General features: G+C 42.3%; 2 protein-coding genes across 3 annotated transcripts; one reads left to right on the top strand and one right to left on the bottom strand.

Moving 5' to 3' along the window:
- The first annotated feature begins 27,350 nt into the window (after window positions 1-27,350).
- Window positions 27,351-62,690, top strand: TM6SF1 (transmembrane 6 superfamily member 1). The gene is made up of 10 exons (XM_075207912.1): window positions 27,351-27,855; window positions 28,694-28,797; window positions 31,062-31,159; window positions 33,988-34,091; window positions 37,438-37,520; window positions 38,903-39,024; window positions 40,411-40,515; window positions 44,079-44,171; window positions 48,833-48,952; window positions 58,945-62,690. Exons 1-10 carry the CDS (start codon window positions 27,764-27,766, stop codon window positions 59,134-59,136), a joined length of 1,113 nt encoding a protein of 370 aa, XP_075064013.1. The 5' UTR covers window positions 27,351-27,763; the 3' UTR covers window positions 59,137-62,690.
- A 2,821-nt stretch (window positions 62,691-65,511) lies between these two features.
- On the bottom strand, window positions 65,512-104,259 carry HDGFL3 (HDGF like 3). Of its 2 annotated transcripts, XM_075207913.1 has the most exons (8): window positions 103,899-104,257; window positions 97,689-97,765; window positions 91,550-91,688; window positions 89,916-89,927; window positions 88,209-88,367; window positions 83,621-83,764; window positions 69,716-69,802; window positions 65,512-68,502 (listed from the first exon to the last, which is right to left on the bottom strand). In XM_075207913.1, exons 1-7 carry the CDS (start codon window positions 103,980-103,982, stop codon window positions 69,743-69,745), a joined length of 675 nt encoding a protein of 224 aa, XP_075064014.1. In that variant the 5' UTR covers window positions 103,983-104,257; the 3' UTR covers window positions 65,512-68,502; window positions 69,716-69,742. The 2 variants fall into 2 exon arrangements, with proteins under 2 accessions (XP_075064014.1, XP_075064015.1); XM_075207914.1 differs by lacking the exon at window positions 69,716-69,802 and having other exon boundaries at window positions 103,899-104,259.
- Window positions 104,260-137,599: the final 33,340 nt, after the last annotated feature.

Raw genomic sequence — 137,599 nt, 5'->3', positions numbered from 1 at the left:
GTGACAAAGTGATGGTGTTTTCTCCACATGCTACAGTGAACCATTGTGATCTCTGCAAGATAGGGACAGTGGATATAATGTCAAATACCTAACATTTTATGATTGCCATCAATGGGGACTGTAAACTGTTCTGAGTCTCCCATTGGTTTTGCACACACCATTTCCTTTGTTTATTAAATCTTTAACCAATCCCCTCCCCTCCCTCCCCCTTTTCTAGAGGGACTATTCCACTGGCAAACAATACATAACACACCTGGAATTAAAAAAAATCTTCAAGACGAAAATGAGCACAATTCACTTATGATGATACTATATGATTTATATTTGAGATGATGGCTATTACCACACAATATAGTGTAACATTTAATATAACGTAAGAACTATTATAACTCCATCTACAGTCATGGGCAAAAGTTTTGAGAATGACAGTATTGGTTTACACAAACTTTGCTGCTTCAGTGTTTTTAGACGTTTTTGTCAGATATTGCTATGGTATACTGAAGTAAAACTACAAGCATTTCATAAGTGTCAAATGCTTTTATTGACAATTACATTAAGTTTATGCAAAGAGTCAATATTTGCAGTGTTGACTCTTCTTTTTGAAGACCTCTGCAATTCGCCCTGGCATGCTGTCAATCAATTCCTAGGCAACATACTGACTGATGGCCTCCCATTTTTGCCTAATCAATGCTGGGAGTTTGTCAGAATTTGTGGATTTTTGTTTGTCCACCCATCTCTTGAGGATTGAATACAAGTTCTCAATGGGATTAAGGTCTGGGGAGTTTCCTGGCCATGGACCCAAAATGTTGATGTTTTGATCCCCGAGCCACTTAGTTATCACTTCTGCCTTATGGCAAGGTGCTCCATCATGCTGGAAAAGGCATTGTTCATCACCAAACTGTTCTTGGATGGTCGGGAGAAGCTGCTCTTGGAGGATATTTTAGTACCATTCTTTATTCATGGCTGTGTTCTTAGGCAAAATTGTGAGTGAGCCCACTCCCTTGGCTGAGAAGCAACCCCACACATGAATGGTCTCAGGATGCTTTACTGTTGGCATGACACAGGACTGATGGTAGTGCTCACCTTTCCTTCTCCGGACAAGCGTTTTTCCAGATGCTCTAAACAATCTAAAAGGGTATTCATCAGAGACAATTACTTTATCCCAGTTCTCAGCATTGCAATGTACCTTTTGCACAATATCAGTCTGTCCCTGAAGGTTTTCCTTGAGAGAAGTGGCTTCTTTGCTGGCCATCTTGACACCTGGCCATCCTCCAAAAGTCTTTGCTCACTGTGCGTGCAGATGTACTCACACCTGTCTGCTACCATTCCTGAGCAAGTTCTGCACTGGTGGTGCCCCTATCCCGCAGCTGAATCAACTTTAGGAGATGGTCTTGGCGCTTGCTGGACATTCCTGGGTGCCCTGAAGCCTTCTTTACAAATATTGAACCTCACTCCTTAAAGTTTTTTATTATCCAATAAATGGTCGATTTAGGTGCAATCTTACTACCAGCAATATCCTTGACTGTGATGCACTTTTTGTGCAATGATGACTGCACGTGTTTCCTTGCAGATAACCATGGTTAATAGAGGAAGAACAATGATTTCAAGCACCACCCTCATTTTAAAGCTTCCAGTCTGTTATTCTAACTCAAGCAGCATGACAGAGTTATCTCCAGCCTTGTCCTCATCAACACTTTCACCTGTGTTAACGAGAGAATCACTGACCTGATGTCAGCTGGTCCTTTTGTGGCACGGTTGAAATACAGTGGAAATGTTGTTTTTGGGATAAAGTTCATTGTCATGGCAAAGAGGGACTTTTATATTAATTGCAATTCATCTGATCATTCTTAATGACATTCTGGAGTTTATGCAAATTGCCATCATAAAAACTAAGGCAGCAGACTTTGTGAAAAATAATATTTGTGTCATATTCAAACTTTTGGCCATGACTATACTATTCTAGAAATATAGGGTGACAACATTCCAAATACTAGCCCAGACATATCATCATCATCGTCATTTATTTATATAGCGCCAACATATTCCGTAGCGCTTTACAATTGGGGACAAACACAGTAAACTAATAAACATACTGGGTAAAACAGACAAAGAGGTGAGAAGGCTCTGCTTGCAAGCTTACAATCTATGGGATATATATCTATTTTTTGACGTATTGATACTAATAGGTAGCTCAGTATCTGAACAAAGTATAAATAAAATCAATCAAATAAAATGATGTCACATATTTGATAAACATATGGTTTTAATGAGCATGTAGATTAAATATGAAAGAAATATCAGAAATTGGGGCAGTACATATATTTGGAAAAAATACAAAAGTTAGGATACAAAATATAGACTCGTTTCCAGACTTCCCATACCAAATCCACCAAAGGGTCTGATATTATATTTTAACATACACATTTCTTACTTTTTGCACTTTCTTATATTAATATATTCATCTTTTTGTGATCTGGCTAAGAATCGAATTTGTATTTTTAAAGTTACCAATAATACAATTATTTTTAAATTAGTGAACTGGAGTGCTTTTGGTTCAATTCTGGTCTTGTGGTTAATTATGTATTTATTAAGTTTAAAGAGTACCCCCTCACACAAACATAAACAATTATATGTATGCTAGGAGAGGATGATCCAATCCTAAACCCCCCTTTTTCTGTAAGATCATAAACCGCACAGATTTACTGGGGAGAGATCATGTTCGGATTAATCTGGGATAAATCTGATTTATTGTTTGACTGTGGGGCTAAAATGGAGATTTAAATAAAGCTTACCTAGGTTAAAAAAATATATGATACCCATTGCTTGTCCCACTTTGGAACAATAAAAACTTTGAACCAGGGTTAGATCATAAAATGTTTCATTACTGGTCCGCACATAACTTGCTCTTTATTTGGGATCTGGTCCCAGCTGGGGTTTTCCCTACATTTTCAGACTTACAGAGAAGATTACTTTTACCCCAAAAAATCTTCTATCAATATCTTCAATTTAGGCACCTACATAGATCCTTAAAAGCGCCTCTCCCCTCGGACCGATGCTCTGCTCTAGAATCTCTATGTCGCTGTTCCCCAACAACTAGGGGCTTAATATCCACCTTGTATCAATTGATTAACAACTTTCGCCAGCCCGAAAAAGACCCTCATGAGCTTGCCTGGGAGAGGGACAATGGGGAGACCTTGACTATTAAAGAATGGTCAAAGGTGAGAACTAACATAGCTAAGTCATCCATATCAGTTAGGATAAAAGAAAACTCTTACAAGATTTTGTACAGGTGGTATTTAGTCCCCTCTCGTCTCCACACTGTCTTCCCGGCATCTAGCGACCGATGTTGGAGAGGGAGCGGTCTGCAGGGTACCCTGTTGCACGTTTGGTGGGGTTGCCCAAAATTACGACCCTATTGGCAACAAATTCATAATCTCATTAAGGATATTACACAGGTTGAAATGCCTGAGTCCCCCCTATACTCACTTCTTCCTAGACGGCTCCCGGACTCTGGTCGCTCCACGCAAAAACTTATCAATCATATATTAAATGCTTCTAAATGTTTAATTGCAGCCCTATGGAAAAATACCTCTTCCCCCCTCGTTCTCAGACACTATAAATAAAGTTTGGTCAATCTATAGGATGGAAAGCATCACAGCTTTTCTCAAAGACAAACCAGTGAATTTCCAAAAAACATGGTCTTCCTGGACGAATTACTATGATGCTGAGCCCCCCTTGACAACCGTTTGACAAGTCTCTGTTGTTTTGATATATATCCCCGCTGGGTTTAAGAAGGATCTTTACGCATATAAGTTGTGGAAAAACCTAACTTAATTTGCCCTTCATATAACTGCCAGGGTTAACGCTCCTCTTCCCTGTAATCTGATGCATAAAACAATGAGTAGAACATTCTCCTTCACCCCTTCCCACCCCTAAAACCTTTCTCTCCCTCATTGTTTGTCTCCCCCCTACCTCTAAAAAATATAAACAAACAACATTTTTCCTTCTAATGTATAACATGCCTGATTATAGAAATGTTACTCCGAGCCTTTCTTATTAATGAGAGTAAACATTTTGGAGTTTCGTATGTATACATCATGTTTATACTTTCTCTTGGTATGTGTCAAATTCACCGTTTGTTTTGAAAAAAACCCTAATAAAATTACCTTTAAAAAAAAACAACCCAAAAAAATATATGATAGCTGGTAAACAATTTGGGAATGTTTGGGAGAGTTGTGGTAGCAAGGGAATTTCCCAACAATATGATGTGTTCTCCTTTAATAATGACATTCGTACTGGCATTGATGGGATAGTATATCTTTTTGCAGAAGACACAAAGTTATGTTCCAAAAAATGCAATGCAGCACAAGTAAAAACGCAAATGGGTATGGACTCGCTTGGAAAAAAGTTTATAAACACCTTAAAAAAAGTCTCACTTTCGGGTGACTTGAATTTATTATTATTCAATTCATTATTATTAGCCTTTACATAGCACCAACATATTCTGCCAAACTCTTTTCACAACCCACAGTTAATTGATTCAGAAGTCAATTAACCTACCAGTATGTCTTTGTACCAGTATAGGTCAGTTGGCAGAATATCAGTCTTAACTGAGAAACCAGGGCTTAAGTCACAGTTTGTGTGGGCTGTATTGATATGTACATGCCCTCTTGCACCTTTTACAAATTAAAATAATTTTTCATTGCATCTTATGTCTGTGGTTTTTTTTGACCATGTATTTTTATGAGGTAGAGTTGTTTATTATCCACTCCTTGGGTGTGACACAGTTATTATATATATTTCTGCCTGAATATATTAAAACAGTGCTGAAAAGTGCATATGAAAGCCAGACATATAGGGCAGCTTAATAAATAAAAGTAGCAGGAGGCATTTAAGAGCTAACAATTAGTAATCTGAATGTGGAAAACCCCTAAGCTTGTTAGACACTCCCTGTAGCTTGATGTAAATACCCATATATCTGAAATAAGTGTCAGGAGCTTATCACTCCCAATTTTACATTCATTGGGAGAATATGATCTGCCATAATTAGAAATTATGCATACCAATTTATATTTAGCCTTCTCTAAATGGAATCACTTTAACTGTCTCCAACATGATTGGGATCTCAGAGTCAGTCTCCTATTCTACTTAGTTGGAAAAATCCATGCTTTCAAAACTCTTAATCTACTTTATTCTTAGGTTCACTTTCTAAATCTGACAGTTTTCCAGAAATCATAGTTGCCAACATTTTGAAGTAGTTTCCATTAACATGTGGCCAGGGCCGGATTTACCACTAAAAACCTAGGCAATTGCCTAGGGCCCAGCGGTCCCCAGAGGGCCCTCCCAGGCCGGCGGTGAGACCACCCTTTAAAAAAGTGCTGCTACCTATGGGCCAGTGCTATATGCTTGTCCCCCTGGCTAAAGTCTGCCAGGCAGCCCCTGTATGTTATATGTTATGCTAAAAAACTATAGTGCTATGAATTTTTTCAGGGAGGTGGCCCAAACCAGTATCTTGCCCCATGAGGTCTAAATCTGGCTCTGCATGTGGCAGATTAGACTGGAATGGTCTTTTATCTGAAACTTTCATGTATTTGAATGTTTTTAATAGGTTCAAACAAGCCTAGAAATGCGGTAAACCTAATAAAGTCCTACTTTTCATGTCTTGCTTCCCTGAGATGCGGAGGTGAGGTATGAAAGAAGAGGTGAATGTGACATTCACGTCATCATGGCATGTATGTGCCCACCTTTCTGGCAGGCAAGGGCTTTTCTGGGAGGATTGCCCACTCTCCCGGAACTGCGGGAGGTCTCGCTCTGATTCAGGAGTCTTCCAGACATTCAGGGAGAGTAATCAACTAGGAATTAAGTACACCTGGAATGTGCAAATGATGTCCCATTAAAAGTATAAGACATTGTCTAGTTTCCACCTTCTATCAGGACTTGTAACATTCAAGTCCTCTTGTAGTGATAAAAATGTTCACAATCTACCCATTAAAAATAGCACACCTCTAAATCATTAGATTAAATAAATTAAATAGAAATGCATTACTTGTTTTTTTGTTTTGTTTTGCATAATAGTGCAATTACTTTGCCTTAGTTCCTTAATAATGCATTAATTCGGCGGTTCCCAAAGTGTGCGCCGTGGCTCCCAGGGGTGCCGCGGTGCTGTCACTGGGGTGCCGCGGGCCAGACATAGAAAAAAAAAAAAAGAACACAAACTTACCAATCCGCCGGGCGCCGGGACCCAGCAGCCTCCTCTCCCCGCAGCAGCTGTCACTGAATATCGACGTCCGTAACAAGCTGCGGGTGGAGAAGCCTGCTGGGTCCCAGCGCCCGGCGGATTGGTAAGTTTCTGTGGTTTTTTGTTTTTTTTATGTCTGGCCCGCGGCAGAGGAGTGACAGGGATCGTGGCAGCGGATGGTGACAGCGGGGGCAGAGTGAGAGTGACAGCGGGGGCGGGGCAGTGGAGGGGGAGACAGCGTGAGAGGGGCAGTGGAGGGGGAGACAGCGTGAGAGGGGCAGTGGAGGGGGAAAGAGCATGAGAGGGGCAGTGGAGGGGGGACACAGCGTGAGTGGGGCAGTGGAGGGGGGACACAGCGTGAGGGGCAGTGGAGGGGGGCAGAGGAGGGACACAGTATGAGGGGGACAGTGGAGGGGGAGACAGCGTGAGAGGGGCTGTGGAGGGGGAGACAGCATGAGGGGGACAGTGGAGGGGGGCAGAGGAGGGACACAGCGTGAGGGGGGCAGTGGAGGGGGCACAGCGTGAGGGGGCAGTGGAGGGGGACACAGCATGAGAGGGGCAGTGGAGGAGGGCAGAGGAGGGACACAGCGTGAGGGGGACAGTGGAGGGGGGCAGAGGAGGGACACAGCGTGAGAAGGGCAGTGGAGGGGGACACAGCTTGAGAGGGGCAGTGGAGGGGGACACAGCGTGAGAGGGGCAGTGGAGGGGGACACAGCGTGAGAGGGGCAGTGGAGGGGGACACAGCGTGAGAGGAGCAGTGGAGAGGGACACAGCGTGAGAGGGGCAGTGGAGGGGGACACAGCGTGAGAGGGGCAGTGGAGGGGGACACAGCGTGAGAGGGGCAGTGGAGGGGGACACAGCGTGAGAGGGGCAGTGGTGGGGGACACAGCGTGAGAGGGGCAGTGGTGGGGGACACAGCGTCAGAGGGCAGAGAGGGCAGTGTGTCTGGATGCAGAGGGGGCAGAGTGTCTGGATGCAGAGGGGGCATTTTTGCATACAACTAAATAAGTATTTCTGTCCTGACCTAAATACTTATTACAATTTTTGAACCCAACTAATTCTAAAACAGGACTGCTCAATAATTATTTTGGAGGGGTGCCTTGAAAAAATTTGGAGACTCTAAGGGTGCCGTGAACTGCAAAAGTTTGGGAACCACTGCATTAATCCATTTATAGTTATTAGTTTACAGTATTAACTAGAGATGGTCACTGACCCCCGTGTTTTGGTTTTGTATTCGGTTTTGGATCTGGATTACCGTCGTGTTTTGGTTTTGGTTTTGCAAAACTGCCATTGCGTGTTTTGATTTGGTTTTGGTTTTGTTTGGTTTTGTTTTGCTATTTTTGAAAAAAATACCATTTTTTGGGTCTAAAATAACCTAATTTAGTGCTCCACCAGTTTCTTAGATAAGTGAGGTAATTCTAAAGCTAATAAATTATGAAAAAAAACAGTTTAATCCCTGGTAGGCCATCCTTAATTCGAACACTTGTCTGCAAATTATACAAACAAACTTGGTTGTCTACCCCCTCCATCTTTGATTATTGCCAATGTAGCCATCGTCTTTGGGTGTATATTACATCCTCCACTTGTAGTTGAATATAAAAAAAGCAGCCTGCACAGACTGTGGAACTAGAAAGTAAAATTAAATGGACCACGGTAGTTTGGTGGCTATCTATGCCCCATTCCCCCCCCCCTACCCCCCTCCGCTTGTAGTTGAATATAAAAAAAAGCAGCCTGCACAGACTGTGGAACTAGAAAGTAAAATAAATGGACCACGGTAGTTTGGTGGCTATCTATGCCCCTCCTTCCCCCACCCACGCCCTCCACTTGTTGTTGAATATAAAAAAAGCAGCCTGCACAGACTGAGGAACTAGAAATTCGAATATACAAAGAAATGGACAAAGGCAGTTTGGTATCTATCTGCATCAGATCCCCTCTCTACTAGGAGTAAAATAGAAAACTATTCAGCCGTTATATAATCTAGAATAGAAATAGAAATTGAGAAAGGCAATTTGGTATCTGTCTGCATCATAATCATCAACATCCTCATTAGCGCCCTTGTCACCTCCACAAATCTCCCCCTCATCCTCTTCTAATTCCAAAGTGGCATCCTCAATTTGTGTATCACCGGCTACACTCGGGTTGTTCAGGTACACATCAGCAGAACTGCTGAAAGGGCCCTTCTTTATGGGTACACTAACAGAATGCTTACGATTAGACATACCACTGTTGGATGGACTCTCCACAGGAATTGGTGTCATTTGTGAATCGGAGGAAACATTATCCTCTAATGCCTTACTGTTATCTTGCAGCTCGGCTTTGACGCGTAACAGTAGTTGTGCACCAATTGTAGGCTGGGTAACTTTTTGGGATCTGCCACTAATAGCCAAAGGTGAAGGCCTCATTCTCTCTTTGCCACTGCGTGTGTAGAATGGCATGTTGGCAAAAATTTTTTATCGGCACTGAACTTTTGCTTAGTAACACTTATTTTTCTCTTCAACACAGTAGAAAAAAAATTTTGTTTTTGTTTTTTGCACTGATTTCGAAACACTCTGTAGTTTGACATCGCCTTGGCCAGATGACATACTGGGAACACTAACATCAGGACTGGTGACAGAACCTGGTTGCTCATTCTGATCATATTTGGACTGCTTTGAATCCATCCTGAGCGCAAAGCTCTTGTAGTGGTAAAAATTATTTGGTAAGATACTGCTGACAGATAGTAATTTTGATAACCAGAAATATTTATGCACAATTATGGGGGACACCCCAAAAGCACTGGGGAGTGCTAAAAATTACTTGGTAGATACCGCTGACAGATATGACTTTTTATAGCCAGAAATATTTATGCACAATTATGGGGGACACCCCAAAAGCACTGGGGAGTGCTAAAAATTACTGCTCTAATCACTGCTCTAAGTGACTACACCCTGCTCTCTCCCTCTGTCAAATGGCGATGGATTGCTGTGGAGGCGTGTATTTATAATCTTGAAGCATCGCGAGAACCGAGCCCCGAGATCCGACGACGTCACAATGACGTTCGGCCTCGATTTGGATTCAGAGCGGGTGGGAGAGTACAGAGCTACTCAGCTCGGTACTCGGATAGGCAAAGTTCGGGTGGGTTCGGTTCTCGAGAAACAGGACCCGCCCATCTCTAGTATTAACCCACTCATTCCAGGTGGACAATTTTCATGACACTTGTCCTATAACCTGTTGTTTTTGGAGCCTCTTGGGTGAGAGCCAGAGCGGCAAACACACCAGCTTTAAAATTGCAGATCCACTACATTACGAGATATGTTCATCTACTTTCTGTATCCTGGCTATAAGCTTATGCTTGAGGTTAACTGGAGACACTGCACCTCACCCACTGTCACAGTGAATAGATACATAAACAATTTTAAATAGCATCATACTTTCTTCTTTAAGAAATCTCTCCAATCCTAATTATATTGCAATTGGTGATCGAAGTGAGGGTGTATACGATGGTATGCCATACCAGCACTTCTCCTACTACCTGCATTGTAAAACTATCAGATTCATAAAACTATACCTCTTTGGGCTCCGATTGAAGGGGAAAGTTAATAAACTGACAAAAATGTACATTTCACAGTTATTGATGTTGGCTAAGGTCTGTATAGCGAGGCTGTGGTTGGCCCCGACGAGTCCCACGGTTAAAAATTGGAAGGCACTGGTCAATACCACCATAAGGCACGAGAGATTTGTTTATACTTGCAGACAGGCTCTGAAGGAATTTGAGAATATATGGTACAGATGGTTAGAGTCTCCATTCTATCCTATGTCATCTAGTACAGATGCTCTATCTACTTAAATGTATGGCTACCGCAGTTCTTATAATAAGTATCTGAGTCCATGTAATAAACCCTGCATGTGTAACATACTTATGTATAAGCATTTACGATGTATGATCCTGAATGAATATAGCACATTTATTATTATTATGCTTTAATGTAATCTTGTAAATTCCGTCATTTAATTCCGATATGTATGCGATTGTTTTTCTTTTTGTTGTTTAGTATGTTTATATCTTAAAAAATTTCAATAAAAATACTGGATTTAAAAAAACAAAAAAACTATCAGATTCCATTCACCTACATGTCCATTACATTTTTCATGCCGCCACTTCTAAATTTTCACTTGCACTGATTGCAGTTAAATGAATACGTCCTTACTTTGCTCAGCCCTTACGTGCCTGCTCCTGTCCTGCTTCTCCAGACATGACACACATTTTTGGTGTGCATGTGCAGTACAGAAATGCATATCTTGTACAAAACAAATGTAAGTACTTCGAACTGGGCAGTGGTGTGATGGCATAATTAGGATTAGCATACATGTTTCCCTGCCCACTCTATGATGCTATTGGCATCATCAAGTCACGCCCCCCTCTTCTTTCTATACCTGTCCTCCATATGAAAAGTAGGCAAGTATGCTTGTCACTCACCGTACTGTGAGTGCCTCTTCCCGGACATTTAGGAACCGTGGCCGTCCTCCATCCTGAGGGTCTGCGCATGCGCAGCCCTTTCCTATACTTCAGTGTATGTCCCTTTAACTCAATTGGCAGATCAGGCAACCTCCCTATATTAAGCACCTGTGGTCAACACCACGTTGCCTGATCTTGGAGTCTCATTCCCCATGAGTCTCTGAAGGTGTTCCTGTATTCCTTGTGTATTCAGCGCTGCTGATCCCTGTGGTTTCCAAACCACTTCTACCGCTGTGGTTTCCAAACCACTTCTACTACTGTGGTTCCCATACCACTTCTACCATCAACTGTATCATCGTGACTGTTTGCTGATTCCTATCCGCTGCCTCCGTGCACTACAGTCTTCCAAACCACTTCAACAGTTTATATATCATTGTGACCGTTTGCTGAGTCCTATCCGCTGCCTCCGTGCACTACAGTTCTCTAAACCACATCAACGCTATTATATTTCATTGTGACTGTTTGCTGGTTCCTATCCGCTGCCTCCGTGCACTCCAGCCTTTACTTCACATCCACTCACCTGTGCCTCATCAAGTCTGTGAGCTGATTCCTATCCGCTGCCTCCGTGCACTACAGCCTCCAGCTTGCAACTCGCCTGTGTTCACCATCGTGACTGTTAGCTGATTCCTATCCGCTGCCTCCGTGCACTACAGCCTCCAGCTTGCAACTCGCCTGTGTTCACCATCGTGACTGTTAGCTGATTCCTATCCGCTGCCTCCGTGCACTACAGCCTCCAGCTTGCAACTCGCCTGTGTTCATCATCGTGACAGTTAGCTGATTCCTATCCGCTGGCCTGTGCACTGCAGTCTCTTCTCAGCTCTCCTGTGTTTCCTCGAGACTGCTGCTCTCATTGCCATCCGCTACTCTCCGTGATCAACAGCTCCTGGTCTACTCTGCTCTCCCGTGTTCCATTCGATACTGATACCTATTGGTTGCTACTGGTTACCTCCGTGTACTCGCAGAGCCCTGCTGCTGCTGACCGCGCTATCGTCCATCTTCTGCTGATCCGCTCTCCACGCCTTCACGTGTCCCGCTGGTCTCTACCCTCCTGTCAGCATTAGATTCGTATCTCATCAACTACTCCTCTGCTGGATCATCTCCATTCTCCTGGGTCCTCCATGAGTCCAGTTCCACGTGTTACTGATTCCTGTGGATTCGTGTCCCTGTTGGTCTACTTACCTGTGCGCTGCACCTACTAGACCGCTGCCTCATCTATCCAGGGACTTCTCATCCAGCCGGCCTCCTGCCGCTCAGGTATCGCTGCACTCCTATCTGACTGCCTGCTTCTGAACCACGGTATGCATACTTCTCATTGACTGTGCTGGTGTATTGCATATCTTGCTGGACTGTGTTGGTTCTCCTCTGGAGCCTGCTAGCCGCTGAGTCTATTGCCATCATTGACTGTGTTAACGTGTGCTGGACTACTTCAAGAGACTTTCTATATTTGCAGAGCTGTTCAGTCATTTATATATATTGTGCATGTTACTGTGGATTGTGTATAAGGTGCCTGTGTATATCCTGTGTTGCAGCCTCTCCCCGTGCACCTCCTCACATATATATTCAGTGGTACAACTTGCTAGTAGCAGACCACTGATCCCTGTCTCCAGTATCACCTGTTCCAGTATCCTCTCACACAGCAGTGGTACAACTTGCTATCGCAGACCACTGACTCCCCGGATACCTCCACTTGGATTCCATTCCTTCACTCAGACAGCGGTACAACTTGCTATCCGCAGACCGCTGACTCTCTCACCTCCTCGTTTCTGTTGGACATCCCTCCTCACTATAGCAGTGGTACAACTTGCTATCGCAGACCACTGACTACCTTCACGTGTCCTTGTCCATACAGTTCCTCGTGTACTACTACCTCCATATTACCAGTGTTGCTAGTCATAGACTTTCCTGAGCATCTCATCATCCACCATCTTCTGTTCCGTGATCACCCAGCTACCAGAGTACACTATTACCATCTACATTGCTCTGGTAAGCCTACCACCTGGTGATCCCTGGGTAAAGACTCCTAGTGCCCGTGACAGTAAGATCAGGCCATGACAGACCCAGATACGGAACCTACCGCCAAAGAGATGCTGCAGCATCTGGTCAGCCGTGTGGAGCAACAGGATGCCCGCCAACAGCTGTTACTTCAGTGTTATCAATCGTTAACCTCCCAAGGAACATCTGGACAGACTGTGACAGCTGCTACTGAGGCTCCTATGCTTTCCTCCGTTTCCCCAGTGCCATCCCAGGTGTCTACAGCTTCTACGCTTCACCTGCCTACTCCGTCAAAGTACGATGGGGACCCCAAAACTTGTAGGGGTTTCCTTAACCAATGTTCAGTCCATTTTGAGCTCCAACCTCAAAATTTTTCTACCCATCGTTCCAGAGTGGCCTATCTTATCTCTTTGTTTTCTGGACAAGCCCTGGCTTGGGCCTCCCCTCTGTGGGAGAGAAACGACCCAATATTGCAAGATAGTGCCAAATTCATTTCTACATTCCGAAGTGTGTTCGATGAACCAGGTCGTGTGACCTCCGCTGCTTCCAGCATCCTCCGTCTGCGACAAGGATCTCATACAGTAGGACAGTACGTCATTCAATTTAGGATCTTAGCCTCTGAACTTCAGTGGAACACTGAAGCCCTAGTTGCCGCCTTCTGGCAGGGGCTCTCCGATAAAATTAAAGATGCACTGACTACCCAGGAGCTTCCTTCGTCACTTGAAGATCTGATCTCTCTTTGCCATCGTGTTGATATGAGATTTCGTGAAAGAGAGGCTGAGAAAACAACTTCTGCTAAAGCACCTCTTCGTTCTAACCCTCAATTTCGTCCAGTTTCACCCTCTGTGATTCCCATGGAGATAGGACGTTCCAAATTATCTTCAGAGGAGAGGAAACGAAGAGTAAAGAATAGACTCTGTATCTATTGTGCTGATTCCACTCATATGCTCAGCTCTTGCCCTAAGAGATCGGGAAATGCCAGGCCCTAACTAGTTCTGGAGAGGTGAAGTTAGGGTCCCTGGAGTCCTCTCCATCTTCCATGAAATCTAAAGTCTGCGCCTTTGATGTTACAATTTCCTGTGCTACCAAAACCTTTGAGTCACAGGCATTGATTGATTCCGGAGCAGCAGGAAATTTTATTTCCAAATCATTAGTAAATCAATGGTCCCTACCAGTGATTACCTTAAAAACACCCATTACTGTGACGGCTATAGATGGATCGCGTCTCATCAACGGTCTCATCACCCAGAGTACGTCTCCAGTAACCCTTCTGATTGGTGCCCTGCATCATGAAGAAATATCGTTTTTAATCCTTCCTGTTACGACTAGTCCAATTGTCTTAGGCCTTCCATGGCTTCAGCGTCACTCTCCACAGATTGACTGGCGCACCCCTCAAGTCACGTCTTGGGGGTCTGAATGTCACCATCGTTGCCTTTCCCAAGTCACTCCTCTCAAAGTACAGCAATCTTCCATCTCATCTACCTCACCGGGACTCCCTCCTCAATATGCTTCATTTACTGATGTTTTTGATAAAGCTCAGTCTGAACGTCTTCCTCCTCATCGTTCTTGGGATTGTCCGATCGATCTTCTACCTGGCAAGACTCCCCCCAGGGGCCGGGTCTATCCACTCTCGTTACCTGAAACTCAAGCTACATCTGAGTATATACAGGAGAACCTCCAGCGTGGGTTTATTCGACCTTCCACCTCTCCCGCTGGAGCTGGGTTCTTCTTCGTTAAAAAGAAGGATGGATCTTTACGCCCTTGCATAGATTTTCGTGGACTCAATGCCATTTCTATCAAGAATCGGTATCCCATTCCGCTGATCACTGAGCTATTTGATCGCATCAAGGGAGCCCGTATCTTTACTAAGTTGGATCTTCGTGGTGCCTACAATTTAATCAGAATCCGTTCCGGTGACGAATGGAAGACAGCGTTTAACACCAGAGACGGGCATTACGAATATCTGGTAATGCCTTTCGGGCTGTGTAATGCCCCCGCTGTTTTTCAAGGTTTCATCAATGAGATCTTCCGGGACTTATTATATGTATGTGTCGTCGTCTACCTGGACGACATATTGATCTTTTCACAGGACCTGCCTTCTCACCACCAACATGTGGCAGAAGTCCTCTCCAGGCTATGGAAAAATTCATTGTTCTGTAAATTAGAAAAATGTTCATTCGAATTACCCCAGATTCCATTCTTGGGGTATATAGTTTCCGGAGTTGGCCTGAAGATGGATCCAGACAAGGTGAATGCTGTACTACATTGGCCTCAGCCAACTACTCTCCGTGCTATCCAGCGTTTTTTAGGTTTTGCCAATTACTATAGACGCTTCATTCAAGACTTTTCTTCCATTGCATCTCCTATTGTGGCCCTGACTAGGAAAGGGGCTAATCCTAAGCAATGGTCACCTGAGGCTCTTCAAGCCTTTCAAACACTAAAAGAGTCCTTCTCTTCGGCTCCAATCCTTCGACAGCCTGATGTGACACTCCCCTTCTTCCTGGAAGTAGATGCCTCTAATGTGGGCTTAGGAGCTATTCTCTCTCAACGCTCGGAACAGCAAAAATTCCATCCTTGTGCCTTCTATTCTCGGGGCCTCCTGCCCGCAGAGAAGAATTATACTATCGGGGACAAGGAGTTACTAGCTATCAAAGCTGCATTAGAGGAATGGAGATACTTATTGGAGGGAGCTCGCCATCCGGTGACGATCTTCACGGATCATAAGAACTTGTCATATCTCCAGTCTGCCCAATGCTTGAACCCTCGTCAAGCAAGATGGTCTCTTTTCTTTTCCCGTTTTGAATTAATAATAACCTTCAAACCAGCTGCCAAGAACAAAAAAGCTGACGCTTTATCTAGAGCTTTTGTGACGTCCTCTGATATAGAAGAGGTTTCCAACCATACCATTCTAGACCCCAAATGTATCTCACTGGCTGCTTCTTCCACCAAAACGCTACCATTTGGGAAGACCCTCGTGCCTCCTACTCTAAGGAGGAAAATTCTTTCGTGGTTCCATGCCTCTCGTTTTGCTGGACACGCCGGTGAACACAAGACCTTTGAGATTCTCTCTCGAAGTTACTGGTGGCCCTCAATGAGGAGAGACGTCAAAGAGTTCATTGCTTCCTGTGAGCTATGTTCCCAGTTCAAATCCTCCCGCAGAACCCCAGCAGGGTTGCTGCGACCACTACCCATTCCGTCCAAACCGTGGACCCATATTAGTATGGATTTCGTTACTGACTTACCACCTAGTAAGAATCATAACACTATTTGGGTGGTGGTGGACAGATTGTCGAAGATGGCTCATTTCATTCCTCTATCTGGTTTGCCTTCCTCGTCTACTCTGGCTGAACATTTCATTAAAGAGATCTTCCGTATCCATGGATGTTCTTCTGAGATTGTGTCGGATAGAGGAGTACAATTCGTTTCCAGATTCTGGCGAGCCCTTTGTAAAACCTTGGGCATACGATTAGCACTCTCATCTTCTTACCATCCGCAATCTAACGGACAAACTGAACGTGTCAATCAAGATCTTGAGACTTTTATAAGGATGTTCTCTTCAGCCAATCAAGACAACTGGGTAGAGTTGCTTCCTTGGGCTGAATTCGCCCATAACAACATGTATCATGAGTCATCATCCAAAACTCCATTTTTTGTGGTCTACGGTCACCATCCGTCTTTTCCGGAATTTCCTGCCCTCCCGCCCACCCAAGTTCCTGCGGTGGAGACTGCTTGTCAGACCTTTAAAAATATCTGGTCTCAGGTCAAAACCTGTTTAAAGAAGACATCTATCAAATATAAATCTTTCGCAGATAAGAAGAGGCGGGCTATTCCACCACTAAAAATTGGAGATCGTGTCTGGTTATCTACTAAAAACATTCGTTTGAAGGTTCCATCTATGAAATTCGCCCCTCGTTTTATTGGTCCATATAGGATCATTCAAGTAATCAATCCAGTATGTGTGAAACTTCTTCTTCCTAAGAATCTTCGGATCTCTAATGCCTTCCATGTGTCTTTACTCAAACCTCTTATTATCAACCGTTTCTCAAATCCTCCCTCAGCTCCGCAGCCAGTTCAAGTTCATCAGGAGGAGGATTTTGAGATTACTGAGGTACTAGACGCAAAAATTTCGCGAGGAGTCCTCCGTTTCCTCGTTCATTGGAAGGGCTTTGGTCCTGAGGAGCGCTCTTGGATCAAAGCTGAAGATCTTAATGCTCCTGCCCTTTTGAAGAAGTTCTACTCCAAAAATCCGGACAAGCCCGGTTCCAGGCGTTCTGTGCCCACCTTTAAAAGGGGGGGTACTGTCACTCACCGTACTGTGAGTGCCTCTTCCCGGACATTTAGGAACCGTGGCCGTCCTCCATCCTGAGGGTCTGCGCATGCGCAGCCCTTTCCTATACTTCAGTGTATGTCCCTTTAACTCAATTGGCAGATCAGGCAACCTCCCTATATTAAGCACCTGTGGTCAACACCACGTTGCCTGATCTTGGAGTCTCATTCCCCATGAGTCTCTGAAGGTGTTCCTGTATTCCTTGTGTATTCAGCGCTGCTGATCCCTGTGGTTTCCAAACCACTTCTACCGCTGTGGTTTCCAAACCACTTCTACTACTGTGGTTCCCATACCACTTCTACCATCAACTGTATCATCGTGACTGTTTGCTGATTCCTATCCGCTGCCTCCGTGCACTACAGTCTTCCAAACCACTTCAACAGTTTATATATCATTGTGACCGTTTGCCGAGTCCTATCCGCTGCCTCCGTGCACTACAGTTCTCTAAACCACATCAACGCTATTATATTTCATTGTGACTGTTTGCTGGTTCCTATCCGCTGCCTCCGTGCACTCCAGCCTTTACTTCACATCCACTCACCTGTGCCTCATCAAGTCTGTGAGCTGATTCCTATCCGCTGCCTCCGTGCACTACAGCCTCCAGCTTGCAACTCGCCTGTGTTCACCATCGTGACTGTTAGCTGATTCCTATCCGCTGCCTCCGTGCACTACAGCCTCCAGCTTGCAACTCGCCTGTGTTCACCATCGTGACTGTTAGCTGATTCCTATCCGCTGCCTCCGTGCACTACAGCCTCCAGCTTGCAACTCGCCTGTGTTCATCATCGTGACAGTTAGCTGATTCCTATCCGCTGGCCCAGTGTCGGACTGGGGCATGAAGGGCCCACCGGGGGACTGCAACGCTAGGGGCCCACCAGTGGGGGTGTGGCCAGCCATCATAGAGGCGGGACCAGACACTAGACGGGGAGTGGTCAGCTCACGAAGGACAGCTAGTACCATAATGTAGTATATAAAGAATGCAGTGTGTATATAGAGTACACAGTCTTGACCTGCCCCTTGGATTGGGTAGAACAGTCACCAAAAATTGGGATTGTTCCAGTAAACCAGGCTTGGCTAACATGTGGCACTCCAGGTGTTGTGAAACTACAAGCTCCAGCATGCTTCGCCAATATATAGCAGCTTATTGCTGGAAGGGTATGCTTGGAACTTGTAGTTTCACAACACTTGGTGTGCCACAGGTTAGCTAAGCTTGCACTAGACTCAGAACATTTGACAGACTGTCCTACCTGTTGTTGTCACTTTTACCACCTGTGGCTTCTGGTTTCTTTAGTTGCGGCTTGTCTGGATCCTGGAATGTTGAGGGTCCTATTTGGAAAAAATAATGGATACATTTAGAAAACACCAACCATCCCCGCTATTAAATCAACAGCACCCACATTTAATAAATAGGCCTCTCTCCAGCCCCAACATTAAAGTAATAGTACTCACATTTGATAAATAGATCTTTTTCCCTCCAACCGACCCCAACATTAAATTAATACTATTCCCATTTAATAAATAAACCTATTACCCTCCCTCCAAACAGCCCCAGCAAGAAATTAATAGCATTTACGTTTAATACATCCATTTCCCACATTAAATACTAATATTCACATATAATAGATAGCCCTCCTCCCCACACTCAGCCCTACATTCAATTATAGACCCAAACCACCCCAGCATTAAATTAAAAGGTCCCATCACCCCCTCCCTATAGTGTTCTCTGTACAGCCCCCCTCCCTATAGTTTAGCAAAGGCAGCCCCCTCTAATTATAGTTTAGCATAGGCAGCCCCCCCCTCATTATAGTTTAGTATAGATAGGCAGCCCCCCTATGCCACATAATAGTGCCCCCAAAACAATATTATGCCACACAGTAGTGCCCCAAACAATGTTACTCCACACAGTAGTGCCCCAAACAATGTTATGCCACACAGTAGTACCCGAAATTCACATATGCCACGTAATACTGTCCCCAATTCATATTATGCCCACAATAGTGTCCCCAATTCAAATTATACCCTCAATAGTGCCCCCCAATTCACATATGCCATAGAATAGTGCTCTCTCAATTCGCGCACACACTAATATATATATATATATATATATATATATATATATATATATTTTCTCTGCAGTAAGCCTCTGCTTACCCAGTAGCTAGAGAACAGATGGAGGATATATATATAAGATAATTCTGTGTCAAGTGAATGTCCTGGAATTTGGAGGAAATTAAAAGACATATCCAATAATATTAAATAAAAATAAGAAAATCTACTTACCCATATTTTGATTGATGCAGCCTCTGCTCCTTAGTCCTTCAGCGGCGGGAGCATAAGACAGTCAGCTGACAGGAGGAGGAGGGGGCAGGTCACATGATCGCAGCTGCGATCGCATTTGAAAGATGACTGCAGCCAGTCATCTGTAGCAGCAGGGACGCCGATCACCAGGTGAGCTGACCCCCCCCTCCTTTGATCCAGAACGTGGCTGCCGGCTGGATGACAGGATACGTATGTTCAGCAGCCATTCATTAATTCCTGGTTTAAGTTAAATAGTCTACGAGTATTCCCTTTATTATTCCGCTCACGCTCAGACAGTTTGTGTGTAACACACTTACTGACAAGAAGTCGGATGTGCGTAGGGGGAACTGTTCCCTGTGGTCAAACCTTATCTGGAAATATCTGACAAGAATCCCTGGTCCTGGTCTCCCAGCAGGCACACGCTCCTCTGTCTAACACACTGGCAGGATCTGGGCACACGTACTGCGTGTAACATGGGTGATATCAGGATGGTGATTGGGGAACTCTCCACACCAGGCCGGCAGTGAGAATGATTACAAAAGGTTTATAACAAGCAGACGAGATGAACTCTGTACACACAGCAGCAGGGACGACGGAGAGGGCAGCAGGGATACCAAACATGTGAGCTGAATGGGCTCCGCCCACTTGTAGAAGGGGGTGTGGCCGTAAGGCAGAGGGGCCTACCGGTAATTTTTCCGGTAGTCCTGTGGGCCAGTCCGACACTGCGCTGGCCTGTGCACTGCAGTCTCTTCTCAGCTCTCCTGTGTTTCCTCGAGACTGCTGCTCTCATTGCCATCCGCTACTCTCCGTGATCAACAGCTCCTGGTCTACTCTGCTCTCCCGTGTTCCATCGCTACTGATACCTATTGGTTGCTACTGGTTACCTCCGTGTACTCGCAGAGCCCTGCTGTTGCTGACCGCGCTATCGTCCATCTTCTGCTGATCCGCTCTCCACGCCTTCACGTGTCCCGCTGGTCTCTACCCTCCTGTCAGCATTGGATTCGTATCTCATCAACTACTCCTCTGCTGGATCATCTCCATTCTCCTGGGTCCTCCATGAGTCCAGTTCCACGTGTTACTGATTCCTGTGGATTCGTGTCCCTGTTGGTCTACTTACCTGTGCGCTGCACCTACTAGACCGCTGCCTCATCTATCCAGGGACTTCTCATCCAGCCGGCCTCCTGCCGCTCAGGTATCGCTGCACTCCTATCTGACTGCCTGCTTCTGAACCACGGTATGCATACTTCTCATTGACTGTGCTGGTGTATTGCATATCTTGCTGGACTGTGTTGGTTCTCCTCTGGAGCCTGCTAGCCGCTGAGTCTATTGCCATCATTGACTGTGTTAACGTGTGCTGGACTACTTCAAGAGACTTTCTATATTTGCAGAGCTGTTCAGTCATTTATATATATTGTGCATGTTACTGTGGATTGTGTATAAGGTGCCTGTGTATATCCTGTGTTGCAGCCTCTCCCCGTGCACCTCCTCACATATATATTCAGTGGTACAACTTGCTAGTAGCAGACCACTGATCCCTGTCTCCAGTATCACCTGTTCCAGTATCCTCTCACACAGCAGTGGTACAACTTGCTATCGCAGACCACTGACTCCCCGGATACCTCCACTTGGATTCCATTCCTTCACTCAGACAGCGGTACAACTTGCTATCCGCAGACCACTGACTCTCTCACCTCCTCGTTTCTGTTGGACATCCCTCCTCACTATAGCAGTGGTACAACTTGCTATCGCAGACCACTGACTACCTTCACGTGTCCTTGTCCATACAGTTCCTCGTGTACTACTACCTCCATATTACCAGTGTTGCTAGTCATAGACTTTCCTGAGCATCTCATCATCCACCATCTTCTGTTCCGTGATCACCCAGCTACCAGAGTACACTATTACCATCTACATTGCTCTGGTAAGCCTACCACCTGGTGATCCCTGGGTAAAGACTCCTAGTGCCCGTGACAATGCTCTACCATTCACAGCTGAATAAAACCAAATGCTGAGGCCTGAAGTACAATCACTTTCTACAGATATAGTGAGGTGCCCACTACATCTGGGGGTAAATGTATTATAGTGCGATTTTTTCAACTCGCCGGAAATCGTCGACTTGGCAGCTAAAATTTAAAGCGGCAATGGCATGTAAAGGCAAGTTTGCCTTTACAAGCCATCGCCGCTTTAAATTTTAGCTGCCAAGTCGACGATTTCCGGCGAGTTGAAAAAATCGCACTATAATACATTTACCCCCTGATGTCCTCTTAGCTAGACTATAGGGATTCACAGTATTTATAAAGCGCCAACATTTTATGCAATGCTATGCAATAAATAATTAGAAAGGATAGTGTTACATGAGACCTCCTGAGAGCTGACACTCTAAAGAAGCTGTTATATGAATGTTACCTGCCATTATAGATGCATTTTATCAAATTGCCTCTTTAAGAATCGATCCTTGCACATTGGTGGAATGAAAAAGACGTATTAGCTGTCAGCAGGTATACTCTGAGGACAGATTTATCAAGAGAAAGGCTACTGGTTGGACCTCATAGATGGCATGTTGCACCCTTATTTGTTAAATGGACACCATAGTTCTATTTTTTATTTCACAACTTAATATAGTGACATTAAGGTTTCACTACATCCTTCTTCCCTTTTCTTGTCAGGCTCCATTTTTTTAGTGAGAGCAGCCATTCTCTGTTGAACATCTCTGTCCAGAGCCGGTCGATGCCACCAGAGTAGACATCACCATCATGCAAGGGGCATGGCTATCAATTTAGCCAGTGCTAGGCTGCTCTCTAGCCTATTCCCATCTCCTTCAAATACATGGGCAATGCTGCATGCACTACTGTTCGGTACATGTAGCTCCCTCTTAATGAGCAGACTAGTGTGAAGCAGGACTGCCCCACCAGAATCTACCTTTTCTTGCAGCCTTCACAACCTGTTTCTGCTCATATCTTAAGATCTGTAGTTCCTTCTCTGGATCCTAGAATGTAGGGACCCTGTTTGAAAAAAAGGCTCAAATAAATTATAATCTGAAATAAACAACAGGAAGGTGTTATTCTAATTGTTTTACAGCAGCCATGTGGATGGGAAAATATGCATCCACAGCCAGCTATAATATGAAAAGAGCTATGCAGTTAATGTATCAATAAAAGTTGTATTTTTTTCTTTATTTTGGTGAGTGTCCCGTTTTAGGTTTCAGACTATTTGTTCTAATGTACTCAATTTGTAAGGATTATTTATCCTTGTTTCTCTGTTGTTTTTTCGCTATCACTATTAGCATAATCTATCTCCATAATTAACTTTTATTTATTAATAGGGAAGCAGCTTACAGTTGAAAACCTGGACACCAGTAAGCTTCATGCCAATATGTGACCTTTGTTCTATTTTTCCAGTGTTATTTTTTTGGCCCATAATCCTCTGATTAACAAAATAGCCATGCATATAAGTAATACATGCACCCAAAACTGCTGCTTATATAAATAGCTTCCTTCCAAAACAGGATAAATGTCATCATGTTTAGTGCAAGGTTGTTCCAGCCCTGGAAAAAGGACATGTGCTTTTCATGAACATTTCATCTCTGGCTGACAGATCTCATCTAACTAGTAACCTAAAGAGAGAGATGCAATAGGCTATTGAATGTTAGAAGGCTATTGCAGTAATGAAGAAGAATGAAGCAAAATAACTGACAAGGTTGTCATAATAAGCTCAACAATACATGATAAAGTAAATGAAAGAGTAATAAAACATTGTGTATGAAACAATGAATGACGTGGTGTGAATTTTCAGAACATTTAAAATTCACAAAAAAACAAACGCACTCATGTATTTCCCTAATGGTAAAGTAAGAGAAGCCTGAAAAAGATAACAAGGGAGATGCAAAGTAGCAATCTGTCTTGAGGTATAACTCTAAATAATATAGCATGTGGTATATGTGTGTGTATATATATATATATATATATATATATATACACAGAGCTTTTATTGTCCTAGAACTCACTGGAACTTAGTTCCGCACCTTTTTTCGATGGATTTTCCATGTTTTAAAAGTAACTTTTGAACATTTGATGTTTAGTCCACATGGACTTGAATCGCCCTGTCGAGCGTAGCAGGTCAGCGTCAAAATCATTAAAACCGTGCATGCGGTGTGCTTGTGTGTCGAGTCTGATGCATGCGTACTTCGTCCGCACTGGTTGTGATGGCACTGATTGGCTTGTGGCGCTGCTCAGCTTGTGATTGGTCATGTGGTCGTGCACTGAGTGCTTACTACAGGCGGCGATCGTTATGTTTTGTTATACAACAGATATGTGTGGGTGTGTGAGCAGTGATTGACTACGTGATGTGAGTTTTGGTTTCTTTTTTTACTCCTGTTTATTTTGTTGAACAATTTTGCAATAATATTACGTATGGAAGAAGCAGGGGTGGCAAAACCCGGTAAGCCCCGAAGGAGCGGGAGAAAGGCTCTATGCTTACTGGGACACACCTTAGATTTGAAGCCAATACATTCTGACTCCATTGTTGAGACATGGGAATCCAGAGGTTAGAAATAGAAAATCTGACCCGTTTTAGCAGTGTTAAAGAATAATATAGAAAGATAAGAATTTTAGCTTTAAATTAAAGAGAAACTAATGGAGAAATGTGATTGGCGCTATGTAAATTAACTATCATAATAGATCTTGCCAATATTTGAACAGAAGAAATAGCATATTTTAACAAGAGAGTGTATAATGTATCAAGACAAAGGTGACAGAGGTAATAAATCTAATCCCTAGGCCAGAGGTGGCCAAATAGTCGATTGTGATCTACCAGTAGATCATGTCCAGTTGTTTGGCCGTTCGTGATATTAGAGTTATATTTACATACCAAACCAAACCTCTACTCCTACCACAGAGAGGGTATGGGCAATACTGGCAAGCACACTGCAAGCATGCTCTCTGTTTTCTGCCGAAATCTAACATGGTGGTCCCTATGCAGTTCATATAACCACAACCTACATTGTTGTTAGGATTATGTTGTAGTTATTATTAGCAGAGTAAATTTGATAACACTGGACAAGTCTGCAGATGGAATCAGTGATGATTAGTCACCATTATTATTATCAAGCATTTATAATATGGCAGCATGTGTACATTACAGGAATTGTTTTACAATCAAATTAGAATCAATAAACCCAAGAGGAGAGATGCTAAATCAGCCATATAAAGCTGCCTTGCAAGTAGTTCAGGTGCATGCTGCATTCCTTGATTATGTACTATGGTAGATACAAACTATCTTCTGTCTAGAGTTGATCACAGATTTAAAAATTCTGCCCAACCCTGTCCTAGGCACACAGCTGGATTAAAGGGGACGGCCTGGGGACAGATCAGGTACTATATGGTTCTTGGTGGCTGGCATCTCCTCCTGGACCAGCCACTTTCATGCGGCCGTGGATCCCTCCCTTCTCCTAAGTGTGTCTGACTCCTTCCTTCCCTATGTGTGTCCATCACTGATGAATTCTAACTTGAGATGCATACCACATGACAGGCACAGGCTAATGTATGCAGGCAGCAACAGAGACAGACTTAAGAGACTACCTCTTCAAAACAGCGCACTGAAAGAACGTAATGTGAGGGAAGGGGGGAAATCTCAATGTAATGAGGGTCTTAGGTGAGCTACTAATTTAATGATGGAGTGTGGTTGGGGGCCAATTATTTAATGGTAGGTGCTATTTATTTGTAGGATGATGGTGGGACTATTTAATTTATTAGTGGGACCTATTATTTTAAGGTGAGGTGATGGGACATTTAATGTTTGGGGTGGTTTAGGGGCTATTAAATGAATGTGGGGATGAGTTTGGGAAAGAGGGCTATTATTGAATGTGAATATAAATAATTTAATGTCTGGGATGTTTGTGTGAAATAGGCATATTTATTAAATGTGAATGCCAGTAATTTATTCCATGGGGCGGTCTTAAAATAATTGTGGGTGGGAGGTGGGCTATTAATTTTATGGTGAAGTTTGGAAGGGGGCTAATTTTTTAAGGCAGGTTCTACAATTTATTTATTTAATTTATTTATTTGTGGGTTGATGGTGGGGTATTTAATTTAATAGTGGGGCCTATTAATTTAACGTGAGGTGACGGGCCTTTCATTTAATGATGGGGTGGTTTGGGGGGCTATTAATTGAATATGGGACTGAGTTTGGGGAGAAGGAGGGCTATTTACTAAATGTGATTAGAAATTATTTAATGTCTGCTATGGTTGTGGGAAATTTACCCCAAATTTATACCCTAAATGTAAATGCTATTAATTTATTGCTGGAGATGGTTGGGGGGAACGAGGTCTATGTATTTAAATGTGTATGCTGTTAATTTAATCTTGGGGCTGGTTGGGGATAATAGTTATATTATTAAATGTGAATACTATTAATTTAATGTCAGGGCTGGTTGGGAAATAGGTCTATTTATTAAATGTGGTTGCTATTGACTTAACGCCTGGTTGGGGCTAAACTTTATGCATCTGCCTTTTTTCCAAATATGGCTCTAACATTCCATGATCTACACATGTCACAACTGAGCTTAAGGCACCAGCAGCCGCAGGTAGTGAAAGCTGCAAGAACAGATAAGAGAGAGCAGGTCAGTCTGCAAACTGTCCTTACTCTGGCGGAGCAGGCCGGAATTTGGGTAAATGTTCCCAGAGCTGGATTAAAGCCCGGGCCACTTAGAACAGGTGGGTCCCTGTTGTCTAAATTTAAGGGCATAGTGTCATCATTCACAAGTAAGGAAAAACTATGTTATTGTTACCCTCATATCTCTCACTGCCCTTCCATGCCTCTCTCATTGCAGCCCCCTCTGGGTCATTCTCATTGCAGCCCCCTCTGGGTCGTTCTCATTGCAGCCCCCTCCGGGTCATTCTCATTGCAGCCCCCTCCGGGTCATTCTCATTGCAGCCCCCTCTGGGTTGTTCTCATTGCAGCTCCCTCTGGGTCATTCTCATTGCAGCTCCCTCCGAGTCATTCTCATTGCAGCTCCCTCGGCGTCTGTCTCATTGCAGCCCCCTCGGCGTCGGTCTCATTGCAGCCCCCTCGGCGTCGGTCTCATTGCAGCCCCCTCAGATTTGTTCTCATTGCTACCCAAACTCTATAGTTGGTGCGAATTCTCACCCTTGCAGCCCCCGTCCCCCCTCATAGGTCTCATTGCAGCCCCCCTCATCCCCCATAGGTCTCATCGCACACCCCCCCTTATCCCTCATAGGTCTCATTGCAGCCACCCCCTCCTCTCCCATCGCTTGTCACTTACCTTTGGTAGTGACCTCCGGCACCAGTTTGCACTCAGACAGGAAGTGATTACACCTCCTCTCGGACCATGTCACTGTGGGGCTACTGGAGCTGTCTGAGCACTCCAAGGAGTCTGTACAGAAGTATAAGCCTCATACATTTAAAAATGCATTAGACTAATAACTAAATCTAGCAGCAGCCCTGAGAGAGGGGAGCCTGTGAAACATGTCTCAGGTGCCGCTCCTTAACATGCCTTTCACTGACCTGCTTAGTCAGGATTTGGTCCGACTGCACAATAGAGGCCCCCCTTCTTAAGTGCCCCCCCAGAGCCTTAATCCAGCAGAATGTTGCCATATCCTTCAGTTTTAGTCTTGTCATCCAGTATTGGGACAAGTGTAGCTGGAAAGATTATACATTTTGTTTTGCTGAATTGATTCTAGGTTGGCATTGGGCCATTCATTTAGAAATAGACTCAGAAAATTTCAGCTGGATCGCTGCAGGCACAGCATGTGGTTTAACTTGGATTTAAGTTGTATAAATGGATGTATTGTATACACTACATTTGTGTGGTATTCTGGCATATCTCCTTTATTCCACAACTAGACTTATTTTTCTGTACTGGCTTTCACCTTGACAACAGTATAGTTCAAGTTCCGTCCCACTTTTAGCCCCATTATCCATTTCCTACTAATTAAAATGGTATATAAAGTCAAATGAAATAGAAGGTTTGGGTTTCTTGTTGAAGCACTGCACACAACTCTCTATCTGCTCCTGATTTGCTTTTAGTTTGTTTTATCAAGTGAAGTCACTGCTTGCTGGATCTTTTGTATTGGCACTGGCTTTAGCCAGCCACTCACTGTAGGAATCTGAATAAGCTGAAGTTCTGAAAACAGCAGTCAGCTGTGTCACTGCACAAAACAAGGGGAGGCTTGGGGGTCTTGTGTGTAACCTTGTGTGAGCTGAACAGCAAACTCTGGATCAAAAAGAGAACTGTGAAGATTACAAAGAGGTTCAGTACAATGCAACGTGCAAAGCAACCTAACAGCAGTGCCATATAACATCTCTTACAAGAAGTGCACTAAATCCTAAACTGCCTTCATATAAAGCAAAGAGCTGGAGATGTTGGATATTTTCTGAAGGAGGCAGAAGTCCTATAATAATGAGCGCACCTGCCGCTACTGCTGTTTTTATATTGTCACTAACAGCCATTCCTGTCACTTATATCTTCAACTATGTGTCTACGGTCCATAGGTAAGTGACAATGAGTACATATTGCACAACATACTGTATTTCCATTTATATTTCTTTTTGGTCTTGTTAATAAGATTTTTATCGCGTTGGTCAATATATTCGTTGAACTTTGTTAAATTGCTGTTGATAAATTGTTTTATTTTAAAGTATTATTACAGAACTTCCCTTGAAGCCATCTATTTGACTTAAGCAGAGGAGTAACTGAAATGTCATACTCATCTGCCATCAGCTGTTTGAGTAGCAGACAGGATAACATTGTGTGTGACAAAGTTAAACAGAGACACTCTGATGGCACTTTAAAACCTCAAGTTAAGAAAAGAGTGTCTTGGAGAGGCCATCATATATATATGGAACAGCAAACATAATAGTATCTCCATATGGCTGTATGAAGATCTTCATTGTACAGGGGCTAATAGTTGGGATGCACTACTTGATCACATAGTTAAAAGGACATATAATAACCATATTATGTACTTCATGGAAGACACCTGGGAGAATATACTCATGATTTCAGTTCATTAGGTTCATCCTTTTCTAGATTGTAATATGTGTTTTATATGTATATGCATGAGATTTGTCATTTAAGCAGACTGACGGGACCAGAGCAGGAATGATCTAGCATTATAGTGATGATAGCTCATGGGCACATAGTTTGATGGCACTTACAAGTCTCTAAGTTATTATAAATAGCATACAGCCATGGCCAAGAATATTGGCAGCCTTGCAGTTTTTTCTAATAATGCATCATTTCTTCCAGAACGTTGTTGAAATGAAAAAAATATTTTGGTACCCACATATGTATTTCTTGGTTTGCAGTGATATCATTGATATTTTTCAGTTCCTGTCTGGTTGCTGTTGCTGGTGCTGTGGTTTTAGTGTTGGTAGCCTTATTATCCCGACTGTTGGTCATTCAGAAACCACCCAAAGATGCTTTGTTTTATGGTATGTATGAGCATATAGGGTATGTAATGAAAAATGTCTGTGTCCTGCTATAGAAATGTCTCATTGTTTTGTTACTCTTTTAAATGTATTGGAAGCACTTAACTATTACAATAGCAGGTTCAGTTCTAAGAAGACATGTATCCAACATCAACTTGTCATCAAGACAATAAACAGTAATTAATGCATTGTTTAACATTAATCTTACAAAGCTGAATAATAAACATTAAATATCCAATCAGTTTATACTTAGTTAAATATGTCAGCCATGCAGTATTTCAACTTTGTGCGGCAGATTGCCATGTGAAGAGTTAGGTTCTTCTCTAACATATTGAATTGAGATTGACTGACAAGCTTGCAGACTTGATCTGCAGAAATGAAATGTGTGAATTGATGGATTCAGACACAGAGGCAGGGCCAGTAATACCACAGCAACTCAAATGACCGTAGTCTCAACTTTTTGACCTGTATGAAACCCCATTAAGACAGTCTTCACTATATGATAGGGGGAAGGATGTAATAGAGAGGGGAAGCAGTACTTTAAAGAGAGCTGTTGTTGAATATCAGGTTAACGCTGATCAATGTAGCATCTCATATTGTCAAAGGTTCCTCTTAACCCTTTTCCTCACGGGCTTTCCTCAACAATTCGTCACTGGATCTCTGCCATCAATGACAGTCAGGTGGTTCAGGGACAGGGGCAGGAAGTTTAGTTCGTGGCACCCAAATCATTGCAAATAATGTTTAAATTGGAATTCTGTCTGCACAATACGTAAGTACCATGGTCTTACCAAATAACAGGGGAAGCCCATTTCTGTCAATTTATAGGTTGTCAATTAGATGCAGGTAAATCCATGACAGACACAGTGGGCCTCAGTGGCGGAACTCCCACCTTTCTGGCTACAGGGCCCCAGAGGTGATGAACTTCCGACAGTGCCTGCACCCAGTATCAGCGCAGAGTAAGCTGTGTATGGGATTTGCTGTGCATCCTCAGAAGAACAGAGCAGTAGCCAAAGGATGATCCCCTTAAAATTTTGCTGGGGCCCAGCAATGTCATTTTTCATCCCTGAAGGACCTCATGTACGCCACAGCACTCTGACTTTGTTGGAGACGGTGTGTCAAGATGATCTTTCCAGTACATTTCACAGTGCAAACATACTCTCCACTCTAAAGAGACTCCTCCATAAAGTATGAGTAGGTGCACAGAGAGATGGAAAAATATCCAGAAGTGCAGTGTGCAAGAGTATAAACGTCATATCAAAGTCCAGCCTCTTACAGCCTCCGTTCAATAAACTAAACGTTTCATTTTTCCCCTGAAATATTAATCAAATTAGCATTATTTATTGTTTATGCTAATTGTGAGGGTACATCAGGAATGTCTCTTATATGAATTTCTCATAGTGCACCTACTGCAGTGCAACATGGAGATGCAAAATGAGTGCAATTGAAATTATGGGAGGAGACCTAAAGATCGCCACTCTGAGCTAGTGCAAAAGTCAAATCCTTTTGCAGGGTGCAAATGACAACTTGAAGCTTCTGCATTTTTACACTTTCATAAATTACTAATAAGTAATGTTCATAGTACATTTAGGGGCCTTATTTATCAACAATTTGTAAGCCTTAATTCATGTGGAAACCATATCTGAGCCATTTAATAATAATAACAATCTTATACATCTTCTACTTTAACCAAACTAATTTTCCATAGCGTCAGCCTCATCATTCTTTATTAAGCTCTGAAAACCTTACTTTTACGGAGCTTGTAGTCGATTGCGAAAGCCACCTGAAGATGGTGTTAGCGGCTGAAATCCAATGGCCAAAATACCGCAGTAGAGGAGAGTGCATTGGTTAAGGGACCATTTCAGATCCCTACCCTATCAGGCTGCATGGTTCTTGGTTCTCTTCCCAGCTGATCTATCACATTAATATAGAGTCTTTGCTTTATGGGATGTACTGTCCTAGCATGACTTTAATGATCAATGACTGAAAAAAAGCATTGCTCATCTCTGGAAAACATAGTGATAAGACATTCTACTTTACCAGGATAAAATGCAGACATTCATAAATGGGCCCCTTGATCTTAACGTTAACTGCATATCCCCAAAATGACTTATGTTGTCCAACTTAATGATGATTCAGAAAGGGGAAAGGGTGTTTTATAAACTCAGAGTGCAGGTGCATTTGCTTTTATAGTATTTAGTTGAACAGGATATGGAAAAAGAACATATTTCTGTACTTTGCTCAGCATTTCTTGTCTTTTTCCCTTGTAGTGTATGCAGTGTTTTCTTTTACCAGTGTGGTGGGCCTTATCATTGGACTTGAACAGGATGGAATGATTGACGGATTCATGAGCCTTTATTTAAAAGAGGTAACAGCAGCTAGCCTAGTGATGTACATAGTGCAATGCTCTGCTGCCTGGCATCTAATACTTTCTACTGCCTTATGGATCCTTGTGAGTCTGATGTTGTTATCTGAGGTACAGTTCTGTGTATTGTGCATGTACCAGACCAGTTATTTTCTGGATTTCCCAGAAGAATCAGTCAGTGTGACACTTGTAGCAGGGACTGAATACCTTAAATCCATCCACACAATACAAAAAGTAAGTTTCAAGTACAGAACATACAGTAAGTAGGGATGATGTTGTTTGGGAGGTGGTTCTTCAACACAAAATACGAGGGCATCTAAGCTGTCAGGTCCAATTGTCATTCGAATTCTCAGCTATTCTTAAGTGTGAAATTGTGTCCAACGCCACATCTCCATCCAGCATCACTACGTTTGTAATATGACAGCAGAAATAGTTATGCCAGATAATATCCCAGAAGTAATAGTAGGAATGCCAAGTAATCTACCTGCAGCATTAGCGTCCCTGGTCATATGCCAGCAGCCATATTTATATGTCAATAGTATAGTTGCCAGCAGAAATGGCAGTAATATACAGTTGATTACCCTTTCCCCACCTCATATTCTCCTCCCTGTCATGTTCAGACACTTCGTAAACTGTTGCTGCCTCAGGCAGCGCTTAGTGAGGTAAGGGTGCACACTACTGGTTTCTGATTGGCCACCCATCAGTGGCTGATTACAAGCTGGGACTGCACCCTAAATCATACATAGAAGCAATGTAAAGTAGAGTGTCCATGAAGGGATAGTGGGATGGAAAAATCAGAAGTGATCATTTTCCTCATGGTGCCACCCTCGCCTCACAATAGATGTGCCCCTGCCAATAATCATGATAATATCTTTTGTATAAACGGATTTGTACATCCAAAGTGTGTCTCTAATATACAATGGTAAATTGGTATCAAATTGTCAAAGATGTGAATCGTTACATTTTCTAACCTTTTCCATTAGACTCCGGGGTAGGGACTTTGTGAATTGTAATTCGGCAGGGGTAATCTACTATTTGATATGTCCCTGTAATCTTAAGTATATAGTTATGACTACAACACCATTCTAGAGAAGACTTCTTGAACATATGGAAAATATTAAAAATGCCTTCAGGGACAAGCACAAACTAAAACCATTGATGACAGTGGCACAACATTTTTTTGAATCAACATGAAGGCAATCCTAATGTTTTATGGGCCTTTATAATTAAAAAAAAATACCTTTGAGATGAGAAGAGGTGACCTCAAACAAGAACTTTTAAAAAGAGAATCCAAAATTATTTTTTAATGGATAGTCTGATCCCTAATGGTCTTAATGATCAGAATAACTACATTTTTTATTTAAGATGAATGATTACAGTAATGCCATCAGAATGGATTTAATTATGTCTTAATAAAGCTATATGGGTCTGTGATATTGATAAACATTAAATTATAGCATAATGATATAAGGTTCTTATAAACCTTATGTATATGAAAATGAATTTTTAATTCCGTCCCTTATCAATTTGACTGGACAATAATTTTAAATTTCAGACTGGTGGATTAATTATTCCATCCCAATATTACTGTCAATCACATTTTACATTTCACCACTAATTTCATCACTAATGGTGCTATAATTATATTCAATTAATTTTCACTAATGTTTTTCAAGTTACATTAAAATTATATTCACCTACTTGCATCACATTTTTTTTATGGTTTCTCTTTTTCATAATTTTACACTTCATTATTTATCAACTCTATTAATGTATTTTTCACCTTCATATTTTTAAGTATTTATTTGTATGTTTTAGGTATTAGTATGTTTCATATATGGTTTATCATTAATAACATGACTCATCATATCTGCACTTTATGTTTATTATTTCTATTCACCTCACTTGTTTTATAATATATAGCACTCATATTGGGTTTGACCATATGTTTTTGTATGCACTAATATGTTCATCACTAATAGCACTTATATGAGGTCTAATAACTACATATTGAGATAGATCAAATTATGTGACTATTAACATGATAATTAAAACAATGAATTATCATAATGATAATTTATAATTATATGTATTGCTTAGGAGCCAATACTAGTTAAGAAATTAATGAGATACATTTTTTTCTTAAAGTATTATAAATGAGTAATCATTTTTATGACATCTAACTAATCAACAAGAAATTGACTATATACAATTTATATTTGGATCTCTGGATTGTTATTAATATTAATTGTTGATCCATGCTGTTTATATTACCTTCCATTTTCCGATCATGGTTTTGTTTATATTAATTATTGTTTTGAAGTTTAGCCCAATTGGGGGAGAGGGGAGGCAACAGCAAGAATTTACAGTTACTCATTGGCTATGTGAATGCAAGTAAATTTATATGGTGCCTCCCAATTGTTGATGGATGATTGGTGGGATGACACAATGCGGGAAAATCTTCAGAGTACAAAAGAAACGTCCATTGTGTCAATTGGTTTAGTGCCTTGATAAAGTGAGCAGCAAAACGCGCATCGGTGTTTGCTTCGCTAAGTGATCTCTAACCACGGATTGCATATATTATGCATATTCTTTACATTAGTTTCCACTTAGATGTGAGTATCATTTTGCTTAGCAATAGCAGTCAAAATTCATACAAACCTGTCACTTACAGTTCTGCAGAAGCACAAAACTCTAGTTGGAACACATAGAAATATTAATTCTTAATAATCCCCCCTCAATTCCCACTCTCAAGTGAGACTGCAATGGCAGAGTATCCAGTGTGTATGTATTGCATATAAAGTACTAACTGACCTATTATATTTTCTCAGGCTGAGCCTTACCTGAACACAGCACATGGACACATGATGTGTTACTGGGATGGCACTGCACATTACCTGATGTATCTACTTATGGTGGCAGCAATCGCTTGGGAGTAAGTGGTTTTGACTTTAGTAACTATATTCTAAGATTATTAAACAACAATTATATATAACTTTAGCTACTTTTAGATTTTGTGGTGAGGAGAAGTGTCTGCCTAGGTATTGTCCAGATTTATTCATTAGAGGTAGTCAATTACTTCTTGTAACAGAAAAGTTGACCCTTTTACTTGATTCATGTTATGATAAGAGATCACTTCTACGCATGTCTCATGGCTTTTTGGGGACATGGCAACTAAGGCAATGTTGGTTGGGGTTTATTCTGTGATTGAACAAAGGCCAACAACATTCAACACCTTCTCTATGAACATTAATCATAATCAAAAACACAGCTGGACGATATGTGTTTGAAGAAACTACATATAGGGGTATGCAACGTTTTTGTCTATGGGTGCCAGATGTTGAACATTTAAAGCCAAAAAACTGTTGGCGATGCCACCACCATTACAACATACATAAAGTTTTACAAAAGTGTTAGGTGGGTACAAAAAATGTTAGCGACTTCCCTGTCGTTCCTTTCTTGGAGCTAATTTGCTCATGTTAGAGAGGCACAGTTGCCTTCGGATCTTGCAAGAATGAAAGTGAGGAGGAAGGTTGACTACTCTGACTCCATCTGGGAGAGGTGCTGGAGTGTTATCCCCAAAGGGAATATGAATATAGACTCTCTAGCGTGCACTCGCAGATACCAGCCTAGATAATCAGTGAGAAGCCCCAATATGCCCCAGAAGCCCCAGCATTATAGTGTGCAGGATGCTTTCATGCTCTGTGAGGAAGACGTGAGGAGAGCAAAGAAAGAGAGAAGGATGGGACTCATGTGCCACTCAAAACATCCTAGAGCGCTACCTTATGGCACACATGCCAAGGGTGCCCACTCAGTACCTGATATTAGTAAAACACAATCTGTATTGGAATCTTTGTTGGTATATTTAGATAACCCTCCACACCCACATAAACTTAAAACTATGGCAGATTATCAGTCTATTCAATACTCTCTTTAAGGGTTAACCAACCCCAGCCAGTGCAATTCATAAGACTCACACATTATTCCTTCTATTGATTGCCAATGGTAAGAAATAATAACTGAGAGCACAATTGCGACTACAGTGCCACCGACAAAACCTGCTCTAACTAGGGGAGTTGATAATCCTCAAATCTTACTGGCAGATGTGAAGAACCTCCCAAAAAATGACCTGCTCTAAACCCTGTACTACTAGTCTTAGTAGCAGAGTAATGGAGAATCTAAAATTCCTTTGTCTCTGACATCTTTGTCTTTCTGTTAATACCCAGACTCGTTTTATTACAGTGTTTGTTACCAATTCTATAGCACTGTGGAATATATCGGCGCTATATAAATGTTAAATAAATAATAGGCTAAACATGTGATATAAAACACCTGCAGACTTAAAAATGGCATACACCTTCTCCCTCAACATGGTTTGCTGGTCTTACTGCCTTCATTAGGAAATGTGGCACATTGGTACCTGTTCTATAGAAATACATACCATTGACAATCTTGAGCTTTGGGGGTCAATTTATCAAGCTACGTGTTTGAAAAAGTGGAGATGTTGCCTATAGCAAGATTCTAGCTGTCATTTTGTAGAATGTAATAAATAAATGCTAGCTACAATTTGATTGGTTGCTATAGGCAACATCTCCACTTTTTCAAACACGTAGCTTGATAAATTTACCCCTTGGTCTCTTCTTGGAATGTGAACACCCAAACATTGCCACTATAGCAGCCATCTGTAAATACAATTTAGAAAGTCCCTTCCCAACTGGCATCACCACCTGTTTCTAGAGTGACCTTGTAAACATTAATAGAGCACAGACGCAGATTGCTTACCGATACTTGTGAAGTGTGGAGGACAAATAATTTAGTCTCACCAAAACAGAAAGCCCTAAAATTAGAGTTTATAATGGTATTGTGTATATTAATGATTCAAATCTGTGAAATATTTTGCCTTTCACACCTTATCGATGATTTAGTAATACTAAATTATATTACTTAAACAATATTATTTATAGTATTTTATATATACCATTCCAATAGACATACAAGGCATCATTAAGCTTTTTCCCCGAAATAAAATAGCTAAAACAGTAGTTTGCACAAGCAGAGGACGGGTTGTTTCTAACCAAGTATATAGTAGGTGCATTAGTTTTTTGGTTGAGTACAGTAACGAGATTTCCTTTTGTGGAGCAAGACTATTGAAATAAACTAAAGGTGAAGAGAGGGCACATTGTTGGAGGCATTTCTTGCTTTGTGGAGAGGTGCACCGCTGTTTACATTCTCCATAAACCCATGAATTTTGCACCAGCTTCAAGCTGATGATCTTTGGATCTCGTCCTATACCGTTGGGAGTCTCTTGTACTGAAATACATATCTCCTAACTGTCATGATTAACTTGAATGAATAAATAAATGAGGCTAAACCAATCTGCATTTTAAGAGAAAATTAAAATGTTTGTTATTTAAAGAGGTGATACTAAAGGGATGGGAGGTTGATCTTTAGTGTGACGTTTACACTTGTGCACAGATTTTTCCACCTCTCTGCACACTTGTAGTTTGAAGAGGGGTCTCCTGGGAGTGGAGAATAGAGAGATTTGTAAATTACCTTACATTATTTCCACCCATATGCTTTTTTTATGATCACTAGCAGACATCTACAGCAGTCATGATTTCCAGCCCTCAGATGTCATTGGCAGTGTGATGGGATAAAGCAGAAATAAATCACTATGCCGACAGGAGTCCTCAGTCTTGACTCTGCAACACAGGATGGAGCAGAGGGAACAGTGAGGACTAGGGAAAAGGATGGCAGAATTTTACATTATAATCAATAGTAAACACACTATTTGAAAACTGCTGATGCATTGCTGGTTTTTTTTTTAGGGCGTTGCTACTCTTAGGGAATGTGCCATAAAAGTAGCTTTAGCTGCTTGCAAAGTTCTATTGCAGTGAATAGGGAGATTGACGTGAGAGCACATGTAATTATCTTTTCAAATTCATCCCATGGATTTCATCTGAAATCTCCAGCTCCCAAGTAAATATGTTAGAGACAATGTTAGCAAACCTATGAAAATCATCTTACTATAATTATATATATTTTGTTAACTTGTAGATATATGGGAGAATCTTTAAAAACAGTTCATGTTTGCAGACTGGGAGAAGTAAATTTGGGTGTTCTAAATTTGCACATCTGTAAATGTTTATTTTATGTGTGTAGACTGTTGAAGGTTATTGCAAGTCTGTGTATATGAGAAGTTTTTTAGGAAAGTCATGTGACATTATAATTGCTGTATGCATTTCAAAGAAATGTTTCTGAATCTTTCTTCTGTTTGTCAGTCAAAACTACAGGATGATTGGCCTTTACTGGGTGGGATCCATTGTAATGAGTATGATAGTCTATATTCCTGGAAACATTGTGGGTAAGTAACATAAGTAAATATGTAAACTCTTCATTCATCTCTTAAATTTACAATCTCTTCTCACACAATAAATCAGCAGGTAATTGAGGGTTTACTACTTTATATGCTTTAAAAGGTAGTCTAAATGTATACTAATGGTTTATGTGCTGACTAACAATAAAAGCTGTAGTTAAAGCATATCATGCAGCCATCATGACAGGTGTGGGAGCGAGATTTCATTCAGAGAATGTTGAGAACACTGCTGAATTTCGTGCCATTGTTGTGGCGACTTAATTGTACAACAGATATTTTGTATCCAATTTGCCACAGCAATTAATCTAGTCTAACAACCAACTTATTTTCTTTTATATATTTTGATCAAACAATTTCTCCTAAATACTCTTTATTAATTTCCCCATCTAATAATTTTATCTGTAACATATTTGCCTGCTATTTTCACCTCTCCTCCGGAGGACGCAAATACTCAACATCAAGCAGTGGGTAACAGGGCCATAATGACGCTATTTGCATAATTAGGTCATGCCCACAGCCAGGGCCGGATTAACCATAGGGCTAACTGGGCTACAGCCCAGGGGCCTCGGGCATCCAGGGGGCCCTTGAAAGTGCTCAGCAGCATTATTGATCGTTCAGTGCTGCTGAGCACTTTCAGTACGGTCCTTCCCCGACGCGCTGTAGTCTCCTTACTGAGGAGATCTTGTGAGTCTCACTCTCACGAGATCTGCTTAGTTAAGAGTGTACAGCGCCGGGGAAGGAGTTAAGTGTCTTGGGGGCGGCTCGGATCACGAGGGGGGAAGGGCGGCTCGGATCACGGGAGGGGGGGGGCCTCACGGGGGAATGGAGGCTTCCTTAGCCCAGGGGCCTCCATTCCCTTAATCCGGCCCTGCCCATAGCTGAGTGATGAGTTTTGTGTTCATGTGTAGCGGTGATGGGACTTGATGCAAATGAATTCATCAAGGCCCTGCCTACTTCACAAGGACGTGGGGCGGGATCCAGTAGGTTGGCCTACTGTCCTGGGAGTCCAGGAGCGCTGCTTGAAATTCGGGAGCTTCCTGGAGAGTAGACAAGCATGATTTGTTAAGAAAGAAAACTGTGTGGGACCACTAACTTATCTAGCTCATTCAACTTGCAATTGAATGTTAACATCTTATCAAATTTGGTTTTGTTATTTTATAGTTCACTTACACACAGTGAAGTTGGTGGCCCTCTTTTGTGCGGCTGAACCAACATTCATGAGAAACCAGTCTCAACTGATAAGTTCAACCCACAAAATAGCTACTTCCACAGTGTGTAAGCAGCATGTGCTCTGTAAGGTTATTCATAGTATGAGTGTGTCACAAGCATTTTGCAATACTCTATAAAACATGCATAGCTTTTTCCAATAGGGAAATATGGAACACGAATATATCCCGCATTTTTCTTGAACTTACCATATATCTGCCTCCCATTATGGGCTGGATTCAGGATCTACAAACAGCCATCCATCATTCAGAACCCACCTATGAAGGTAATATATTTTAACACCGATTAATTTTATTTCAGTCTTCGCAATTATGTTTGGCTATATGTACATACCTTGCAATTTAAAATCAGCATTATTGTTCCTGTGTGCATTATTTCTGCAATGCTGATAACACAATAAATCACCTGCCCTGGCTTTAAACTTACTGGGGTTGTCTACAATAGATATTGCGGAGAACCACATCTGGAATAAATATTGTTAAAATTTGTAGACAAAACTTTCCAGAATTCATGACCTATAAAGAATCAATCCATTATGGCCTTGTCCTTTATATGCTTCTGGAGCTCCTCTAATATCCTAATAATCTACAGTACATGATACATTATCTCCTTTATAAAAAAAAGAGGGATCACTAACCAGGTCAGAGGAAATATAAAAAATGTTATAGCTCTATTGTGATTGAAAGACATATGGAAGAAGTTATCCTAGCTGTCCTGAGTAAATGCTCACTGGGGAAACAAGATAATTATAGTGAATCAGAATCCCCACCACCCCAAAAAAAACACATTTTTTTAAATATGCCAGTGACGATGCCCTGTGCATCCATACTGTTTTATACTGTGTTACAATAATTTGGTCTGAGTGAAAAATAACTGGGCAAGGTAAAAAATGTTGCAGCATATATTTCTTCTAACACAACAGTTAATCTCTATATCTATACAAGTAATATGGCGCTAATATTCACAGAAATATGACAGCATGTATCGATCAACTTCTGAATGATTTTCTGACTAAACAGATTCATAGAATGACAGATGAATGTGTATGAAGCTGTTGTCTTTTCGTTTTCACTATTGTGAAGCAATATTGCTTATCCAGGGCACCAAAACCTACAAATTAAAGTATTTAAATAGATAACTAATGTCTAGCTTGTTTTAGCTGGCAACATTGAATTGATTTATTAGTTTACAAAGTAAATAATGTGACAGCGAAATACTGATAAAATATATATTTCAGTCGTAAACCCACCACCACCACTTCCAGTAAATCTTCAAGACCTGTTTAGCATTATGCAATGGAAATCTTTCATGTGCAAGCAGTGTATTCTGTTAGCACTGCCACATTATGCACTGAGGTATTTACAGTGTGCAGCCATTGTACAGAGCATTGAGCAGACTGCATACTTCAGATCTGTTATTACCTATGTTATACTATGTGTCTGGTGCTTTTATGCTAAAATGGAAATATTCAAGAATCATTTTACAGCACCTGACCTGGGTAACAATTCAATTTATTCTTTATCTATTCATTCCGAAATAGTATTAAGAACCCTTATGGACACCAGATGAAGGAATGTTATTATCCTGCAGCAAGAGATTTGTTTTTGTTTCCAAAGTTTATGTTAACATTAGTCTTTATTGTTTTCTGCAGGTGGTACAAAGTATTCAGCAAAAAAACATATTCAAGCGACCATCTGACCTGCTGTTGGCTATGTACCTAATTGCTGCAACTGTCTTTTGTATATTCAGAGGAATGGTGAGTTAGATATGGGACCTATTCATATAAATGAGTTAATGAGGGTACTGCTGTAGGTGTAAAGATAGAATAACAAACACACATCTTTTAAAAAGGATTTCCACATTCAGGTGAAGTTATTATATTGCTTTGCACATGGCTAGCTGTGATTTTACTGACAAAATTGATTTAGCTGAGAGCTTACTGCGGGCGGCGACCATTGTGTTTCGTTACACAACTGACGCGTGTGGGTGTGTGTACAGTGATTGACTACGTGATGTGAGTTCCGGCACCTTTTTTCTTACAAAAAAAGCACTGTATGTATGGAATATTTAAAACTGCACTTAAGATCTTAAGATACATGCAGCTCAAGACACGGACATATGCAGACCCATCTGCGAAATGACCCATCAAATTGCATCTGGGGAAAGTTAGAATCACACCATTAGGAACCACCAAACAAGGCCTCATAACACAAATCTTTAAAAGGAGGAGAGGCGTAATAAGGGATAGTGGCCCCGATATGGCTCCCCAAGTTTCGTGAGTTTCCTGGACGTTCCTGGAGAGTAGTCAAGTATGGTCTATTTGTGAATGTTGTTAGTAGCACTTTTATATAAACCAAGTTGTTTGTTAGGCTTTGTGGCCCTTTAAATAATATCTGAATTTTCGTACTTTTGACTAATCTCAGGGGCTTAGAGGGAAATTGAAAGTCCTAGGGAGTTTTAGTGTATGAGTATGTTTGTATTAAGACCAGTGGACGTTTTCAGTTATGTTTTTATGTTGAATTGAAAAAATTATTCTTATTTTATAGGTGAGGAAGTATGATGATCTGGTAACTGCCATTTTTTTTCAGAGTTGCTTGTCCTATCTATAAATGGCTTTCTTTAGTTTAGATAACAGTACTGTAGAACATGAAGTTTCATGTTGTGGTGTCGTGGTGAGCCTGTGTTCCTGTTATGATGCATTGTGAATACTTCTGCTTTAATAACTTTACCCTCATACGCAGTGTCCCCAATCCATTTTACTTTTCAGTCTTAGTAATTCTAATCCAGGGACTCCATTTATTATGTACTTTAGAGTGACACATGATCATATCATAATAGCACACAAAGTGCAAACTTTCACTGAATACGTCATGCACTGCAGTCCAGTGCAAAGTAATCCTAGTGCTGTGTCATAAATTAGTAGTCACTAGGGTAAGTAACATGAATGTCCCAACCTGCGCCTGCACAGTTCCATGGAGGTTAAAACCCAATATGGGAAAGGAAAAAACTCCCAGTTGGTGGTAGTATAAAACCTGCTGTTCCTCCGGGTACCATCCGTGGATCTCCATGTAGTCCTCTGGATCAAACAAGAGGGTAGTCTGTGCGCATGATGAGTTGTTGCTGGAATGTTAGCTAACACATGCACAGCTGGTCCTCGATGCTCCAAGCTGCAGCGGTCTCTGTCTATAGCCTCTTATGTGCCGCTTGACGTGTGAATTTTCTGCGGCTGTAGTTCAACAGTAGATGATTGCTTTGAAAGTTGCTACTGATGTTGCTACTAATGAGTAGATGGTGTAGATATGGTGATGAGTATTCAACACGTTTCACCTCAGCGATAGAGGCTTAAGTCAATAGAGGGATAAGTCAATATGATTTTCAGTCAGCATTATGAGTTTTAATATCCCTCCTTCCACTTCTTGATTGGTTGCTCGCTGGGGATGGGAGGTACTGAAATCTGTAATGGTTTGATTGGTGCTAATATGCCTGGTGGTGTTACGGTTCTCAGGAGTTTTCTATCAGTCAGTATTAGCGCTGGCTTTCCTAAGGCGCGGAGTCTAACGAACCCCCCGGTCTTCACCAAGAACCGCCGCAAGGCAGGATGGACTTTGCTGCCGGGGGTCCGCAGGTCGCGGTCCCTAGGTTAGCCCACTGACGTGATAGGAGACAGACATTTGGTAGGAGGTCTGGCAGGAAAGGGGAACAGACTCTGTAGAGGTAGTGTAGCAATGCACAGAGGAGCAGGATCTGTTAGCTGAAGGAACACAGCACATGCAGAAGAATCCTAGCCGTATGCAGTGGAACTCCGGGTCGGATACACAGGGGAGCAGGCAGAAGCATAGTTGATAAGGATAGCCGGGTCAGATACATGGGTTCACAGGCAGCAGAGTAGTCAAAGGATAGCCAGGTCGGATACACAGGAAAACACCAGAATGCAGCACAGGATACACAGGGAGAGCCAGATGCTAAGTGGTAACTTGTTGCTCTGACAAAGCTGCAGTGTCCAGGTGAGCTTAATATAGTCTGTAGGTAGTAAAAGCTGCCTACCACCCACGATCATGTGACCACCCAAACCAGGAAGTGCTGCTGTACACAGAGGCAGGAAAATCAGCAGCATGAAAGCAAGAAAGTTTGTGACAGGTGGTTCTATGGCTTAGTAACTACCATAGACAAAGTGAGTTTGTACAATGAAAAATACACAGAGAAATAATGCAGAGGAATAATAAATATGTTTCCACAATTGGAGCATTATACAATAGATATGTGCTGCATTACACAAAAGTGTGTCCAATATGATTCCGCAGTTGGAATAAAATATAGTGGTAATATATAGAGATAATGTTCTCAATATAAACACTATAATATGAAAAGGAGGGGGTTACGATGGACGAGTATGCCTGACTTATGTGTACCAGGCAGGATGGGAGGGTTTTTGACTGAGAGAGTACTGAATAGATCTAGAAAGTATGTAAAGGTATCCTAGAAAGTATCCTAGAAAGTTCTAACAATGCTTCTATGGAAATACAGATCCTAGATTTAAAGGATGGGGTTTAGTTTCCAAGGAAGCTCCCCAGGTTGAAATCTATGTTGAGACCATGCGGTGCTAGGGATCCTAGATCATATATCCATTTTGCCTCTTCCCTTGAAATCTTTGTGTCAGGCACCACACATAGATTTCAAGGGAAGAGGCAAAATGGCCAGAGCAATATGTGTTATTTCTCTTTTTAATATGAATATTTATATGTCTATAAAGTCTTGCCATTACCATATTATTAAAGACTTTAGTCGTACATTATTCTGTGGAGGAGCGCCAGGAAACTGTATCTATATCTAATTTTACTTGAATGGTAGGGAAGCCATTCTCATTCCTTGAGGAAACAGCGCTGGGTAATCTCTATCACTCCATTTATTATGAATACGTTGGAAATTCACTTTACTAAGCACACTATTAAAATGCAAATGCAACTTAATATGGTGTTTTTTATTTAAAGACTCACAGCCCCATAGTGAAGGATCTCCTGAAGCTGCCCACGTACGTCAAAATTGATCACTTGGCCTCAGCATTGAAAAAACAACCAGATTTGTAACCAATTTGGCCAGCTGGGTTAAATGGGCCTACACTCTGAGTAATTGGTTGAAAATATTATCACTGTGTAAGTGGTCATATTTAGCCAGTCAATATTTAATGTATTCATGGGTTGACCCGTCATTGGTAACTGAGAAACGGTAAATTTAAACAATATGTTAAGTAACTAGGAGATTAATAAATCATCAAAATTACTAGTAATGAGATTAATTTGTGCATTTTACATTGGTCCACAGATTGCCTTAGATTGTCCTTCTAATCTTTGTCGATTTTATATACAACTTCAAGAACCTTACATTAAAGATCCTGCTGCTTACCCAAAACTCCAGGTAAACATTTAATGAATGTACATTACCACTATATATACCTGATCCTGCATACTGTAGATGTCACAAATATGTTTAAAATGTTCATTGAAGAGGAAAAGTACCCTAGTATTGTTTCATTTAATTTTCTTTTGAGAAATTTGCATTCTACAGAATTTTATTTATAGAAATAAATTAATGCTTTGATATGAGAACTGTCATCTTAAAGCTGCACTACCACGCATGAAAATATTTCACTGATGTGCCCTATCCTCCTAGCCGGAGCTACAGCATATGTTTTTGACAGGGCTCTGTTAGTTTTGTAAAACAGACCTGGCAAATCAATTGTAGGGGTACCTAGGGAGGAGGCCATGTAATCCACCAATCCCTTTCAAGCAGGCCCCTTGCACTTACCAGATCCTGAGGAACAACTACGAAACGTGCCAGAACATCTTTTCACCGACTCCCGTTGTTATGCTTTGGCGTACACAACACCTGGCGGTTGTCCCTAAGGGAAGGAGGGACACAATTACTGGAAGGAGAGCTACAGTTCCAAGTGAAAGTGTGTATGAGGTGGCGGCTTGGGGTATAGAGACTTCCCTATACCAGAACTTACCATTCCCTCAATTTACTATGGCTTGGGCATGGGACTACGAATACTTGGGACAGGAACAGAATCCACCCAAGTATCCTACTCACCACTATACTAGTGAAGGGCCTTTGCTAAGAAGAAGACCCAGACACAATGGTGATAACGTAATTTGCGTGACTTCTCTTGGCACTCGTCCACACTCTGTGTATCAGCACCTGTTAGAACTGGGCGATAAGAACACAGCCCTCCCACTGCTCAACTTTCAAACTGTCAGACAGGCAGTCCCTGGTCCTATCAAGTCTATCTGACCTGGTTTCGCAACACTTACAACTCACTAGTTTTAGGTGTTGTGTACTACTCTGCTTAACACCCGCAGTTTCCAGACAGTAGATACCTGATATGTAATTGAGAAAGGGTGTACCAGGGGCCTGACTCCTGGTCCCTGCCAGCTAATTTCTGGGATATATTACTGTGATATTTCTCTGTTCCTAACAGTGACCCACCCAGGACTTACTGGGGAGTTTATTTCTCCACCGGCTATGAAGTGTGCACTACAGGGGTCAGTCTAGAACAGCACATCCATAAGGTGGGGATAACCTGCCTGGAGCTGTCAGTGGCCACTGCCGGAACTCCGTACAAGTTAACCCACCCCCTACAGAATACACAGCCTGGAAGTGGAACCAGCAGCTTGAGCTGCCGGAACTCAAATCCATGCACCCCCCTAAATTGGAACCCACAACCTAAGCTGCAGGAAAAGGTTATGCTACACTGCAAAACTGGTTGATCCTGTTGTCTACTCGCTGAATACAGTGAGCACATCGAGGCACTGAGAATGGGGGTTGAACTACAGTTTAAGGGCAATACAGGGGTCCAAGTTACCCTAGCTACCTCAATATATAGACTACCAAACAAATAGTCACCTTTTACCCTTCATGGAAAGAGACCGGTCCCATTCTTTAGTCAGTTGAATATCCCTCAATTGCCCTACCCAATACCAGAATTTAACATTGGCGACTCCTCGGTACCACTATCTCTCGCTTTGGGGATGGGGGGCTCTTGGGGTTCTTAGGGGCTCTATCACTTCAAGGGCCTTGTATCCTGGAAACCCTAACTGGTGCTCATGCCTTGTGCCCAGTTTGTGGCTCGGGCCTTGTGTCCGCTGTTGAACAGAAGAGAAAAAGGAAAGTGGTGCGGGCATGGGCTCAGATGGTGTGATGCACACAAGGACCCTTCTCTGGTTGTCCCTAGTTGATCTCCCCTCTCACCTGCTGTTGTCGGCCGCAACGACTTCCACAGAGGTTCTTCTCTTCTTCCTCCGACTTCTCCTTCACTTCTTTCTTCTGAAGCAGGGGCGCTTTTAGCCATGACAAGGCCTCCCTGCTTCTGACATTTTACTGGCTGTCTTCCCGGCGACTTCTTGGCAGCGTAGCTCCCAGCCCTTACAAGGGTTGTCTACTGCTGCTCTCCGATGCTCTCTGACGTCTTTCTCTTCATTTCTTGGCAGCCACTATTCGCCGTCCTCCTTTATCACTCGGTGCCGTCGGACCGACAAAATCGCAGCACACAGTGGCTTATTTAGCTGCTGATGTACTATCATCACGCGTCATCGTCGCCCAATTTAGGCCCACTGCGGCCGTCCCACCCAACCAGGAACTGGCGGCGAATTGCGAATTGCACTCTATCGCTGCTGAGTCCCCGCTGGAGGAACTTACCAGGCCTCATTTACCAGGTGAGTCCCCCACACAATTATAGTGTTCTACTGGTATGAAAATTATTTTTTTTCTATAATCTCATAAAAGCATTAAGGCTGTACTACCATCTATAAATAATTTTACTAAGGTACTCCCTCCTTATTGCTAGAGCCCTGGTGACTGCCAGCAATTTTTCCTAGGGTTTCTCAGTTACTAGAACAGCAACGTGGCCTGGATAAAATGGCTGCATAGAGCAGTGGATTGTGATTGCTTCTCCTGCCCGTGTTCGCTCAACAAGGGCTGTGACAAACGGAGGAGCCCATGTAAAATGGCGTCACAAACAGCACCAAGGACTCAGGTTGGGAGTGCGGGGGTATCATCTCCATAATGTATTTTCCAACATGGTAGCACAACTTTAATTGTATGATGAGCTAAAAACAAACAAACAAAAAACAAAACAAAAACATTTGTCTATAGAGATCAGCAGAACAATGTAACCCAGTGGGCAAATATGGACAATTGGAGAAGAGCTTTGTCATTAACACAACACAACTTTTGAACAAAGAAACGAATAATACATTTAAACACATATAAGTTAATCAGCAGTATGATAAGGGTCATTTACTAACCAGAGAATATGGAGGTGTGCAGCACATAGTTATGCCAGATGTACCTATTTGCTTCTGGCATACATTGGTGCACACCATCACCCCGGATTAAGAAACAGGGGCCTGATTCATTAAGGATCTTAACTTGAGAAACTTCTTATTTCCAGTCTCCTGGACAAAACCATGTTACAATGCAAGGGATGCAAATTAATATTCTGTTTTGCACATAAGTTAAATACTGACTGTTTTTTCATGTAGCACACAAATATCAACTTTAAATTTCAGTGTACAAATAAGCTATTAAGTATTTGTGTGCTACATGAAAAAACAGTCAGTATTTAACTTATGTCCAAAACAGAAAACTAATTTGCACCCCTTGTATTGTAACATGGTTTTGTCCAGGAGACTGAAATAAGAAGTTTCTCAAGTTAAGATCCTTAATGAATCAGGCCCCTGGTCCGTAAAAGCCCTCTGCACAACCTTTTTCCGGCATTGCAGGCTCACACTGAAATGCGCATGATGGAAAGAGTAAAAATATACCACCTCTTTTGGACCAACCTGTTCATTAATTTCAACCTTTCCTTTCTGTTCCTGAAATACTCGTCTATGTCTCATTTATGTATTAAATAAATAAATAACGAGAGTAAGGGGACAAGGGGACTATCATGGTTTCATGTGCCACATTTGGCGTGTGTTTATTACAGTGTGAGTCCCACTGAAAGAACAGGACGGCCCGCCAGAGCCCCCACAGAAAGCAGTTTATATTAAAGGCTCTGCGGCCAGGAATGTCCCCCACAATGCGAACCTTCCACCCACTGAAGTTTGTTTAAATATTTTATCCTGCAACACAAAAGTTTTTTTCTTTTCATGGGGGCAATCTGAGGAACATTAGTGTATCTAGACCGAACAAAACAATATTCATTAGAATGCAGCCTATGAACTCTCTAGGAGCCAGTGACAATACTAAATTATTGTTTAAGAGTGAATGGATAATCTGCATACTCATGAATATTGCTTTACTCCACAAAATGGTTGCTTCTACAAACCACTGGTTTGTTATGAAATAATCTGCTACATTCTTTTAAATATTGGTTGAGTTCATACTTGCCAACATTGGCACGGACTCCTCCGGAAAATCAGGGGGAGGTGGGCGTGTTGGGGGCGGAGCCCGGCAGGTCACGTCATTTGACCCCGCCCCCAAAACACCAATTACGGTTTCCGGCCAATTACAGCAGGGGGCGCAGCCACAATGACATGTGATTCGCGTCCTAAGCCCCGCCACTTTATTGTGGCGATTAGAAACCATGAGGTTGCTTCGCTCTCCCCGGAGGACTCCCAAAAATTAGTGAGTCTCCCAGACATTCTGGGAGAGTAGGCAACTACAGTTGAGTGTTCACAAAATAGCTGTGTGCACATTGTTTTTAATGATTTCAGGTATATATTTTCTAATAATTCCTGCTCCTAACATGAGTGACACTTTTAAAAACTTTAAATGAGATGTGTATCACACTATTTGAATGTATAATTTTTTTACATACTTTCATTGGATTCTCAAACGAGAAATAAGAAAATAAGAAAGACACATCAAGATTGATAATAAAAGTGTCAATTTATTTATTTTGTTAATACACTATTGTGGTAATGGTGGAAGTCACTAGAAGCGCTTAAGTCACTTTTAAAAATCTATTACCGACTTTTATGAGCTTGTTAAAATAACCACTCATAATGGAGTACACATTTCACCAACTCTCCAAACAAAGCTTAATGCTCAGTCACTCCTCCTCTATTTTGCAGATGCTGGTGTATATGTTCTACTCTATTCCATACAATATGATCACTCTGTATGGACTCCTTGTTCCCGGATGTACTTGGATGCTAGACCTTACCCTTATCCATGCTGGTGGATTGGCTCAGGTACTGTGAACTTTACCTTCAATAAAGGTCATTTAAGAAGCTGAAAAATGCAGCCTCATCGTTTTGTTATGTCTTGTCCATAATTTTACACCAGTATGACTTTGCAGGTCAAGATGACAAGTATACTATTTCTGATGGTTTTCCAGCATTTATAGATGTTAAGTGTCTATTTTACTGAACTAAATAATATACCTAAAGTAACTGAAGAGTTGACTTAATGAAATATTTCTAGCACTCTGTTCCATCCCTATGTTCAAAACAGACATATTTAAATATCTATTTAATAGCGCAGAGCTTCTCTACCATGCATCACCCTCAAGCTATGAAGAAGCCAAAGTCTCTGTGTAATTTATTTTTATTGGTATAATAAAGACATGTATACATCTCATGGACTTAATAGTGGCATTATTAACTCAAAGTAATCTGTTTCATCACATTGTATTTGACATTAGATATAATGACGAACAAAGATACAAGACAATAGAGAAGAAGGGGAGAAAGTAAGTAGAAAGAATAGAGGTGGTTAAGGGAGGGAAAGAATAAGAGGGAAAAGGGGGGACTCCTTGTGCCTAGTACTATGATATTAGTCAAAGGTGTGTAACTCCTACCCGTCTAATGGTATATCTACCCATCTATTCCCTCAGCCTCAGTTGGCCATCCGCAGTCCATAAGGGAGCGGAAAGATGGAGACTCTTTAAATTCAAGCCAGTGGAGCCAAATCGTCGCATATTCGGTAAACTTTTTTTGACCACATAGGGCGATGTCATCCATCAGCCTATAAAGGTCAATCCGTCTGAACCACTTTTGCACAGTTGGCGTGGCAGAAGATCGCCAATGACAGGGGTAACCGCTACGGCTGCATTATTTAAATGTCGGAGTAAGGATTGTTTATATTGAGTAATGGCGATGTTTGAAGAACTAAATAACCAGAAATCTGGTACATCTGGAACTGGACAGCCCAGGATTTCCTCTGTCACTAATCACACCTTGTGCCAGTATTGCACTATTATAGGACAAGATTAACAAATGTGAAGGTGGGAACCCATCTGTCACTCACCGGACCGTGAGTGCCTCTGCGCTGGTGCGTGGCTTCCCTAGCCTTCCTGCCGGCGCCTGTCCTGAGCCGCGGCCGTCCGCCATTTTGATGGATCTACTCACCTGTGGTTCCTACACTCGTCTCTGCCGTCCAGCGTTTCTGCAGTCCCTGCATCTCCCTGTGGACAGACTGTTCTACTGAATAGCGGTATGCCTATCTGTTATTGACTTTCTACGTTTACTCTGCATATCCGCTAGGACAAGTTTCCACGCTCAGTAGTGGTATCCATACCCGCTATAGACTGTTATTGTTACGCTGCATATCTGTTTGGAACAAACCATACTACTCAGTCGTTATATGCACAATTGTGATTGACTATCCGTTATTGGCCTGCATATCTGTGCTGAGCAAGTCTCTAAGACAAATACAAAAGTGGAATTTGCTCAAATCAATTTGCAAGTCTCTACCAAGCAGCGCCACACATACCGTTATAGACTTTGCTGGATACGCTGCATATCTGTTGGGATCAAGTTCCTCTGTGCTCTCAGTGTCTGCATCCTATCTTTGTATGCTTCCACTCATCAACACTTGTACACATTCTCACCTATTAAGCAGTGGTACAACTTGCTGTACGCAGACCACTGACTTCCCCGCTACCTACCTGCACCTGGACAAGTCTTCTCACCACAAGCAGTGGTACAACTTGCTGTACGCAGACCACTGACTTCCCTGCTACCTACCTGCACCTGGACAAGTCTTCTCACCATAAGCAGTGGTACAACTTGCTGTACGCAGACCACTGACTTCCCTGCTACCTCCCTGCATCTGCTCACGTCCATCCTGATCTCCATGTTCAAATCTGCCTTTCCACGATATCAGCTAGTCGCTGACTCATTGACCAAGATTGCTGCAAGTCACTGACTTTCCTATTATTTATTGGCATTCTCTCTCCATCTGCTGTGATATATGTTCCGCTAGTCACCCTGCTACCAGAGGACCGTTGTGTTAACTTCACCACTCTGGTAAGCCCAGTCATCTGGTGAATTCCTGGGCAAGACTCCTAGTGCCCGTGACACCATCCCTGAGCACATCTCCAGCACGAGTTCAAGACACCCGGGTGCATCTTACTTAACTGAGAGGCACATCTGTACCAGCGAGAAAGGACCTTGTACCGCGTCTCCACCACCGAAAGGCTTGTAGAGCTCGCCATAATGAGCTGAAATGTTTTAATCTGGAACTGTTTGGAGGTCCTCCCCAATTTCCTATCCCATGTTTCAGTAAAGCCCGGTAGGGTGGGGTAGAGGTTTATAACTATCTCAATATTGTTGAGATAGTATGTTTTGGCTCCATGGAGGCGCAACACCGCTCCTCAAAGCTGGATAGGCTTCTACTAAATCCCATCATCACATCCCTCCCTTGCAGGTAATGAGGAGCCTGTAGGTACAAGCAGAACTCTGATGTAGGGACTCCCAATTTTTCTTGCAAGAAGGAGAAGGCATGTACACGGCCATTGACCACCAGCTGACCACTTCTGATAATCTTGCCTGAAGACCATGTCTTAAATGCTCTTGATGTCAGTCCGGGAGGGAAAATCTGGGTTAGCAGTCATTGGAGTAAGGGGGGATGTTGGAGATGAGATAAATGTCAGGGTGCGAAGTCTAGCCCAGGCTTGGAGTGTTGGTCCAATGTGAGAGGAGTGGGGAAGCTTGGGTAGCCAGGGCAAAACTATGGTGGGAACATTCATCCCTTGTCCTTCAATATGCACCCACTGCTTGGATGGTGGTGCCCTAGTCCACTCCATGACCCTATTAGGAAGGACAGCATGATAATACTTAGCGAAGAGTGGCAGCTGAAAGCCACCCCAATTCTTTCGTCTGTATAAGAAGTCATGTTGAAATCTGGGAGGTTCACCTGCCAACACAAATTCGCAAACCAGTTTTTGTAGGTTTAGGAAATATTGAGGGGGGATGTGTATTGGGAGGGGGAATGTGTCTGAAGAAGATATAAAACTTTTGGCAAAATGTTCATTTTAATGATATTCATCCTCCCAAGCCAGGAAAAGCCACAAGATCGCCAATGTCTGAATTCTGTCCGAAATTTGGATATTAGAGGGACAAAATTAATATCATACACATCAGAGAGGTTTCTAGGTATTAGTACCCTCAAATACTTTATCTGAGAAGGGTGCCAAGTGAAGGGGAAGGAGTGCTGGATACCCTTGAGGACTCTGGGTGGAATAGAGAGATTCAAAGCCATGGATTTAGTATAGTTAATTAAAAAATTTGACAACGTCCCGAACTTCTCAAATTCGAGCATTAAATTGGGCAGTGAGACCGTAGGGTTAGTGATTATGGTCAGCAAGTCATCTGCAAAGAGAGCCAACTTGTGCTCCACTCCTCCCACCTCCATTCCAACACATCCTGGTTGTTTCTGATAGATCGAGCCAGAGCCTCCATACACAAAACAAATATCAATGGGGAAAGCGGGCAGCCCTAGCGTGTGCAAATATAAATGTAGAATGTCTCGGATAGAGAGCCATTAATGTTAATACGAGCAGTAGGGTTCTTATAAAGGGAGAGAATTCTATGAAGACATACTGGACCCAATCCCATGTGCTCCAGCACCCCCTCAAGAAATTGCCCATCTACTCTATCAAAGGCCTTCTCCGCATCAGTTGATAAAAGTAGAGCTGGAGTGTGTCTATTCTCGAGTTTGTGTATCAGATCTATAATCTTAGTTGTGTTGTCACGTGCCTCACGGCCTGGGGCAAAGCCCACCTGGTCGCTATGTATGAGATCTGGAAGAAGGCCCTTCAAGCGACTTGCCATCATTTTCGTTAAGAGTTTAAGATCTATGTTTAACAGGGAGATTGGGTGATAGCTGGAGCACAGGGAGGGGTCGTTGCTCTCCTTAGGAATAATTGTAACGTGCTTTGAGTGACTGCCGGGAGAATCCGGATGTATTGGAGATCTTAATAAAGGCTCTTAAGAGCAGAGGGTTCAACGCCTGGCCAAACATCTTATAGTAGCCAGTTGTAAAACCATCGGGTCCAGGACTTTTCCCAGATGGTGAGAAGGCAATAGCCTCTTCTAGTTCTTTCAAAGTAAATGGTTAATCTAGTATCTCTTTGTCGGATTCCGAGGGCTTAGGAAAATTGCATTTCTGGAGATATTCGCTGATCATTTCCTTTTTAGAATGATGTATCAACCCGGGGGAGGAACCCGCTATATTATATAGACGGGAGTAGTAGTCCTGAAAAGCTGAATCTATCTCCCTGTAAGATGGCTCTCTTTCCCATGAGCATCTTTCACCGAATGGATGAAGGAGGCAGCACATTGGGCTCTCAATGCCTGGGCCAACAACTTCCCCGGTTTATTTCCCCATTGAAAATGTTTGTGTCTGCAAAGCTAAATTCATTCTATCCCCCAGCAAATTGTTGAAGGCAACTCTAGCTTCTGTAAATGCAAAGTTTCCCTGGCTTGGGAGGACTTGTGCTTGGTTTCCAGATCTCTAATTTTAACTAAGAGATTAGTCTTAAGGATATTTTTTTGTTGTTTGACAAATGTCCCTAATTGAATGAGTTTGCCTGGTAGGACACATTTATGGGCCTCCCAGATAGTCACCTTAGACATCCCATCGGAGTCATTATGGGCTATGTAATCCTCAATAGCAGTATAAATTTGGTCTTGGCAGTGGGTGTCCTATAGAAGGGACTCGTTAAGTCTCCACTGTTTAGGGATGTCAAGAGGAATGTATATATTGAGAGAAATGGGGGTGTGATCTGACCATGTTATTAGCCCAATGTCTGTCTGTCTAATCAAATGCAGCTGTCTGTGGCTAACCATCAAGTAGTCTAGTCTGGAGTAAGCTGAGTGTGGATGTGTATAAAAGGTGTAGTCTGGATCTAGCAGGTGTTTTAGGAGCCAGGATTCAGTCAGCTGGCAATTATGAAAGGTGCACCTCACCTTGTGATAGACATTACTCGGGTGTCTCGGAGTCCCGCCCGAGGTATCTAAATTCGGGCCCAGTTGAGGTCCCCACCAAACAGCACTACTCCTTCCAGTCGATGCTCCAGGGAATCCATGTTCGACGCTAGAAAAGACGCCTGGTTGTGGTTGGGGACGTAAACATTTACAAAGGTAAATTGATGGTGGAAAATTTTACATTTCACAAGGAGCCCCTGACCCTCACCAAAAGCGTAGTGAGATATATCAGAAAGTTGCAGAGATTTGGAAAGTAAAATTGCTACACCCTATGTCTTCCCGGAGTGACAATCACTATAATAGGCATGTGGATAATGCTTACTTCGAGAAGAGTTGATGAGCCCAGTTTGAAATGGGTCTCTTGTATAGAAAACACATCGGCATAGTCTGCATGGAAAAAATTTAATACTTGGGACCGTTTTTCAGGAACTTTTAGACCAATGGCATTTATAGAGTAAACTCTAAGGGAGTGGCCAGAGGTGGAGGAAGCAACTGTATAATTACTTGTAGGCGGGCTCGTTAATGGAGGATTGAAGATACAGTAAGGTATGAGCCAGGAGGAGTGGGGTTGTAAATTCAGGAAATCACAGGAGAATTGAAAAGCACAAGGGGTGGTAGGAGGAAATCTAGCAAATAGGAAAGTGAGAAAAAAACAGTCATAGAACATACAAACAAACAACAAAAATGTTGACTCTTTCGAGGATAGCACCATTATATTCTGTGCAGAACAACCCTAAAAAGTATAGCACTAGTGACAGTGTCCTAAATCAAGGAGTATCTTTCTGGTTATGAGTTGGAGTGTCTCTAGAGCTTCTGTTTGACTGGTGGACTTATTGCCACTGTACCCTTTGTGGAAAGGGTGGCGGCTGGAGTCTAGAGGTGTTCTCCTGCCATTCTCGTATGGACACCTGTGATAATTCCAGAGTAGAGCAAACGTTCACAAGATCTGAGGGGTCTCTCAAGAAAACTTGCTTCTCGTTGCTTGTGGCTTGTAAGCTAAAAGGGAAGCCCCAATGATATCTCACATTGTGCTTAAAGAGCTCTTCGGTTAGAGGTCTCAAGAAACGTCTCTGCTGAAGAGTGTGCCAGGACAGATCTTGGAAAACTTGGACCCTATGACTGTTAAAGTCAATACTATCAATGTCTCTTAATTTTCACAAGATTTCTTCTCGTTGTGTATGGTAATGTAATCGACATATAATGTCTCTGGGGTTTTCTGTGGCAAGGGCTTTGGGGAGTAGAGCTCTGTGAGCCTGGTCGAAGGTGATTTGGGTCGACAGATCCAGCCACAACACCTCAGTAAAGATTTTTGTGAGTACATCAATAATGCCTTGGGGTAGAATATCTTCTGGGATGCCTCGTATTCGCAAATTATTGCGGTGTCCTCGATTATCGGCTCATCCACTCTAGCTTTAAGGTCTTTGAGTTCCGCAGCTTGGAGGGACACCACCTCCCGTAGTTTGACATTGTATCCATTGGAGGACTCCCTTTCCTCCTCCAGGGACGTGAGTCTGGCTGCTAGGTGTGAGATGTCAGCATGTATGCTAGAGACTGCAGTGGAGACTGTCTCTTGCATTTTCTGTTCCAGGTCTAGGATATCTTGTTTAGTAGACAAAGATTTCATATACTGGAAAATCACACGCAAGTCTGCAATGTCCCTGGGGAGTTATGATGGCGCCATGGATATAGAATTGGTGTTCTCACTGGCGTTGTGTGTCAACGTTGTGTTGTCAGGGAGTGAGTCAGGAGCAGAGGCAGTGGTGGACACCCAAAGGAATTGTCGTAAACCTGGACAAGGCGCATGTCTCTTCTTTCTTAGCCATGGCTTTCTTGTCTTTGCCCATGAAGGGAGGAATAGTTCTATTGAGTTTAGGTTACTTCAGAAACAGCATCTTCTGTCAGCGAAAGAGAACGTGAGAAGGAATTGCCTGCCACATACCCACGAAGGTTCAAGACATGAGGGGGTTAGTGACTACATGACGAAGGAATGTGAGTGGTGTTAAGAGCGTTTTGTCGCTATCCAATAACGATTGTTGAATCTCAATTTGTGTTTTCAACGCACAAATATTTATTCTCAAAAAGTAGCAGAATAATTCAAGCGAAATAATAATAAGTACAGCCGTTACTTATCGCAGGCGCTCTGGATCCAGTGTACAGTCATTCAGGTCTGAAGTCTGTGGTCAAGGTGACTGAACACTACATGAGAGCTACTGCTTATATGCAAACAGAGATACAGTGAAACAATGCAGATAGTATAGCTTGCTTCTATTGGTCCAGGCTTCAGGAGGGTCCAGGGAGTTGCACATCATAGGCTGATTCAATCTAAGGAATCCAAAGGTGGGGGTCATCTCTCCAGGGGATGAGCTCTGTTCTTCCCACCAAAACTCCAATTACAATCAGTCCATTAGCATTTCACAGTCAATATCATATTAAAGGTTTATTCCCCAACATCAATAACTAGAGTATGCAATGTGCGATCTCTTTGCCGAATGCACCGGACAGCTGCTGATGTAAAGGGGATTAATATGATATCAAACATGACACATTTCCCTTAACCTGAACCGTAGGTTTCACTAGTATGCATATACCTCCTTTATTAAACATGAATTCTACTATATTTCGACATAAATGACTATGTGTTGCAACTACAATTAATGTGTACTATTTACAAATGTTTATGTTTGTGCGAATGTGTGTAAAAGTGTAGAAACTGTTTATTGCCACGTGTTGCGGCTGGATACGCCCTTTTACACCGTAGCGTGTTCTACGCATAATTTCAGACAAAGACAATCAAATTTGCTCGTTATTAATTGAAATGACATTATCCAATTTGCTGACTTCGACAGTGGATAAACATGTGGCTTCCAAGAATCACTCACACAACAAAAACAGTCTCATATATCCAGTATTGTAGATATCTAAAACAATAGAGAACAGAGGTGTGATGTTGGATGGGGCCACTAGGTGGTGGCAGAGTTCTAGTGATACATACACACAGCCAGTCTGATAATAATGCAGGATATCTTGCTTGAATTTATAAGTTAGGATATTATATAAAATACCTTGATGTGAATGGTCTGTTGGTAAGTGAGATAGGAACTGCAACTTCACTTATAGTAACCCAATTCCGGTGTTGGTCTGCGTGATACAGAGCAGTTACAATCCTCTTTTCCACTGTCTAACAGTGCCCTCACTGCGCTCCTAGCTCCAACGTGGTAAGGAGAGGTAGGAGTGCATGGTTGAGTTGGCCCAGTTATTTTCACAGCATTGGGGGCAGGATTATGAGCTGAACATCCAGCCGGGAGCACAGGTTCAAAGACCTACCTCCCCTCTATGCACTGGTGGAGTCCGCTGTGGAGACACCGACCGCAAGTAGAACTCTGTGAACTGGAAGTCTGGAGCATGTGGCGACAATAGTACCCGAGGACGTAGCTTCATCCGGCCGCGCACCGCAGCCCGAGTGTCAGACCCCTCGAGGATCAGGCAACACGCTGGGGCCACTCCACCAAAAGTTCTCCACTGGCACGAAGCAGAAAATCGTCCAAAGTTCGCAAAGGGGATCCAACCCAAAGTCCGTGACCGAGGTAAACCGCACTCTCCTTAGGGCGATTAGGGCAGTCTGTTCTGCGACTGACTGGTCTCCAATGAGTTCTGTGTGTGCCTGGCAGGTTCAGCCACTGCTGTGGGTAGATGACACACAGATTGGAGCTGATTGCTAGACAGGACAGAGGTATCTGTTGCAGAGCTCTGCAGCAAGATGTCTATCTGAGATGGTGTCTAAGCCAAGCCCCCACAGAAGCTAAAGTCTAAATGTTAGGCTTGCAGTCTCATAGATAACAAAAATGCTCTATGCAGATTGAGGATTGACATTGCCTTAGGACTGGGGTTTGTCACTTTTTAGTTTGGAGAGGGAAGGGAATTCATTATTATTGGAGTTTTAATAAATCTGCCAGGGAAGAGGTGGGTTAAGAAGATAGGGCAATGCATTCATAAGGAGTGTATTGAAACTCTTACTATATGAAACGTAGTGGATTACAGGTGCATGCCAAAGCATCCGCAAGCAGTCGTTTGTACCTACCTTAAATCTGCATAAATTAGATGCATAATTTTATTTGAACTTACAGTAATGCAACATAATCTAGTTGCCAATAAATCTTGCCTATATGCATCTGCTTTAGTATAACATCCTTTTTTCGTTTTACCAAATAACTCAGCAGTTTTTATTAAATGAAAGCACAGGTTTTATCTTTGTTTGCTATGTGTTACAGCATATTTTTTTGCATAGGTTTCTGTCCACCAATTTTCATAAATATGTACAGAATTGGCCATGGCTGTTTGAAATTTTGCATAATAGAATTCTAACTATTGGTATGACAAGCCATAAGCCCTAACAGATCTATAGAGCAGTTGACAGTCTCACAAAGAAATTATCCTCTTCAGTGTAGAATTGTATTTACCATAACAAAGAAAGATCTGATACACTCCTTATCAAAGCAATCAGAAGGAGCAGAACTGTCATCTTGACCTTGAATCATACTGGCCTTCATCCACTCTTGGGAGAAGCCTTTGCACCCTAGTGTGCCCAAGAGGAAATATCACCAGACGTGCAATGTGCACAAATAAACATTCAAAAGTGCAAGATACCACATTCCATTTTATTACAATCCTTTCCAATAAAGTACAATTTACTGCATGTCTTCTAAAATACTGTTCCAAGTAGCCTTTGTGGCTTAAATTAATTACAAGTGAGGGGGCAACAAGACTGCATTTATTACAGGTAGAATGTACAAATATGTGTGTATAAAGCTTTATTATTACATTGCTGAGTGTGCCTGCTATGCTTACACGTATTACAGATTTTTGCGGTTTGCAACTTGTGCACAGTCGGTATCATGTCACTGTCATGCAGTGTTTTATGTGTGTGAGAGAAACATTCTACTGTATTTATTGAGTAATTCTTCTTCCTTCTGCAGGCGCAGTTCTCTCACATTGGTGCTTCCCTTCATGCAAGGACTCCTTACATCTACAGAGTTCCCGATGAGGCTAGACTTGTAGTTTTAATCACAAATATACTTTTTGGGATAGTTCCACAGTTACTAGCCCATCGTTGTATAAGTAAGCCAGAATTTTTTGTGAAGATAAGATCAGGGCCCAAAGCTGAATAAAGGTAACGGATTACAACAAAAGAAAGAAAAAAATACTATCTGTGGAAGGCACACCTCACATGTGTATATTTTGTTTTATTTGGTTATATAGGATAATTGGTCAGAATGAAGGTATCCCCGTGAATTCAATTGCTATGCCAAAAGTCACTGATTTGGAAAAGAAAGAAAGAAAACACATAAAATAACCTTTATTATATTCAATTTAAAACCAAATGTGAAATATAAAAAATTTGAGTCAGTGGAAAGCTCATATAATATAGTATAATATTATACTGAGATTTCTTAATAGTGGTTCGTTATTATTAACAAGGTTCAATCACTTCCCTAAGCCAGCTCTCTCAGTGGTAGTGCGCTACTTAAATATTACATGTTACACATTGTAACTACTGATATATTAATAGTTAGTATGTGTCTCTATTAAAACTAATGCTATTCTTTGGGGGACCATAGTTTATATGCTTAATAGGGTCACTATAAGTCAGCCACTATTAATTCAGTATATGTGGTATGCAAATATCTTCTTTCACTTATGGCATGATCCGATATTGGGCAGCAAAGTATGTGGCTGTATGCTTCTCTATTTTGAATAAAGCAAGATTAACATCTAAACTAGAGATGTTTGAAAATTCTGCTTTCAGAGTAAGCAGAGTTATAATATAGGATCATGGGCAGCACGGTGGCTAAGTGGTTAGCATTTCTGCCTCACAGCACTGGGGTCATGAGTTCAATTCCCGACCATGGCCTTATCTGTGTGGAGTTTGTATGTTCTCCCTGTGTTTGCGTGGGTTTCCTCCGGTTGCCTCCCACACTCCAAAAACGTACGAGTAGGTTAATTGGCTGCTAACAAATTGACCCTAGTCTGTGTGTCTGTGTGTGTGTGTGTATGTATGTTAGGGAATTTAGACTGTAAGCTCCAATGGAGCAGGGACTGATGTGAGGGAGTTCTCTGTACAGCGCTGCGGAATTAGTGGCACTATATAAATAAATGTTGCTGATGATGATGATAATCTCAAATGACAGTCTTTGAGTGCAGATCGTTTAAATTTTAGAAGTAACAGGAAATTTCGTCTAATTGCAATTATTCCTAATATTACTGCCAGCTTGATCTACGATATTAGGTTGTAGATGTACATAGATTTCTAAATTCACCTAATCAGTCGTCTAGTATAGGCTTGTAAAAATTGTTGTCCGTATTGAACATCTGTGAAATTAAACTCTAATTGATATGTGTGTAATAAATCTAACACAAGGGCTAATCCCTATGAAGGTATGGAACGAATAGAAGTGTAGAATATACAAACTTCCCTAGTTATTAATTAGATATTGACCGTATATATAGGTTAGTGAGTGAAAAGACTCCAATTCGAGGCATGCTCTGCCAGCCATCCGTGTCGGCCGCGCGCCAGAGAGCTCTTCTCTATCAGGGAGAATATCCTTACCTCCCTGCGGCTGACTGCCACACAAACTGATAACTGTGTATCACAATAGGAGGGTATTGCGGGCCGTTCCATAGGAGACCTGTTTACTGGCCGTTCAACTCATCTGTCGACACGCGCGAACACTGGGCCTACCTTTCGGTGATCCTGCTGACCACCACCGGCGTCCCCATAAGGCCCCTGCTCTAGCTCCTGCTGCAGCGAAGCACACGCTCTTACTACTTCAGAGCCTGCCTGCACACCTGGTGCCAGCACTGCTGTAAAGAAACTGCGCCGTAGCCACCTGATATAAGACGCTGCATCGGGGGTTCCATTCAAGTCCCCGCTCAGCCATCCGAAGTGGCGCCTCATCTCTTGAACTCTGCCGGTGGCCAGATTCCTCTCGAGGGTCTCCCTCGTGTGCCTTCCCTGCTGCATTCTGCCGGAAGTGCTGGGCGCCATTCCCAGCTTCTCTTCCGGTGCCTCTCTCCCTCTGGCAGCTCTGTGGTGACTCGGATCCCCTTCTATCAACTGAGGCCAGCTTTCCTGAACAGTCGACACAGCTGGTAGACAGGGCTACACGGCTTCTAGCATCCTAAACTCACGCCAGGTCTGACATGAACTCTTGCTCCTATCCCATGGGCTTTTAGCCTCTATAAGCTTGCATCTGCAGCCTGACAACTGGGCACTGCTGCCAACTAGTGGCTCCCAAACCACACTGCTCCTGATATGCTCCAAACTTACATAGGCTATCAAAGTGAGCTGCGACTAAAGGCATTTTTTTTTTGATAAGTGCCTCCCACATTGCTCTCCCACCTTTCCCAATTCTCTGAATTATGTGATGGAGATCCCGGTGTGCTACCTGACCTCATGGCTTTCTAGACCACTATGTGGGGAATGTGACTAAAGGTATCTAAACTATTCGCTTCATCCATGTAATTCAAGGCTGCTTTTCTAACGTAACCGCGGTACAACGCTTGCCTCTCATGGGCAAAGACAGGAGAGGTCATACAAAATGGAACTCTGAAAAACCTGTGGACACTGCACAGAGTTCGGACCTCAGACAATTCCTAAAGACTACCACACCTTCTTCTGCCTCAGCGTCTTCGCCTGTGGCCTCATCCCCGAGCTCTTCAGCTTCTGATACTCCCTCTTAAGCTGACATGGCGACACCGGACCCGACCTCCCAAACTGGCCAAGACCTGGGTGCTATAGTGCGACTTATTAAGTCGCTTCCTACAAAAGAGGCACTTCCGACAAAAAAAAAAGACTTCCAAATTCTGGTGACCAGGCTCCATGAGACTATTCGGAAGTGGCTCACCTTCAAGCGGAATTCACCCAGTTGGCATCCATTCACTTCGACAGAGCACACAGGGCCCTGAAACTACGAGAAGCCCAGTCGGACCAACCAAGAGACGTCATGTGCCGGCTTCATTACTATACGCAGAAGGAGGTTATCATTCAAAAAGTGAGAAATCTTGATGGTATTGACTATAGTGGACATAAAATACAAATCTTCCAGGACCTCTCTTGACACACCCTCCAACTCAGGTGCATGCTTAAGCTCCTGACCGATGCTCTCCACACCCGGAACTTCAAATACAGATGGAACTTTCCATTTGACCTTCCCCACAGTGGTCGATTAGAAATTGTGCGATCTCCTTCAGACCTTACGTCATTTTGCTCTGCACTGGACATCCAAAATGTACACCTCCAGGAGTGACAGAAATACTTTGCGAGACTCCATCCTCAGGCTTCAGAAACATGATAGCTGGAGACCCGAGATCTTCTAAATGGAGACAGACACCACGGAGAGATTCGGTCACCTGTATAGCGCACCTTTGACTTTCTATATCACAGTCACCTGGCGGGCCTAGTATTGGCCTCGACTTTCCCCTTCAAATGCCTCTTGCTGTTACCAACGATAAAGTCTACTGTTCTGGTTTGCTGTTTTTCTATTATTGTTCTTTTTTTACAGGTTCCATGGAACAGAACGTGGACTTATATGATGGATTTAAGGTTTGCAGACTGCAGTTTTCAAACAAGTGTTTATATTGAGCCTTAACATCTCTTACCACAGTTTAGTTACCCAGATGAGGCTTTCACCCTCTCCCCCTCCCCTAAGGGTAGCCTTAGGAATACCAGTGGGTATTCCTAGATCAACCCCATAGTTCTACTTTATAGCACCCTAACCCATATTTGGCTATCTAAGCAGGTTCTTGTACCGTAGTTACAGGGTGTCTTACCTTCCCATGTAGAGACCTACGTAATCTAGGGGCTCCACTGGATGTGTCATGCTCCGGATGCAAAGCCTCGTTTTAAACGTGGCATCCTGTACCGGTGTAGACATCTTTGGGGACTCCAGCTTCCACATTTTCCTACATATCACAATGCAGTCATGTTGGGAAGGATTGTGGAATGGACAATCTCAACCAGTGGTAAACAGTCAATTGACATTGAAGGCGCATACTTGCCTTCCCTCCCCAGGTATACCCCATGGCTTAGCAAATTACCCACTATTAAACATCTCACTATTGGCCCCACCATTTCAAGGTGGTCAAGACTCTGACTGCTTACTCATATATCCTCTTCTATTTCACCTTTGTCTCTCATCTTTAGCAACCCACTGTTCCCGCCGGGTTTACGAATTAGCACATTCACAACCTGGGCTGAAGCTGGGATCATACGTGTCGGCCAGCTGATTGGTTCCTCGGGTGTGCCTCCCTTTGACATAGTCCAAGCTAAATGGGAACTACCGAACTCGAAAAACATTTCCTGACTTCGGGGCTCCCCTGCAAAGATGTAGTAAGGGACCTCACGGGTTTTGAATCGTTGTGTCACGCTGCCGGATGCTCTCCCCATCATCTCTCTACATTCTATAAACTCCTTATTGAAAATTTATGTAACTCCTTACCTAGATTTACCAAGATCTGGGTGACCGGATTCAGGATGCAGATTGGTCAAACATCTTAGAAAATACATATGCATGCTTCACTAGTGTAGCTGTTGTGGAAACACATTACAAGGTTTTGTCACGTTGATGTAGATGCCCAGATCAATTAGCTAGAATATACCCAGGAGTTTCAGACGTGTGCTGGAGCTGCCGAGAAGCCCACGGTACTCCCCTTCATATTTAGTGGGATTGTTTAATACTTCGACCATTTTGGACCCAGGTTATAGCAGTCCCTACTGCTATTTTGGGAGACAAGGTTCCCCGACAATCCTACTTTTTGGCTACTAAATAAGACTAATACCCTGATCTCCAGTTTTAAAAAAGCAATCTTGAAAAACCTTATCAGTCGCCAAAGCAGTGATACCAACTCATTGGAAGTCCCTTATCCCTCCGTCCATTAAGGAATGGCTCCACAGAATGGAATTTAATAGATCAATGGATGAGTTGATTGAGCGGTTAAGTTTGGAGACTATTGTGTTATATGGGGGTTATGGTTTGAGTTCCAGGACACAAGAAAGCTAAGACCTTTGATAAGCTCAACTCCTTGCTCTCCAGTGAGAACTTCTCCCTAATCACTTCAAACATTAGATAGCTCCATTCCTCCCTCTGATCGTCACCCATTCCCACTCTTATTATTTTTTTTGCCTGCAAGTGCCGCATTTTAGCTACCTTTACTTGAGAATGCTTTTGTAATCCACTGTTATGTATATTGTTATAATTATATTGTTAAAATTTGGATAAATAAATATTAAACAAAAAACTCCAATTCAAATCAGATCTGTCTCGATCTGTCTGCTTTATTCGAAATAGAGAAGTGTATAGCCACATACTTTGCTGCCCGATATCAGATCATGCCATAAGTGGTTGTGCTATAGTGACCATATTAAGCATATAAACTATGGTCCCCCACCCCAAAGAATAGCGTTAGTTTTAATAGAGAGACACATACTAACTATTAATATATCAGTAGTTACAATTTGTAACATGTAACATTTAAGTATCAGACTACTACTGAGAGAGCTGGCTTAGAGAAGTGATTGAACCTTGTTAATAATAACGAACCAAATCTGAATATAATATTATACTCCTGAGCTTTCCACGGACTCAAATTTTTAATATTTCGCGTTTTGGTTTTAAATTTAATTTAATAAAGGTTATTTTATGTGTTTTCTTTCTCTTTCTTTCTTTTCCAAATCAGTGACTTTTGGCATAGCATTTGATTTCATGGGGATACCTTCATTCTGAACAATTACCCTATATAACAAAATATACACATGTGAGGTGTGCCTTCCACAGATAGTATCTTTTTTTTTTTCTTTCTTTTCTTGTATGCTATTCCAATACTACAATTTTACATAAAGGGGACATGCTCCCAAATATTTTGATATAACTATTATTAACATTTCAGAGATATTTGGTATTACTAGAATGGGTAAGATTGCAAATGGAATCTAGCTAATTACATCAGATGTTTTCTAGTGATATATAAAATTATTCTTTAAAGGGTGACTGATTTTTACCTTATACGATATACATCCAGCAAGACGAGGATCATATTCTTGATATCTGTGTGCTGTAAATATACATGTTTTATCTGGGGTAAGAGATTACCGCACAAATCTTATTTTAAGCTATTCCCACATTACTTTAAATGGTTTAGCCCAGTAACCATATGTTAAGTAGATCAATTAAATATGCTGTACAAAGTGAGAGCATAGTCCAATGTACAGTACAAGAATGATAATGAATTACTCAGAGGACTAAACATGTCATTTTATGAAACTACTGATATTCAATATAATGGAGTGTTCTACCACAATGATATAAAGTACTATTCTCACATGGTAAGGAACCAGCTCTTCTACAATCAAATCATTATAACAACGCTTAATATAAAGTTTCCAGTAAAGAAAGCATTTGGGAACACATTTATCTAGCTATTACCAAAGCATCAAAATAGTAATCCTTAACCGCAAACATTGTCTGTAATAATAACCAACACCAGTGTTTACAGAAGTTTTTTGTTTTAATATTTGTGTTACATATATTGTAAATTAAGTCAACTGTGACCTCTTGTATTCCTTACAATCTTTAACCTTATTTCTGACATACATTTGGGGTGTTCATTTTGTTAAAACAGCAATACAACTTATATGCGATGTGTTTCAACTACAAACATTGGCAATGCTAAAGATGCTTTAGAGAATGAGCAGAACAAATACAGAGAAAATGTTTTCACCAAAAATGCAATAAAATAAATAAAATCTAATATCACACTAGCAACAGTATTGTCCACATGAAAATACATTCTGGAATGACTATTTATTAGTATTGTAAACTAAAAAAAAAAATTGTTGGGTATAAAATAATCCCATCTTCCTCCTTACCCCATACATTGGCAGATTAGGGTGAAATGTGATAACAAAGTGTTACCATATTATACACTAGGAAAAGCTAATGATCTTCACTGTTATGTGCCTACCACTGTTCTTGAAGTGCACCGCCCAAAATCCTTATCAGATCCTCAGTCAGCCTGTGCAAGGACTGTGTCAATTGAACTTCCACAACACAGAGGGCTACAGTGAAGATGAGAGAACTAAGGGATCATTTGAAACAATGTAATAACATGAGGCAAATTCAAATTTAAAGCACCAAATCTCAGTAAAGAGAACTTTGACGCTGGGCCAGCACTACCACTAAGCAAACCTAGGAGGTTGCCTAGGGCACTATGGTGCTCCTAAAACACTGAGTGAAATAATGTTACCCTTTCAGTGTCTTGATTGTATATGTGGTATGAGGAAAAATATTTGTTACATCACTGCAGAGTGCTTTCGCAACTGTTCTGAAGGAACACCATTGCACATCACAGGAAATTCAATTTTCTCCCTTTAAGGGGGGGAATTCAATTAGCAGCCAAGTGTTTCTGGACCATCTGTGAGACACTTCGAGGTATAGATTTCATAGAAAGCTCCGCTCATTTTCCTTCGCACCTGAACAATGAGTGGAGATTTCTACCGTAATTGCCGATGAAGTGCGCGTTGCGATGTCTACGCTCCACAGCGCTGCCTAATGAATTCCCCCCTTAGTCTGTAAAAGTTTTAGAAGCATAAACTTATGTAAACAGACAGCCACTGCAGGCAACTGGTAAAAGTTACAAAGTCCCCCCTTAATTTTTGGATATATACTAAGCAAACCGTGATGTTTAAATGCTAGTAAACAAAAACATATTATTTAATTAACATGTAATTTTAAATTACATTTAACGGGATACAGGTTATAGTAACCTTAAATTAAAAGTGTCTGTTCAATATTTGCTTCATTTTACTATATAGTGGGCCCGATTCATGTTCAGACGTCCCTTTGAGTGTCACCTCTTGTGTGAAATAGCGGTTGCTGGTGCTCAGAAATGGAGCTTACACCAATGAACACAATTGCATGCAATTCATGTCTGAAGGCAAATAACACTTACGTCTGTCTACAACTTGAGGAGTAGAATAAGGGATGGAAGAGGAGAATGAACATAGGCAAAGTACAATAATTGTGTGCCAGCGCCGATGCGACTGATTCAAGTCCTGGTTTTCACTAAATTTAATTTTTTGTAGCTGTATCATTTGCACCAGCTACAGGGCAGGTGTAAGTGCTGAATGATAGTGATGATTGACACTGCATAGTCTTTGTATTAAAAACTACATGTATGCTTGCCACTAGATAGCACAGAATATTTGTATGCAAGAGAAAATATAAAAATGCGTTGTATGTACAGCAATAAGAACATCCTGATTTATGTTTTTCATGTTAAAAAACAAAACACTTATTAATTATTATAGCAATATAAGCTGTTAATTTATTCTATAATTTTTTTTTTGAATTTGTTCTGATGGAACTTTATATTGCACATATGCATGTGCGTATCCTGCACTGCGTTCTGTCTGGTAAGATATGGCAAGTAAGGTTTAGGTAGAGCGCACTTATACCCATCAACTACAAATTGAAATGTATCTTGTGATACGCTTGGATTTGAATATGGTCGAAACTACACTTCAGTTTTTAAAATAAAGTTGCGTGCAGGTGGCGTCCAAACATGAATCGAGCCCAGTGTGCGCATGTTTCTGGAATTTCTTTCCACATTTTATTACAGAAATAAAGAAAGTAGTTTGTAAGTAATAATAACGGAATACTAGTATTAAGAAAAGACATTCATTTTTCATTAACATTAAATTCCCTTTATCAGCCTTTGTCTCTCTTCCTCTTGGATGTGAAGGGTTAATTAGTAAGAATAGTCCTATTGTTGACAAACCATGTTTAAAAGCTGCCATTTAATTTGTACTGAGAATGTACAAAGATGTGTAACATTGGACAGTAAACAGCATCTAACATTTACAGGTGAGCAAGTAATATATTGATTTAACTCATTGTGCACTGACATAACTATCAATATCTGCAAGCCTTGCCAACACAGACTCAGTTTGGAAGATTGACAAACAATGGAATGGTGCAATCAGTAATAGAAAACATTAATATTTAACATTCAATTTGATTTACCGTATAATATATTTAGTGTTATTAAACAAATCATACAGGTAAATCATTTTGAGCTTTATCGTGGTAACTATATTTGGGATTCTCTCAAATTAACCTATTTACTGGAGAGTGATTTAAAAGTCCCCCTGTATGAAAATACATGTATAAATGACCTAACTATTAAATGTTCTCAAGATTGAAAACAAAATTACACATATCGAAGGCTGTGAAAACATAATAGTAGCCTGTTTAAAGGGCAACATCATGCAAGAGAATAATGTAAAATGAAAGGCTGCCCCCTAGAGGAGATACACTTCTGATGACAGCAAACACAACTAACAGGAACATGGCATTTTATGCATACAAACTGACAATCTCTTGGTGGCAACAATTAAATGCGCTGAATTATATCAAATCCATGAATACTAAACTGCGAAATATGGACCTCTTCCCACGGTAGGATGTACTTGGTTAAGTCTGAAAAGAAAAACAGAAATATCAATTTCAGAACATTTATATATGTAAAATTTCTCTCATATACAGACTTGGTTCCATCAAGCATTACGCATCTAAAGTGTCATAAGACATAACACATGAACCCAACAAACATTTCTTAGTTGAATGTAAATAAAGGGAACTTTCATTTGACACAACAAAACCAATGTACTCTAGCAAATACTCCATGTATGTGAACATTATAAAAATAAAGTCTCTGGGCCCGATTCGTTAAGGAAAGTAGGGCAAAAAAAGAAGTAAGTTTTCTCCTGGACAAATCATGTTACACTTAAGGAAAATATTGGCTGTTTTTTCATGCAGCACACGAATACTTGATAACTTTATTTTTACACTGAAATTTCAAGATAATCTAGAACATGCCCTATCCCAACTAAATATGTGTCATCTCAGTTTAAATTTACCTCCTCCTCCAATGCAACATGGTTTTGCCCAGGTGCAAAGTTACTCTTTTTTTTTTGCTTTACTTTCCTCAATGAACCAGGCCTACTGATTGCAAGTATTGTAGAAAGTATAGTATAGTATATACATTCTTAGTGTATATACTATTATATTACATATGCAAGTACAATGTTGGTATACATGAATATAAATCAAGTTTGTATGCTTGCTGTCTTTGTATATTAAGGCAAATAAAGACTACAGTTACAATATGTTTGCCAATGAATATGATTGAACTACAAGTCCCAGCATGTGTAAGAGGTTAAAAATGGGAATTGTAGGTCAACAGAAGGTAAAGAGTCTTTATATTGGGGCACACCAAAATGTATGAAGTACTGTAAAAGGTTCAGTTGTCTTTTTAGCACAATGTGCAGATTGGTCACCTTGTTCTTGATGCACAGAACTGAATCCTTCTATGGTTCAGAGATATTTTGCACACATATATCCAAAACAGGGATGCTTTGACTAGTAAGATGACAATTGTTTACCTGTTTTACCACATAAAATGTAGTATATGTTTTATGTAATACATAGTTGTTGGGTTATTTGCTTTTAAGAGAATAGTGAATATGAAAATATCATGACAACTGCAGTAACATTCAGTGACTTGTCAGAACTTCAATATGTTAAGGACAGCACACTCATTTGTTATATACAGTTCTAAATGTATTTGCAATATAACAATGACATATTCGGTAGATTAATTTGTTGCACAGTTAATGGACTGTATGCTCACCAAATCTTGCATGTGTGCCACTAAGAATTATAATTTCTCTTTAGCATCTGTGCATTTCTTACGGGCCCCAACTCTTGCATAAACATTCTGCAGGAAAATCACAGAACACCTGTGTGAAACCTTTTGGTCAAGCAGACAATGTGTTGAAGGTGTACTTTTAATGATGGGCATTTTATAAGACTGTACAGTACTCCCTCACGATCATGCACTAAGAAAACAAAAAGCATTACACATATTATAACAAAACCCTGCTTGTGTGGTCACAATGTAGCCAACCTTTAGTCTGCTGGAGAAGTATGTGAAATAGCAAAATGAGCTAAAAATATATTACATTGAAAAATTATAACAGCTGAAATCTTTATTGAACATTGTGAAAGATACTTCAAAATTAATTGGCCAGTATTTCCGTCTAATATTGCAGTCCTAGGTAATCATGTTTAGAAAATGAAGTTTATTACTTGCTGTAAATAGCGGTTGTATGGAAATAATTTGGATTTTAAAAAACATGAACATGAAGCCTGTTAAATTGTGATGAAAATAATTGTAAAGTGCACTCTACATGTTAGAAGAGCTCTTCACTGGCTGATTACATTGTGAAGACTCAATGAGGAAAACTTTCTTATTACCTTTCATGTTGTTTACCTTTTCATACACTTTTACTCAAACAAAAACTAATGTTATGCAGAATACAATTTATTTTTTTTGCAAAACTATTTGCCATGGTGTTGAATACCAGGCAAAATACCAAAACCACCCTAGACCAAGTGAACACCTTAAATACTACATGTTGTAAATGAAGGACAAATATGGAGTAAGTTTCTGCATACTCTTACATGCAATCTGGCAGCCAGGGAGCATGGTGCTTCATAGGAAAAGCATGACTTCATATCTGTAAACAGTGATATGTTGTGATGCATTCAATCGCACCTGGTGGTGAGCAATAGAGCCTTAAATCATCTGTAACTTATTCTCCCATATGTAACATTACAATGACTTATATGGACACTAAACTGTAAGGGGCATATTCAATTGTCAGCGGGATTGCCGAAAATCCCCCGGTCCGCGCATGATTACCGTTATTACGGTAATCATGCGCGGAAAATCAGATAATACAGTAATTTACTCGCTGGATTTCAGCTCGCAGCTCCCTGAGCCGCGAGCTAAAATCCAGCTAGATTTTACCGTATTAACTGTAGAAGTTTTAACGCCGCTGAACTTTGGGACAACTGAATATGCCCCTAAGTGTTCCTTGAGTGGCTATACCCTTCATAGGACATGTAGAGACAGACCGTTTATAGATAGTGTTCCAGAAGTTTCAATTTAATCCATGTACAAATGGTTGTTTTTATGTCTCTCTCATAATTGATATGGGAATGGATGAGAGACATACTTTGTTAGTGATCATTCATTTCTATGGAGTAATGGAGTGACCATACACATGACAGAGCAGGAACAAACTTTTCCTTGTTCCTGCTCCCACTTCAGCTTCAGTAAAATGATTATATGCAAGTCCTTTTTTTTGTTATCATTTCTGGGTCAGGTACAGTGGCTTGAAGGGATTTATTTACATCAACTACAAACCTGGCTTATTGTATGTAAAAAATGCCTCCGCCACTTCATCTGCCCCTGTCCACCTCCCAACTGTAAGTAGAAGTACTTTACTTTCATATCAGACATTTATTTAGAGGAGAGCAGCAGGGCCACCATCAGGGGGGTACAGGGGTTACCCTTGTACCGGGCCCGGGCTCACCAGGGGGCCCGGAGGCACACTCTTACCAGGGGGGGGGGCGCTATTTTCAGCCTGGCTGTCACTGTGACAGCCAGACTGAAGACAGCAGCGAAGACGCCAGGGCTGAAGGACTGTACCTTCAGCCTTGACTTCAGCAGTGGAACGCATGTGCGTTCCACCAACAGGAAGTTCTGAATGCCGAACTTCCTGTGGTTGAACGCATATGCGTTCCACTGCGGGAGGTAAGGCCAGAAGTGTCTCTCTCCCTCCCTCTCCCCTAATAATATATATATATATATATATATGATGAGTAATTAAATTACGCTCTCCTAGTGACACCAGTCACCTGACCACAAAGGAAAGGAAGCGGAGAAGGTAGTACCTGCCCTATTAAGGTGGGCACCGAACACCCAAAATAGGGCTTGGCTGGGAAACTCATGAAATATTTTGAGAAGTTGAGGAGCGTGAACATATGAAGACTTAACCATGGAACATACCCTTTCCAATCCACAAAAAACTGTAAGACGCTCCTAGAGATACATGAAACTAGAATCTTATTGCTGTACCAGGGCGGAATGAGGAGGGGAATTAGGAGAAGTAAATAGTTTGATGATAAGAGGCTTTAGTAGTGAAATATGGAAGACATTCGGAATATGTAATGAGACAGACAATTTTCATCTGAAGGCCTCTGGATTTACCACCTGAAGAATCTCAAAAGTTCAGATAGAGCGTGGAGCAAATTTGGAATTCAGAGATGGAGATTCAGAGTGGACACAACAATCCTTTGTAGTCAGTTTAGGAATTGTGCATTTTTTTTATTAGTGGAGATCTTATAACGACAAGCCGCTTAGTTCAGTTCTCATTGACAGTGGTGGCCCAGATATCCAAAAAGCTCAGCAAAACCTAGATCCAGCGCAGTATTTCAAATAATGGTATGGATACCAGCCATACTGAACAAAGAAGAAAGAGCTTTAGCCTCATGAATGTGATTAGTATGGACGAACTCTGCTCAGGGCAATAGTTAACCAGTCCTCTTGATTATCAGAAACATGCATCTTCAAGAAAGTCGTAAATACTGATTAAACCCACTTGGTCTGTCCATAGTGGATGATATATTGCAGAAAAATGATGCTTGATGTTGACACCCTTGCAGTATGCCTTCCAACTTTGATATAAATTGGGTGACAAGGTCTAATACAATATCTTGTGGGCAACCTTTCTTTAACAAAGAGAACAGCCAGCGTGGGAGCATAAGGTAGACCCTTGAGAGGGAGGAAATGGGCTGCTTTAGAAAAATGATCTATGACCAGCCAAATGGTGCTATGTCTCAGCATGCGGGCAGATCAGTTATAAGGTCCATTAATAAGTGGGTTCAAAGTCTATCAAGAATGGGCAGTGGGAGTAATTAACCGAGAGGTCTCTGCCAAGGAACCTTGTGACAAAGAATCAAAAAAGATCATCGGCCTTGCTGTTCAGATCCAGGCTGATAGTTGAGCAGAAAAACAGGCCAGCTCCCTCAGCGAGTAATCAAGCACTGAACAGTTTGCAAATAAAGGAGATTCTTATGGTCTGCATAGACGATTACAGGAAAGGAAGCTCCCACAAGGAGATTTCTCCACTTCACCAGAGCCAATTTGATTGCGTGAAGCTCTTTATCTCCAATTGCGTAATTCTTATCTGTTGGTTGGAATTGTGGGAGAAGGATGGAGTCTTCCAGTAAAGCCGGATGCTAGAGGCAGGAGACCTGATACACTGGCACTGAATAGTCAAGTTTAAATCAGCTGAATAATTGAATTGCCCACCCTCAGTGAAACAGCAGTCACCTGACCACAAGTTATAAAGGAACCAGTACACTCTGCTAGGACAGAGTGGGTGGCGCAGTTAGAAGAAGCACGGATGACTAGCGCCGGGTCCGGTATGTGGACCCTGGCATGTGATATTCATGCAGTGATGCATAACCTGGTTTTGGAGTAATTGCTATCACAGTATAAACTCCCTTTATGTTTTCTCTAAAACGGTCCAAGCTTCTCTGGAGTGGTTCACCTGTGATTAACCAGGTCTTCAGTCTGCAGTTGTGACAGAGCTTTGGAATCTTTCACTGTCAAATGCCGGTTAAAGAAATTTGTCTTCTAATTGATGTGCCGGAGTTGAAAGTGATTTGCAACTCACTAAGTCTCATTTACAAATATTGAAAGTGCAGTGCAAATGAAGTTTAGTGTTACTCACTCATTTTATAGTTAAGCTCATGGATTTGCAGGGCAAGATGGCAATATCTGCTTGGGTGCAAAAGCTTGCACTTGCTGATGGGAGGAGCTTGGAGGATTAGGGGTGTGCCTCCATAAAAGCCAGGAATGAGATTACTTAAATGAGATAACGTGGTAGAGAGTGTGCATTTCCCAGGAGGGCACAAAAAATTCCTCCACCTTGTTAGGAACTCCTTCAGTCAGCACGACAGAACCCGGAATCTGCTCCGATGTATGGTGTTCGCTGGAGCCCCTAGTGGTGGGGACAGACTTGGCTGCAGACGAACGGAGGGTCGTGTAGTGTGCACTGACTGGGGAGAACCCTGAGGCAGCGTAGTAGAACACAGTGATGTGAGATCCAGGCAAAGGGTCAAGGGCCGGCAGCAGGCATGGATATCAGAAAACAAGCCGAAGTCAGGGGGTCACAGGCAATACAACAAAGTCCAAAAACAAGCCAGGGGTCATACACGGGAAATCCAAAAATAGAATAAAGCACAGGAGCAGGGAAACAGGAACAGGAGCCTAGCTAAACAGGAAGCTATAACTGGCAATGAGGCTCAGTCCTCACTGCCTTAAATAGCAAGAAGGGCCAATAGGAATCATGGTAACAGAAACCCCTCCCACTGCATAGACTCTGCACAAACACAATGCTGACAAAAATCAAGCCAGTACCAATACAGTAAATATATAAAGACTCCCACAAGAGTCTATAGATATATATAACAACCCTACCTTTCCTTGCTGATCTGTGCCCGGGTGTCAGCCCGCTGGCCGGGCGCTGCGGCCTCTGGATTACAGCGTCCCGGTTGTTGCCTAGGCAACCGGGACGTCCGAGGCGGAAGTGACACCCCGGTCGTCATGGAGACGGCCGGGGCGTCTGAGAAGACCGGAAGCGAGCCGCTGCGGCCCGTCTGGGAGCCGCGGTTCGTAACAGACCTCAAAAGGACTTGAGTTTTCAATAGTATGGATTTTGCAGCACCTTACTCTCATGATTAATTTAAGACATACCAGAACCTAAACCATTTAGTATTATATCTGGCTGGACCAAAATGCAATATGTAGATTTAACCTCATGTATCAAACGCCCATTGTCCCTTAGATTGTAAGCTTCAGAGCAGGCCTTCTTACCTCTCTGTCAGTATTACCCAGTATTGTAGATTATTGTTTGTCACGTAATGTAAAGCACTACCGAAATTGATGATAAATAAATGCTGATGATGATGATTTTAGAAAAAGTTTTAAAAAATAATTTAAGGGAGAGTCCCTAAAGAAAGAGTAGGCTGGACTTTGAAGTGATGTTTTTACTGGTTTCATCATATGCATTTTCAGATGGATGTGAAAACCTACTTAAGTAGGCATACATGACGACAGAATCTAGTTTCAGTCCGACAATACCACAGCCATGGCATCAATCACCAGGGAGGCTCTGGAAATTCAGCGGCCATGGGTCAAGATTATTTTTTGGCCTGAGGCTCACGTTCCATTTACATTCAAGAAAATGAAAACTGGGTGGTCAGTTTCATCAGCTTGGAGTAGATGGAATCTGCTGAATGGGCTCTGCATCCAGAGGACAGATTCTTTGGTGCATCCCTTCTTCTACGTCTTTGCCATTTGACCATTACCATTTATTTATATAGCGCCACTAATTCCGCAGCGCTGTACAGAGAACTCACTCACATCAGTCCCTCCCCCATTGGAGCTTACAGTCTAAATTCCCTAACACACACACAGACAAACAGACTAGGGTCAATTTGTAAGCAGCCAATTAACCTTCTATTATGTTTTTGGAGTGTGGGAGGAAACCAGAGCACCCGGAGGAAACCCACGCAAACACGGGGAGAACATACAAACTCCTCACAGATAAGGCCATGGTGGCATCAATCTCTCAAATGATCTTTCAATGTAATGCCACCTTTCTAATCGCCTGATGGTTGAACCCAAGGTGCTGGGTTCTAGAAGATTCCCAGAAGTGATTATTCAGACAAGGCTAAATTGGACAACAAGGACCCTTCTATGAAGGTTATCCTTTGGTTAAGTTAGAATCTTGTTAAGAGAAATTAGTATTCTGTTTCTTAACTATTATTCCTGCAGTCAGGGACTGAGTCTGTCTGCAAATTCTGGATCAGCTTTCGATACCTGACTAAAGATGAAACACGTCATCAAAATATACATAGAGGATTTAAAAATCTGGATCAACTTAAAAAAGTCTGACTACACAGACAAAAAACATAAGAAAAATATACATTGAGGGTTTAATACAGAAGTGAAGAGAATAATGCACTTGCCAAGTTCAGGTATCCCAGTTATAAATACAGTGACATGTGAGTGTCAGACGCCGTCCCCGCTGATTCCCTGTCAGACGGGGAACGGACGTCTGATCCCCCCGTCGGCTGCCGCGGACTTCCGGATTGCAGGCGCATGCGCCCTGGCCTCAGTCCCGTTGCTAGGCAACGGGACGCTGCTTTAGTTTCCGCCTCCGCTCTCCACCAATCACCTCTGTTTGGATTCTATTTAAACCTGCCTCTGGCGCCATTAGGGTGCCAGAGTAACAGGTTCACCACCAGTGTTCCTGGCTTCCTTATTTCTCCATACTCCTGAGTATTCTGATTCCTGATTACCTGTTGTGACCCCGGCTTGGCGACCATTCTACTCTTCCGTGTGACCCATTCTGTACTGTGACTTCGGCTTGGCGACTATTCCTTTGGATTACCCTTTTGTACCTGATATTTCTGATTGCTGTGACCCGGAACCGTCTGACCCCTCTACGCTACACCGGTAACTGGCTAATAGGACCGTGACCTGCGTGCTCTCTGCTGCGAAGTCCAAACCTCCTTGCGGGGGTCCCTGGTGAACACCAGGGGTACGTTAGACTCCGCGCCTGTTTGACCAGTGGCACCAATACCGGTTATTGTCTTATTATCTTCAGCCTCATAGGCCTACAGCGTGACAGTTTACTCTGGCCATGACTGACGGTACCGGAGAACCCTCATCCCGAGACCTCCTCATCCATTTAGGAGTACGGGTAGAACGCCAGGAGGCCAACCAAGCACAACTCTTGCAGTGTTTACAAGGAGTGATTTCCCGCTTGGATGCCCTGAGCAGTTCTCAGGCAGCAGCCCCAGTTCCTGATCCTGCTCCGGCCGCTGCCCCACCAAGCGCAGTACTTGCTACCTCTAGAACACTACGGATTCCAACCCCAGAGAAATACGACGGTAATCCCAAAGGATGCCGTGGATTCCTAAATCAGTGTTCCATCCAGTTTGAACTTTCACCGGAAAACTTCGCATCTGAGAGAGCTAAGGTAGCCTATATTATTTCCCTCCTGACGGGAAAAGCCCTAGCTTGGGCCTCGCCACTGTGGGAACGAAGAGATGGATCTCTCCTTCGTTCTGATACTTTCATTGAGAACTTCCGGAGGGTATTTGATGAACCTGGTCGTGTGTCTTCGGCTGCATCCAGTTTGTTAGCTCTTCGCCAAGGTTCCTTAACTGCAGGTCAATACGCGGTTTCGTACCTTAGCCTCATAATTAGGCTGGAATGATGAAGCTCTCTCCGCCACCTATTGGCAAGGCCTGTCAGACCCTATCAAGGATGCACTGGCTTCGCAAGAGCTTCCATCCAAGCTTGACGACTTGGTCTCTTTGTGTGTCAAGATAGACATTCGCCTTCAAGAGCGCTCTCAGGAGAGGGTCCAAGGTCGTCGCACTGTGTGTTTGGCTCCTCGTTTTCAATCCCCAGCTCTCCCGGCGGAAGAGCCGATGCAAATTGGACGCTCTCGCCTGTCACAGGATGAGAGAGAACGCAGGGTCAAGAATCGTTTGTGTTTGTACTGTGGAGAATCCGGCCATCTGCTATCTTCCTGTCCCAAGAGGCCGGAAAACTTCACCGCCTAGGCAACACCAGGGAGGTTGTTCTAGGTTCATGTCTCCATTCTCCCTCTCCTTCCAAAGATAACAGTTTTCTGATGCCTGTCACCCTCACATTTTCGGACTCTTCCCTAAATTGTTCTGCTTTTGTGGATTCCGGATCTGCAGGAAATTTCATCTCTGCCACTCTGGTGTCGAAGCTTCACATACCCTGCACTCCATTGCCGCAACCTCTGGTTCTTACTGCAGTTGACGGTAACCGTGTCAGCAACGGTTCCATCACTGACACTACTTCTCCAGTTCAGTTGCAGGTAGGGGTTATCCATCAAGAGTGGATTCAGTTCCTGGTTATCCCACATTCCGTTAACTCCATCATTTTAGGGCTACCATGGCTCAGGAAACATTCACCGCAATTCGATTGGGCTCACGCTCAAGTTACCTCCTGGGGCTCCTCATGCTTCAAGCAATGCCTCTCGAGAATACTTCCTCCTAACCAACTTCCTTGTCTCTCTCTGGACTCCCACCTCAAACTACCAGAGCCGTATTCAGACTTCATTGATGTGTTTAGTAAGACCGCTGCAGAGACTCTCCCTCCACATCGAGCATGGGATTGTCCTATTGAGCTAATTCCCGGCAAAACTATTCCCAAAGGTAGAGTCTATCCTCTGGCTCTCCCTGAGACTAAGGCAATGTCTTTATATATATCAGATAACCTTCAAAGAGAATTTATCAGAAAGTCTACCTCGCCAGCAGGAGCTGGATTCTTTTTTGTAAAAAAAAAAGACGGCTCATTAAGACCGTGCATAGACTACCGCCGTCTTAATGATATAACCATCAAGAACCGCTATCTGCTCCCATTGATCACAGAACTGTTCGACCGGATTAGAGGAGCCAAAATCTTCTCTAAATTAGATCTCAGAGGGGCCTACAACTTAATCCGCATTCGAAAGGGCGATGAGTGGAAAACGGCATTTAACACCCGTGACGGGCACTATGAGTACTTAGTCATGCCGTTTGGACTTTGCAATGCCCCCGCAGTGTTTCAAGATTTTGTCAACGAGATCTTCAGGGATCTTCTGTATCAATTTGTGATTGTCTACCTGGACGATATTTTGATACTTTCATCTGACTTACATGTTCATCGTCTCCATGTCAAGACTGTTCTTTCTCGTCTCCGGAAACATTCCTTATATTGCAAGCTGGAGAAATGCCTTTTTGAGCGTCCACAAGTTCCATTTCTAGGATACATAGTTTCTGGCAACGGCCTGCTGATGGATCCGCAGAAAGTGAAGGCCATTGCCAACTGGCCATTACCTATTGGTCTCAAAGCTACCCAACGCTTTATCGGCTTTGCTAATTATTACCGGCAGTTCATTAAAGGCTTTTCATCCATTATCTGTCCTATTGCAGCTTTAACTCGAAAAGGTGCCTGCAGCAAACCATGGCCTGTCGAAGCCATATTGGCCTTCAAAACTCTTAAAGAAGCATTTCTTTCGGCCCCTATACTCAAACAGCCAGACCAGGGGAGACCGTTTTTTATTGAAGTGGACGCTTCTTCAGTCGGGATTGGAGCAATACTTTCCCAGAAATCTGCTTCAGGAACATTAGAGACTTGTGGATTCCTGTCTAAGAAATTCTCTAGCACTGAACTAAATTATGGAATCGGTGACAAGGAATTATTAGCCATCAAGATTGCCCTTGAGGAGTGGCGTCACTTACTAGAGAGTGCCTTACATCCCGTCACGGTCATAACAGATCATAAAAATCTTACTTATCTCCAGGAAGCACAATGTCTTAACCCCCGTCAAACTCGCTGGTCTCTTTTCTTTGCCAGGTTCCAACTCATTCTCACCTTTCGTCCCGGTTCCAAAAACTCCAAGGCCGATGCTCTCTCCAGGTCCTTTGATAATGATGGTACTCTCACTTGTTTAGACAACAAAATGATTCTAAATCCAATACAAACAGTGGCCATTACCAATTCTTCAGTTACCTCTCCCCCTCCAGGGCGTTCATTCGTGGAACCTCATCTCCGCTCTAAATTACTATGTTGGGCTCACGAGTCCAAATTTGCCGGCCATGCCGGTTACAAGAGAACCAAAGAATTTCTCTCCAGATATTATTGGTGGCCTAAACTGGCTTCAGATGTTCAAAAATTTGTATCTGTATGTTCGGTTTGTGCACGCCACAAGGTGCCAAGACAAAGCCCTCCTGGTCTTCTCCTTCCTCTGCCTATTCCGGATTCTCCCTGGACCAGCATTACGATGGACTTCATCACCGATCTCCCTTTGAGCAATGGCTACAATACCATCTGGGTCGTGGTAGACCGCTTTTCAAAAATGTCACACTTCACTCCTTGTAAAGGTCTCCCTTCAGCCCCTAAACTCGCAGATTTGTTTCTAAAGAACATCTTCCGTCTTCATGGATGCCCTCAAGAGATCATCTCTGACAGAGGAGTACAATTTGTCTCTAAGTTCTGGAGAGCTTTCTGTAATAAGATTGGAGTCAGTCTCAAATTTTCTTCCGGATATCACCCCCAAACTAACGGACAGACAGAACGAGTGAATCAAGACTTGGAGTGTTTCCTACGGTGTTTTGCTTCTGATCATCAAACGACATGGAATGATCTTCTGTATTAGGCCGAATTTGCCCACAACAATCTTCTACATTCCTCCTCTGGGCGTTATCCATTTTTCATTATCTACGGCAGACACCCCACTCCTCCTCTCTTATCCGAAGCTCCTTCTTCTCTAGTACCAGCGGCTGATACTCTCATCCATGACTTCTCTCAAACCAAAGAAGCACTGTCTACTTCTGTACAGAGACAGAAGAAAGCGGCTGATCTTCATAGAAGAGTTGCTCCAGTACTAAGGGTAGGAGACAGTGTTTGGTTGTCTACGCGCAACCTTCGACTTCAAGTTCCATCCATGAAGTTGGCTCCTAAGTTTATTGGTCCCTTTTCCATAGCACAAGTCATCAATCCTGTTTCCTTCAAACTTACATTACCCCCGTCTCTTAAGATCCATAACACATTTCATATTTCATTGCTGAAACCGCTGATTCTCAACGAATTCTTCAGAGAACCTGCTCCTCCTCCACCTATTAAAACATCTTTAGGAGATGAATTTGAGATCGAGAGAATTCTGAAGAGACGTTTCTTCCAGCGCAAACCTCAGTATCTAGTACACTGGAGGGGTTACGGTCCAGAGGAGAGATCGTGGGTCTCGGAAGCCGACCTTCATGCTCCTCGTCTCCTTGCAAAATTTCTGAGGAAAGGCAATCCTTCTCTGAGAGGGAGGAGGGGAGGGGGTACTGTCAGATGCCGTCCCCGCTGATTCCCTGTCAGACGGGGAACAGACGTCTGATCCCCCCGTCGGCTGCCGCGGACTTCCGGATTGCAGGCGCATGCGCCCTGGCCTCAGTCCCGTTGCTAGGCAACGGGACGCTGCTTCAGTTTCCGCCTCCGCTCTCCACCAATCACCTCTGTTTGGATTCTATTTAAACCTGCCTCTGGCGCCATTAGGGTGCCAGAGTAACAGGTTCACCACCAGTGTTCCTGGCTTCCTTATTTCTCCATACTCCTGAGTATTCTGATTCCTGATTACCTGTTGTGACCCCGGCTTGGCGACCATTCTACTCTTCCGTGTGACCCATTCTGTACTGTGACTTCGGCTTGGCGACTATTCCTTTGGATTACCCTTTTGTACCTGATATTCCTGATTGCTGTGACCCGGAACCGTCTGACCCCTCTACGCTACACCGGTAACTGGCTAATAGGACCGCGACCTGCGTGCTCTCTGCTGCGAAGTCCAAACCTCCTTGCGGGGGTCCCTGGTGAACACCAGGGGTACGTTAGACTCCGTGCCTGTTTGACCAGTGGCACCAATACCGGTTAGTGTCTTATTATCTTCAGCCTCATAGGCCTACAGCGTGACAGTGAGTTGAAAGAACATTTTTGAGCGCTATATACTTGGTAATGACGGAACTCCCAAATTACCAACTGCACAGAAAATCATCTACAAGACCACCAAATTGGATAAATGTTAATCTGCGTTTGGGTCTTGGAGCTCTATCTATTCAGTTCCTTATGTTAGGTCACAGGATCAGCTGCTGTTACACTGCTTGCTGAAATACCTTGCTTTCTGCTTACACTGAATGACATTATAACACAAGTGCAAGAACACACCCTGCTACCACTTACTGCTGGAGTATTTAGCACTTTATAACCATTAGTGATGATGTGTGTTTTATGTTTTTTATACATGAAAAAATAATTTAAATAATATTTTTACAAGCAAGTTAGTTGTAATACTAAATTCTGTCATTAAATTATGTCACATCTTGGTAGTGGATTATTATTAGAATATTACATTGTATATAATTTATATGGACACATTTCACTTTTTTTAAAAAAAAATTGTCCTTAAGTCCTGTTCAATCTTATCAGATTGCATTTTCTTTTTTACGGGATAATCAGAAATATTCCTGTGAACAACAGATTGTTTACAGTTCCCTTTTTTTTTAGCATGTTGCATAGTTTTCTTGTACCACAAATATTGTTGTTTTTAGGTTGTTTTATTTTACCATATTAGCTTATGCCCAACAATGTTATGTATGAGAAATATGAATTTATATAGTTACTGTCCAATACTAGTATAGTACATATGCTACAGGCGGCTGATGCTTTACTTCTTTTTGGCTCTATGGTGTCCTCTTTTCCTGTCCCATGATTTGGTACTAAATTGGCCGACTGTAGAAGTCATGATAGGGGTATAATTACTTGATTAGTCTATTAGTTAACTCTTTAGTGTCTGTCCTAGTAGTAACAGCTGCTGGATCTCATGCTTTTCCCTCCAATGTACAAAGTGACAAATAGATTTTACTGTAAGCATAATAAACATCTTACTAAAGTATTTGTGTGACACAACTGAAAATAACTAAAAACATACAAATCTCTACTATAGTGTTACCCCCAGACTTATATGTAATAATCTTTTGAAAGATTATGAAAATGCAGTCTCCTATGTTTTTCTAAATAAATAACACCCTTGTGGTTGAACTATGGAACACGCAAAAAACGTAAATAAAGCTACAATCAAATGAGGATACATTTATTAGTTGAATATGATAGTCTATTTAAGTAAACATACTGTATAAGGCAGCAAGTTACTATCACATTTTGGAGAGGTAAATAAGAATGACACTGAACTACAATGGGGCTCAATAAAAAAGGATTCATGTGTATATGTTTAGTAGCCATATTTCAGGGTTTGCAAACGTCTATGCTTATGCACCACAATAGCGTAGAGATGTGGCTTGCCAGTGTGAGTAGTAAATGCTAACGCCACAATCCCCTATTTGTACATAATATAATAATGTAATGGCGTGTCATACACAAGAGAGAATAGTGTCTTGACAGTGTTATTATTAAACAGGAGTCACATTTTGTTATATAAATTGAAGTTAAATCCAAACAGAAATATAAAAGAAATTAAATTAAAACCAAACATATGTTGTTTTCCTTTTACAAAACCTACTGGCAATCCTCTTTCCTGCTAGTCCAAAGGGAAATCTCAATTAAGCAATGCAAATAGACAGCTGCAACTCCATATGATAGACCATACACCTCCTAACAAACATATCTGCAGATGCGTCCACGTCTAGTGGAGTCTCACACTCTTACTACACAAGGTCTACTCATGCCCACCCCTTTATCTTGTAAGGAGTTGTAAGTGTATATGTGGACATATCTGTACGCATTTCTGGTGTGTATGTGCAGTAAGAAAATGCATATCTTGCCCAAAAATAAACAGATGTACGTCCAACTCTAAATGAGCCCGTTATTTCTAGAATGATGGCAGTGAAATAAAGGCAATACTGTTTATTCACTAAAGTTAGATAAACCCATCTCATTTAAACATCACATTACTAGTAAAATCAGATAACAGAATTTGTGAAAGCCCCAGGATTACTCAGTGCTGTACTGTAACACATGCAGCCATATCCCTGTGCTGTAATGCTGTAACGTAACATGCAGTCATACTGTACAGAAACACTTATGCAGTCATACCCCCGCACTGATTTTCTGCACTTCTGAAGCATTTCTTGTGTCGTTGTCCACATCACCAGCCTCTGATCCACTCTTGTTTTCTTCATCTTTACTGTCTTTTTCTCCTTCGTCTGCCGAAGATTTCCGAGAAAGCTTAGATGGTTTCTGGAATGGTTACAAAAGAAGAATTTATACAGTGTATTAATACACTTAATACACAGCACACATACAGTCAGCCTATACAAAGTAACTTATTTATTCTAAAACAAAATTGTGAAGTAACAGTGTTTTAAGGCTACAATACTAAATGATTTTATTGTGCATTTCACTGCTTACATTTTACTTACATAATTTAATCAGCAGATAAACCCACTAATGGTCATTAAAAGGGCTTGTATACTCCATTTATAGTCATTTTCAGTTGCTGCTTTCAACAATGAGAAGTTTGAAAGGTGACTGTGGGATGCTCACAAGAAGTAACATAGCGCTCAGTGTTTTACACACAGTTACATCTATCCAGCATACTATTTGCCCCATGTCTTTGCCAAATGTTACAAGGCAGTTTCTCCATCTACCATCAGACAAGATTCTGCTTATGTCACAGCAGGCACAACTGACATGTTATGGTTTGAATTTGAAATTTTGTCCTTCATGAACCTGCTTTAAACCATTATAAAAGAACTATAGTATGTGGTTTCAAGTATTTGTGATGGAAAGAAATTAGATATATTACATTTATTTTATTACTTTAACAGAGCTGCAGTAAAAGTCAGGTAAGACTTTATCTTAATGTTGCATATATGAAAGGATTAAGTGATATGTTCAGTTATATTTTAGTACAACCATTACAGTCCAATGGGTGCTCACTGCAGATATATTCCAGCAGGTTCAGGAATAAATAAGAAGACAAGCAGCCACATCACCATATCTAGGTTTAGTACAGACATTGATGGGTACATTTCTCTCTTAGTATTTTCATCTCCATAAGATCATAATGTGTAGAATGATTATTTTGCTGTCTGGCCATGAGTTTAATTCAGACATGGGCCCTATTTGTTGAGTTTCCATATTTTTCCCATGTTTGTGTGGGATTTCTCTGGGTCATCCAATTTCATCTCACAGTCCAAAACATACTTCTAGGTTATTTGGCTTCTGGCAAAATAGAACCTTGTGTGTATTAGGGAATTTAGACGGTAATTGGCAACTGTGTAATATCGCGTAATTATATACAATAATAATCTATGTCATTTGAAGGCAGCTTTTGGCCCTAGAAAGAGCACTGATAGTGACCAATTGCATAAATACCTCCTATAAAAAGACATGGGCAGCAAAAAACATTTTTTTCAGTTTAAAAATTTACCCAACTTTCTCTTTTATACTCAACAGTAATACATCTTATGTATTCACAAGTACACCAACAGTGGAAAATGAAATTATAGTAATATTTTTGCTTACTTCTTAAAAATCTTCCTCTAAATTAAATGAACATAAAGCTCACTTTGTTGGAGGTGATAGATAAGGTCCAGTGTTCCAACAGAAGCCATATAGCCATTGTCCAGCCAACTAGGCTACATGGGTTCACTCACACTTATTCACCAACACATGCAACACACATAAGCATTTTTATGTGCAATTAATGGATTGCTGTTCATGGATTCAAATAAATAAATGGAAAGGGGGACAAAGAAAAATGCTGCTTTGGAATAATAGCAAAACACTAAACTGTCAATGTTGCCACAGAAAGGAATGCAATGTACCTAATGCTAAACAGGTCAAAACTGCACAAATATGAATGTGCCCTAAAAGAAAATTTGACTCATGTGGTACAGATGTAACGGAAGAGCAGAAAGAAGCGCTCTATGGGTATTTACAAACCACCACAGTATAAAACCACGGTTCAAATGGTGTTTTGTGAAGTCACATGCCTACTTTTGATGTATTGGAATGGCTTTACAGGATTTTGCAGAGCAACATAGTGCAAAAGTCTACACCAGTTGATGGGAGGAGCTATGCAAATTGGGGGCTTCCTTTGCTAAGGGCAGATTAGGTGAACGAGTGTGCCTACATGCACTGAAGAGGAGAAATAAGAGGTCATTCTGCGGAGTGTAATTATTGAAATGATATAGACGGCTTACTTACAGGGCTACTCCCTGGATCTTGTGCATGTATGGGGGCAGAGGGGGGCAGAGGGGTGCATATATATATATATATATATATATATATATAATTTTGCACAAGTTGCACTTCAGTAGGAAAGAGCATTCTGAACGATGTAATAATTAAATGTGTCACTTGTGTGTTTTTTAACTGTCCTGTTTTCCCTCATTCATAATTAAGACATAAACAAGGCTGAATAGAGCGGTATTATACAATAAAGATGGGGACATTTTAATTAATAAAAGAGAACAATAGCAGTTTGGATATTGATGTAACATGCGTTATGGTTTCCACCATATGCATCTGCATCCACAGACCTGTAAAATCAAGCGCAGATTGGTCTTCCGGGGGTGTTTCCAGAAACTGTGATGTGTATGCATCTTAAAATAGATTACGTGAATTGGAGATTTGCAGTTCCTGTGGTTTGTAATAGGAAGTATACAACAAGCATTTGTTCTTTTTAGTTCAGGGTTTTGCATTTTTTTGTGTATAATGATAAATGTTTACCAAGTGCCCCTCTATTGTGTATCACTTTATCCCATGTGCCCCTAAACTCTGTAAGCGTATGCCAAGTACCTGTGAATGTGTGTAAATATTGTGTATAATGTGTAGAAATATTTGTCAAGTAACTCTTCATGTCTTTAAATTTGAGTTTAATATAACTGGTGGAAGTACCCCTTGAATCTGTCTGATGTATCCCAGGGGTAATGTACCACTGAGTGACAAGCCTTGCTTCAGTCTGATTAACACCAATGATTTATTTACGTAGCTGAAAGGATGCATATTCTGCACATATGTGTTTATTTGTCCGCAAGCACATAATAAAACCTACTTTTTGCTTATGGTTGTGCCCCCTGCAAATGCGTTACACAACAGAAAAGCTGCATTGTTCTTTTCTAGCCTTCAGGGAAATATATAGGCATTTTTCAAGATTTCTTATATTTGCCATTTTAATTTTTTTCTGATATTACAGCATTTAGAAAACAATATTTTAAATATTGTTACTCAATTAACAGCAATGACCCCATCATCTTTGCGTTCTCTCTTGAACCCTTACTTGCTCCCATTTCTTCCCTATCATGTCCCAACGCTGCTGTCTCTCTTTACAACACCACACTCTCTGCTGCCATTGATACTGCAGCCCCTGCCACTCCCTTCGTCCCTGCCAATCTAAACCCAAACCCTGGCACTCCCCACTTACTCGTCTCCTCCAAAAGTCCTCCTGCTCCTCTGAATGCCAATGAAGGAAATCCCGCTTCATTGCTGACTTCATCCACTGTAAATTCATCCTTTCCTCCTACTATACTGCTCTCTCTCTTACCAAACAAACCTATTTCACATTCCTCATCTCCTCCCTGTCCAATAAACCCTGATGCCTCTTTGCTACCATTAATTCTCTACTGTATCCTCCCCACTCGTCCATCACTGCTCTTGACTTTGCCACCTACTTCAAAGACAAAATTGACTCTATACACAATGATATCTGTTCTCGTCAGACTTGCCTCCCCCCACCTGTCCACTCACTTGGTCACCCTTAAGTCCTACCCACCTGTTACTGTGCCTGAGATGCTCGCTCTTCTCTCCTCCTCTTCTTCTTCTACAACCTGTCCTCTGAATCCTGTCCAAAGTTCCTCCGCTCCCTCTCTTCCAATGCCTGTTGTCACCTTGCTCACCTCTTTAACCTCTCTCTCCTCACTGGTATCTTCTCCTCAGCCTTCAAGAATGCTCTCATCTCCTCAAGAAACCTTCCCTTGACCCATCCTCTCTCTCCAACTATTGCCTCATATCTCTGCTTATCTTTGCTTCTAAAATTCTCGAACGACTTGTCTTCAATCGTCTGACTCACTTTCTCTCTTCCCACTCTCTTTTTACCCCCTCCAGTCTGGCTTCCGTTCCCTTCACTCAACTGAATCTGCCTTCACTAAAGTAACAAATGACTTATTGTTAGCCAAGTCTGATGGTCACTTCTCCCTTCTTGTGCTCCTCGACATCTCCGCTGCTTTTGACACCGTTGATCATTCTCTTCTTCTCACCACCCTTCACTCCCTATGTCTTTGCAAAACAGCTCTCTCCTAGTTTGCCTCATACCTCTCTGCCCACTCTTTTAGTGTGTCTGCTTTTGGCTTTTCCTCCCCTCCTTTTCCCCTTTCTATTGTAGTCCCACAAGGCTCTGTCCTTGGCCCTCTGCTCTTCTCTCTCTACACCACCTCTCTTAGTGAACTCATTCAATCATTTGGCCTCCAATACCACCTCTATGCTGTTGACACACAAATCTATCTTTCCTCCCCTGACCTCTCTCCCGCAGTCCTAACCCAGGTATCTAGCTGTCTCTCTGCTGTAACTACCTGGATGTCACAGTGCTTCCTGAAACTCAACATCTCCAAATCCGAGCTCATCATCTTTCCTCCTGACAATGTTGCTATCCATCCCATCCCACTTTATTTCAAATCACCTTTGAAGCGTAGGACTTCTTCCTCTTAGAACCTGCTTTTTCATTCTTCCTTTTGCCTTTCCCGTCCTCTTCCACCTGATCCCCCTCTTCTTCGCTGCTGCCGTCTGCAGCATTGCCTCCTTCTCCTTCTGTTTCTGAGGAGCTCTGTTGTTGAATTGCCTTGAATAAATCATAAAAATAAAAAGATCTACAAATATATAACTCTATTGAAAGTCGGAAACTGCCAATGGCTGAAAGGACGCTCTATTGCGGGTAGTGTAATTAGGAAAGCATTGAACATGTGTGGCTGGGGAAAATTAATTTCCTTGTTACTTTCATTTACCGCTTTCTCAGCTACTAGGGAATGTGAAATGTAGGCACAAATATTTTATGTACATTGCAAATACATTGACAGTATTATATAGCAAAATACTTATTTCTATAACCACAGTGACTGATACCAGTAGTGACTTGTTTTGATACTTTTGCAATCAATACCAGTATGTATTAATAAATTGTCCATGTTATCTCCTTTCTGTATCTGAATACTATAATACTGATTGAGACACCACTACAAATCAATGTATTATTTTTCACTAGCATGCTACAACCTGTGAAACAAACAGCATCATGTTCTGCCTTTCATATTAAAGCTGCTATTGAAAACACTGAGCTCCTACTAATCACAAGTTCCTCTGCCAAGAGGATTTTCGTTACTGGAGCAGGAAAGTAATATACTAAATATATAAATAAACTACTATGCTAAATTTCAGATATCAAGGATTTTTATTCTATCTGTATCACTGTCTTAGAAACATAGTGACTGATTCATTAAGGAACGTATATGCCGATAAGTGCCACATTTCGCGTAAATTGCTCTGTGCATGCCCAAAAACGGACTATACGCAAGTGAACCCAAGTGTACGCAACTCATCTTCGAACGCAAATGACACTTCCGACAGCCTATGATTTCAGGGTTGGAACGGGGGAGAGAAGGGGCGTATGCACGTAGTCAATGAACAGTAAGGGGGTGTGCCAAGGCTGAACGCACGCACATCCGTCCGACTGAAGCTCTGGGCACCTCTCAAGTACGTGATTTTCAGCCATATCACTTGCTCCAGCTACAGGGCAGGTGTAAGTGCCGAGTCACAGTATCCTCTATTCCCTTACTCCAGACCTGCATAGGTATTGTATGTACCCTGCAGTGTGTTGTGTCTCTCTGCATACGGCAAGTGATGTATAGGCAGAGTGTACTTATACCCGTATACAACTAGAAACGTTTCTTGAGATCCTCTTCTTGATTACGGATGTACCTGCTTGCATTTTCTATTAGTTAAAAGAAAAAGCAAATTGCGCGCACTTTATGTTCTTTGATGAATCAGGCCCACAATGCATTAAGTATGAAAATCAGATATTTCTGTAGCAGATCCTAGCCTGCTTCTGTAAGTCTTGGGTCTGCAATCCACCGACATAGCATGAATGGTTTTTGGCCAGAACTTTTCAGCTAAATTAGAAAAGACAACATGTGATGTTGCAGTTGGAGGTTAAAAACAAAGTGTGTGACATTTATGAAAACATTTTCTTATTTTTAACACTCTTTAGTGTATCCCACCTGCACCCACTTAACAGATTACATGCAAAGAGTTCTACCATAAGCTTCCTCCACAGTAAATGGCCATGTGTCCACTGAAGTGTCTTGTATTGTATAATTTAGTTCATGGTGCTCACCTTCAGATGCATCTGTGAAAAAATAAATAATTATCCATTACATATCGGTCTCTCTTATTATTTCATTATGAATATACATCAAATGATTTAGCCCACTTTTTATGAATAGTTCAATCACTTCATGTTGGCTTGTTTACCCACTATTTGATCATACATAGTGTTGCTTTTCAGTGTTTGTATAACTACATGTATGACAACATGGCCAGACATCTCTTCACCTTTACTATCTTGTCGAATGCGGTCTTACACAATAATTCCTACTAAGGGAGCCAAGTAAACGTTTCCCTTCTCTGGCAAAGCTAGTTTTTCAATGACCCTACTTCTGTTGCATGAGATTCAATTTCAATTCAGTCCTTGTGCAAACAGCAGGCATACAGCTATTCTATTTTACCAGTAGATGTACCTGTGTTTACTAAGTCACCAAAAAGTATGTTCACTGACAGAATTTCCTTCCTCCTACTATGAGGATGGTAAAATATATACGACTCTTATGTACATTTGTTAGACCCCTCTAGAACAAGTTTACAGACAAGACTCATTAAGGTGGTAGGGGGGTTGTTCACTGTACCTTCTTCAGTATGTCATTATTAAAAAAAAAAAAAACTTATTTACATAATAGCATTGATCATATAAATTTGAACGATGTTTAATTGTACTAATGCTTTTCACATTGGATCTGTTTCAATCTTTTCAAATTGGATTTGTAATGGTTTAGTGCTACTTTAAAAAATGTAAAGCCTTACCTAATTTATCACAATTCTTACATTAACTGCTACAAATGTGATACTGTTACTGCTCACTAGCTAAGGATAAGGTAAAATAAGGTAAAATTAAGTGTCCTTGACATTGCTGGATTAGTTTTAAATAATATGATCGTCATTTACAACCACAAGTGCAATGCTTTTGAGAGCAAAAACCCTTTTCTATGTTGTGATGTTATGCAACTGCTTTTAATCAGATATTAAAAGGTGATCGATAAGGGGTGGATACATACAAAGTAATTGGTGTCCCTTCATTTGTGAGTCATAACAGAACTTGTTCACTATGCAAAAGCCATTGGCTTTACCACCACTTTAGAGGTGGCCATATTCACTCTTTAATTGGGACACTATTTGCTTTTTCAGCGCAAGTACAATGGCACAGAACAGTATGCACCCTTCGGTGAGTAAATGCCACTAGAGAAGACAATTGTTCTGCACATTAATGTTCTGCTCAACAGGATGTTCTGAAAGAATTGGCAAGAAGCTATTCAGAACAGATAATATTAACAATAGAAAGGACTTCTGCTTACACTCAGTACATACATAAGAGTACAAGTTCAATCAAGATTGGAGAACAAGTTGGATTGTAAACTTGAGCTACTAATAACATTTAGTGATATATATGTAAATGGTTCACAAGCTTATCAGAATAAATTTTGGAAATGAAGTTGTGATCATGGATGAAGCCATTTTCCTATTCTGTGAATCATCCCATTGAAGGTCACAATTTTAGCCATGAAAATAAGATTGCACTCAACTAAGCAAGAAACTTACATTTTAGGTTTAGTTGTCTGTAAAACTTTACTTTAGCTCTAGATCAGTTTTTTAGTTATCGCTACTGTATGTCATCATTGATTAAGAAACACTGATTACCTGATAGCCAGTAAATTTGACTCCAGGGTTGTTTTCAATTTCCCACAATCCTTCATTGAATCCTTTCCGCTTGTTTGACTTTCCAAACTTGTCTTTAAATTCCTTGTAAGGGAAAAGATCTTTTGGTCCCAAAAACGCACTGCAGTGAGGCAAGAAGTAAAGGTCTTACAAAAGTAAAGGAACTGGAGGTTAAAATACAGAATATAATGCATTGTTAGAATTATTTTCTCCATTGAATAATTTTCAAAACTTAATGGCAGCAGACACTTTAACGTATGAACATTAAAATTGTAACCAGAATGTACCTACTTCAAGACCAGAGGGGTTTCTCAGTTCAGTTATCAGTTTGTACATGTATCAATTAAACCATTAATAACATATTACTACTACCAAAAGTAATTTTATACAGTTTTGGGTGAGAAATTGTGCTTTTCTAGCTGTTTTAAAAATGTATTTCCTACCCCCCAAGCATAAATAATTTGATGAGTAGGGCACAATGTTGGGCTTGTTTCCTGCCATATCCTTCTGTCCCTTCAGTCCACAGACAATGGCACTGCAAAGCTCTAGGGTCAGTAGTTTCAACAGTAATACCACCAACACACTAAAAGAGAGTTTAAGGGGAGGGAACCCAACAATTCAGGTAAGGGGCAGTGGAACATTAACTATTAAAACTATGAAAGTGGTTTGAAAGTGGAATTCACTTCTAAAGTAAGAATAAGTTAGGAGAAAAGGCCAGAGAGCTTCCAGTTCCGATGAACCAGAGATCCACCACCACTCCTGCCAAGCTCCAACGGCCTAACAAGGAAGTAAGCTCCTGACCAGCCTACCTTTTGTGCACTTGCTTTGGCCTCCCACAAGACTGGCCTGGTCACCTTGCCTACATCATAGCACCACAGAATCCTGAGGCCCCAGACTCACCTCTCCACATCCTCAGTCACCAGGGCTCGATTGGAGCTCTACAACAGAAAGCCTAACCTCCCATATGTAAAGTGCCTTTCCCTGCTGGTATGAGGTCTACAGAAGTTAAGGACCCACCCAGTGATGGATTCTGGGTGAATCAGAGGCACATGGCCCCCTGTCATTACTTTCCAGCACCCTGCTCTCTCTTTCTCACCGAATATCTCATCACCTGATCAATATCCCAAAGTAATCTATCCCATTTGAACATTCTGTGTTTTATTTACTGTGGTGAGCAGATCCACCAGGGTTCCTGAAGCCATTAACTGCTCAGTGTTGTTATGAACTGCTAGGGAATATACAACACAGCTGCCTGTTTGAATAAGACAAGTGATAGAAGCGCAGTCTTAGATGCTTTAAGGTTTTGGGGGCACAGACAGATTTAACAAATGCAGCACCCCAAGCAAGTGAAGCACTGATTTTTATCTTATCACACTGAACTACACCCAATATTAAATATTTAAGATAAAAGCAATTTTTTCTTGGTTTATTTATTTTTCTAAATGATGTCATATCATTTTGTTTTGTCTTTGGATTTACAACACAAACAAAATGTACAATTCGTAGTGATTGCATTTTACTGGAAATTTAAAAATGCATTTGCTATTTCCATTTTAAAAATATTTCACATCCCTATTCCCAGAATATTTCATTCAGTGTGAGAGGCCCTATACTAGCCTCACCTGATGTAGTGACGGCTTGGGTTTAGCAATATAAACAAAATTCTATCTCGGGCACCTCCCAGGTCAAACAATGAATACTTGTTCTTCTATTGTACGTGTTAGGGCCAGCTGCGCACCAAAATACATCCGAATGTAGATTTATGAGTATCTTAGACTTGTGTCCCCTTACAGCTTGAGGGGCAGAACAAGATCAGGTAAGTGTAAGCTGAGCACAGTGATGGCGGGTTCACTTAAGGCTGACATAATCAGACATAACATGCAACCCCAGATACACCACTTGCAGATACCAGAGGCTTGGTATACTGATATAGAATGATGACACCAGCAGTACTAACTGCTTCTGATAGGCTGTTGCATATTGACCACTCCACCTAATAGAATAAAGGGGAAAACAATGGCTGTGGAGGTGTTTGTATTTAATTACATTTTGGATGGAAAATGCGACTGTCATACTTATTAATAACAGACAAGACACTACTCAATTATGTATATGACACTTCATTACCTTCTGTGTTATCGTATGTAAATTGTTTATGTCATGATCCCCTCAGTGTACAGCGCTGTGTACTATGTAAGTGCAGTGTTTTCCCCAGCACCTATTTTCTGTTGTTTCATCTCGCTAGCTTTACTTGGCACTTGGTTCTTGGAGCCCAACAGTGTCCTATTATTATTATTATAGAATAAACCATTGTTTCTCCTATTAAAACAGGTGCTATATGAGCCCTACAGCCAGCTGGGTGTGTTAGACCACTGACCACCACCAGTCTGACCAGTCCTGGCAGGTGTGGGCAATAACCCAACATTTTTCCTTATTATTGCAAATTATTAAAAATGCCCCCACCTGGCTACTTCTTAATGCCACCTGACTGGCAAAATGTTCTGGGGAGAATCATCATCATCATCATCATCATCATTTATTTATATAGCGCCAACATATTCCGTAGCGCTTTACAATTGGGGACAAACGTAATAAACTAATAAACAAACTGGGTAAAACAGACAAAGAGGTGAGAAGGCCCTGCTCGCAAGCTTACAATCTATGGGACAATGGGAGATTGACACATGAGGTTAAGTATACATTTTGCATCTTGGCCCAGCCAGACTGCAAAGGTAGGGTGACTCATAAGCTAAATGATCCTGTCACACAACAATGTTATTCCGGGGGTAGTTGTCTTGTGTGAAATTGTGTAACAGGCTAAAGGTAGTGAGGTTAAGATGGTGGTTGAGGAATATTATAAGCTTGTCTGAATAGGTAGGTTTTCAGAGAACGCTTGAAAGTTTGTAGAACAGAGGAGAGTCTTATTGTGCGAGGGAGAGAGTTCCATAGAGTGGGTGCAGCCCGAAAAAAGTCCTGTAACCGGGAATGGGAGGATGTAATGAGGGTGGATGAGAGACGCAGATCTTTTGCAGAACGGAGTTGCCGAGTTGGGAGATATTTTGAGACAAGAGAGGAGATGTATGTTGGTGCAGCTTTGTTGATGGCCTTGTAGGTTAGTAAAAGTATTTTATATTGGATTCGGTAGAAGACAGGCAGCCAGTGTAGAGACATACAGAGTGATTCAACAGAGGAATAGCTATTTGCAAGGAAAATCAGTCTTGCCGAAGCATGTAAAATAGATTTTAGGGGTTTGAGTCTGTTTTTGGGAAGACCAGTAAGGAGGGAATTGCAATAGTCAATGCGGGAGATGATTAGTGCATGAATTAAGGTTTTAGCAGTGTCTTGTGTGAGATATGTGCGGATTCTGGAAATGTTCTTTAGATGTATGTAACATGATTTAGATATAGAGTCAATGTGGGGAACAAAGGATAGGCGTGAATCAAGGATTACACCTAGGCAGCGAGCTTGTGGGGTGGGATTTATGGTCATGTTATCAACAGAGATAGAAATGTCAGGTATGCTCTTGTTGGCGGGTGGGAATATTATTAACTCTGTTTTAGAAAGATTAAGTTTGAGTTGACGAGAGGCCATCCAAGATGAAATGGCAGAAAGACAGTCAGTTACACGGGACAACACAGATGTCGAGATATCAGGAGAGGATAGATAGATTTGGGTATCAGCCGCATAGAGATGATACTGAAAGCCAAAGGAACTTATTAGATTTCCAAGAGAAGCGGTATAGATAGAGAACAGCAGAGGACCTAGCACCGAGCCTTGTGGTACTCCAACTGATAGGGGAAGCGGAGCAGAGGTGGCTCCAGAGAAATTAACAGTGAAAGAGCGATTAGAGAGGTAAGATGAGAACCAGGATAGAACTGTGTCTTGAAGACCTAGGGATTGCAGTGTTTGTATGAGAAGAGAGTGGTCAACGGTGTCAAATGCAGCCGAGAGATCAAGGAGAATTAGGAGAGAGTAATGGCGTTCAGTCTTAGCAGTGATCAGATCATTAACAACCTTGGTCAGCGCAGTCTCTGTGGAGTGTTGAGAACGAAAGCCAGACTGAAGAGGATCCAACAGGTTGTTTGCGGAAAGAAAGCGTGTGAGGCGAGTGTAGGCAAGTCTCTCTAGAAGCTTGGAGGGGCAAGGGAGCTGAGAGATGGGACGGTAATTTGAGAGAGAGTTTGGGTCGGAGTTTTGTTTTTTTAGAATAGGAGTAATCACTGCATGCTTGTATAGTGATGGAAAGATGCCAGTAGAGAGCGAGAGATTACAGATTTGAGTTAGAGGTGAAATGAGCACAGAAGACAGGGATCTACCAATTTGCGAGGGAATAGGATCAAGAGGACAGGAGGTAGAGTAGGAAGATAAGAAGAGCGTAGAAATTTCCTCTTCATTTGTGGGGTCAAATGAAGAAAGGGTGTCAGAGGGTAGTGGGAAGGAAATGAGCTGATGGCTTGTTGAGGAAGAGGATACCATTTCTAGTCTGATCTTGTCAATCTTGTCCTTGAAGTAGGAAGCAAGATCCTGAGCACTGATAGTAGATGGAGGGTTCGGGGTGGGAGGATTGAGAAGATGATTAAATGTATTGAAAAGGCGTTTGGGGTTAGAAGCCTGAGCATAGATAAGAGATTGAAAGTATGTTTGTTTTGCAGTGTCCAGAGCATTTCGATAGGAGTGGTAGACAGAAGTATATGTGAAGAAGTCATTAGAGCTTCGAGATTTACGCCAGTGACGTTCTGCTTTACGGGACAGTTTTTGAAGATTTCGTGTTGCTTTGGTGTGCCACGGTTGACATCGAAGTCGACGTGTAGTATGAAGTGTCGCTGGAGCCACTTGATCAAGGGCCGTTGCTAAGGTTAGGTGAAAATGAGGTACTGCCATCTCAGGGGATGAGAATGTAGAGATAGGGGAGAGAAGGTGTTGGAGAGAGGTGGAAAATTGTTGAAGATTAATAGAATTAAGATTTCTACGAGTATGAGGAGGCTTGGTTGAGTCAGACAGTAGAGAGGTTAGAGCAGTGGGGGTGAGAGTGTAGCTGATAAGGTGATGATCCGAGAGGGGGAAGGGTGTATTAATAAAATTAGAAACTGAGCATAGTCTAGAGAAAACAAGATCAAGGCAGTGGCCATCCTTATGAGTAGATGATTCAATCCACTGGGAGAGGTCAAGTGAGGATGTTAGAGAGAGTAGTTTGGAAGCAGCTTTGGAAGGTGGGTTATCAATGGGGATGTTGAAGTCACCCATGATGATGGTGGGGATGTCTGAAGATAAGAAGTGAGGGAGCCATGCAGAGAAATCCTCAATAAATTGTTGGTGTGCTCCAGGGGGACGATAGATCTGCAGTGCTTTATAAATAAAAGGTAATAATATAATAATAATGACACTATTGTATTGTGTACTAATAATGTAACTTTGGTATGTACTACTAATACTGTAAAGCCACATTTCTACACTATCATTGGACATGTGTATACGCACTTGTAAGCCTGATGTATGCCTGGCTCAAATACTACTGTTTTGAGTTGGACTCATCTTGAGATACATCCAACTCAACATACACACATAAGTATTTTTGCATTCGTCTTTTTCTATATACGTTTGGTGCACATTTCAGATAAATGTGGCAATAATGATTCACTTAGCTTACCTCATACTATTATAGGTGCACTATGGGGCTGCAAAACGTATTCCGCAATTATGCAGAGCTGTACGCATCTCAAGATGAGTCCACCTCTACATCAGCAACATATGCTCCTGGTTTATGGCACGTCATCATCAGTGCTTTTTTGCACCTGCATTATAGCAGATGTAAACATATGCCTCCTAACAGGCATATATGCATGTTTGTGCAGGTCTGATGAGCTACATTTGCGTAAACACGCCTTTATTGTACTTGGCCTACATTAGACTGACCCTTTCCTCCTCTGTCCTACCTCTCTGGGCACATGCAGTCGTAAGTGCCAGTCACACAAGTCTGCATAGGATCATATGTGTGCCCCCTCTTTCTGTGAATGCACATAGCGATTTCACGCAAGATACAATCTGCAAACTGGTGTACCTCCCAATCTACATCAGCCCTATATGTTTTACAAATTAACTAGTTGGAAAAACAAAGACTTACGTTTCATGGGTGCCAAAAAAGAAGATAGGAAATTTGTTTGCTGGTGGTTTCACAGCTCCTTCTGGTAGTTCATCAATCTGTGGAACATTAAAACATGTTTGGATTTTATTTTAACCAAAGATTTCCTCTGAATTTACCCTTATGTAAGAGTCAAACATATTTAATGCAGATGTCCTTGTTTGCTGGCTCTAATGCAAATACCTTAGCTTTCATTTTCTTATGTCTTATTTCAGTTACAATAACAGCAGAAATAAATCTATGTACTGTATGATATAATGATTAAGTAGCAGTCCTAACCTGAGTTCTTAATAACACCTAACAGTGCCCATTTTATTATTAACCTAATTTATGATAGCAATAAAATGTTACCCATGTGCTCCTACACAACGTCCAGTCTGAAAATGTATGCACACTTACCATTTCAATTCCTTACACATCTCTTGTCTTCAATTTATTCTTTTAATAGACATGAATCTCAAACTTTCCCTGTGCCTAACATTTATTTGTCTGACACAATTTTATTTTATCATCCCTCTTTGCAGGCTGTAAGTAAACTTAGCTTTCTGGCACCTCTTTGACATATTGGAACGTAAACGTGATACCCCACACCCATTGATGTCACTTAACGTTTGCCATTAGGTCTTGCCCCAAAACTCTTGTATTCTGAGAGGATTGACATACCTCTATTAGATTGACAAAAGAGCTCTCGGAGCAGATAAATGGGTTATGAAGAAGTGGAACCAAATAATGAAACTAACACTAAGCTCTACAAGCAGAATTATTAATATTATTATAGACACTACTTAAAGTGCTATAAAAATATTTTTTATACTATCATTACACTCAGCATGATGTCATATTGACCCTGCATATGAAGTTATACATTGTTGTGTCAGGTGTAGGTGCAGCTGAGAGTCATTTTGTGTTAGGTTTTCAGGCTTTTAAAACCCTTTTTAAGCATGCAGTTTTTGTTTTCTGGTTCACCTTTACCTTTCACAGATACAAAGACCGCTAAAGCCAAAAACTATTACGATGAGTGTGATGTGTATTGTACAGGTTACATTTTCAGTACTGTTAGTTCCATTAGCACTGGTCATATCTACTGAGGAAGAAAGGGGGTGAACAGGATCAAGGTGGGCTGGGCAGATGGAGAGGCTTTTCCACAGCCAGAAGAGCTCATGAGATATACGTGTGCAGACCTACACATTCTGCTAGGCATTTGGTGTTCTTGTAGAAGGAATATTATATATTATCAATATTAACCATTACACAGCACCAACACATTATGCAGTGCTTTACAAAAAAATGACTGGTTACTATGGGTTACAGCACAATTACACTTGTTGAGTAAATAAGCCCCCACCCCCATGTGTGGGAGACCTTCACCTGATTTTGCTCCCTTGAAGTATGTGTGTAATGTAGACTGCGAGCTAGTCAATTTGCTCCCTTGTGGAGCATTGTTCTCATTGTATTTTTTCTGACCCTAAGATGTCTTTTAGTTGTATTGTTCTTTTCCCCGCTACAAAATGTGCATAACCCCACTTTACAGTTGATGAGATGTAAATGTGTGCACTGTGTAACACATGCCGTAACAGGATACAGTTTCTCAGTTCTGGCAGAGCACTGAGAATTAGCTGATCCATCTTATATCTATGTTATCCCTAGATACTTGATTCCAAAAGAACTGCACTGATCCACTGTACTGTTTATGAGCTGTATTTTATGTTGCCAGAGAGCTGCCAAATCCGATCATTGACAATGGCTGCCCATGTAAATGAACTATTCCAAGTGGCTCTTCATGTTAATTTTTTTTTACCACCTCTCCTACTCTAGTACTTCAATGGGGGAGCCTACTCTGAGATCCTCAACCTTTGTTTAACTCAGCAGGGCCCTGATACTTATGTTCAGTGGGGACCCCTGCTGGTGAGTTCTTGTAAATGTCTACCTGCACCACAGAAGTAAGGGATGTAAACCAAAGATAAGGAAAGACAGCACCCAAGTATGGGAACCCCACTAGAGTGGGCAGTTTGAAAAATAAACATAATTGAACACTGACAGTGATTTACTCTATTCCTCCTTTTCATAAAGATCAGTGGCAATGGCAATACTTTCAACTATAAGAAGTTGTCAGCAAAATATTCAGGTGTTAAAATAAAACAAAATAACATAAACGCTCTTGATTTCAAGTACAGTACTAATTTTACGAAACATATTTTACATACACCAACATTTAAGTGGTCTGTTATTGCATCCACAAAATCAGCAGCAGATCCAGCAAAATATCCCACAAACAGCAAAAACAGAATGCTTGTGTGGATAACATATATAATCTGGTAATAACAATTATTCACCATGTCTGTGAATGTGCATATACAACCATGGGAACAGTAAAAACATATCATACATAATACAAACACAGTAACATAATAGAACTGAAATAAATAATATACTCAATCAAATACAATGCAGTATATATATATATATATATATATATATATATATATATATATATATATATATAAATACACACACACACATACATACATACATACACACAAAACACATATAATTTTATTAAACGTTTAAATAACAAAGCATTTCCAAGTACAACTAATTATGAATATTAACAGTGGCTTGGATCATCAATGGATAATCAAAGTCACATATTGTATAAACAAATAAAGGAACACACTATTCTTGCTTTCTATACCTGCATTCAAAAATGTGATAAACAACCTTACAGTCTATTACTCAAACATGCCTCCATAATCAAAAATATAGATTTCACTCTAACATCTGTAGATTCAAAGTGAAAACATATGAAAGCTTTGAAGCCTGGTCTTTGCCAATACTAATATAAAAGAATCTAGACATGTGATTTCAGTTAAAATGAGTCTGGAGGGAAGTCAAAATACTGTTTCCTCAACAAGATACAGCTCTGGAAAGGGAGAGCAAACATGGAGATCATTTTTCCTTCTTACAACTGTAGCTAAAGCAGAGCTAGTGAATGAAAAAAAAACACAGCAGAAGCCATGGAGGTGTGGTGTTCCTAGTAAATGCATGTGTAGAGAATGATTTTGCTGAATCTCCATTATCACAGACTGCCTTCACAGAGAAGCAATCACCACTCACGCCATGGATTTGAAGCTATGTTTTCTTAAAATATATTTCCTTCTTAGGTTGGTTGTTTACTTCAAATACTAGTAAGGAATCCACAAACAGAGGGCATTGTTGTGTTTGATTAGACAGTGCTATATATAGTTAGCTTTACCAGTATTGTGTTTCTATGCTACATATACTAGATAATGCAAAATAGTACAATATTAGCAGAGGGCTATATGTACATAGAAACCAAAGTCTGACAACGTAGTAAATTGGATGAAAATACATAAACAATAGAACATATAACGTGTATTCAATGTCTGTTCGGGGAGTCTGATCATATTGAGCCTGAAGAAAGGAATCTTACAAGATGAAATTTAGGTATTTTGCTCTAGAGGGATGATGCTTATTCTCTGCAAGGTTCATGATTTTTGAACAAAAAAAAAAAAAATCACTTATTTCATATACCATATTTTACTATAAGGTGATTGTACTAATACATGTTCTTATAAGAAAATTATGATTTATAAGAAAATCATATCTTTATTATACAAAAAAGCCCTTGTTTTACAAATTATGAAGTATAAAAACATATCCTGTTTAGAAATACATGATAACCATTTGTTAATGGGGCCCATAAATGTAAGTGTATATTATATGAGCAGGTGACAGAAAGCATCTGCTTAGAGCAACTGCAAACAGTAATACTTTGAGTAAACACATTTTGTACTCTGAGATTAATGAGCAAACATGCCATTTATGATGGTAAGCCAAACCCTGTGGAAAACATATTATTCCTATAAATCATACTACAGATTTCAAGTTATTTAGTAAATACAGACCTATGTTGTCAGTCATATATTATCCCGACATCATTAATCAATTTCCAACTATAACCCTAAGGGGCATATTCAATTGGCCGCGTTACTGTTAAAAGTAATGTGGCTTGCGCACTATTACCGTTATTACTGTAATAGTGCGCATAATTACCGTTATTACGGTACCTTTAACGCCGGCTTTCAACTCGCAGCTCAGGGAGCTGCAAGCTAAAATCCGGGTTAGAATTACCGTAATACTTTTAAGGTTGCGTTACTTTTGCAAGTAATGTGGCTAATTGAATATGCTCCTAAATATGTCTCTACGTCACTTACCCTGGTGCAAATATATCCCTACAACTAACACCAAGTCAGAATTTGACGATCAAGGTGCATAATGTCAGAATTATCCAGATTCATTAGAATTTATGATATTTCCATAACATACATGATTAGGAAGATAATATCACACTTATCAGGGCTTGATCACACAGATGAATCTGGAAAGTGGTAAAAAAAATAAAAATGCATGAATACTAATGGGCACTTCAGTTGTATTTTAGTGATGCATTTTCTGCATGCTCTTACCAATACAAACTATTCTACCGATAGCAAGCGTTAACGCATGGGAAACACATTGTGCCATATTCTAACTTTTTTTTTTAAAAGTGCCGGTAAAAATTTAGAAAGCAATGGTGGGAATGAGCCAATAAGAAACCATTCAACCTATATAAAATGCGCTTTTCAGGTGATAGTGGCTGAAAACTTCATTACCAGCAGATATATGTCAAGTTCTCAAAGTATACCTGAATAACTGATTTGTATTTTGAAGCTTCTGTACTAAAGGTATGTAAACACTGTTTCATATTATCCCAGTTAAAATGTCTTATTTATTGGTAAGGTAAAAGCTAGATCAGTCTTAAAGCCCTTGAGACCTAAATAAATCATATACATTTAAGGCTTGACATTGTCTGTGCAGCAGTAACGTACATGTAATTACTAATTACAATATAAAAATGCAAATATAAAGAAGCTTTTGTGAGAAACCTACAATTACTGCTTTGATTCGTAGTTCAACCAGTGAACCAAAGCATATATTAACCATCAATTTATGGATACTCTGATGTATAAAATATGATTACTGTCAATTTTCTACCTAAGGGAACATGTATGCGAAAAAATATGTACGCAAGATTTGCCTTGATTCTTTACATTTAAATGTAAGATCTGTGAATCTTTTATGTATGTGTGCCATATTTATCTACAAGAGAACTAAATTTTATGATATATATATAGTTTGCTAGCAACCAAACAAAATATGTATCAATATGATAGTATAGTTAACAAACTTTAAAATACAACTTAAATAAAAATATAACTGGCTGCTGAATGATATTTAATAGAAGCCTCTTATCTAAAATCTTTCTTGCGGAAGTAGACTTAGGCAACCTATAGCTCTCCAGCTGAACTAAAAGTTCCAGAATGCCCTGCAACCTAGTAAGCTAAGTCTGTTCCTCTATCATGTTTTTTTGGCAGAGCAGGTTTCGGTCACCTGCAGCATTTGTGAAACTAGAAGACTCAGCATGATCTGTGGCTCACCAACTTTAGTTAAATCTCGAGGATATATTTATTAAACTGCAGATTTTAAAAAGAGGAGATGTTGCCTATAGCAACCAATCAGATTCTAGCTATCATTTTGTACAATGTACTAAATAAATGATAACTAGAATCTGATTGGTTGCCGTAGGCAACATCTCCACTTTTTCAAACCCGCAGTTTAGTAAACATACCCTCACAGTACCCTTGCCAGCCTGCCACAACATGGTGGGATTGTTGTTCCACATCAACTGGAGGCTCACAGGTTGTAGAACTCTAGTCTCTTGTAGAACAATGTAATCATGAAAAACTTAAAATCTACACTACTTAAGTTCTTAACGACTATCTCAGTACAGCCCTTCTCTTGTAGAAAACAATAATAATAATTAATAGATAAATGTGCGTGTTATAAACCAGATCCAGTGTAGGTGTTCAGTCTGTGGACATGCCTGGTGTAGCACTGGTACATCAGCTGCCTATGGAGGATGCTGTGTGAGGCTGCCATGTAGTGAGTGATGCTCACAGGCCTCTATCACTCACCTGTATGTGCCCCACCCCCTGCACTTTGGGCTCATACACACACTAATAGCGGGGGTCGTTTTCCCGCCCTTTTGTGGGTGCTCTCAGCTTCGTGTCGTGGGGAGGTGGGGTTGCTACTCGCCAGCCATAGACCCCATCATATGCCCCATGCACTCACCCTGGCAGGCCAGTGCGGGTAGCCCTTCATTTTGGCAAACGCCAGTTCTCCAGCCTTGTAGTCCCGGGGCCTGGGCCGAGCCATCCTGTCCTCCTCCAGCCCTCGCAGCGACACACAACAACCCTTCCGCCCCCTCTGTCCTGCGGCAGTGGCTGAAAATGGGGGAGTGCGCGAAGTACAGCACAAGCAAAAGGGGCAAATGAGGCCCCACAGTCACCTCCCCTCACAGAGCCCCTCAAAACAGGAGGTTCCCAAAACAGGCCCTTCCCCGAGTGCGAGCACAGGACACCCGAACCCCCAGCCAGCCAAACCCCTTCTCTCCTGTCACACTGACTGCCACAGCCAGCTCTCTGGCGCTGCGAGAAACAACAGTGCCTCGCTCGGCGATTCAGAGTGGGCAGAGACCTCATACAAATAATATTTCACTGTGCGGCGCTGGGGTGTCCCTTCGGGTATTTCTTTAGGTTCACAGACGTCTTGCTGGAATAAAGGAAAGTTGGGCTGCTCAGCTTTATTTTTGACAGAATTATGTGTATATGAGATAAAAAAAAAAATAGTACAGGGTAGGCTCTTGACTTTATACACTATCAGTTCCTCTCAATTTTACCGATGTTTCTTGGATCAGACTCCAGACTCATTTTACTTCAGCTAAATGACCATGGAAAATATATACTTGGTGGGGATTGCTAAACCTTTTAAGTACCCCTAACATTAAATATAATGTTAAAGTATATACACAAACGAAAAATAGGACCAGCATTTAACAGACATGTTTGACCAAAGCGCTTGCAGCATTTAGATGAATAGGTGGGAGGGATTGCAAGCAAGAGTATACAGTTCAAAAACTAATAATGGTTGGCAACCAGCAGTAAAATGACAGAACATAACAAGTTGTGAAAAGGGAAGCCCACACAAAATTTGTTTAAAAAATAAATCATATTTCCCATCATATAATTATGATTTACTTCTAAAGAAGTTCACCTATTAATTGTTCCCTTCTCCTCATAATGGTAATTATTTTTATTCATACTTACCTATCTGGTAATTGAAATAGTTGATTGCGCAGCATGCAGTCACTGTAGACTGCTTAGTTGCCGCCGAAAAAAAACTAGTGCCTTTTATATAGTCTCTTTAATATGGCACTTTAGTGTTGTCACTAAGGGGCATTAAGCGCAAAGTGCCTCTGGAACTGATCCACAGGCACTCCACTTTACTGCAACATCACGGATTTACGTTTGCACCCCATAGGGTTGAGAAGGGAAATCCGCGATGTTCCGGTGCCGTATTAACAAAAAAAATTTACATAGCCGCGATGTTCGGTCTTAATTGAATATGCCCCTAAGTATTTTCTAAGCACAATAATGCATTCAAATATATTATTTCTATTACATGTCTATTCCTTTATAATGCCACACTTACTATAACACCTGTTTTAGGGGGAGATTCAGTTGCTGGCTATTTGGTGCGCCGACATCGCGATGCACAGATTGCCGGCAATTATGGTAGAAATCTCTGCTCATTTTCCCACGCACCTTTATTGGGTGCAAGGAAAAATGAGCTGAGATTGTGTTTTGCGGACATTCCAGGAGACACCTCACTTTCTAATTGAATCTCCCCCACGCCTTTGCTAAAAGGTGGAATTGTAAATAGGAAGCACGTTATCATTTCCATACAGCGCCCCTGTCTACCTGATAAACTGATGCAGTGGTATGCAACATAATGTTTGTCAGGGGCCTCTAAAGGACACCTACCGCATGTTAAGATTGCAGAGGAACATTAGGACACCACATTATTATCATCAACAACATTTATATAGCGCCAGCAAATTCCATAGTGCTTCAGAATTGTGAACAAACACAGTAATAAAACAATACTGGGCAATACAAATGGACAGAGAGGTAAGAGAGCCCTGCTCGCAAGCTTAGTCTATGGAACAATGGAAGTTTGATGCATGAGGTTAAGTGCTACATATTGCATATTGGACCAGCCAGATTGCAAAGATAAAAAGTGCTTAGTGGGCTATATGATCCAGTCACACAACAAAGTTGGACAGGGGGTCAGAGAGCTGTTGTCTTGTGTGAACTGTCAAAACAAAGGAAAGTCGCTCAATCAATTTATAGGTTCACAGCAGGTGCTTGAAAGAGGAATCCCCCAGCACACCTCTATTAACCAGTAACAAAGCTGCTATTTCTACTTGTACATAAAAATGCAGAATCCTTAGTTACACACATTTGCAAATGCATGATAAGTCACCGCTATGTCTCGGGGTTTCTGTTAATAGAGTGGTCCTAACTAGTCAATGAGAGTCTCAATTTTAGGGTCATACATATATGTGTTTTTAAATTGAGAGCCAACTTACCAAGAGGTACTCCAAGAGCCTTCAAATGGCAGTAAAGCACCAGCACTCACCATCAGCTACTGACACCAGAACATTCCTATCAAACAAATAAAAGAGAAAGGAAAGTTGCTCAATCAATGAACTGTGTAAAGGGTGAAAATAGGGTACCCTAATAAGGTTAAAAGAGTTGTTGAGGAATTTTATAAGCTTGCCTGAAGAAGTGGGTTTTCAGAGAACGCTTGAAGGTTTGAAGAGTAGAGGAAAGTCTTATTATGTGAGGGAAGGAATTCCACAAAGTGGGTGCATCCCCACAAAAGTCCTGTAATGGAATGGGAGCATGAAATGAGTGTGGATGCAACACAGATCTTGTGAAGAATGAAGGTATCGAGTTGGGAGATATTTTGAGACAAGTCAGGAGATGTATGTTGGTACAGTTTTGCTGATGGCCTTTTATGTTGGTAGAAGTATTTTATATTGGATTCAGTGACAAACAGGCACCAATGTAGATACTGACAGAGTGGATCAGCAATGGAAGAACGATTTGCAAGGAAAATCAATCTAGCCGTTGCGTGCAAAATAGACTGTAGGGGTGAGAGTCTGATTGGGAAAGACAAGTAAGGAGGGAATTGCAATAGTCACTGCACGAGATCATGAGTGCATGAATTCAAGTTTATGTGATTTAGATATAGAGTCAATGTGGGGAACAAAGGATAGTTTTTTTTTTTATAATTCTTTATTTTAAATGGTCAAGCAATACAAGGCATACAAGATATGAGATCTGAAAGTTACAGTGTGTACATAAAGACATTTACATTGTAATGAAATCCAGGAACGACGTCCACAAGGAACTTAAGATGTAAACTGACCAGTTTTTTATGTTATTTCTTGCTATACTTTACATAAAACAGACAATATAAAAATAGTTTGGGGGGGGAGTGTAAGAAGGGGGAGGGAAGAAGGGAGACCACAAAAGCTAGTCACGAGTGTGGACAGAAAGAAGACAGTGAGAATGTGTTAGAAGGTCACGGGCTGGTAGAGCAGGAGGAGGGTCTCACTCGCCACACATGGGCCACCACGAGGATATTAAGTGTCAGAGGGAAACGCGCTCACCGCCATTTGCCATGGAGCCAAAACTTGGTTGAAAGCGTAACCTCTGTCGTGTAAGTGGTAAGTAATCTCTTCCATTGCTGCCACATGCCAAATTTATTTTTTAAGAGCCGAAAAAGATGGAGAAGAACTGCGCTTCCAGTTGAGGGCAATAAGAGATTTGGCGGCTGTGAGGATGTGTGCTGTCAATTTTTTGGAGAATTTATCAAGATCAGGGGGAGGGTAACAAAGGAGAAAGATCCAAGGGTCCTTCGCAACGGTAGTCTTAAATAAGGTATTGATAAAGCCATGGATCGCATCCCAGAAGGGAGCGATAATTGGACAAGTCCACCAGATATGTATCATAGATCCCCTTTGGCCACAACCCCGCCAGCAGTCAGGCGACGAGGAGGGGAACATTGTATGAAGTCGGGTGGGAGTATAGTACCAGCGATAGTAAATTTTATAGGATGTTTCTTTTAGTCTGGTCGATATAGAGCTTTTGGCCACTCCCAGTCTCATGTCCTCCCAGGCCTCCTCATCCGGCGGAGGGCCGAGATCTCTCTCCCATTCAACCTCACGAGGGAGCTAAAGGTGAAGAGTGGAATCAAGAAAGATACTATAAAGCTGTGATATCATACCTTTAGATATGGGGTGGAGTTTGCATAGGTTCTCAAATGGAGTGAGGGGACGCAGTATAAATTTGGGTTGCAGGGATCGCAAAAAATGGCTGATTTGAAAGAACTCGAAAGGAGCTAAGCGTCCAGTCTGGGGAGTAAGACTGAAGCTCAGCCAGAGGAAGCCACTGATCTTGTTTCGAGAAGTCTGAAGGGAATTTAAGGCCAGCCTGAGTCCAGAGACGGTGTCTCAATCTAGAGAGGCCAGGGGGAAATATGGGATTAAACCAGATGGGGGTAAGGGGAGAGAGGGCAGTTGTGAGTTTTAATTTGAAGGAGTAGGAATCCCAAATCTTAATGTCAAATTTAGTGGTGGGAAGGAGTTTAGAGGGCGAGGGGCAATGAATGGGGGATAGGCCCCAAAGTGGAGTCAGGTCAGGGAGGGCAAGATGCGCCGCCTCCAGATCAAGCCATGACATAGAACCTGAGGGGGCATATGATGCAACAATTTGGGAGAAGTGAGAAGCCAGGTAGTAAATCTTAATATCGAGTAGACCCCTACCACCACCGGCGACAGGTTTTTTCAGGACAGCAACTGAGATCCGTGGAGGCCTATGATTCCAGATAAACCGAGTAAGGGCCTTCTGGATATTAGATAGGAGGGTAGCAGGGACAGAAACTGGTAGGGTTTGGAAGAGGTACAGCCATTTGGGAATGATATTCATTTTTACCGCAATGATCCTAGCCAGCCACGAGATAATAAGGCGGTTCCAGGAAGCCAAATCAGATTGAGTTTTGGAGAAGAGAGGTGGGAAGTTCTCTTGGTAGAGGAGATCGTTTCGGGAACTGAGATAGACTCCCAGATATTTAATTTTCCTAGTCTGCCATTTGAATTTAAAAGAGGACCGTAACACTTCGGCCTCCTGGGGGGAGACATGGAGCAATAGGGCCTCTGATTTTGTATAATTTATTTTATAGCTAGATACGTCGCCATAGGCCTGAAGAACATTATACAGATTAGGGAGGGAGATCGCTGGTTGGGAAAGTGAAAGCAGGACATCGTCCGCAAAAAGCAAAACTTTAGAGTCAATGTCCCCCACCTGCACACCACAAATATTAGAGTTATTACGGATTTGAGAGGCCAATGGCTCAATCACCAGAGCAAAAATAAGGGGAGAAAGGGGACAACCCTGCCTCGTGCCGTTTTGAATGGCTAGCGGATTTGAGGATACCCCGTTGATCAAAACTTTAGCTGAAGGCGAGGAATACAATGCCAGGACGCCAGTGAGAAAGTCGCCAACGAAGCCAAAGGCCTCAAGAGCCGCTTTCATAAAGCCCCAAGAGATCCTATCAACGCTTTTTCAGCGTCCAGAGAGAGAATTATAGTGGGAGATCTCCTGGTGTTTGCAATGTGTATAATATCAATGGCCCTTCTGGTGTTGTCCCTCGCCTGGCGCCCGGGAATAAATCCCACCTGGTCGTAGTAGATCAACGAAGGGAGGAATATGTTTAGACGATTTGCCAGAATCTTAGCGAAAATCTTTAGATCCATATTGAGAAGGGAGATGGGTCTGTAGCTGGCACAATGAAGTGGATCCTTTCCATTTTTTGGGATCACTACAATTCTAGCTTCGAGCATTTCGGGCGGGAAGGGGGTTCCTTGAAGGACACCATTGTACAGGGAGAGCAGATGGGGGGCAAGCACACTCGAAAATTTGTTATAATAAGCTGCCGTAAATCCATCTGGGCCTGGAGATTTTCCATTTTTTTGTGATTTAATAGTAGCCTGAATTTCCTCTAAAGTAATTTCTTCATTGAGGAATTGGAGGGCCTGTGGGAACAATTTAGAAAGTTTAGATTTAGCAAGGAAGTCTGATATCAACGAGGCGTTAGACTGCTGCGGGATAGAGACAGGGGGAGATGGAAGATTATAAAGGGCGGAGTAATATTGCTGGAACGCCTCTCTGATGGCAGCAGGGTCATGGAGGAGCTGGTTATTAGAATCACGAATCAATATAATATTTTTGTGGGTCCTTTCTGAACGAAGCTGCGCAGCGAGAATTTTATCCGCCTTATCCCCCTTTTCATAGAAGGATTGCCGGAGCCATTTAAGGCGTTTCGCTACCTGCTTGGAGAGAAGAAGATCTAATTGGGCCTTAGTCTCACGGAGGGCTAGTAGAATAGAAGGGTCCGGAGTAGCCTTGTGTTGGGCTCCTAGAGATTGTAGTTTAAGAGATAACCTGTTGGTCATGGTAAGAATTTCTTTCTTTCTCCTGGAAGCGATGCTAAGCAAGTGTCCCCTCAGGAACGCCTTGTGCGCTGTCCATAGAGTGGCCCTAGAAATATCTGGGTGGTCGTTGAGCTCAAAATACTCTTCGAGGCGAGCCCCGAGCTGGGAAATTATATCCGCATTATGGAGCAGAGAGTCATTGAGACGCCAGGTCATGGGGCGGTCTGAAAGGCCACAGAGGTCTATAGATATAGGAGAGTGATCGGACCATATCATTGTGTGAATTTGGGCCGTCTGGAGGTTTAGTGCAAAGTTGTGGCTGAGCAGGATCATATCAATGCGTGAATATGAATGGTGTGGTGGAGAGTAATATGTATAGTCCCGAGAGGTCGGTTCTTTCACTCACCAGGAATCGTAGAGAAGCTGGGATTTCATGAGACCGAGGAGCGACTTAGAGGATGATGGGTCAGAAGCAGTAGGGGGCATGGCCACATGGGCAGAGCGATCCAAGGATTGATTCAAGACAGTATTGAAATCTCCCGCTACGATAAGGTCCCCCTGACGAATACGGGACAATAAAACATCTAATTTGGAAAAAAAGCGATTCTGATGTTGGTTGGGAGCATAAACATTAAGTAACGTGCAGAGTTTGTTATTAAGTTTACCTACCAAGATGAGGTATCGGCCCTCTGTGTCTGACAGGGAGTCAATGGGTTCGTAAGTCACATGGCGGGCAAATAAAATCGTTACCCCTCGTTTTTTGGTTGATTGATCGCAAGCATGGTATGAGACGGGGTATGCTTTGGAGCGGAGCTCTGGGTGGGAGTTATGTTGAAAATGTGTCTCTTGTAGAAAAATGTAATCGCCCTTATGAAGTTTTAGGGTAGCGAAAAGCTTACCTCTTTTTTGGGGGCTATTTAGCCCTTTAACATTAAAAGAAAGCACTCTAAGACCATGTGCAGCAAGGAGGAGAGAGATTAGGAGAAGACCTAACACAGGGTGGTCAATTAAGAAAGGGGGAGGGTTTAGGGGGGAGGGGGGGGGGGGGAAATGGTCACTCTGCGAAAAAAGCAGGGACCTGTGGTGCCGACAATGGGAAAGAAAACTATGCGCCTGAAAAGCACATAGGTCAGCAAAGGAGCCATAGGCTCTAGGGAGGCGCAGCGAGGCCGTGAGAGGGTACATCACCGGAGGGCAAAGTGCTAGGCTCCAAGTGTGCGCCCCTCTGGGTCACCTGAGACATTGGAAGTATACCGAAAGTAGCAGAGATTCATGAGTGGAAAAACCGGGTGGGCGTATGGGGGGGGGGGGGGGGAGAGTGAGGTAGTCCCAAGGGAAAGTAGAAGGTAGGAAATAAGTTTCTGGGGATGGGAGGGTATTGCGTCAGGGAATGTGGGAAGGCCGTTGAGAGGCGTATATGAGAAGAGAAAAAGTAGGATGAATACTTAGTAAAACCAAAGAGTTACCAAATTGGGTGGTAGGAGATAAACATAAAAAATAACAGAGCTCAACAATTACCTAGAACAACAAACTCTCAGCATAAGTGGGGTATCTCCGGTTGCAGCTCCACTGTCACCCCAAGGTGGGCGTGAAAGTAGTAATAGCCCCGGTTAAAACCACAAGAGCGACCTAGATGGCCACTGGAGGTGGTGACCTCGAACCGGGGATAGCCAGGAGGAGAGTGAGATAAGTAAAAAAAAAATAAAGAAATAATAAAAAATAAGTAACTAGAAAAGCTTAACATTGTGTAATATAGCCTAACATGGTATAAACTGGGAATCCCAGACGCCAGAGGATGCGCTCCCTAGTAGGGGAGGCAGCCAAAAAGAGCCGGGATCCAACAACACAGTTAGAAAGGAACTCAAAACATCAGGAACAGAGCAACTGGTAAATAAAACACATATGATAACCTGTAAAACAGTGCAACTAGGCTCAGTAGGGCCTTCGGATGACACACCCAAGCAGCGTTAGCATATGGGGGTTTGGAGTAAAAAACCAGTAGGAAATGACAGAAGTTTCACTGGGAGCATGGTCGAGGACCAACTCTCAGTAAAAGAACCATATGGGGAGAGAAATAAAAATGGAAAAGGATCACAAAATGTAAACCTGGTGTAGCAAGTCAAGTCCCAGAAGGTTCAGTGGTATGCGGAGAGGATGATGACCTCAATGGGATCGTATTCCTCTCGGTCCTGGGGGCTTGATGCATCGACTGTGTAGTCTGTCTCCGAGGGAGGGGAGAGGGTTCAGGGAGAACGGGAAGTCCTGTAGTAATGCCAAGTTTGGGAAGTAGAGCCTGCACCTCAGAGATGGTTCTGGCAATGAGCATAGAGCCTTGGTGCCAGATTAGGAGACGAAAAGGAAAACCCCAGCGATACTTAATTTCTTTTTGGCGGAGAAGTGTAGTAATCGGCTTGAAGTCCCTTCTTTTGGCCAGAGTGAGTGGGGAGAGGTCTTGGAAAATCTGCAGGGTGGCGTTATCGTAGGAAGTCGACGTGCCTCCTGCATGACGGCCTCCTTTGCCGTAAAATAGTGCATTCTAAGGATAACGTCCCTGGGTTGAGATGGGTCCTGAGAGCGAGGTCTGAGTGTGCGATGGGCACGATCCAGTAAGAGTTGATCAACTTGATGAGAAGGAGCTGTAGTCCGAGCCTGTGGGCTATTGAGGAAACACTGTATGACAGGTGTTATGCCTTGTAATCAGACGCGAGATATAGTAGGACTCTTAGGTAGGAAAACTCTGAGGCCCAGCTAGGGCAGGAGAGCTGAGGTGGGCCCAAGGTGAAAGCCCAAAACAAAATGAGAACATATAAAATGGGCAAGGGGCAATAGGCCTCTTCACAAGACTTTGTAAACACTTGCAATTATGAAAGAGGTTTACTGCTGGCTGGTGCCTCTTACCCTACTCCAGAGTGCGTGTAGCAGGCACACTTGAGAGGGGGATGCAGGGGTGTGAAGAAGCGTAGTCATTGCCAGCGTCTCAAGAGTGTTGGGAGACTTCTTGTAATTCTGCTGGGTAATACCAGCGGGCACAAGCCTCTGGGCAGGAGGTGCAGGGTCCCCAGTCACAGGGCCAGCTGTGGGCTTCTTGCAGTTTGGGGGTCAGGGAGGCAGCGCTCCAGCCTCACAGGGAGCCGAATAGTGGCTGCTGGCAGAGTGAGCAGCTTCAGCCTGCAGCTAGGGGAGGCCGCGCCAGCCGACCGGAAGTGCACTGCCGTTGGTCAGATGCCGGACGAGCCTTTTGTGTTCCAGGCTCACAGGTATCCCGCTGACTGCCGCTGAGGTATTATGCGGCTCCAGGGGTCACAGGAGAGAGCAGGCAGCTCGAGAGGGGAAAAGCAGACATCCGATGTGGAATGCGGGAAGATGGCGCCCCGCCGGGACACGAGCCGGTACACTGTTTATAACAGCTCGTTTTCCCCCATAGGGCTCCCCCGTCTGATGTGGTGCGGCAGTGCCGGGTCAAATTGGAGCCTTAGAAGGCGAGTTCTCTGCAATAAGGAGTACGGGCACACGGAGCTCCTTTGAATCGCTTGCAGCCATCTCGGGTGCCAGGCCACCCCCCCCCCCCAAAGGATAGTTTTGAGTCAAGGATCACACCTAGGCAGCGAGCTTGTGAGGTGGGATTTATGGTCCTGTTGTCAACAGCAATAGAAATGTCAGGTAGGCAACTTCTGTTGGTGGGTGTAATATTATTAACTCGTTTTATGAAAGGTGAGTTGGCGAAAGGACATCCAAGATGATATGGCAGAAAGGCAGTCAGGAACGCGGGACAACACAAATGGTGAGAGATCCGGAGAGGATAGATAAATTTGGGTATCATCTGCATAGAAATGATACTGAAATTCAAAGGAGCTTATTAGTTTTCCAAGAGTGGTGCTATAGATAGAGAAGAGCCTTTTGATACTCCAACTGATAAAGGAAAAGAAGCAGAGGTGGATCCAGAGAAACGAACGGAAAGAGCGATTTGATAGGATGAGAACCAGGATAGGACAGTTTCTTGAAGACCTAGGTATTGTAGCGTTTGTATGAGAAGAGAGTGCTCAACAGTGTCAGATGCAGCAGAGAGATCCAGGAGAATTAGAAGAGAGTAATGGTCTGATCAAGCAATAATTGACAACGTTAGTCAACACAGTCTCTGTGGAGTGTTGAGAATGAAAAAAGCCTGACTGAAGAGAATCCAATAGGTTGTGTGAGGAAAGAAAGAGTGTGAGGTGAGTAGGCAATTCTCTTGAAAAGCTTGGAGGGAGCTGAGAGATGAGATGGTAACTTGAGAGAGAGAATTTGAGTTAGAATTTCGTTTTTTCAGAATAGGAGTAATTACTGTGTGCTTGAATAATGATGGAAAGATTCCAATAGAGAGAGAGAGTTTACAGATTTTAGTTAGGGGTGGGATGAGCACAGGATCCAGGGATCTACCGATTTGTGTTGGTATAAGATCAAGAGGTCAGGCCGTAGAGTAGGAAGATAAGAATAGAGTAGATAATTTATCTTCATGTTTGTTTAGCAGTGTCCAGAGCATTAAGAAAGGACTAATAAATCAGTGCACTAGGATAAAATGTTCACACAACCCTTGCTTTAGCTTAACTTAAGTTTTGCTAGTCAAGCCTGAGATAAGTATAGAATGCACTGTGTATTCAAGCTAAGCAAAGTCTACCTGAGGATGCAAACAAATGATGAAGCTACAATCAGATTTCTGCAGCTTTCACTTAATCAACATTAGTCAATTTATTAAGCTGCGATAAACAATGCTTTCACAGTACACTATCGTCATCTCAAGATTACGTCACTTGTCTTTTTCAATAGGATCCAGCTGAAGCCTCTCCGGTTGAATAGGGAGATATCTTCACGGCGGAGGGGAGTCTTTGCTAGGGCTCCCAGAGCAGCCCCATCATTGTAAATAATGGCGCTACTTAATTATGTATTGCTGCAATTTGCAGCAATACATAATGAGGGTTACCGCAACCATATAATAAATATACCACTTCGTGACTTGTGACTTTTTTTCTTAGTCAGATTATCTATGTTCCATGTCACAAATAAGTGGGTGTTATATATACTATTGTCTTATGTTATCCCTTACTATAATGATATTGTAAGTTAGCAAAGGGCTCAAATTTTCAAGATGACTTATCATATTATATAATTATAATATCTAAAATAATTTTTAGTAGGGGTGTACTGTTATAACACACAAGTTTGCGTAATGAACACTAAAGTAATGGCATTAGCACTCACATTTTATACAGATAAAATGTACAGAAGTTTATACATATATTAGCATCACTTTGTGTATTATGTAAAGCTATTGTGTGTTATAAATATAATACCTAATATTCTATGCTAGTTGTACTAGAATGTTGTATGTACTACTCGAGCGGATTGTCTGCAATCGCCTCTCCAGTCACCTCCCTCTTTGACCCCCTCCAATCTGGATTCTGCCCCTTCTACTCCACTGAAAATGCCCTGGCCAAAGTTACTAATGACCTCCTCTCAGCCAAAGCCAGGGGCGATTTCTCCCTGCTCATTCTCTTAGACCTCTCTGTGGCCTTTGACATAGTGGACCACCCCCTCCTTCTGCAGACTCTTCATTTTCTCGGCCCCTCTGGCACTATCAACCATGCTCTCATCATTTCCTGACTTGATTACTGCAACCTTCTCACTGGCCTCCCCCTCTCCTATCTCTCCCCCCTACGCTCGATTCTTAATACGTTGGTGAGACTTATCCTTCTTTTTTGCCGCTCTTCCTCTGCCTCTCCTCTCTGCCTTGCCCTACAATGATTTATTGCTACTAACTCTCCGGAGTATACTTCCGTCTTCAACTTCTGGTGTACACTTAAAGCTGTGATGAGGGGTTCCGCTATCCAAAAGGGAGCAATAATCACACGCATCCCTCCACTACCAAAGGGAGTTGGAGACGGAATTGTACTCCCTCTAGTATCTTAATAAAACACAGCCCTCTTCAGACTTTAATCCTCGAATTGCTCTGCTAAAGGGCCAACTGCAGAAACTGCTATTCACCCATACCAAACAAGTGTTGAGTAGATTGCGGCAGAAGATTTACGTGAGGGGTAACAGGGTGGGAAGACTGCTTGCTGGAAATTTTAGGGGTCAACGGCCGCAAAATCGTATTAAATATCTAACTACCAATTCGGGGGCCAGAATTTCCAACTCTCGGGATATAGCCAACGCATTTGTGGCCTATAACTTAAAGCTATATATCCTCCATGCTGATAACTCCACATCACAACCGACGCCTCCCTTAATCTAAGTTTTTTTAAGGGAGCTCCGACTCCCATCCATAGATGATGATTCTAAAATTGCCCTCAATGCCCCATAGACACAGCTTCAGATCATGTCTATGATCAAATCGTTGCCCAAGGAAAAGGCCCTGGGTCCATTATTAACTTCTATTCCACGTTTTGGGTGGAGCTCACCCCGATTTTAGAACAATTGTTTAATGCAGGTACACAACAGGGGAAGTTCCCAGTCAAAATGTTCGTATAGTGACGTTCCCCAAACCAGGTAAAGACCTGACCTTGTGTCAGAATTATAGACCTATTGCCCTCTTCAATTCGGACATAAAATTTTGCGCCAAATTGATTGCAAATAGACTTAACCCCCTTATTTTGTCCCATGTTCATCCGGACCAGGTGGGCTTTGTTTTAGGCCGGCAGGCATCGGACATCACTCGGAGAACGATTAATATTATTGAACAGGCTAATAAAACATCAGAAATTGCTGATTCTTTGACAGGCTTCAGTTGGAATTTATGCATGTGGTCCTGGTCCGATTTGGATTTGATTGTGAGATTCTTGCATCCATTTTAGCATTATATAATGGTACCTCTGTATGTGTCTATAATAATGGCTTCACCTCTGACAGGTTTCCAATTACTAATGGTACCAGAAAGGGGTGCCCCTCTCTCCTCTTTTCTTCATGTTAGCCATAGAGCCCTTAGCTGAGCAGATAAGACAACACACCTGGCTCCTGGGCATTGAACTGTCTTAAACCACACACAAACTATGTATTTTTGCAGACAATATCTTGCTGTTTATTACAAGCCCGGAGGCCTCGTTACCAACTCTCCATGACACGCTATGTGGCTATAGTGAGGCTTTATACTGTCACTCACAGGACTTCTAGACCTAGAGTTGGGTCAATTGTCCCTCTGCCAGCGCCTGTGCTGCGCTGCAGAAAAGAAAATTATTATATTAAAGAAAATCTTCAGCAAGGATTCATTCGTCCCTCTTCTTCTCCTGCTGGAGCGGGGTTTTTTTTGTAAAAAGAAAGATGGCACATTAAGACCTTGCATAGATTATCGTGGCCTAAATGCCATAACTATAAAGAATTGATATCCTATCCTGTTGATTACAGAACTGTTTGATCGTATCCGAGGCTCCCAGATATTTACCAAACCAGACCTGCGTGGTGCATATAACCTTATCAGAATTAAAGCTGGAGATGAATGGAAGACAGCTTTTAACACCCGCGATGGACACTATGAATATCTGGTTATGCCATTTGGGCTATGCAATGCCCCAGCTGTCTTCCAAGGGTTTGTTAATGAGATCTTTCGGGACTTGCTCTATGTGTGCGTGGTGGTCTACCTGGATGATATCCTGATTCTCTCCCAAGATCTGGCCAACCATCGACAACATGTCGCAGAGGTCCTGACTAGACTACGAAAAAAATCAGTTGTTTTGCAAGTTGGAGAAGTGCTCCTTTGAACTTCCCCAAATTCCATTTTTGGGGTATATTGTTTCTGGAGTAGGGTTAAAGATGGATCCCGAGAAAGTAAGAGCTGTTCTGCTTTGGCCCCTGCCTACATGCCTTAAGGCAATCCAGCGCTTTTTGGGCTTTGCCAATTACTAGGGTGCTAATCCTAAGCAATGGTCTCCCGAGGCTCTCCAAGCTTTTCAGTTTCTTAAAGAAGCTTTCTCTACAGCGCCAATTCTTCGGTACCCCGATATTGCTCTCCCTTTCTTCCTAGAGGTTGATGCCTCCAACATTGGCATTGGAGCAGTGCTTGCTCAAAAATCTGCACAGAAGAAACTCTATCCATGCCCCTTCTATTCCTCGAAGTCTGCTACCGGCAGAGAAAAATTACACCATCGGAGATAAAGAATTGTTAGCTATTAAAGTAGCCCTAGAGGAGTGGAGACATCTATTAGAGGGAGCTCATGATCCTATAACTATATTCACAGATCATAAGAATTTGCTCTATTTACAGTCTGCTCAGTGTATGAATCCACGACAAGCTAGATGGTCGTTGCTCTTCTCCCGTTTCAACCTCATTATCACTTACAAACCTGCTATTAAGAACAAGAAAGCCGATGCGCTTTCTCGGGCCTTCACTTCTCCCTTGGATTCAGAAGATCATCAGGAACATCCTATATTGGACCCTAAATGTGTGGTTTTAGCTGCTTCCTCCTCTACCACCCCGCTTCCGGGGAAGACTTTTGTACCTTCTCTGCTTCGGAAGAAAATTCTTGCCTGGCATCATTCCTCTCGTTTTTCTGGTCATATTGGAGTCCGGAAGACTTTGGAGATTATCTTTCGAAATTATTGGTGGCCTACCATCAGGAGGGACGTTAGAGTACATCTCTGCGTGTGACATCTGTAGGCAATGTAAATCCTCCCATCAAACTCCAGCCGGTGTTTTGAATCCTCTTATCATTCCTTTCAAACCATGGTCCCATATAAGCATGGATTTTATCACCGATCTTCCACCTAGCAGAAGTTCAACACCATTTGGGTAGTGGTAGATAGGTTTTCTAAAATGGCTCATTTTGTACCCATGGTAGGACTGCCCTCCTCTCCCATGTTGGTAAATCACTTTATTAAAGAGATTTTTCGTATTCATGGATGTCCTTCTGTGATTGTGTCGGACAGGGGTGTTCAGTTTGTATCCAGATTTTGGCGTGCTCTATGCAAGATTCTAGGGATTCGTCTTTGTCTCTCCTCCTCTTACCATCCTCAGTCAAATGGCAAGACAGAGAGTTAACCAGGATCTTGAAACTTTAAGAATATTTTTCTCTGCCAGTCAGGAGGATTGAGCAGATCTCCCTTGGGCCGAGTTCGCTCATAACAACTCCTCTCATAATTCATCGGCCAATACTCCATTTTTCCTGGTATACGGTCTCCATCCTTTTCTCCCCGAATTTCCTGCTCTTCCACCTACGCAGGTTCCTGCAGTTAATACTCTACGTCAGAGATTCTCCTCTATCTGGGCTCAAGCTCGGTCAGCTCTGAAGAAGGCATCTTCAGATACAAATTATTTGCTGACAGAAAATCGCGAGCCATTCTTGCCTTGAAAGTAGGAGATTGTGTGTGGTTGTCCACCAAGAATATCCGGTTATAAGTTCCTTGCATGAAATTGGCTCCACGATTCATTGGACCATACAAGTTTTTACAAGTAATTAATCCGGTATGTTTCAAGCTGCAACTCCCTCAAAATCTTCGTATGTCCAATTCATTTCATATTTCATTGCTTAAACCCCTTATAATCAATCGTTTCTCTACTCTTTCTGCAAAATCTCCTCCGATCCAACTTCAACAGGAGGAGGAATTTGAGATTACGCATATTCTTGATTCTAAGCAGACTAGAGGAGGTGTTCGATATCTAGTCCACTCGAAAGGATTTGGTCCAGAGGAACATTCCTGGATCCGTGCTGAGGACATTAATGCCCCTACATTTTTGAAGAAATTTTACACCAAGTTTCCCGGTAAACCCGGATCTAAGTGTTCTGTGTCCACCTCTAAAGGGGTCATTCACCGGACTTCTAGACCTAGAGTTGGGCCAATTGTCCCTCTGCCGGCGCCTGTGCTGCGCCGCGGCCGTCCACCATCTTGACTGTGTTTCTGCGCATGTGCAAACCAAGAGGGTCCTTTATAACTTTCCCTTTATTGGTATTGGCTATCCATTAGCCTTTTCCCTATTTAAAGCACCTCTGACCTCTCCTTAATTGTCTGATCTTGATTCTCACCTCCTCGTGTCAGCTGTGTACTCTGTTCCTGTGGCTGCAGTTACTCTCAGCGTTCCTGCCTCATTACACTGGTCTTTGACTATTCTACCTGCTTCTCACCTGTTGGGTGGATACTTCTCAGCCACATCCGTGGTAAACCTGCCTCCCGCTGTATGCTGTAGTGACCGCTGCTTCTCACCTGTTGGCCGGATACTTCTCAGCCACGTCCGTGGTAAACCTGCCTCCCGCTGTATGCTGTAGTGACCGCTGCTTCTCACCTGTTGGCCGGATACTTCTCAGCCACATCCGTGGTAAACCTGCCTCCCGCTGTATGCTCTAGTGACCGCTGCTTCTCACCTGTTGGCCGGATACTTCTCAGCCACATCCGTGGTAAAACTGACTCCCGCTGTATGCTGTAGTGACCGCTGCTTCTCACCTGTTGGCCGGATGCTTCTCAGCCACATCTGTGGTAAACCTGCCTCCTGCTGTATGCTGTAATGACTGCTGCTTCTCACCCGTTGGCCGAATACTTCTCAGCTACATCCGTGGTAAACCTGCCTCCCGCTGTATGCTGTAGTGACCGCTGCTTCTCACCTGTTGACCGGATACTTCTCAGCCACATCCGTGATAAACCTATCACTCATTGACTTTTGTTCCATTATCATTTCTCTAACTATTCGTTGGCCATCTCTCATTCTGTCAGTAGTAAAACTACCTCTGGCTGATCACCATAGCCCGTGCTATATCTCTCCTGTTGGACTGATCCCTTTAGCCTCATATGGGATAACATTACCTCTGTTTGTTTATCCTATAGCATCTGTCTCATCTCTCCTCCTGGCCAGACATTTGTTGCTACAACCATCATATATATATATATATATATATATATATATATATAATTGTTCTCCTGTGTATCCTTGCATTCTCATTATTGTCTATCTCTATATTTAGCTGTACTCCGTTGCTCTGCTACACTCTCTTGAAAGCCGCGACCTGCGTAGTGGCGCCGCAAAAACCCAAACTCTCCTGCGGGGGTCCCTGGAGAAGACCAGTCGCTATGTTAGACTCCGGGCCTCGAGAGTAGTGATAACAACTGGCAGAACGCTGGGTCAAGAACTCTAGTGACCGTGACACATACTACAAATTGAATGCTTCCAATACGGAAGCCTTACCTATCAATATTTCAGATGCTCGTTTGGCACGCTTGAAGGCAGATTTCCAGTATACCTGGAAGACGTCCTCTCTGACGTATCTAGGGATACTGATCACCTCTACCATAGAGTCTTTGCTAGATGCTAATTACACTCCGTTGCTGCTACACTTGACCAATTTAGCGAAGTCGTGGCAGTGTCACGAGGTCTCCTGGCTGGGCAGAATAGCTGCACTTAAGATGTCTATCATCATCATCATGATCATTTATGTCTATGTTGCCTAACATTATGTACCTCTTCTGCACACTCCCTTTTTTACTCCCCAAAATGTATATGGATGCACTATGCTCTTCACTCACTACGTATGTGTGGAAGGGTAAACTAACGAGGCTGGCTTACTCCATAGTGACCCGATCAAAGAGAAAAGGAGGTTTAGCCCTCCCTGACCTAGTTCAATACCAGGAGGCGGCCGTGTTAGCCCAATTGCGGGACTGGTCTCTACCTGGGTTGATCTGGAGCGAAAACTTAACCTTTGGCTGACTTACTATGGGTACCTTAACCCTGGCGTCCAGTGTACTCTGCTCTTCCTAGACCTACAAATGATGCCCTATTGGTTCGGGACAAAATCCTGAAAGCAGTAGTTGACCTGACCCTCCCATCCAACCTTTCCCTGGTTGCTCTACCCAAACTCATCCCTGACCTCAACCTCTTCCTACGGTTTGCCAAGGGCACCACCTCAATCAAAATCCTTTACTACAACCAGACCCTTTTCTCTTTTACCCAACTGCGGAACCATTTTAAAATTCCAAATAATTACTTTTTCAAGCATTTGCAGGTCAGACACTGGCTCTTTTCTCTCCGCTCACAAAATCTATTTTTACACCCCCATCCTTCTCCATGCTAAACGGACGACAGGGACAAACAGGGCAGCCATCTCTTTTTGATATACTTACCTCACAGCCAGGGGCAAACCCTCGAAAACCCCCTCTGAGCTCCTCTGGGAGTGTGACAATGGGATTCAGGAAAAAATCCTCCGCACAAAGGAAATATAGCATAAAAATATTCCATGTTTTGAGTAATCGGAAGAGATATTTCAATTCTTTTAATTCATGAACGGTGCACTCTCTGTAGTATAGAAGCACATGTAATAACAGAAGAGAGAAAATACTACTTGTGAGAGGCACACCTATCACAATGACTTAAATTCAGTAAATTTTACAATATAAGGGAGGAGAAAGGAATATGAACAAAGGAGGAGGCATTTTTGCAAACATTACCAACTGTTTGGGGTGTCATATTCCCTCCTCCAGAAACTATTTCTGCCTGCAGAAATAGAAATATACCAGCAGTGTTAAGTTTGGAATTTGCACTACAAGTGCTTGGGGTGTGACATATTATTACCCAGTTCCAATAAACCTATTTTTCTGGTGCTGAAAGTATTATCTAGCAGCACTATATATTTCATATTTAGCACTACAAGTGTTTTGGGGTCTCCCATATTCCCCTGTGTGAATAAACAATTTTTATAGTGCTGAAAGTATTATCTAGCAACACTATATATTTCATATTTAGCACTACAAGTGTTTTGGGGTCTCCCATATTCCCCTGTGTGAACAAACTATTTTTCTGATGCTGAAAGTATTATCTAGCAACACTATATATTTCATATTTAGCACTACAAGTGTTTGAGGTCTCATTAAAATGGATTCACAGCAGTCCACATATGAGCATGATCAGCAAGCAGCTGTTGGCACCAGTCCTGATGGAAGTCTTCCCTGTACATCATCTGGTAAAGCCTATGTAAAAGTACATAGTCTTTTTAAGTCAGGGAAAAAAACACACAAAAAAAAAACGTTTTACCGTGTTGAAGAGAAAAAGAGCTGTAACTGATGAAAAGTTAACTGCAGAGAAAAAAAATAGCCAGCATGCCATTCTACACATGCAGTGGCAAAGAAAGAATGAGGCCTTCGCCTTTCTCTTTTAGTGCGAGATCTAAAAATGTTACTGAGCCTTCTTCTTGTACGGTCACTCGTGACCAAGCAAGACCAAGTAATTCGGAGTCCAAAAGTGGTGCACAACTACTGTTACGTGTGAAAGCCAAGCTGCAAGAAAACAGTAAGGCATTAGAGGAAAATGTATGCTCAGAATCAGAAATGACACCAATCCCTGTAGAGAGTCCATCCACCAGTGGTATGTGTAATCGTGACCATTCTGATAGTGTACCCATAAAGAAGGGCCCTTTCAGCATTTCTGCTGATGTGTGCCTGAACAGGTACAGTGTAGCCGGTGATACACCAAATGAGGATGCCACTTTGGAATTAGAAGAGGATGAGGGGGAGATTTGTGTAGGCGACGAGGGCGCTAATGAGGATGTTGATGAGGATGAGGTTGTTTGTGTAAGTCCTGCACCAGTGGCAGCAGTTCTGGCACGTAACAAGAAAAAGGCCATTGTCATGCCTGGGCATAAAACAAAAAAAATCAACTTCTTATGTGTGGAATTATTTCTACCCAAATCCTGACAACAGTTGTATAGCCATTTGTAGTATATTTCAAGCCACAGTCAGTCGAGAGAGGGACCTTAACCATCTTGGAACCTCATCCATGTTATGACATTTGACCAGAGTTCATGGCAAGGTTTTGGGAAAAGCTGAAAGTTCCGGAAAAAAAATTACAAGCACTCCATCATCAGCTAGGACCCTTCTGTCACCTACATCCCAACGGTTGCAAAATACACCCACAACACCATCCTCATCAATATCCTCAGTAGCGATCGGAGTTAGCCCTGCATCCTGTTTAGTAAGGCTGGATGACTCCTGCACTATAATTGATTCCTCTGAAGAAAGTTTAAGCGTTAGTCCCACTGTTGCTGCTGCTGGGGGTGAATCTTCCTCCCATAAGAAGGCCAAGAAAAAGAGCAGTATTACATTACAACAATTAACTGTGAAACAATAATTTGCTAGAGGAATGAAAATGACAGCAGTCACCCAGTCGCCAAGCGAATCACAGACGCCATGGCTACTATGCTAGTGTTAGATCTGCGTCCAATATCCACAATAAATGCAGCTGGTTTTTCACAGTAAATAGATGTTTTGCATCCGCGTTACAAAATTCCATCGCGACACCATTGTTCCTGTAAAGCTATTCCTTAACTATACCAAAAAGTTTGTAAAAATGTAGTAATTGCACTCATAAAATCCCATTCTGCCCACTGTACACTTAACCACAGATATGTGGACAAGTGGAAGTGGGCAAACCAAAGACTATATGACTGCGACAGCCCACTGGGTTGGTCATTCGCCTTCACCAGCAGGAACAGCAGCAGCATGTACACCACTACGTAACATTTGTCACAGGCAGGCTACTCTTTGTATCACAGGCTTCACCAACAGGCATACAACTGATAATTTGTTACGAAAACTAAGGGATGTCATTGATTCATGGCTTATACCACTTGGACTCTCCCCAGGATATGTCCTGATAACACCAACAATATTGTCCAAAGGCGACTGAAGAATATTAAGATAAATAAAGCTCCAGGTCCAGATGGCATACACCCAAGGGTCCTTATGGAGTTAAACTCGGAAATAGCTAGACCGCTATTCTTAATTTTCAGAGATTCAATCTCATCAGGCTCAGTACCAAGGGATTGGCGAATAGCAGATGTGGTGCCGTTGTTTAAAAAGGGGACGAGATCACAACCAGAGAATTATAGACCTGTAAGCCTGACATCAATAGTGGGGAAACTACTGGAAGGTATTTTAAGGGACAGTATTCAGGATTACTTGGTACGCAATAAAATTATTAGTGGGAATCAACATGGATTTGTGAGGGATAGGTCATGTCAAACTAATCTAATTAGTTTCTACGAGGAAGTTAGTGGGAACTTAGACCAGGGCAGGACAGTAGATGTGGTCTACTTAGATTTTGCAAAGGCCTTTGATACAGTGCCACACAAGAGGTTGGTTTACAAAATAAGGGAACTGGGTCTAGAAATCAAAATTTGTACTTGGATCGAAAACTGGTTAGAGAATAGGGAACAGAGAGTTGTGATAAATGGAACATTTTCTAATTGGTCAAAGGTCTTAAGTGGAGTACCTCAAGGTTCCGTGCTGGGACCACTCCTTTTTAATATATTTATTAATGACCTTGGTGATGGTTTAGAGAGTAAAGTTTCTATTTTTGCAGATGACACTAAACTCTGTAAGGTAATAAAATCAGAGCAAGATGTAGCTTCTCTACAGAGGGACTTAAATAAACTGGAGGATTGGGCGGCTAAATGGAATATGAGGTTTAACACAGATAAATGTAAGGTTATGCATTCAGGGATCAAAAACAAGAACACAATCTATAAATTAAATGGATATAATTTGGGAGAATCTATAATGGAAAAGCATTTGGGAGTGCTCGTAGACAGTAGACTTAGCAATAGTGCTCAATGTCAAGCAGCAGCTGCAAGGGCAAACAAAGTATTGGCATGCATAAAAAGGGGCATAGATGCAAGGGAAGACAGTGTAATTTTGCCACTGTATAAATCGTTGGTAAGACCTCATCTTGAATATGCAGTACAGTTCTGGGCACCACTCTATAAAAAAGATGATTTGGAACTAGAAAGGGTTCAGAGAAGGGCGACAAAATTGATAAAGGGTATGGAGTCATTAGGTTATGAGGAAAGGTTAGCCAGTTTAGGCATGTTTACTTTAGAAAAGAGGCGTCTAAGGGGAGATATGATTACTATGTACAAATACATTAGGGGTCAATACAGAGAGCTTTCATGGGAACTTTTTACCCCAAGGACCATACACAGGACACGTGGTCATCCCCTAAGGTTAGAGGAGAGGAAATTTCACAACCAGCAAAGGAAGGGGTTCTTTACAGTAAGGGCAGTCAAGATATGGAATTCATTGCCAGGGAAGGTTGTGATGGCAGATTCAATAGATATGTTTAAGAAAGGGTTAGACAAATTTTTAGGGGAAAGGTGTATCCAGGGATACGACCGTTAATTTAAAATAAAGGATAGTAGTGGATATAGGGTAAAAATTGGATTGCAATATTGAGTCTGGGGGGATTTTCAAAATTGAAACAGATGGGCGGTTGCCTACTCTGGATTAATTTCAAATATAAGTGCAGGATCGCAGGAGATCCAAAATAGGTTGAACTTGATGGACTGGTGTCTTTTTTCAACCTCATCAACTATGTTACTATTACAGCTGGGTGAATTCCATCACATTCACTGTTTTGCTCACACAATAAACTTGGTGGTGCAGAGCTTCCTAAGAAATAACCGTGAGGTGCAGGAGATGCTTTCGGTGGCCCGTAAAATTTCGGGACATTTCAGGCATTCTGCCACAGCATGTAGGAGATTGCAGCAGCTCCAAGAACATTTTAACTTGCCCTGCCACCAGCTTAAGCAAGAGATGTTAACAAGGTGGAATTCCACCCTGTACATGCTTCAGAGGATGGAGGAACAGCGCAAAGCCATCCAAGCGTATTGCACAAGCCATGACATAGGGAAAAGAGAGAATGTATTTTACTCACAGTGGGGAATCCTTTCTGTGCTGTGCAAGGTGCTGAAACCATTTGAAGTTGTGACGTGTGAAGTGAGTTCAGACCCTGCTAGCTTGAGCCAGGTCATTCTCTTAATTCGATTATTGGAAAAGCAGCTTGACAAACTGAAGGAGGAGATGAAAGAAAGCAATTCTGCAAAGTATGTTGGCCTTATAGATCAAGTACTTAATTTGCTTCGCAATGATCCAAGAGTAATTAAAATCTTGAACTCGGATCACTACGTTTTGGCAACTGTGCTTGATCCAAAGTTTAAGACCTACATTGATTCTTTGCTTCAAAATGAGCAATATGTGAACCTTTGCAAGGAGCTTGATAAAGCTCTTAGCGAAACGCGCGTTGGCGTTAGCTGAGCTCACTGTTCTTGCACGTTCAATGTATATTTTATTTTAAACCTACCACAGCCCTACTCCTAGATATCAGTGGGGTAATGTAGCACACTATCTTAGATAGACGGATACAGACTAACAGGATAGGAAAGCGACCTTTACTACCTTATATTATCGTATAGGCAGTTAATGAGCCTGCAATAGACTGGAGAGTACTCACATAGTTCATTTGCTCCATAGATATGGAAAGACCCAACTAGGTAGTTCCTTTAGATTTTATAGTGAGTTCTCAGTGCTATATTAGACAATATCATTATATCAGATAAATATCCAGCATTTAAGTCTAATATAATACATCTCTCAGATAAACTGAGAGAGATGATGATAACATCAAGATATCCACGCTGTAATGAGCTCCCAGCATAGCTGCAAACAGGCTTATAATAGCAAATCTAATAGCGGCGCAGTTGAAGGAGAAAGAGACAGAGTTTAGGAGATGTGTCTGACATCAAGACACTGAATGAATTGTGTGTGTGTTATCTAACCATATAAGACTAATACTACACTCTGAGGTATTATAGCACCCAAGTGTGCTAGCCCCAAGGGGTCACGCTTTATACCATCCTAGTGTGTTAGTAAGATATTAAAATAACAACAAGTGTCTTACGCTATCTAATATATATCACAGTGCATATCCAAGATGAACTACAGGATTATTAATATTAACTGCTAGATGATGCCTGTCATTTAACCATTTATACACCATTGGATAGAGGAGAGTGGTAGTGAACATACATGACAGTAGATGGTATTACTAGCCTATCGGGTTAATCTGTGGCACGCCATTAGGAGCTATTATAAGGCTCTGAGAGGAAGTACACTGAGTAGTAGGACGATATTCATAGTGTCTTGTTCATATAAACGAATATACCCGAATCTAGGGTTTGATTCAATAACCAATAAGACATTTACACTTTTGTTTATTGTGAATAGTAGATGTACATAGTGAACGTGATATATTTACCACATTCAAGCGTTATTATCCATTATTAGTAGAGCAAGTGAGACAGCAAAGTAGTATTTTACTACTTCTTAACAGTTTGCTTATTTTATGTATTCGGTTATTATGTTCATTCATCCATTCAGTGTTTTTAATATTTCGCTAATTGAATCAATTTAATAAAGATATTATTCTTAACAGAAAACTAATCTATATTGTGAAATAAAAGAGTGCCCTTTATACACATCTTTCACATTCCTCCCCCCCCCCCATTTTCCCTTTTTCAGCAGTATGTCTATATTGTGTAGGAGCACCTCCCCATAATGAGATGAGAAGATTTTCTAAATGAATTTATTTGGGGTTAAGCTTGGTGCGGTGATAAGTGTTTTGTTCGAGCTATTGGTCAGCAAGTTTTCCGCTGAAGTGGGCCTTGGCTTCACGACATCTCTCCCTTCAGTTTGTCAGGCAGCTGCTGCTCGTAAAAAAATTACATTTTCCAAAGCGAAGCAGGGATGACCCAGGGGGCAGACCACAACAGTTTAGCATCTGGGCTGGTTTGAAAGATTTTTCAAAAAAATGTGTGACCTTGCCCATAACTCCATCCAATCCGAGTATTAACATGCAAAGGATGGTGGTGTTAGGAACTCCTCCAGCCAGCACAACACAACCCGGAGTCTATTCTGCCAATCAGGTGTTCACTGGAGCCCCTGGTGCTGGGGACAGACTGGGCTGCAGACTGACAGAGGGTCTTAAAGTGTGTACCGGCTGGGGAGAACCCAGGCAAGCGGAGTGAGGTCCACGCAGAGGTCAAGGGCCGGCAGCAGGTTGCAATTTCCAGTTAACAAGCCATGGTCAAGGGTCACAAGCAGACAGAAGAAACAGTAAACAGGCCAGAGCACAGGGTCACGGGATACACAAGCGAAGTCCAAATCGAAGCCAAGGGTCATACACCGGAGATCAGCAGAAGTTCAATAGATAGGAACAGAAACAAAGCAGGTCAGCAGACTGGGAAGCAGAAGCTATAACCAGCCATGAGGCAGCAGACCTCATTGCCTTAAATACAGACAACAGCCAATCAGAGTTTGCCCCTGGGAGATACACAGCTGCAGACTAATTGCCTGCCATACCAACAGGCCAATCAGGGCTATGAGGAAAACAGCTGCAGGCTAATGCCTGTTAATTAAACATTGAACACCTAATAGCCATCAGGCTATTACAGACCTGTGCGCACGCGCCCGGCTGTCCCCTTGTTGCCGGGACACGGCGCTGCTTTGTAAAGAGTTCGGCCGTTGCGGCCGGGGTTTAGGAGGAAGTAACATCCCGGTCGTCATGGTGACGGCCGGGACGCCTGGGCACACAGGAAGCGAGCCGCGGCGGCTGTGAGTACCGCCGCGGCTCGTAACAGGTGGAGGATTATTTTCAAGAGGTAATTGATATGGAAATGTCAGACAGTCCCTTTCCTTACTGGGAAGAAAAGCAGGCCACTTGGAAACCCATGTACAAAATTGCTTTGTGTAATGGATTTAAGTGAATCCTGGACTATTCTTGATTAGCGCTGGCTTACCTGAGGTGCGGAGTCTAACGAACTCCCCGGTGTTCACCAAGAACCGCCGCAAGGTGGGATGGGCTTAGCTGCCGGGAGACGCAGGTCGCGGTCCTCAGGCTCGCCTCAAGAAGTAGTGTAGCGGCAGGTGCAGCGGGAGGATGCAGCGAGAAGGTAAACGCCTCGTCAGACAATCCGGGTCAGGAGCACAGGCAATCAGGGTCGTCAGCAAGCCGGGTCGGTACACAGGTATAGCAGATATGTGAGTAGAGAGAGGAACGTCAAACAATCCGGGTCAGGAGCACAGGCAGTCAGCAAGCTGGGTCGGTACACAGGAGGTCAAATACACTGGGAGCAGGCACTAGGAGGAACGGGGAACAGGTAAGTTGCTCTGACACTCACCAAGTGTCAGAGCGATATTTTTATAGTGAGCCCTGTTTGAATGCCCCGCCCTAGGTTTAGCGGTCATGTGACCGCCGAATCCGGAAGTGCGGCTTCCGGGTCCGACGGAGCGGCGTGGGAATGCAGAGGGGTAAGTATTCGTAACAGTACCCCCTACCTTAAAGGTGGACTCCGGACACCTACACAGGTTTACAGGGAAATTTTTTATGAAAGAGTTTGAGTAGACGGGGGGCATGAACTGCTCTTACCCAGGAGCGTTCCTCGGGACCATATCTTTTCCAGTCTACTAGGAATTGTACGGCATCTCTGATTTTACGAGAGTCCGGGATTTGTTTTACTTCATATTCACCCTGATTCTGAATAATAACAGGAGGAGGAGCCCTAGGAGGGGTGTAAAACGTGTAAGTAACCACTGGTTTCAGCAATGAAACATGAAAAACATCTGGACTATGAAGAGAACGTGGTAATCTTAGTTTGAAGGCTACTGGATTGATGATCTCGGAGATGGAAGAAGGTTCAATGAACCTGGGAGCAAATTTCTTGCTGGGAACTCTTAAACTAATGTTTTGTGTAGATAGCCATACTTTGTCACCGATGGTAAAATTAGGGCCAGCTCTTCTCCTTTTATCGTAGGCTTCTTTAGAGCGAGTGATGGCTTTTCTGAGACTTAATTTGGTTTGTTCCCAGATGTGGGAGAAGTTGCGAAATAATACGTCCACTGCTGGGACTTCAGAAGAAGAAATTTGGGAAACGGTGGGTAATCTAGGATGACAGCCATAGAGAACAAAAAAAGGAGAATTGGAGATAGCCTCGTGGAAATGGTTATTATTTGCAAACTCAACCCATGGAAGGAGATCCACCCAGTTGTCTTGATTTGCAGATAAAAATATTCTTAAGAATTTTTCCAATTCCTGGTTGGTTCTCTCAGTGAGGCCGTTAGACTGGGGGTGATATGCGGAGAAAAAATCAAGCTTGATTGCAGACTTGTGACAAAAGGATCTCCAAAACTTGGATATGAACTAAGATCCTCGATCGGTGACAATGTGATGAGGACAACCATGAAGGCGGAATATCTCTTTAATGAAAATATCAGCTAATGAGGAGGAAGATGGAAGGCCTCTCAGCGGTATGAAGTGGGTATGAAGTGACCACTAGGACCACAGTACAAGACTTGGAGGGAGGTAGGTCCGTAATGAAATCCATGGAGATTTGTGACCACGGGTATTCGGGAACTGGTAATGGAAGTAAATGACCATAAGGCCTCCTCCTATGGGTTTTGTGTTGGGCACATATGGAACAAGAAGACACGAATCTCCTTACATCCTCCCGTAGGGAAGGCCACCAGTATTTGCGAGATAACAAGGCCCAAGTCTTGCGAATGCCAGCATGACCTGAGAAGAGGGAACACCGAGCCCATCGTAGGAGTTTGATGCGAAGAGGTGCAGAAATGAAGGTCTTGTCCGGAGAACAGCTTTTCTTGATATGTGTTGATGCCAAAATTCGACTAGGGTGAATAAATTTATTCTCCTCCAAGGTTTCCGAGTCAGCAGGATCAAATGAGCGAGATAGAGCATCTGCCTTGATATTTTTAGATTCAGAACGGAAGGAGATGTTGAAGTCAAATCGAGAGAAGAATAAGGACCATCTTGCTTGCCGAGGATTTAGGCAGCGAGCAGTACATAAATATAGCAAGTTCTTGTGATCAGTGTAGATGGTGATGGGAAACTGGGCTCCTTCTAGGAGATGCCTCCATTCAAAAAGAGCCAATTTGATGGCCAGGAGCTCCTGGTCACCGATACTGTAGTTCCTTTCAGCAGGTAGAAGGCGACGGGAAGAGAATCCACACGGACGTAGTTTACCAGTAGAATCTCGTTGAGAGAGCACCGCAACTGTACCTATGGAGGATGCATCCACCTCTAGAATGAACGTGCTGAGGAAAAGAGAGATTTTAAGGTAGCAAAGGCTTGGGTGGCCTCCACGGACCATATTTTGGCATTCGCAGACTTACGGGTCAAGGCGGTGATGGGTGCCACCAGAGTAGAGTATTCTTTAATGAACTGGCGGTAATAATTGGAGATTCCTAGGAACCGTTTTGTAGCTTTAAGGCCAGAGGGTTTAGGCCAATCTAGTATGGCCTTCAACTTGGTGGGATCCATTTGCAATCCAGTGACAGAAATGATATAACCTAAGAAAGGAACTTGTCTCTGTTCAAAGGTACATTTTTCTAATTTACAACATAGATGATTCTTTCTGATACGAGACAGATCCTCCAAGACATGTTTACGATGTGATACTAAGTCTTGGGAGAAGATGAGGATATCATCTAAGTAGATGACCACAAATTGGTACAATAGGTCTTGAAAGAGTTCATTCATGAAACCTTGAAAAACAGCCGGGGCATCGCACAACCCAAAGGGCATGACCAAGTATTCAAAGTGACCGTCCCGGGTGTTAAAAGCTGTTTTCCACTCATCCCCTTCCCTTTACAAGGCAGCGCCGCTTTAAATTTAAGCTGCGAAGACGCCGAACTCGCGGGAGTTGACAAAACCGGGGTATGATACATTTACCCCCTACTCTATTGCAATTATTATGGGATATGTCCCCGGGTAGGGTAAGACCTATAGCTTGCAACTCCATTAATATTAGAAGTAGAGATGGTCACTGACCCCTGTGTTTTGGTTTTGGATCTGGATTACCTTCGTGTTTTGGTTTTGGTTTTGCCAAAACCGCCCTTGCGTGTTTTGGTTTTGGTTTGTTTGGTTTTGTTTTGCAATTTTGTTTAAAAATCAAATTTTTTAGGGCTAAAATACCCTAATTTAGTGCTCCACCTGTTTCTTGGATAAGTGAGGTAATTCTAATAAATTAGGAAAAAAAACAGTTTAATCCCTGGTAGGCCGTCCTTAATTCTACACACAAACCTGATTGTCTTCCTCTCCATCTTAGCCTATTGGCAATGTAGCCATCGTCTTGGGGTGTATATTACACCCTCCACTTGTAGTTAAATAGAAAAACAGCCAGTCTGCATAGACTGTACAATAAAATATAAATAGACAAAGGGAGTTTGGTGACTGTCTGTATATCACCCCCTCCACATAGAGTTAAATAGAAAAAAAACCAGCCAGCATAGACTGTACATTATTATTATTAATTTTTATTTATAAGGCGCCACAAGGTGTCCGTAGCGCCGTACAGGGACAAACAAATTACAATACAATGGAAGACAGCACAGTACAGTAAAGAGTAAGCACAGTAACTCACTAAGCTCAATGCACAGCTAGAGGGCAGGGAAGGGGGAGGGAGGATCCACAAATGACGGAGCCCAAGAAAGAGGGTGCGGAAGACAGGGAGACCCCCAGGGGGGAGGAGGGAGCGAGAGTGGACGTGGGGTGGAGGACCCTCGAGGAGGAAGGCTTAGTAGCTGGAGAGCAGAGTTAGAAGTGGTGGAAACAGGAGGAGAGATGGCCCTGCTCAGAGGAGCGTACAATCGGGAGGGGTGGACAGACAGAGAGACGCAGGGGAGAGAGGGAGAGTAGGGGGACGGAGGCAGAAGATAAGGTAGGAGGTTAAGTGGGAGACAGAAAGGCTTTAAGAAAAAGGTGGGTTTTTAGGGCCCGTTTGAAACTGGACAGATTAGGGGAAGTTCTGATGGAAGGAGGGAGCTTGTTCCAGTGGAGGGGGGCAGCGCGGGCGAATTCTTGGATACGCGCGTAGGAGGAGGTTATAAGGGGGGAAGAGAGGCGACGGTCAGAGGCAGAACGGAGGGGGCGGGAAGGAGCATGAATAGAGAGGAGGGTGGAGATGTAGGGCGCAGTGGAGTTGGCGAGGGCCTTGTAGGTGAGTGTGAGGAGCTTAAAGAGGATTCTGAAGGGGAATGGGAGCCAGTGAAGGGCTAGGTAGAGGGGGGAGACAGAAGAGGAGTGGCGAGAAAGGAAAATAAGCCTAGCGGCAGCATTAAATAGCCGTAAATGAATACATTAAATAGAAATAGACAAAGGGAGTTTGGTGACTGTCTGTGTATGACACCCTTCCAGGGGCGGGCTGGCCCCTCAGTCCAACCGCTGTTAGGGCTGGGTCCCCCCCCTCCCTCCGATGCAATATTTCTTATTTTCTTCGGCCGCATCACATGACATGCGATGCGGTCGTGATGCGGCCGCGTCAGCGCACAGGCGGCTGCATCACATGACACGTGATGCGACCGCATCGTGTGTCACGTGATGCGGCCGCCTGTGCGCCCCCCGGGCTTAAACGTGCCAGCCCGCGCCTGCACCCTACCCTGATCGTGAAATTGACAAAATAGCAGCCTTTAAAGACTGTACATAAAATATAAATGGACAAAGGCAGTTTGGTGTCTGTCTGTATAGGCCCCCCTCCACATATAGTGCAATAGAAAAAAATCAGCCAGCATAGACTGTACGTTTAATCTAAATGGACAAAGGCAGTTTTGTGACTGTCTGTATATGACATCCTACACTTATAGTGAAATTGACAAAACATCAGCCTTTAAAGACTGTACGTTAAATTGAAATGCCCCAAGTACCTTTCCTGTTTGGGGGTAGATTACACCCTACACTTATATAGAATGTTATAAAAAAATGTTGTCGTCATCATCTTCAGCATCATCCTCACCCTCATCAGTGTGTACATCATCATCACAGACTATTAATTTATCGCAGCTGGAATCCACCATTAGAGAACTGTCAGTGTTTGGATGTATTTGATGGTAAAGGCCTTCCTCGTGGAAGATGTAGTTCATTTTTATGAACATCATCTTTTCCACATTTTTTGGAATAAACCTCCTATGTCGATCACTGACTAGGTTCCTGGCTGTGCTGAATACTCTTTCAGAGTACAAACTGGAGGGTGGGCAGCTTAGGTATTGCAAAGTGTTACGAATACTTACCCCTCCGTGTTCCCCCGCCGCTCCGTCGGACCCAGAAGCCGCACTTCTGGGTTCGGTGGTCACATGACCGCTAAACCTAGGGTGGGGAATTCAAACAGGGCTCACTATAAAAATATCACTCTGACACTTGGTGAGTGTCAAAGCAACTTACCTGTTCCTGGTTCCTGTTCCCTGTTCCTCCTAGTGCCTGCTCCCAGTGTATTTGACCTCCTGTGTACTGACCCGGCTTGCAGACCTTACTGGATCTCATTTATCTGTGTACCGACCCGGCTTGCTGACTACTCTGATTGCCTATGCTTCTGACCCGGATTGTTTGACGTTCCTCTCTCTACTCGCATATCTGCCATACCTGTGTACCGACCTGGCTTACTGACGACTCTGATTTCCTGTGCCTGACCTGGATTGTCTGACGCATTCTCTATTACCTTCTCGCTGCATCCTCCCGCTACACTACTTCTTGAGGCGAGCCTGAGGACCGCGACCTGCGTCTCCCGACAGCTAAGCCCATCCCATCTGGCGGCGGTTCTTGGTGAACACCTGGAAGTTCATTAGACTCGGCACCTCAGGTAAGCCAGCGCTAATCAAGAATAGTCCAGAATCCACTTGAATCCGTTACAGTTTGCTCTGACCATGGATTCAGCGGCTAAAGAACTACTGGAAAATCCAGTGGGAAGAATGGACAAACAAGAGGCTAATCAAGAGCAACTTCTGAAATTCCTTCAGAGTTTACCCGGTTGGACGTTGTTTAGAACACCTTGGTGGCTACCGGACCTCCTGCACCAGTGGCTGCGGCTCCGGACCCCCCTTCTGCAACAGCAACAGCTTCTTCCTCTCAATTGCGGATACCTAATCCGCCTAAATTCGATGGAGACCTTAAATTTTGCAGAGGATTCCTGAACCAATCTGAGAAGGCTAATGTGGCCTATGTGATATCTCTGCTGTCTGGTCAAGCCTTAGCATGGGCGTCCCCGTTATGGGAGAGGAATGATCCCATCCTGCATAATTTCTCCACCTTCTTGTCCACCTTCAAGAAGATCTTTGATGAACCAGGAAGGGTCTCCCAACGCAGCTACTGGTTTATTGCGTCTTCGCCAAGGCAACCAGTTTGTGGGTCAGTATGCGGTTCACTTCAGAACTATGGCTTCTGAACTTCGCTGGAACGACGAGGCTCTTGTGGCTACATTCTGGCAGGGTCTTTCAGATCGGATTAAAGCCGAACTGGTATCCCAAGAACTCCCTACATCTCTGGACGATCTCCTCTCTCTCTGCGTTAAAATTGAAATACGTTTCAAGGAGCGTAATTCCGCCAGGGAACAATCTCGACGCATTATGATCCGTTTAGCCCCTAACTTACAGACACCTGTTCTTCCTCCCGAGGAACCAATGCAATTGGGGAGGACCCGCCTGTCGGCCGAAGAGAGGGAGAGGAGATTCCGAAACAAGTTATGTTTATATTGTGGAGAGAGCGGCCATCTTCTGAATTATTGTCCCAAACGTCCGGGAAACGACAGGGCGTGTTCGGGAGCTGTGTCGTTGGGCCTCCTTACTCAGTCTAACTCAGTCCCTTATAGTGGCGGTTCCCAAAGTGTGCGCCGCGGCTCCCAGGGGTGCCGCGGCGCTGTCACAGGGGTGCCGCTGGCCAGCCATAGAAAAAAGAAAGAAAACAGAAACTTACCAATCCACGCGGCGCCGGGACCCGCAGCAGCTTGTCACTGACGTTGATATTCAGTGACAGCTGCGGGAGAGAGGAGGCTGCTGGGTTCCGGCGCCGCGCGGATTGGTAAGTTTCTGTTTTCTTTCTTTTTTCTATGGCTGGGAGAAGCATCGTGACAGCGGGCAGCAGAGGAGGACAGAGTATCAGCAGAGGAGGACAGCGTGACAGCAGAGGAGGACAGAGGGCAGCAGAGGAGGACAGAGGGCAGCAGAGGAGGAGGACAGCGGGCAGCAGAGGAGGAGGACAGCGGGCAGCAGAGGAGGACGACAGTGGGCAGCAGAGGGGGACAGCGGGCAGCAGAAGAGGGCAGCAGAGGGGGACAGCTGGCAGCAGAGGAAGGCAGTGGGGCAGCAGAGGGGGCAGAGTGAAAGAGGGCAGCAGAGGGGGGCAGCGTGAAAGAGGGCAGCAGAGGGGGGTCAGCGTGACAGAGGGCTGCAGAGGGGGCAGTGTGCCTGGGGGCAGAGGGGGCAGAGTGTCTGAATGCAGAGGGGGCATTTTTGCATACAACTAAATAAGTACTTCTGTCCTGACCTAAATACTTATTACAATTTTTTGACCCAACTACTTCTAAAACAGGACTGCTCAGTAATTATTTTGGAGGGGTGCCTTGAAATAATTTGGAGACTCTAAGGGTGCCGTGACCACTGCCTTATAGTAATGATTGTGTCGCCATTCCCATTTCTTTAGTCAGGATGATATACCTTTTCTCAGTCCGCACTCCTTGACTCCGGAGCTGCCGGTAATTTCATTTCTGCTGCCTTGGTAAAACAATTTTCCATTCCCACGCAAGCCTTAGAATAACCTATCTCCCTTTTAGCCATCTATGGGGGAAGAATTCCTGAAGGATCCATCTTTGTACGTACC

The sequence above is a fragment of the Mixophyes fleayi genome, chromosome 4 (assembly GCF_038048845.1).
Source record: "Mixophyes fleayi isolate aMixFle1 chromosome 4, aMixFle1.hap1, whole genome shotgun sequence".
NCBI classification, from domain to species: domain Eukaryota; kingdom Metazoa; phylum Chordata; class Amphibia; order Anura; family Limnodynastidae; genus Mixophyes; species Mixophyes fleayi.
This window is presented reverse-complemented; position numbering and strand designations above follow the sequence as displayed.

Bases quoted from the DNA above. Each gene is read 5' to 3' on its own strand.
- HDGFL3 (XM_075207913.1), bottom strand. From the start codon at position 103,982: ATGGCTCGGCCCAGGCCCCGGGACTACAAGGCTGGAGAACTGGCGTTT. The intron at 91,689-97,688 runs GTAAGTCTTTGT...GCCTCACTGCAG, and splicing joins TTTTTTGGCACCCATGAAAC to TGCGTTTTTGGGACCAAAAG. The intron at 69,803-83,620 runs GTATGACTGCAT...ATTTTCCTGCAG, and splicing joins TGCAGAAAATCAGTGCGGGG to AATGTTTATGCAAGAGTTGG.
- TM6SF1 (XM_075207912.1), top strand. From the start codon at position 27,764: ATGAGCGCACCTGCCGCTACTGCTGTTTTTATATTGTCACTAACAGCC. The intron at 31,160-33,987 runs GTAACAGCAGCT...ATATTTTCTCAG, and splicing joins TGAGCCTTTATTTAAAAGAG to GCTGAGCCTTACCTGAACAC. The intron at 37,521-38,902 runs GTAAGTAACATA...TTTTTCCAATAG, and splicing joins TATTCCTGGAAACATTGTGG to GGAAATATGGAACACGAATA.